This window comes from Pieris napi, chromosome 1 (assembly GCF_905475465.1).
Source record: "Pieris napi chromosome 1, ilPieNapi1.2, whole genome shotgun sequence".
In the NCBI taxonomy this organism is placed as follows: domain Eukaryota; kingdom Metazoa; phylum Arthropoda; class Insecta; order Lepidoptera; family Pieridae; genus Pieris; species Pieris napi.
In genome coordinates, this window is record NC_062234.1 from 10,795,430 (window position 1) to 10,939,608 (window position 144,179).

At 33.3% G+C, this 144,179-nt stretch overlaps 2 protein-coding genes and 2 non-coding genes across 4 annotated transcripts; 3 read left to right on the forward strand and 1 right to left on the reverse strand.

The window, feature by feature from the left end:
- Positions 1 to 30,871: 30,871 nt before the first annotated feature.
- LOC125051514 (homeobox protein dve-1) lies at positions 30,872 to 107,876 on the reverse strand. The gene is made up of 6 exons (XM_047651870.1): positions 107,686 to 107,876; positions 69,081 to 69,249; positions 38,918 to 39,106; positions 38,061 to 38,290; positions 32,594 to 33,418; positions 30,872 to 32,466 (listed from the first exon to the last, which is right to left on the reverse strand). The coding sequence occupies exons 1-6, from the start codon at positions 107,773 to 107,775 to the stop codon at positions 31,804 to 31,806; spliced, it is 2,166 nt and encodes a 721-aa protein (XP_047507826.1). The 5' UTR covers positions 107,776 to 107,876; the 3' UTR covers positions 30,872 to 31,803.
- An 11,474-nt stretch (positions 107,877 to 119,350) lies between these two features.
- On the forward strand, positions 119,351 to 119,422 carry Trnap-ugg. Its single transcript has one exon. It is a non-coding gene; the product is annotated as a tRNA-Pro (tRNA).
- Positions 119,423 to 125,252: 5,830 nt separating this feature from the next.
- Positions 125,253 to 125,324, forward strand: Trnap-ugg. The gene has a single exon. It is a non-coding gene; the product is annotated as a tRNA-Pro (tRNA).
- Positions 125,325 to 137,992: 12,668 nt separating this feature from the next.
- LOC125052027 (mid1-interacting protein 1A) lies at positions 137,993 to 140,496 on the forward strand. The gene is made up of 2 exons (XM_047652669.1): positions 137,993 to 138,200; positions 139,875 to 140,496. Exons 1-2 carry the CDS (start codon positions 138,157 to 138,159, stop codon positions 140,335 to 140,337), a joined length of 507 nt encoding a protein of 168 aa, XP_047508625.1. The 5' UTR covers positions 137,993 to 138,156; the 3' UTR covers positions 140,338 to 140,496.
- The last annotated feature ends 3,683 nt before the right edge of the window (positions 140,497 to 144,179 follow it).

Consider the following 144,179-nt stretch of genomic DNA (forward strand, 5'->3'; position numbering starts at 1 on the left):
CAGCGGTTAATTTAGGAGCATCGCAAGCAAAGTGCTCTAGTGTCTTGCTCGGACGGTCGCAAGAACTTAAAACGGAGTTACGGTCACCACTTTGACCAATAATTTCAATATGTGATCCTTTGATACACCAATTTGAGGCCTTATGTATCGTTATGGTCTTCGGAACTGTTTTGTTCGACCTCAACTGTCACTTTTAATACCTTACAGCAACATTTCAAATCAATAAAACTACGTAGCATTTAAACTAATTCTTACAAATGTTTTGATTGCGGTCAATCGATTACATAAAGACATTCCTGATTACTCGAGCTTGTGTTCACATTACAACTTGCTTGGTTTATTACAATTAATGAAATTTATTATTTCAATCGAGACGAATTAGATATAACGGCGTATAATAAGTATTATATATACACTAGCTGGGGCCCGCGTCGTCGCCCTTCGTCTGCGCAGGATTAAAATAAAATTTGTCCAAATAATGAAGCGTGAAAGACAGACAGCGATAAAAGTATCTACATATTTTCATTTAGAAATCAATTTATTAGTACCAAATGTGCATTTGAAATAGATGATCAATTTTTATTGTAGTTTACTATTTTGGCTATAATGGCTTAGACATAAGATATATAGATATTTAAGATAAACATTTCCATTACACATTACATATGAGTAACTCTAGCGGTTTTGGCAGCGCATGCTAGAATAGCTCGCAGATGGTAGATTTTTTCTTACTTACTTGATATTTTGAACAATTAAAATAATATATTTATAAATTGTAGCCTATGTGTTATTCTGATGTATAAGCTAATATTATAGTAAAGTTTCATCAAAATCCATTCTGTAGTTCTTACGTGACAGAGTTACAAACATCCATGCATACTTAAAAACTATCGCGTTTATAATATTAATAGGATACAACACTATATGAGACCATTCAAAATCCAAGAAAAGTATTACAAACTTCTCTATCGGTTCTTAAATCGTTTAATTAAATTCTGTATCCCCTAATTGACATATAAGGGATCCGTCTTCAGCAAACCGTTAAAAGGATCTAAGTGCAGGATCGAGGGTTCGATTCCCCGTTTTGTAATTCGATTGGAACCAATTAAGAGTTTAGTTGCCGGTGAATGTCTTAGAGGTAAGATGAACTTAGATATATCGTCCATTTGTGTCCCTTTGTGTGATTAAAACGATATTACGTGACAGGGTTAGGTGTAACTATAGATATAGATATTTGTTGATATTGTCCAAAAAACATTTTTTGTATAAATAATAAATTGTTTAGCACTCTCCTGACAATGAAAATTAATCAGGATTACAAACAGAGCAGACAATCTATCTTAATTCTTTATCATCTTATGGTTTTGTCAATCAAAATGACTGAACTTTATATAATATATGCTTATAGAAGAAAACTTATGAACGTAAAACAAACGAGTCGTAAAAATGATATTGTAACAAATAGATGCAATGTTCTAATAGGTTATGGTAGACACATAATAAATGTTAAATTTGGTAACTAAGTGCTAATTGTTTAATAGACATAAACCCTGTTCTGTGTGTAACTATTTTTCTTTGTTTCTTATTCATTCTGCCCTTAGACAGATTTACGTATAGTACGTTCACTCGCTCAAATAGTATGTGTAAACTGGCCCGTATAAGGATTATAAACGGCTGGGCGTTAGGCGTGGCCCGGATAACCTCAATATCCGCGCATATCCGTGGGCGGATCAGCCGGATCAACAGGTGGGGATGAGCCTCACTCGATCCGCCCACCGAAGCCACGTGACAGCATTCTTTACCTAGAACCTTCAGGTAAGGTTAAGCGCTTAACGAGATTGACCGAGATTGCATAAATAGCAATTAGTCGAGAATTAGGCGACTTGATGGGTTTTCTTTACCCTACTCTGACATTAGCCTTTTATATCTGAATAGTGTTTTTCCATTTTCAAAAATTCTGCGCAATTCGAATTTCAAAAATCGTCAAAGCATTTAATTGAGTTATGTATAGAAATACGAATTGACTAAATGGCGAAGTTTTCCAATATATTCATAAAGGCTCTCCGTTATCACATAAAACAAAGTTACATTATTGCTAACAGATTACCAAATTTGAGTTAAAATGCTCATTTTGAAATTTATTAGAATTATTAATACCTTAAATTGATGAAATTATTCATTTTGTATGGGGTACTTTAAAAGTCATTAATTTTGAATTTGGAACGAAACAGCTCATTGCGTATTTAGGCAGGTAGATACTAGGTATTGCACGAGGGAATTATACAATAACATTTCCGTTATAATACTGAACTACTATCGTAACTATTAATAAAACATTTTACAAAACCAATTTATCATCCAATATTAGTTTAATATAAACTAATATCAAGCGATATTCCCTTTACTAAAAATTTATTCTATTTGGAATAGATAGTTTGCTAATTAATGAATAAAGCAGGCGCTAGAAACACGTACACCGTCAAGCGAAGATTGAATTTTTAAATTGTTTGAGGTTTTATGATTATTTTATATTATCAGATTAAAAATCTATTTTTTTCTTGGACATTTCACTTATCGGATTATTTCAAGCTACGACCGAATTAACGCAAGTAGAACTACGGTGACCACTTTTTTATTTTAACACCAAAACATTTTCTTGTCCTTTCTTCTTCTATGGTGCCTCTCCATTACTGGAGGTTGGCTGTCAGTCTCGTGAAGCGTGTCTTGTCCTGTGCCAAAACCACTACAATACAATAGAACTTGTGAAATGAAGTCATACTTTCAATAATAGCCCAAACCAATTATTATTATTAAAGCTTTATTAATCCATACAACAATTGGTTCGTTTACATTTCTTCATTAGTTTTAGTTGTGTTAGTATAAGTTAAAAAAATTTAAGTTAGATTTATTATAATTTTTTATTTTTTAGTGGTCTAGTTTTTGTATGGCCCCTTTTAGGGTAAAAGCCTCCTCCATATTTTTCCAGTTCTCCTCGTCTTGAGCAACATTCATCCAGTTCTATCTGTTTCAACGGATATTGAACCTTAGCTTTGAGAACCGCAGTACAAAATGAAAAAATCTTCTCCGACACAAGGAAATGTTCAGTTGGAACGCGATGCAGGTGATAGCTCAACACAGGAGAGCGATTACGTCAATACTAAATCGCGGCAAAAGCGAAGAGCTGCGCGCGACGAGAAGGACGAGTTCCTCGTTCTAAAAAACGAAATTAGGGAGTGGCTGCGGTCGTTTCAACGTGACCAAAATGCCAGGCTCGACAAATTGCAAGAACAACAGAACAGCCGGCTGGATGCCATGGAAGGTCGTATTGCCGAACTTTCCGCAAAATTGACAACAGCCAATAACACTAGCCAGGACATCGGAAAGTCAGTAGATTTTGTTTCCGAAAAGATCTTTGAGCTACAAGAAAAAATTGTCAGTTTTAAAAAGGATTGGACGGCATTGTCATCTCAAATAAGTGACCTGGAGGACAAACACGAAACCTTAGCTCGAGCTATGAACAAGACATGCATCGAAATCCGAAATGTTCCCAAACAATCACCAACCTCAACGAAGTCGGAGCTTTTCGATCTCATATTGAAACTTTGTTCTGGGCTTAGTATTGAGTTACACTCCGGTGATATAAGAGATGTTAGCCGTTTTACCAACAGGAAAGATAACATGAGTTGGAACCTCACCGTTGAACTGTCGAACACCCTCCTAAAGAACAACATTTTAAATGCGACACGCAAGTACAACATTGAGAATAGATCTAACAAGCTGAACGCCAGCCATTTGGGACTAGGAGGTAACACACCTATATATGTATCAGAATATTTAATACCTAAAGCAAAGCGCCTCTATTTTCTTGCAAGGGAAATTGCGAAGTCAGAACAGTACGAGTACTGCTGGTCTGTTAATGGTAACGTATATCTTAGGAAGAAGAACGGCTTTCCCTACATTCTAATAAAAAATGAAGATCACCTTAACTCGCTAAACAAAGCATGACTGGTGTTAATTGTAGTTTTATGTTTTTTAATGTTCTTGTTTATATTTAAATTCCTCACTTTTTTTAAATTCTACACAAAGTTTAACACGTTCTACAAACAAATATCCTATACTGAACCACTCCACAGATACGATAAACCTATATTTTTAAAAACTACTACACATATATTGTTACTCATACACTACTCACTCAACTATATTCAGTCTAGTATACCTATTATGCAAGCTAGAACTATCGCAAAATACTATATCCTAAGTACCAATAAACTTAACTTACATTCTCGTCCTATTTGTGTGCACAGTCCGACCCAATTAAATCACAGTGTATAGACAAATCAACGATAGTAACCTTTTATATAACGACCTAGATTCATACAAAAATATTCAATTTTCAATCTGTGATCCTGAGGAATGTCAAAATGTGATCAAAAGTACTAGCAAATCCTTATCAATCCTGTCGCAAAATATAAGAAGTTTACCCTGTAATATTAATAGTTTTATCACTCTAGTAATGCGAATTAATATGTCCTGGGATTTACTCGTTTTGACCGAATGCTGGCTTCCGTCTACTAAATCTATACCAAATATACAAGGATACAACTACGCTGCCACTATAAATAACTTAACACAAAATGAAGGAGTCATAGTCTATTATAGGAAAGGTTCTAGTCCACTCATCGAGGAACCCCAAGAATTTTATGACGCTAACTGTTTAGTAATTAAATTTGATCCCTCTACTGTCATCATTTCTATCTATCGTCCACCGGGATATAGAGAGCCATTAATTTTTATTAATTCATTAACCCTACTTTTAAACAAATTAAAATCTTATAAAAACATAATTATTATAGGTGACATAAATATTGACATTGCACAAGGGACAAGTGACCAGCGCTCATGGGACTATCTGAATCTACTTGCAGAGTTTAACATCCACCCCGGGTATAACGTTCCTACCCACAACCGAACATGTTTGGACCATATTATGGTTAAATCAGATAATGAAGCACACTGCCTTATAATTCAATCTTCCATAACCGATCATAACAGTGTTGCACTCCTCTTAAAGATCGAAAAGGACTATCCTCTAACTCCCCTTCAATATAAAAACAGTATCAACCTTGCTGGCTTAGATTTAGCGATTCAGGGACTGGATTTTTCGCATTTGTATTGTCTGAAAAATGTGAATGAGGTAGCTAGGTTATTTAGTGACTTACTGACAAAAGCTATTACCGATAACACCAAAGAGATAGTTGTACCCAGACGTAAAAGAATTATTAAACCCTGGGTTACACCTGGGCTCCTCAGATGTATGCGTAACAGGGATAACCTTCACAAAAAAACTAAAAAGAACCCAGCTGACGAAATTTTAGCAGTGACATATAAAAGATACAGAAAATTTTGTAATTCGTTATTAAAAAAGGCTAGGCGTTCATATGAAAGGGATGAAATTAACAAACATAATAAAAATAGTAGGAAACTCTGGGAGACCATCAATAATATTACTCAATACAAAAAACCTAGATCATCATCTACAGAACTTATGAAAAATTGTAATCCACAAGAAAAAGTAAACAGTGTAAATTCATTCCTTGCAAATGTGGGGAAAAACATTGCTGCTGGGCTTGGTAATTATAATTGTAATCGCTCCTATGCGACCACTACACCTCCCCCATTAAGTAATTCTCTTGTCCTCTTGCCCACTGACAAATCAGAAGTAGAGAGCTTGGTGATGAATCTGCGCGATAAATGTGCTGTTGGTAACGACATGATATCTGGCCGGCTTCTTAAACAACATGCCAAAGTTTTGGTACCACCCATCACTTACATATGCAACCTCTCCATGGAAACAGGTGTGTTTCCGGAAATCTACAAGAAAGCTCTAATAACGCCTATCTACAAGGGAGGTGACAGAAGCCTTGTAGACAACTATAGGCCTATCTCTTTACTTCCCATCCTGTCCAAAATCTTGGAACGATTATTGAACAGGCGATTGGTTGATTTCCTCGACAAACACAATATTATTTCAGACTCCCAATATGGTTTTCGTTTCGGTAGGTCTACTGATGACGCAGTTCATAGCGTGACAGATTTTATTGTTAGGAATATGGACAGGAGGGAAAAAGTGATTGGTGTGTTCATTGACTTGTGCAAGGCGTTTGACACTGTTTCGGTAGAAATCCTCTTGCACAGAATGGAGAGGTTGGGCATCAGGGGTATGCCTCACCAACTCTTTACGAGTTACATGTCTGAACGCACGCAAGTTGTCAGGGTGGGAGAGTGGACTAGCACCGAGTTACCAGTCACCTTTGGTGTGCCGCAGGGCAGCGTTCTTGGGCCCACATTGTTCCTCATTTACATTAATGAATTATGTGGGATGAACCTAAGAAATGGAAAAATTGTTGCCTTTGCTGATGACGCAGCCTTAGTGTTCCATGGTCAAGATTGGTTTCAGGCCTTTCGACATGCTCAGCGGGGTCTGAATTTGGTATCGGATTGGCTACATCGCAGTTCTCTGGCCCTTAATACCGAAAAGACCAAATTCTTGACCTTCGCAATGTCCAGGCGCGACATTCCTTCTGGTCTGGTACTTGTGTCACATGCTGGTTCATGTCTGACCGGGGAGCACTGCGGGTGTCCAAAGCTCAACTCCGCAGGCACAGTGAAGTACTTGGGAGTCATACTAGATACCTATCTAAATTTCCAGGCTCATATTGACCTACTGGCAGGTAGAATTAGAAAACTGATATATGTATTCAAAATTTTGAGGCACATTGCTAATAACACAATTATAAAAACTGTCTACCTGTCGCTAGGTCAATCCATTCTGAGCTATTGCATCTCCACTTGGGGTGGCTCAGCAAAAACCCACCTTCTGAAAGTGGAGAGAGCTCAGAGGGCAATACTCAAGGTTAGTGCCTCCCTTCCCTTCATTTGTCCCACCACAGAGGTATACAGACATTGGAAGGTACTCTCTGTGCGTCAAATGTTCATTCTTGCCACAATTTTACGCAAGCACTCACTTATCAATTATGACCAACACCTTAAAGATAACAAGCGTAGAAAAGGCATAGTGATCACTTCGAAGCCCTTTCGCACAAGTTTTGCCCAGAAATTCTTCTGTTTTTTGGGGGATTACTTGTATAATAAGGTCAACTCATGCGTTTCCACATATCCCCTAACTAAACACGAGTGCAAGAAGACGGTTGCACTGTGGCTACTGGACCTCAACTATGAGGAAACAGAAAAAATGCTGACAATAATTAAATAGTTGAGTTTAAAGTTGATTCTAATCTTTGTTAATAATAGGGAATAAATTTTTAGTATAATAGTTTTAGCTTTAATAGACTAACACTTAAGCAATAAAACATAAAACATACACAGACTCACACCCACACACATACACATAATTTACACCTACACACATACCCTATGTGGTTTCCTCTATATATTGTAATGTATTGTAATGTAATGTATTGTATTGTATTGTATTGTATTGTATTGTTTTGTATCTTCTGTCGATCCGAAGTGGTGGAGGCCTGATGACCTGTAACACAGGTACTATTACCTTTAGCAGGCATCAGTCTCACACAGACTTGCTTTTTTCATAAACAGAAGTATAATATAACTGTCACTTCCCTATGTCCTAAGTTTAAGTTTTTGTGAGAAAAATAAATAAATTATTATTATTATTATTATTATTAGTTTTTCCCCGCCAGTTCTATAATGTCATCTGTTCATCTTCTTTTGCCGTCCTATACTTCTCTTTCCAGTAGGTCCAGTCCATTTCGTTATTTCAAGTGTCCAATTCCATCTAAGCCTTAGAGCGTGTACAAGTGCATCTGTAAGTTTTGTTTTATTGCGGATGTCAACATTTCTTATTTTGTTTATTCTCCTCAACTTTAACATGCTTCTTTCCCCCAAACCAATAAATAAAACCAATTTCTTTAAAACAATTATGTATATTTGTTATAATTCATAGCAATTTAGTACACATATTCACACAGCCTTATTTGTCGGCGTGCCTTCTAAGACCCAAATTAATAGTCTAAACTTGGTTGGATCTTGCGCGCTTCCCCGTCTTACTCCAACTTAGTCGCCAATTAATTTATTGCTCCAACTTTGCTTTCTTTAACGAACAATATATATAGATAATGTGTTGCTAGATTTAATTATTAAAGTTTAATATAACCTTCACATGAACAATTCCCTTAGACATTGTTTACCTACATATAATGATAACTTTTTCCTTAGCATTTATTTACACAGTTCATTAATATTTTAAAAGCATAGTATTGTTAATTTTCATAAAATTTGTACTTTTAATTGTAAATTAACAAATCAACGTTTGAATGGAGATGTACGCAATATTTTTTTTTGAATGGTTGTTATAATTCGTAACTTAAAATTTGGAAACACTTTTATACACGAATGAGATATATAAAACTCCTACTAATATTGAGAAAATTATACATTTTAGTAATACTTTTAGACAATAAAATACTTAAATAATAGACTCTTGAAGTCTAATACAGTAATACGTTTATATAAAAAAATTAATAAGATTTTTGATGGCACAGAATTCATGCGATAACCACACAGGGTGAAGATTTATTTCGAGAACTTGTTAAAACTTCATAATTTGTCCGCATTATCGGGGCGCTGCGTTACGACATGTTATCAGATTTATGTGTCGTCTTCGAATTAATTAGTTCGTATCGAGTGTTAGGATTATTAATTAAGAAGGTACTAAAATTCATAAGCTTATTTGTTAGAATTAAAAATACTTTTTTACACGTATAATAATAGTAAGATTCCAATATAATAGATATCCAATAGCAAGTTGGCTACGGCCACCTCTATCATACGTTGTAATTAATAAATAGATCCTCACATATTCATAGATTTAGTACCTCATATTTATGCATATTGATACGACCATAACTTTCTAAATAAAATAACTTGATATATCTACGACATGGTGGTTTTCTTGGGTTTCATTTGTTCGTGGTATTCGAATTTACAGCTTCAAGGTAAGAACTAAATCTGTGAACTCTACTAAAAATATAGCTAAAGTGGTATGATATTATGTTTGTACTGTACTTTAAAAATGTTGTGCTGGTTAAAAGCGTAGGAAGGCTACGAAGCGTAGCAAGCGTTACATTTCTGTAGGAGATATTCATAATTGGCTATTTGCTACGATAAATCGCTAAAAGATTTTCATAACATCAATATGTATGAATATAATTGTGTCAGTCGATTACTACGTGCGGTTGTTAACCGTTTTTTGTCGACAAATTTGTATTATATATTATCTATATTTTTTTTACTATAAACAAAATTTCCACCGTACGCACTACCGTTGTCCGTATGGATATAAATATATTATATCATAATAATCTAATAATAATGAGAATCGGCATATTGTAATTACTTGCACATAAATTTTTATCAAAATAATATATGTAGAAATCTGAATCCAAGACTCATAATGCGTTTATATATTTATTTCTCCGTTCACCACATCATATAAAATGCTATATCTACAGTATATTTACATTACTTTTCCAAAATATATGGCAATTATGGTAAATATAAATGTTACAAAAATAAAAAATAAATTATACAATAGAAACACTCCAGTTTTATATTTCAGTCGTAATTCTTTACTTGTTAAGCAAAAAAATAGTAGCAAAACAGCTAGATAATCAAAAAATAAACAATAAATAGATTAGGTATTCGATAGTCACTTAAAAATGCTTTTTTAATTAATAGTAAATCAGCCCACTACCAAATATGTCAAGCTCTGGATAAACAGTGTTTATTCTGTTACAGCATTATATTGCAAAACTCGTAAAACACCTCACCTTCTTCGATATTAATCCAAGAAACCCATATCCATACGTCTTAATACAAAAGCAATAGCTCGTACAATAAAGCAATTCTAATTAGTCCCTTATTTATGATTCATAAGCCGATGTACAATAAATTCTCGCGGAATCTTTCCGTCCCACATGTGCGAGTAAGCCCGGGCATTAGCGAATGGTGAATGTTGCTACTCGCCTAATAAGAACGGGATGTAAGGAATCGCACTGATTACTATATTATTTATTATGCTACGTGCCGCTCTTGTAAACGTTTCCTAATACACACTATGTCCTACAAGCTTTTTACATTCGAAATGGATCCAAATGAAATATGTATCCTATAAGTATCGGTATACATTTATTGAGAAAATGTCTTTGGAGCGATGTTCCAGAATTATTTTATTAGGAGCGTGCTGTATTATTATCAGATTTGGGGCTGAATACAAACTGGTGCCTTTTTTAATATAAAACAATATTATTATGTATTACTATTCAATGAATTCATAATGTTTTACTTGGATATTTGTAATACTTCATCATTGGATGTCTATCGTTTAAGTAAACTATAATTAACAGATGGAGCAATCGACGAGCGTCTCTCTCTCCAAGGGACAGTTAAATTTTAGTGTACATCCTTTTATTTATGTTGCCATACTCCTGTCCCTTTGGAATAAATATTTAGTTCGTTCAAACTATCCCTGATTTATCCTTAATAAAATTAATTTAACATAGTTTTTCATAGTGTGATTGAATGTGTACCACGATACCAAGTAATTCTATTCTAAAATCCCTTTAAAATTCCTAATAAAACGATCACTATCACCGTTTTTGTCGTTTTCCTATCAAAAATTCTATTGACAAAACGTATCCAACTGGTGAATACAATAATCTTAAATAAATTCAATCTGATATACCCCATGTAGGTAATGGCTTTAATATTTTCACTTCACGTTTATCTCAATATTGCCGAAGGGATATTGTCTGGCAATTTTCTTGGTCGTGTCTTTCAGCTTATTCAGCCTTAGAGCCGCGAGTATGGAGCGTTAATTTTAATGAATATTTATATTGTTTGTGTATTACTTTAACTTGGATGATAACGTGCTATAGACTTAGCGAGTGGGTAAATATCGGAAAAGTTTAAATTGAGTTTAAGCAGTATTTCTATCAGTTTTTAATTAAACTATATGTAAGACAGTGTTGGAGTAGTGTTTACAGCGTGCTTACTCCAGCCCTGCGATTCTGTAACTCACTTTTCTAATGATTTGGCATTCTGAAAAGGTGGGAGCTTGTAGTTTATTGTTTAATAGAATGCCAAATCATAAAATGACTGCTTCACGACTGATTTCAGAGCGACCGCCGATGCGAAAACCTCTGTGTGAGTTCGAAAAGTGAGTTACAGAATCGCAGGGCTGACGTAAAATCCGCGACTGTGCACCAATGGACTTTCTCTCTATGTGCGCGTTTAACATTCGCTCGAACGGTGAAGGAAAACATCATGAGGAAACCAAAAAAGTTGACGGCGTGTGACAGGCATAGGAGGCCGATCACATACTAGCCTACATTGACAACATTCACAACAACACATTAGATTACATTGACAAATTATCATGAAGCAGATACAGAAATCTGAGGCCCAGACCAAAAAAGGTTGCCAATGATTTATTTATTTATGTGTAAGACGGAAACTTTAGATCTAAATGTTAACGTACGTTAGTACAAAACGTATTCCTTGTAAAATAAGACCACCCCAACCGATATTAAAACTATTAAAATAAAAACGAATAAATGAATATATATATGTTTGTTTATACGTATCCAGTAGGTACAATCTTATTTAAATCTTAAACAGCGCCCATACATCAAGACTCTAACGGTAATCTACGGCGCGCTGAATTATTATTTATGCGGTAATTACAAAAACACTCTCACGCACGCTATCTAATATTATTTATGTGGGGATAAACGTGGATGGGTAATTTTTGCATATCGCCCCCAAAATATCGCGAATTGAATGATAAGGGAACGTCTTTGTAGGAAATGGTGATATTTGTCTTGGCAGACATTAGATGCTGAATCCTGCTTATGGTAAACAACGTATAAATTGATTTTATTTCGTTAATGATATGTCTACCGTATTCAATGTAAATCTTTGCCTTTGCTAATATACCTTTTACGACTTGTTTTCTTTTTTAATTTTTTCATCTGTAATGTTCTAATGCGTTAATTGTCATTTTAGATGAAATAAATATGTGTACGATAAAATATTTTTTTGTAAAACGCAGAGCAAACGGTTATGTTACCTAATGTTATGTAACAGCGCCCATGCCAGAAGGTGCGCGAGTGTATTCCCGGGCTGTTAGGAGTCAGTCCGTTCTTTAATCATAAATTTGAAATCCAAATTATACTCAGTTGAAATTTATCTGAACGTAATCTAACATATCTGACATGGCTGTCTTGGTGTCATGATGCCCATAGGCTGTAGTAGGTGCCTTTTATGGCTGTCTCGTTGTCTCGTTTGTCCCGCCATATTATACTAAAGAAATTTACTTAAAATTACGTATATTGACTGAAATAAAAAGTCAAATTGACTTAAATAAGAAGCCAATACAGAAAACACATTATTACCAAATCACGGTATCAGTAAAGATCTATTTGACTATTAATAAAAATCTGACGATTACACGTATAGGTAACGTCTCAGAAATCTATTAATTTAATAACTTCTCACTACGCCGTACGTCTTAAGAAATCTTCGTATTCCTCTCGCCGTAAGCAATGTAATTACGAAACAATGCTATCGATAAAGCATTTTCGAATAAATTCAAATTTGGCTCTTGTAAAAGTTGGGCCGTATAACTTTATTATCGGTTTTCGGTAAGCAACGTATCCCGAAGTTATTTTGCATGTTAGCCAAGATAGCGTGTGTTGCACTTCTGAAAAGTTAGATGAATTATGGCTTTGCCTACTCACATTTCTATTCCTTGAACAGCTTTTAAATTATAGTATTTTTAGAGTGCAGAGGCTGAATTTCAGTTATACGAAATCCTTATACATTTTTACACGCTTTATATTAGCTTCACCTGTATGTATGTATGTATGTATGTAACCGACCCCTTCGGACTCGATTTGACCCACTTTAAACGGACAGATTTAATTCAAACTTTGTACACTTATCAGCGACAATATAATAATTTCATAGATTTATCTCGAAAAAACAATGAATTTTTTTTAAGTCCACAAAGCAATACGGTTAAATTGAGACAACACGTATTGCTGCTAGGACTAAAAAGTGGAAAATAAATATAGTTTAAAAAAACTATAAAACACTATTTTTTATAAATTAATGCGAATGCAAAATTTGAGTTAATAATTATAGAACCAAAAATGGGTAATTTTAAGACGTAAAATACATATATATTTTTTATATATTCGAGCATCGGTTGCATATTATATGTGATGAAAATATGTATTTAACCAGATATATAAAATAACTAAAAAGCTTTAGGTCGGGCCTCAGATTTCCGTATCTGTTTCGAGAACATTTGTTTGTCTGGTACATGATAACGTTTTGGGTACAAGGCATGCCAGTTTCCTCACATTGTTTTTCTTCACCATACAGCGTACAAGCGAGTGATAAATGCGCAGATGGACGGAAAGTCTATTACCGGGGTTCGAACCTATGACATCAGAGATTAGAAATGCACGTTGAAGGCAACTGCTTATACAATTCACATTTTATTATTTACGGTGTAATTAGCACTGTTTTCTGAATACACTAATGCCAGACTTTAAGTTCTATAGCAAAAGCCAAAGTACTTTCGTTAAATAACCAAAATTGTTAAGTATGCTAGTAATGCGTGACACTAAATGCCTTAAAGAAAATCATATTCATAGAGGTGATAAATTCACACCGAAGCCACCGCACCTCTTTAACTTGCTACGTATTATTTTAATATACATAAACCGTAAACGCTTTGTCCCACTCTAACATTAAATATAATGTATTGCTCCATCTCCTTCAGTTTTCGGAGGATATCTTAATAAGATTCATGAAAGGACGCCATATTTTATATCCGACTCTGTCCTCTATCTTCTTATATTATCCGGGCAAGAAGAGCGTCTTTGAAATATGAGCCTGCTTGGGAATTTCCGATCTTTCAATTATACCTTTGTTGCCAAGTTTCACTGAGATATTTTGAAACTTATTCAGAAAATAGCGATATCGTTTTATGATGGTAAAGCTTTTATACGTATATTGGTGTAAGCGATTTTCAGATGTAGACTATATAATTATGAATTATTAATAATCTAACATAATATATGATATTTTGAAAGTGTATAATCAAAAGACATCTTGGCACATACTATAGTTATATTTCGATCAAGTTTGTGTCAAGCTATGGTTTATGTTATGTTGTTTTGTTAATAATGTGCAAATGAACGCGAGTAAAATTACGGGGAAAAGTTTGTAATAAACACATTTTATAAAGAAAAAGGAAATCTTAGCCTTCTATTGATATTACTTTGTTAGACTCAATATAAGCGCAGCTTAAAAGTTTTGTTCGCGAGACAAGGTGTAGCTGATATTAAATAAAGTTACTGCTATAAATATTCCTTAACTTATAATATAGAGTTAGACGTAGAGATTATAAGATAACACCCAGATTCGCTCGATTCAAACAATAACTACATTATGTGTTACGCTAATTATATATATATATCTAAATAATTTTGTAAGTACGGAATTTAATACCCGATTAGTTTATTTAAGAAAAAGCTTATTTTGCTTTATCATGGGTACATGGTGATCTTATTTAAATGTTCTACTCTGCATACATACATACATACATACATACAAGGTACGTGCTATATGTAATATGTTAAGTTCAAATCTGGACGTGTATATCTACTTTATTTTACATTTTTAAATTATGTGTTGAATGTCGTAAAAATTGCTATCTTGGAAATCCAATTTTGACATCCACTAATATAAATCTTAGTTTAAGAAATCGCCATGTTTCTTTCACAGCGTTAACTCAGTTTATAGAGACTGATTTAGGCGAATTGTGTATTAAAATCGAAATCGCAAATAAATCATTTCGGTGCAAAAATTGATAATATTCGCTATATTTATGAAGAATTCCATTAAGCCGTCATCCCATATCAGAAGTATGCAAACTTTTTTCATTGACTGCAAGCTTACACCGCGGCGAAATAATACTTAGAGTCGTAAATCTTAACTTTAAGAGAAACCCGGAGGGGGGATTAAAGATCAGTAATCTTACGTTCAGATGAGTTATGGCATCCACCGCGATCCTCTTTATTGTGACTTTAAGAAACTAAGAGGAGATTTTGTTAGGTTCGAAATTAATTTAGATAATGATTAATGGTATCTCCGTAACCAAGCCCTCTTGGGTATTTGCATATTTTGAGGGCAAATGCGTGAGTTGCCGAATCGTATCTACGTAATACTGTGTACTTCATTGTGACTCTGCGTTTACTTATGTTTTCGTGTGTAATTTGTACGTATGTATGTATGGGTATTACCGTTTAATGATAACAAAAATTGGTGTCTTATTATAAAGTCACTTTATTGTTTTACCCTTGTGACATAAAAGCGTTTTCTGTTACCGACTTGAAAAAATACCTTTTGTTTGGTGTAATTGGTGCCTATTGCTCCGTGGTTCCTGTTTTAGCAACTATAATTGATAAGGAAAGAGGATAAACAAAGTGGACGGGGAAGGAAAACTAGGTTCAATAACGAGAAAGCACTAATTTTATAAAAAACAGGACCAGCAGATAAATAATTCAAGATTGAATGCCGTCATAAATAAGTTTGTTAGCATCAACCGTTTAATTTCCACATTAGAGTAGTTTTTAAAGCCTGGTTCGATAGAGCTGAGAGCCGCACCCACCAATATGTGTGTTTATAGCTACCCGAATTTGTGATTAACAAGTTTCGTGACATTTGTGTACTCGTTGCGCGACTGAACCCGAATCCACTACAGAGTCAAACAGAGGCAGTCATTGGAACGAATGTCAAAGATATTATACTTAAATATTGATTGTGTTTTAGTGTAAAAGGTTTAAAGTTATGATAAATTATTTTAGTAGTAATAATAACTATGGAGTCACTATTATTTTCGACCATTGAATAGTCGTTAATGTATAGATCTAGAAAAATTGACAAATCACTAGAATTAAACTTATTTTACTTTAATGTTATTAAATTATAATGGAAGCTTACACTAACTTCATTGTCGTGACATTATTTTTAATGACTATGAAATTACTATTACTAGATACAGATTATCAAATAATCTGTTAATTGCTAGACCTAGTTATATTGGCAAATCGAATAAACCAAAAGTAATTAACGGTTATAAACTAATAAGGCTTTGCCGTTAATTTACAAGCTCTGTGATATCATGGCAATGGCAGCTGATACCAGCACCATTGCTCTGGCATATATTTATTTGGTTTAGGTTCTAACTATTGGAACAATAAAAAAAAAATAGAAAATAAGATTTACATATGTTGCATCTTAAAAGTTTGATTGAGCTGTAAAAGGTATGCCACATCGTTCTAATTAAACAAATTTCAAAAAACCAGAAGTAATTCCATAAAAATGAAACGGAAACAACGCATTTCATAATTTACAAAAAGATTAATTAAGGACATCATGAACGAAGAAATGAGTAAGGAGGCTGGTTTATCGCCGACAATCATCCGCCTAAACAAACAGCTTATTCATAAATCTTTGGCGCATTATTCGCGGGAAGGTGAAACAACAAACGTTACCCGAATAAATCTGCGAGGTATCGCGCTGCAGAATTATGTTTGGAATACACGGCCTTTGAGAATGTGACCTCTACAGCGTAGGACAGACATCTCTTAATGTTTCATAATTTTTCTTTAAGCATCTCTCGGAGATATCGGAGTCGGAGATATTCTAATCTATATATATAAAAATGAAACCCGTTTTCCGTTGTCACGACATAACATGAAAACGGCTTGACCGATTTGTCTGATTTTTTTTATAATATACCTTGAAGTACGAGGATGGTTCTTGCGGAGAAAAGTTAAAAAAAATTGAGTGAAAAAGTCTAAAAACAACACTTTTCTTTATTCCCATACAAAATATTCGTAATAATACTTAAAAGTCAATTTGAACTTTAATACCATAGTGTAAAGTTCAAGTGTTAGTGGAGGGGTTCCGGGAAGGTAATTCTTTATTTTTTGACATAATGTATTTGTTGTCTTATCAATTTTCCTTTTTTTTATTTTACTAGCTAGACCGGTGTCCCGAATAGCAGAATAAGTATTTTAAACAAATAAAGAATCGACTGTTAGGCGGTACGATGTTCGCCAGGCCAGCTAGTAAATCATAAAAATCTTACTGGTCAAATCTGTCACTAGTGCGTTGGCTCGTTGTGTTTCATTTGCTTTGTGATCGGCGCTAGCGTCACACGTCCGCGTTATTTTAAAATGAGGTTAATGGACGATCACTAACGTATCATCGTTATAACCACGTTGTTAATAACAATCTCTCCTAATCTGCGACATACTTGTATAAACAAAAATTGGCTGAAAATTTGAAACATTGTTCAATGTTATCATTATATCAACACGCAATGAGAATAATTAAAACATTAAAGGTAAAATATTTTTTTCTAGAAACATTAATACATTATTTATTACACTATTATCTGCTGTTTTCCTTACATACTAGGCGCTTTGACGATGAAAATATTTGTTTTACCTCAGTTATTAAATTTGTTCAAAGATGTTCTTAAAAGAAGCTTAAATGTCGGCATATATTTTATTATTTTCCATTAAACACTGGGCTCTTATAAAATATCCAGGAAATATGCTTTCTATTTTAAATGCCTGTATGTCTCTTTGTTATCGGGCACCGTCGCGCCATAAGACAATAGTAAGGCAATAATAAAAATGTTGAATAGCCCCCGTAATGATATTGTTCCCATAATGCATTGTCCCTGATAACGGATAAACTGTACCCAGAAGTGTGCTAGACGTTATGAATGCTTTTATCAGCTTACAGGAGGTGATATATTTCTATAAGTGATTCGTTAATCTATGGGTGCTACTCTGTTGTTTATGTCTCTAGTGTATGTTGATATAAAGTACATATGCCTCATTAACTTTATTATCATTGGTTTTCACATCAATAGCATTATAGACCCCCAGATCTTACCTTGGTGCAACTCAATTTCATGTCCTAAAGTCTGATTTAAGAAAGCATAAAGTAATGAAAAACTTTGAGCTTCCGGTGAAGTTATTTAATATATACTAGCTGCCTAAAAAGCTGACTAATTCTCTAAAAAGTATGGAATAGTACCAAGGTCCCATCATACTTAGGGTTCTCAAAGTATACATTGAAAGACGGTAACTTCCCAACGTTTCGTTTATTATCCTCGACGTTATCTCGTCAATTGTTAAAAACCGTGATGACTTAGGAACTGAAAGTAACATTAAGTCTATTCAGCTGTAAGGGACAAATACGGAGTTGTTTAAAAATATAACAAACGGGTGTTGGCAGATAAGGCTCTGTTTCCTGTGCCTCCCCCGTCACAGAATTATTTCAAAGTCCGATGTCGCACTGTCGTATTCAACACTCTTTTAAAAGTAAAGTAGTGATGTAATGTTATCGATATGGAATTATCGATTTTATACAATATAATGTATGATATATATACATTGTCAAATACTTTCAAATATGTCTTAAAATCTTATAATATAAAAAATAGAACTCTTTCTACCTAGTGAACATTGTTAAAAGAATGACGTAGTAGTAGATTTCTTGTAAATTAACGTTTTTTTACCATTATTCATTATAATTTTTTGTTCTAAACTATAGGTCTCTTGAATTAATTAAATATTTTTGTGTTGGAAACAGACAAATATACACTATTCAGAATATTCATAACCTATAAATAGAAAACTAAAACAAATTTAAAAGTTTGGTCCCTGTGTACGTTTAATGCTGGCAGCATTTCCTCGCTGTATTGCAATACTTATTCGTTGATCAAAGAAAACACCAGCTTTGGGGTGATATATTTATTTAGTGTGAATGTATATAATTATAAAAAAAATGTATTTATGATAATTCAACTAAGTAAAGTCATCACGTCGATAAGGTAAAAAGTATCGATATTCATTACGAACCCATCCCTTGTAATAGATCTGTAAAGAGCGCCATGTCAGATGCTCGCCGCTGTTTCTTAATTTCCTCTTCAAGATAAGATTGGCTTTTAGGTTTTTATTGAATTTTCTCTTAGACGTAGCACTTGCAACTTACTGAGTCTGCAGACTATTTTCATAAAGTAATTTTCTTTTAAGTAATAAATACGGTATTTTGTTGTGGGCTTTCTTTCTCATTAATTTCTCAAGGTCTACAACCTTTACTAAAATACTGGTTTTAAGTTGTAGCGAAAATTTAATTAATAATTATACAAAAAGGAAATCTACGTATTATTTTCATCCGGCTAAAGATTTTTACACGAAGTTATTAAATTCTTAAAAATAATATGAAATTTTACAGAAGATAGTAGCAATTTTTTCTGCGGGTATTTGCAACTAGCCCCAAGGCTATGAGCGAGTATGTTCTGTGGTGCTGTCATGTGGAATGGCTTCTTATTGGAAGCATCTACTCATCTGCTGCCTAGAGCTACTGCCGGGCTTCTTGCTCTAGAATATGGTGACGTTTTAGTCGTATCACATACTGATTGGCGTGCCAGTTCGTTTGGGTGGCAGATTCAAAACCTCTGAAAAACCGAACAATTCACAAAATATTTATATATTTGTCGAGTTAGTTATATAGCAGATACCATATAATTCAACTAACATTACAAGTAAGATAAGCTAATAAAATAGTTTCTAAGATGGTTGTACTAAAATGAAATATAAAAATGACATTAGAAATGATAGCTTCATCAGCCATTCGACGAGTCGGTTTATGGGCGGGCGGTTGGGCGGGCGGGCGGTATAAAGATTGTGCATCTGAATACATTTGCTCTTATCTCGGGAATAAACCGACTTAGCTATCGCTGCACATTTCCTTTTTAACCTCCGAAAATACTTTATTTGATTACCTTACTTTAAAAAAAATATAGTTAGTTTTTCAACAATTAATTTTACATGAGGACGTGAAGAGCGTCTTTAGGAATTTGAAAATTATCTGTAATTAATTCTAAACAAAGGGCTTCGCGATGCAACTTCGTTTAGTTAACAATAAGAATACACAAATATTAAGCCTATAGTATTGTCTTTTGTTGACAAAACTTTTACACATTTAAAGAAAACACTTTTTTACCGGATTGAAGTTATGTATTATTATAAATTTACAATTATTTTACATAATTTTATATTTTTCCGACGTTTCGCGTGCTTTACAGCGTGCGTGGTCACGGTGACTGAAGACACAAGGTGTTGAATGTCAAAAAGTATCAAAGCTGTAGAAAAAGTTGTATTATCTATCTATCCCCGGAGTTGGTATCGACTAAAAGATGGATCAATATTAAGCCTAATTAATGAACTTATCGCTTCAAAACATTATTTCTTTTATTTAACTGCGATATAACTGAAATGCAAAATCATAAAAAAATCCAATTCATCGTGAATTTGAAAAATTGAAATGGAAAAATATCACAAGTATAAAAAATAAACAATTGTTTTACTGTATTTATCTAAAATCAACGAGACGCCAGCCAATGATAATGGGGCTTTGACACCTCGCTGACTGAAGGGACAAGTGGAGTTCAATAGGAAACAAACAAATCCTACTATATTGATAACACTTCATACATTTAATAGTTTAATCATAATAACCTTGTATGTATATATGAGAGAAGAAATAAAGATTATTTATTATTATTTTTTTTATACTTATTTGTAAAAGTCAACTTATCTTTTTAAGAGGTATAGTTATTGTGAGGTTATTGATTATGTGTAGTAGGTACCTTGATTTCCGGAAAGAAAGCTACTTTTAACATGACATATGCATGCCTATTTTTATATGGCTGATTGTGCGGATTTTTATATTTAATTCATGTAAATGTACCACTTTGCAAATAAACGATTTATTTACGATTTTCTTATTAACATAAGCCATACATGGTAATTAATATTCGTCATGTTTGTGGGAGTATTCAATATTTTTGTTACGGCTAAAGAAGTTAACATCGTAGGCTAAAAAAAGTTGAAAAGCTACATACTTATATATATAGTTTAATCACTTGTTAATAGGTAAATTTAAACGATCACTTAAGTATTGTTTTTTAGTTCACATCAGATAACAATGGAATCGAAAATAAAATAATTTATTAAAATTAAATTATAAAATCGACGGAACCCATATTCCAAGTGTAAGATTTACGCTTTATTTTTTTAAAAGAACTAATTTCCTGAGGTTGTCGCTTTCTATAAAGAGGGAATCAGGTCTTTATCAAGGAGTGTCGTTCTTAAACGGTTGATTAGCGGCCTCCCTCAACCTACGTTTACGATTAGACCCACTGGGACGTAATTAAACAAATTTGATGAGTGATCGTTAAAAATTAACTTGTTTAGTCTAAAGGGACGATTAAAAAATTCAGTGTTATTTGTGATTACAGTACGTTAATTTTTAAATTTTAAGTATATGAATGATAATTATTTGATGACTTCAATGAAATAAATTAGTTATAGTAGTTTATTAATTACTTATTGCATTCAATATATAAAAAATAAGAATATATTATAAAATAATTACATTTTAAACGGTACTAGGACAACTTTATGCGTATGCAATGACGCCCGAAAATAATAAATTTAATTATTTTACCAAAATAAGCTACCATTAAAGATAACTTCAATGCGTGACATGGAGCAAACCTTTTGTCAGGTAACTAACGGACAATTAAAAACGTCTATTAACCTGTAGTTCATTAATTATTTCCATACATTGTCATGTGTTCGAGAGGTTAATTTACGGCGAGGGTACGAATAGTAACGGTGGTAATTGGATTGCCAATAGTTAGAAGATTTAGAATAGCGCAAACAAAATTTATTCCTTTTAATTTTTAATATGCAATTGTTCAAATCTCGCATTAATTAAAACTGACATGATCCATAATACAAAATGACAGATATTATGTCGTGAGTGGGAGGAAGCAGTTAAGCTGGAGATGCAGACGTCGAGCGTGGGATCTTTTCACCTGAGTCCGTGGTATAGTCGTGGAAAATCACGGATATAACACTAGAGTTGTTATTACGTTGAAAAACCTCTAATTTGTTGTATACACTTTAAATTTATCTTTCTTTTTGATGATTAAAGCAGATACTGAAATGTTGTATGATTCTATTACTGGCATGAAAATCATATTAAATCAGAGTATCAAAATCTTTAAAATTATTAACATAGTTATGCTCTTAGATACGCAATAAAATTAATAGTGAATATTTGTTAGAGCAGTGTTGCTCTAGTAGCTCTCATCCCTGAAGTCGTAGTTTCGTTACCCGGCTAACCCAGCCCGGGCACCAATGGACTATTTGTCTATGTGCCCATTTATCACTCCCTCCTACGGTATAGGAAAGCATCGAGCGAAAACCTTCATGACTTAAACACATAAAGTTGAACACAGAATAAGAAAAATAAATGATCACGACGATGTTGTAGCACCAGAAGCATTTGTTATATCAGCTCTATGTAATTGACCAAAGCTCGATGCATACGTACGATTTAGCGAGATGTCAGGGCGGGCGGCGTTACTCATGCGTTAATTTCGCACGTCGCGACAAATTAATTCGAGCGCAGATTTAGACGCGAATAAAATGCACCCCGCGGCTTGCACTAACAATACAGTTAGCATTGTTTATTCAATTCTTTGTAGTGGTTCTATAAAATATGCTTGCAAGGGGAATCAAACCTATACCATAAAGATAGTAATAAGTCGTTATTCCAGTACCTGAAATGACACTATCATATTTTTGTATTAATTTCTAATGTATAGCTGATTTATAGCAAATTGCAATGCAGCTGAGTTACATCATCAGACGTCAAGGCAGAATACAAAATACCATCCGTAACTCGTCGACGTCCGTCGTTCCACAACTGAGCGTTTAAGTTGGCATTTGGCAGTTTTTGCCGTGCACCAATTCGACGTAGGGTTCTTCAAGAAAAGAGCGTACCAATTCTCAAGGCCGGCAACGCACTTGCGAGCCTTCTGGCAATGTGAGTGTCCTTATATCACATAATATAAGGTAAGCCATAATAAAAAATGTCAGATTTGCAGTGTTTTAGGTATTGCTAAAGTATTGTGGATTCAATATTAACGTAAATATCTAACTTTCAATTTGTATGCGAAATTGGAGCCAACACTTCGAAGGTTCTAACGGTTTAAGCCGTGCCATATTGAATAAACATTTCTCTTTGAGTTCAATCATTTGTGAAAATTGTCAAAACGCAACATGATTTCGCTTCGATTATCTTGAAATATAAATGAGGGTGGATAATTGAATATCCCACCCCGATTGGCTGCCGATGCAATGAATAAAAAATAAGCCGCGGTTCAACCGAAAAAAAAGCGAGGGAGTAAAAAAATAATATTATCCTCTGGAAATGAATTAAGCATCTCTATATTCTCCGTGGTGGAGACTATGGCATCGACGTTTTATTTAATCGTGTCATTGGCTATAGATTCAGACTTTCTCAAGCGAAAGAAAATGCGTAAAAGTGGATTAGAATCCTTCTAATCATTATACGAGATGCGAGGCTTCTTGCTTTTGATCCAATCTATTATTTATTAAAATATCATGATTTAAAAAATAAAAGGAAATAATTACGGCTCTTTGTGTGATCCTATTGTGTATTACACAACAACACACTCAAAAATATTGTGTTCGAGCTTGTTGTAGACTTAAAAATATTTTATTTAACATTAAAAATATTAATACAGTCGAAAACAATTAACAAAGTGGACCATCCACAGGGCAGCCTGAATCAATCGCTTAACCGTCTAAGCAATCCTATAATATAAAACAAATATAAAAGAATTGTAAAGTATGTATCAATTATGGGTATAATAAAACACTCTTTCCTTAGTTTTGTATCCGAAAATATCCCGATCCCTAGCAGGGTAAGTAGGGAATAAAATTAACCGAGGATGATCGCTAATGAAAATAAATTGGCGACGGGAGATTTGAGATTACACCGTCCGCCAAACGACACTCGCCGTACGGAAACCTCAACACGCTATTATAAGAAAATCAACTTCAGCAAACAATTATTTTTAGGAATTAATGTAGGTTTTTAATTATTTTTGGACTTTGAATATAGTCTTGTGAGCTGTATTGGTTTGGCGCGCGCAAATCTCAACCCTGATGTCGTGTGTTTAAGCCCTTTGTTACGTGTTGAAGATAAAGGCATCGACGGATAACCAGTGTGTTCAAGACCCAAGACGAAGATGTGTTCCAAACACAAAAAAAATACTTTGCATTTAGAAAATTAACTTCACAAACAATCATTCTCTGGAATGTGTCTGGGTTTTTAATTATTATTGAATTGAATAGTATTTAGTACTGTACTAGTAGTATACTTAATATTTAATTTCTCATGTAAATAAAAAATAATTTTTGTAATGAGAAATAAAGTTCTTTAAACATTAGTACTCTAATCTGTAACTTGATGTCGTGTGTTCATACCCTTTCTTACATGCTTCCGATGTAGACGCGATAAAAGCGTGTCCAAAAGCGAAGTCCAAGATGTGTGCCAAACATAGAACATTTTTTAACGTGAAGAACAAGTCCAGCCATCGCCTACGGAAATCTTAGACCAAGACAAAGACTTGTGGCGCTGGTTTGTCTCTTTATGTGACATATGGCATTTAGTTTTGACAATAATTATATTCTATTGTCATAGTAATATATATCGGTGTTGTCAATTAATTACTGTCTTTAATTTTTTTTAATAATTTCTTCAAGATTGTATTCTCCTGCAACGAACTTGTCGAATCTGACGTTCGTACTGAAGAGTAGCGTATATAAACTTCATAAATTCATTAAATGTACATATTACAATTAATTTTTAGTTCTTATTTATTGCTTTATTAATTTGTCCATTAAGAATTTTATTTTTACACACGGCACAGAGAAAGCCACCATGATCACTTAAAAAGTAATCCACCTTATAATTATCTTCAAGAAATAAATTGCTTATAGGGCGCGGTTATGATAAGGGGAGACGAAATGAGCAACATATCCTTGGAGGTTCATCTTAAGTCAATGTGGATCAACCTTGAGTTATGGCCTCCTTGGCTTATTAAATACAATATTACCGCCTGTAGACTTAAATATATTTCGATTAAACGGGACACAGATTTTCTACATTTGAGCTTCTTTGTACTATTATAGATTTTCCGAATTTTCTTTAACATTGTAAATTAATAAAAATTATTTTTTTCCTTACTTCCTAAAATGTTAAGGCGTTATATTAAAAAAAATAAGTTTTTGAATTTATGATATGAGAGTAAATTTCTAGGATGCCCGCGCACACCGTCACAAAAATCCGACACCCGGACACCGTCACAAAAAACCGACACCCTGAATATCTGTTCAAACGTCGGTAAAAGATCTGGGACGCTAGTTGGCGCTTGCTCTGTTTTATCGACAAGTTGCACTGTCTGTCATGGTAGAGGTTTTCAGATTTGTGTTTATTTAAACCAAAATAATGATTTCTATACGAGAAAACCCGTTCCAATGTGATAAAAAACAGTGTTTATTGTAAAATATATTAGTACATATTATATCGTTTTGATTGGAAGTTTCATTAAAATGGACAAGAAAAATGCAATTAGAAGTGGGAAACGTCCCTCTAAAGTGCTCGAAGAAAATTCTTACGCCAAAGAAGTATAATTTCTAACGCGCGTACACACACGTTTTTTTTTTTAATTAGAAGTCATTATGGCATCTTTTTAAGAGTATCTTTCGGTAAGATTTCAAAAACTTTTAACAAAAGTTTAATAACAGAATACTAAAGAACTTAAGAAATTCTTTAATCCCTGCCAAAGCAGTTGTTTACGTTGTTGCCAAAAAATGTCATGTCAATTAATAAAGTCTGCTGTAAGTCGAGGCTTAGCCGATTCCTTGTTATATCATAACTAAGGCTTGGACGGGCCGACAGATAGGCTTTTAAGCTCACTTTCCACACAAGCGGAGATATTAAGAAATATATCTTTCACTTATAGTGTCTATGCTCTTATGACACTATCAAGTTAAAAATAGAAACTGTGTGGACCGGAGTATTGAAATTATTGAAATTTCATTAAATTTATTCTTAGTTTCCCTATCTTTGACAATACAATGAAAAAACGTTAAAGGAATAAGGTTAAATACAAACACGTATAACAATTTAATTCCTTAAATAAATATCTAATAGTTATTATATTGATATCCTTTATTTTAGAGCAGTGTTACCCTAGTGGCTTCAGCGTGCGACTCTCATTCCTGAGGTCGTAGGTTCGAGCCCCACCTGTGCACAAATGGACTTTCTTTCAATGTGCGCATTGAACATTCGCTCGAACGGTGAAGGAAAACATCGTGAGGAAACCGGATTGCCTTAGACCCAAAAAGTCAACGGCGTGCGTCACGCACTGAAGGCTGATCGCCTATTAGATTACCAAATGACCATGACACAGATACAGAAATCTGAGGCCCAGACCTAAAAAGGTTGTAGTGCCATTGTTATACTTTAATTTCGACAATAGTCTTTATTAATCTTTTTTAGGATAAGCTCAAAAATCACCCTCGCTTTATTAATATACGTTTTATGTGTATTTTGTCTATTAAAGTACTAAAATTATTAAGTATTGTGACTAAAATAGGTACTTAATACAATACAACAAATATTTTGCCTTAAACGAAATAAGTTTATATAAGCGTTAGCTTTTAGTATGAAGCGGGGCTTACGAGCGATATTACGGTGTATTAAGTTGCTGGAGTAAATCTTCCCGCTAGGCAACGGGCTTAGGAGTTTTATTGTCATACAACAACCGGCTGGTTAGCTGGCATTTTCTTAAGATGTCACTTCGTGAATCTCTTATTTATTTTTTAATTATGGCGTAAACTTTTAATTATTTCCATTATTTTGGCATGAACATTTATCAGTGTTTTAATCATGATTATATCTGAAATCCACTGCTGCCCACTGAAGTATTTCCGAGCCAATTCGACGTAAGGTCCAAGAAAAGAGCGTATCTATTCTTGAAAGCAACGCACCTGCGAACATCCTTGCAATATCAGGTGAGGCTCCAGCGAGTTAGCCCCCAGATATACATATAAACAAAAAGATTATAGGTTGGAATTTTATGTTTAACTAAACTGCACTTTAAGTACTCTCATGCTATTCTTCTCTACTCAAATCCTTTTCACCAAGTCGTAGACATCTTAAAAGAAAAATCTTTAAATAAAATCTTACGGAATCACTTTATTCATCAGAGACGTCCATTTCAATTTGGAGTTGCAATCAATATTTGCGTCTATTACATTCATTGGAAAAGAGTAACGATAGTCGTATAAATAAATAAAAATACATAAATGGTAATTAAAGCAACTATTCTATGTCAAATATAATATATTAATAATAATAAACTGGTTCAGCAACTGCTGGATTGCAGCTTTAATAATTAGAAGTATTTTCCGTATCCTTTTGGATAATCATTATCTTTATTTCCCCGGGAAAAGTGGTCGTAAGACACATCTATTACCAGTATACTTAGCGTGTAATAAATTACTTCATTACAGGAACGTCATAATCCGTGGTTAACTAACATAAATGCGCGGGGAAGGCAGTTTGTTTAGATTAAAACTTCATACTTTGATATTAATTATGGCTTATATTTATAACGTTTATGACAGATGACTTTTTACGCGCCTACATATTGCGACTGAGCAAAATTGTATGACGCGTGAACTCAATTCTTCAGTTAATAAATATTTAAAGTATTTTTTTTTAATTTGGGTTATAGAATCTTTCGGCTACAATATTATTTTTTTTACGCATAAAATACATTATATATTTGTTTGCACCGACTGTTTACAACACAACACAGTTGGTTTTATCGATGCAGACAGACTATTAAATAGACTCTTGCCGTAATTCGTGCGTATTATAGACACTGTAACTTGCTCGCCTCGTTAAATTAATATGGACATGGTTATGCAGATATTTTTTTTATAGAACGGGGGGCAAACGAGCGGGAGGCTCACCTGGTGTTAACTGAAACCACCGCTCATGGGCTGGCAGAAGGCTCGCAAGTGTGTTGTCGGATAATGCCGGATAATGTAATAGTACAAGTACAATCAAAAATAATAATGTATGTAAGTGTACATAGAATGATATGAATTTTTGATCCAATATTACTAATACAAACATTGATTTTATTTATTTCTTTTTTCATTCCTTAATAGTTATTAAACCCAAAGTTTTGTAATTATATAACTATAAAAATATTCAAAATTAGCTAGTTGATGCGTTGCGTTGTATAGATATTATATATAAATCGTCTATACGGAAATATTTTATCAACATTTATCCAGTGACCTCTAAACACGTTGTCATAAAGGAATTTTCGTATTTTATTTCATAGAGATTTAGTTCCTTGTTTTACTATGATGCATGAGGTATTGTCGGGTACATTTAAGTACGCAGTTTTTGTGTTAGACCCCTTGTTATTAATCATCTTATTAATACTATGATTCATCTTATCCTAATCCAATTATATGGTGGACTAGTTATTATTATATATAAGTATAGTTATTAAGCTAGCTAGTTATTATTATATTATATATAAGTACCAATTTGATTTGGTCTTATTTATTAAAAGAAAATGTCTTATTTATTAGGTGGTAAGAGTAAAAATATTAAATTGTACGCCTTGCATCTTCAAACTTCTTGAAATTGGTTTCAAATCTACATATTTCAAAGAAATTTTTTTTATCAAAGATATTAAGACGGGTTTTGTTTTGACTAACAATTCATTTGATATAAAATTAACATAATTAGCGCAACATCACTCAAGGAGAGATAAGAAAAAGATGAGTAGACGATCAAAGAAACATTATACGCGAGTCGGAGTTGAAAATCTCCTGCTAATTGGCTTAATCCACATAACATGATACTCAAAGGTTTTTGTATAAGACGCTGCAGTGATGTTTTCATTAAACCACTTGTTTTTATGCTTTATATTATTTAACTGTCTTAATAAAAGCTATCTAATATATACGCATTTTAATATAAAGTAGTAATTATTGCAAGGTTTACCAATTTTGTCTCGAATATGCCAATTTGTTCTACGAGTCATTTGGTTTTATTTCGGTCATGTCATACACACCCAGCTTTTAGAAATAAACAAAAGTGGGCATCCTTTTCTACGCAAACACTATATGTATTAAAATACTTGCTACTTAGAATACTAAAGAAGCCGCCGAGGTTGATTACTTAGTACTAAAACTTAAAATAATATTTTTTTAATTTAAATTATGTTTTTAGTCATTTAGTCCGCATTTTAATACTTATTTATATAACAGGTTTAATGACTTTAAATGTTCTTAGTCAAGTCAGAGGTCAAGAAAACTGTGGTGCTATTGTACAGATAGCACCCTATAAAGATCTTATAAAATTAATGTAATATAGGTAAAATAATTAATTGTGAAGTCGAATACGTAAAAGTAAGTAGTTGTAGTAGTAATATTTGTAGTTCTATAAGTATCCAAGACTTCCAATTCTAAAATAAAAACCATCACTGTCGTTCGAACCCACGATCAGATACATCTTTATGCGCTACAACCTCTTTAGGTCTTGGCCTCAGATTTCTGAATCCGTTTCATTATCATTTTTTAAATCTAATAGGCAACTTTTTGGGTATAAGACATGTCGGTTACCTCACGATGTTTTCCTTCACCGTTCGAGCAAATGTTAAATGCGTACATAGAAAGAACGTCCATTGGTGCACAGCCGGGGATCGAACCTCGACCTCAGGTATGAAAGTCGCACGCTGAAGCCACTAGGCCAACACTGTTCTAGTGCAACACTTAGATAAGTATTATTTATATATGTATTTCAAAAAAAATATTTTTTATGTAAAAATAATGTTATTTTTATAACCTTTACAGAGTATGTTACACTGCTGTGCGCTTTTCTGTTGTTTTGCTCCCCTAAAACGAAGTGGCGCAGGCAATAACGAGTATGTCACATGAGCCATTGTTGAACAACATTGCTAAACAGCATGCAATAAGTTAATTATTAATATGTATAAGCCGAATTGATGAGAAGTACGATAAAGGATTCACAAGATCGAAGACGACAAAGACCAGATATCGCAAGTCGCAACTTTGACAGGTGATTTGGGTCTGCCGGACTCCACCGTCGTCTACAAACGGTATCTATTGACACACGGTAGTCAATTGTACGAAATGACGATTAAAATTGATTGTGTATTAATATTGCAGACTGGTTTTTGCTAGGCGCTTACTTTTTGGTGAGTTCGAAAATTGTAGTTATATATTGGTATTGGTATTGCATATTTTATTGTTCTGAATAACGAAATGTATTTTTTTTTGCTTCACTATTTTGTGAATAGTCTAGGAAAAAGTCTAGGCATGAGTACTAAAACAAAAAGTTTATTTACAAATTTTGTTATTCTAGTAATAGCTCTAGCACTCTTGTTAAGAGCGAAACAGAAATATGTTTACTAGAATATTTAAAAAAAAGATTTATATGTTTTAAATGGCTACAATATGTTCATATGCATGTTTATTTATTAATTCACCTTGGGTGAAGTTTAAGGCAACGTTGCACTAACTTATAAACAATAGTAATATTTTTTAATTAAGTTTTTATTATTCTACTATATTTTTTTAATTATTTTTTTTTAACTTCTTTTGTGTAACTATTGAAAATGACTTTTTACGGATGTTTAGGAATAGGATATGAATAAAATACCATGTGATAGTATCATATATTTTAATCAATAAATTTTTCGTTTATACTATAATTGAATGGGATAAACATTTAGCCAATAATCATACAAGCTGTAAATGCTGTTTGTGAGCCTAATGACTTAAATTTAGACAAGATCTATCGATTTATCTAGATTAAATAAAAATCTTTCTGCTGATGTAACCTTAACAATTAAATACATTTGGATCATCACAGCTCCACAAAGCATAACATCAAAACAAAACAATTTACCTCTATGTCTTTAAAACTATAAAACAATATTTGATGAAACTGCGAATAGTTTCAGCCGATAAATGCGTAAATACTGTAACAGTAACTTGACAAAGAAACCGGGATTTGAACCAACGGACTAGGTTCTACATTCATGTAAGCGTATATACATTTATACCTAGTTTGACAATGTCTAGTTTGGTATAACATAGCCTTAATCTAGTCAATCTTTGGATTGAGAATGCTTAATTTAAGGAATGTGCGTATTCTATAACTTTGTAGACTTTACAAGTAACGATATAATAGAATATTCTACATGTGCGATATATTCTAAAGCATATTGACTCATTACACTAAATTTAGTATGTTCTAAGTATATATAAACACGAATGCGTGAGATTATTCGCAATTTGCTTCTATAAAATAAAATTTATTTAAATTTAATAAATAAATTATAATACACACATATAACTTTATTATTGTACAATATATGTTTGAGATTCAAATTATGGTGTATGAGCTTATTTTTACTCACTACAAGCGAATGATTTTAATTTACAATGTATCGCATGGTGGTACAATGAAACAGTTTTGCTAATAATAGACGATAATACGTTATAGTATGCACAATGCAATAACTAATACTAAAATGGCACTACACACCATCAACGCTTTTATTCAGTCTTTCTAAAATGACACAATTCTAAGTCAGACCATTTTCCGCTCTGCCATTGCGTGTGGATGACCTGGGTGCACATAATGTCCTGGAGAAGTTGGCTCGTACAGGGACATCTTCAGCCTCTTACACTTTGCTCGTCGGTTCTTGAACCAGAATTGCACATTTTTCGATTCAAGTCTCGGAAATTTCTGTCTGTATGGCATCCTGTTTAGTTCTTCTGTATACTTTATGATGAGATTGTGTGACGGGTGTGTGTTCATGGAAAACCACTGCTCAAGTACGGGGACTTCTGAAACCGGATCTATGAATGTTCGGTTGCGTTTGCGTCTTTCTTCTGATGCTCCTGCTAATGCAAGGTTCAGACCGCTAGCGCCTTCACCGGGGATCGGGCTCACGCCTGGAAAGCCACTCATATATTGGCTCATGTACATTATTCCATGGCTGAACATTGGGTGATTTGGAACCATGGGAAATGGCAGCCGATCAAGGTGTGGAGAAGCGGGATGGTAATGCCGCTCTTGATTGACTTCATCGTCTGAAGCCAGATCTTGCTCATCATTATGGCCGTTTTCATCCTCATTGTTATTGTTGTTATTGTGTGAACTGTCGCTGTTCTTGGCCGGTGAACGCTGGGGCGAATGTAGTCGTTCTGATTTCGTTAGGTCCCGTGGCTCTTCTTTGATGTCATGTTCCTGAAAAAATGACAGTAATTTATTTATACAAATCTCATAATCTAGAGTTTATTAGTGTTCTTACTACTTATTAATTTACTTGCTGTCATTATTTATACAAAAATGAATTTGATGTTAAAAATATTACCTTGATAATATCAGGTGGTTTCGGAGATTCCTTGAAGGAGTCATCTTTATCATTCTCATTGTTGTTTTTCTTTATCGTAATAAGGGATAAAGGTGCATCTGGAGTCTCTGGCCTATTGTCAGTGTTCATGTCAACACCATCGTCTTCTAAATCAGACCCAGCGTTTGACAGATTATCTTCTGACATTACTGACATGGGGTACCTTCCAGGGCTGCCAGACAACTGACCCATTGGGCTTTTTAATATATTATGATCGTGGGGTGAGTAATTTTCATTGCCGACGAGTAAAGAACCATTCGATGGGCTGTGACTCCTGCTGTTAAATCCATTCATACCGAGATGACTTAATCCACTAATATTACGTAATTCAGCACGTTTTTGGGCCGCTCGAGCGTTTTTGAACCAGTACACAACATTGTTGACATCTAATGGTTTTCGACCCCTCCTCGAATCTAAATTATTTAACTCGCGAACATACTGCTGTATCTGCTGTCTACTTGGGTGCTGGTTTTCCGAAAACCAGCGCTGTAGTTTAGGTAACTCCAGTTCAGGATCAAAACTCGTTCTCATTCTAGTTTTCTGTGTTGGATATTGACTTTGAACAGTCTGAAGTGCTGGATGCAGATGATCAGGGATCGTGTTCAAAGTTGGAGATCTCTTAAGTCCTGGAGAAGGATAGCGCCTAGGGCTAAATGGAGGTGGCCGCGGAGAGACTTGGGCACTCCACCACGACTCAAACTTTCTGCGAGTTTCTTCCGTCGGTTCATGGAATATATGCGGACCAGCAGATCTATCTTGCCCCCGACATATTTGCGCCAATGTCACCTATAACAATAAGAAAAGTATTTCAGGTCTCACGCTACCGGTACCAAAGTTTGTACAACTTATAAAAAACAAAAAGATACCGCAAACAATTTTAGATGGTTTTAAAGAGGTCAGTCTAACCAGTAACAGATACAGAGATAATTGTTTGAATAAACAGTGAGCATTGTTTCACAGAACATCGCCATTAGATTATGAAAATATTAGGCCGGTTGTTAATGTATGTGTCATGCGCGCGCGGCTCGCTGCGGCAACCGCGGTGTTTACTCGGTGGTTAGTGCGCATCACTCTACAGCGCCGAAACTTCAATCATGGTTTGCTCTAAAACAATGAGCGGGTAGGGCGTCTATACAATTAGCGTCCTCCCACAACTCCTTAGCAAAATGCCGGCATACCGACCTAACTAAGTGCTTGTACTAAAATGTTCCACCGGCATCGAAAAGTGTACAAATAAGGTGATTCGAAACTTGTTTAAGTTACACAACTATGCATCATATACATGATCTTGACGTTTGTTTGGTTACGTATTTTACTCGAGAAAATCATATATCTTGTGAGATAATTTAATTGTTTAGATTTCTAGATATGCCAGCAAAATCTCTTGATGTCATAAGATTACATTTTGTAATTAAATCGAGAAATTATCAGGTAGTATATGTATAAATAAAATCTCAGTATGGAATAGCTGTAAGTATTACAACACGGTATGTGTTAATTCATGTCAAGCTGAAGTTAGCGAGCGCATGAAGCGTTAATCCACTTCTTTGTTTTGTGTTTTTAAATAGTGCGGTCATATTTGCTTTAAGATATCGTTCGCTTTAGATACACGAGATTTACTAGGGCTGGCGCCTGTGATAGTCCCGTCAGGTGTCAACGGCACGTAATTCGGTGTGTGATTGCGAACATCGCTACTACTAGTTGCTTAGGACGAGAAGACAATAGGCTTAGTCTTATCTGATATTAATTTGATTCTGTTAATATTTGCTACTTTACACCTGTCAGAATTAGAGGAGATAACACATCTCAGAGATATCATTAAGAAGTATTTTACGAACCGCTTGATGCCAAATCAAACAGTTTCAAGAACATTGTAAAAGTTTGTTGCGAATGGAAACTCTAGCAATTTGCGATAAATTACCATAATATTATAGAGTTCATCTGGCGTTTAACGCCAAGTTTCTGTTTGATTATCTTGCGCCATTGCGATTTCCTTTGAATCATTTGTTTCAACTTTAAAACTTGTTCATTCATTTGTCTTAAGTATTAAACTGTCTCTCGGAAATCGAAAAGTTGTGATCATTTTATTGCATAATTTTTTTTTTGTGCAATTAGCAAAAATACACAATGAAGTACAATATAAATAAATTCTCTAACCTATACTTTCATAGCATCAATTTCAGTATTTTTTAGGAATCTAATATAAATTCCGCGTTCTCGGTTATAATCATCACTAAAAGCGCTAAATTGAAATCTCAACCTAATGCGTGAGGGAACGCTTCTATCGCTAACCTCGCGCTTTAATAAGATTATAAGGAATTATTTTATGGTATTAATAAGATCAAAAGCGTACGTCTAAAACTCCTTTTAACCCTCTTTTGCTTGAATCGAGGGCCCGTCTTACAATACAGCGGGTGTGGGTTGTTGTATTTTATATAATTTATTGAAGAAAATTAATATCTAAAGCGTTCTGACATCTTATCCGCGATGTTAAAGGTAGCATTGAAGCATATCCCTACTAAATCATGCATAATTAGGAGATATTTTAAAATCTATATATTATTAGCTGACCCGGCAAACATTTTTTTTGCAATGTATATTATTTCTAGGATACATTTTTTTACTCCAATAAAAATAACTATCTACAATAATAAAAAATAGGGGTTGATCGTAGAGGGGTGAAAATTAGGGGTTGTATGTATTTTTGTATGCAGTATCATAAAAAATAAAAATAAAAAACATCTAAAAATAAATAAAAAAATTTATGTCCCTTTATCACTTAGAGGTTTGAAAGATAGATAGTAGCCGATTCTCAGACTTACTGTATATGAATATAAAATTGGTCGAGCCGTTTTGGAGGAGTTTGGAAACGAACATTGTGACACGGGAATTTTATATATTAGATTACTAAAATAACTAAAATAAAGATTTATAGTTAGTTTATCAATGCTGCCTTTTTGTTGTAACCTTTTAAAATCAGTTTACTTTATTCCTCCGATTATCCGATAATATAGTTAAAAGCTCTCGTAATAAGCCTTAAGCCCTATTCGTATTAAAGATATTTATAGAATATAATAAGGCATGCGCGGATGAGTCTCAAACTCAATTAAATATGTATGAAGATATTGTAGAGAAATTATACCTTTCCACAGAGTTCTAGATTTAGCAATGATACATTAGTTTTCTGTATTGTTGAATATTTATTGTAATTTACTACTACACGATTTTCTTGTTAAAATAACTCCTTGCATGTAGCTATTAATGCATACATATTACACAGATATTAATTTGTGACATTATTAATTACATTACCTTATTGTAACTATTTGTACAGTAAACAAAGCTTTTTCTATTCGCAATGTTGAAGGTTCGTTTGTTCTTTAACTGTCTTTTGTTTTTTAAATTAATGAATGAATATTGTAGACGTTTGAAATGTTGTTGTTTGAATGTTACGCTAATTATTTTTGAAAAGATAGTATTAATAAACAAGTACAACAACATATAAAATAATCTTACACGGAAAACAAGCGCGCTTTCTTCCCACTGATCCTTATTAGAGACGACTTAGGCGTTACCTTGTAAATTATAACGAGCCCCAATACGCGAGTCTACTTAACAAGACTTTGATAATCTGTCTCCATCACTCAGATGAGCTCCTCATTTGTATGTCAAGTAATTGTTAAGACGACTTAAAATATTATGTTGAGACTTACGAGTTTTTGATGTTTTCTACTTGTTAATGTTACGAAAATGGTAAAACTCTATAGGTACTTGTTAATGTCGATATTAAAAAGTACCTATAGAGATAGTTTTCTAAGATTATCATTCATTTCTCTTTCTATTTCTCTTTCGTCCTTTGTTATAAAAAGGTAAATCTATAAAAATATATATTTTGTGTTCGTAACTGAAAATGTAGACTTGTTTATTTTAGATTTCAATTTATGCATTTTAATTCTTATTATTATTACTGTGTAAGTTAAGAATATTTTCAACACTCTAAATATGTATAATATTATACACTATTACGCCTACAACTACGCCTACATAACTAAATAACCACAGTATATTTCTACAGTCCACCACGACTATTTCTCACCGATATTTAATTACAACAAAACTACTTATATTACCCTATGATTTAATGGATATTCTATTTGTAACTAACACGGGCCGATTAAGCATATGCGTATAGTTTTGCATCACTGTAAGCAAGCTACGACCAAAAAATCAATTTATGCCTGCGCTCATACTCACGTTTTCAGAGGTGAAAGTCGCGCGTGTATCCCTACAGACTACACTGTCCTGATTTCAATTAAATAATCGATAATATTAATAAAAGTGTGATCGCATTTTACCTAATTAATTTCAATTAAAATAATAATTTACCTAGCAAATATTTTCAATGCGGCTGGAGTGCTATTCAGTTGTGGGCTTAAATAAAACAATGGGTTTCCAGTAATAAGGGGTGAAAGGGGGTTCATTGTATACCGATCCGGGGTTACAATCAGGTATTAAAACGTAACATTACCAGGACAGTGGAAATCTGGATGAAGCCAGTGTAGCGTGACCGTATTGTCGCCGGTTTGGTTAATGCCTCGTTTGATGTTATTCGCTATGACAAGTGTTTAGATTATGAGATGTTGTTTATTATAAAAAAAAACTTTAGAGGTGTCAAGGGACACCCGGATGGAACGAAATTACTTTCGATTAATTTATATGTTAATTGGTATCATAACAGTATGATAGATTTCTCGACACCAATCTTACGACGAAAAAAAAAAGCCAACATCACGAGGTGTTCCCAGGCGGTCACCCATCCAAGTACTGACCTCGCCCGACGTTGCTTAACTTCGGTGATCGGACGAGAACCGGTGTATTACAATAGCAAATAGCAAAAAAATGTCGTGACAACTTTTCGTAAGAAATTTTTCCGTCTAGCCCCCTTTCACAACGCGCGATAAGGAACTTCGTTCCAAAAACATGTTCCAGGCTCAAAAGAGTTTTTACTTATTTAGTATTATTAGTAATATTGACTTACACTATAACTCATATACTCATAGTACTATTGACGGCGTTGAAGGTTTTAGCATATCATAATTTTTACATTAATTTCAAGGTTACAATTGTGGCCAAGGCGTCAAATATGTAATATTCTTTAGATAAAGGATTTGTTGTAATCTTAATAGCGGAAATACCAATTATGTAATAATAGTACGTATTGATGAATTTGGTTTAGGGATTATATTATAATATATTAAGTTTGGTAATGCTAGTTATAAAATATAAAAAATTAAGAAACATTAACATAATGACTTCATATTAAAGATCGCGTAGTAATAATCTAGTAAATAAAGTAAAACACTAGTGAACATAAATTTAGGACAGACAATACAAGAGGACGATAAAATATGTGAAAAACCACCCTTACCTCATCTAAAGGGCATCCAGTGGACATCAGCAATGGTCGACTCTGCACCAGGAGAAGTCTTAACAGTTTGTCCTTGATGTCCTGAAGCGGTGTGAGCCGTGGTCTCAACAATTGGATTCTAAGGGTGGCCACGGTGGTAAGTTCACCCAAAACTTCACCAACAGTCGCCAGAGGACCCTCTGAGATTCGCTCGAAGGGCAGCGGCTTCCAATTGTTTATTACTACTGATCCTGTTAATAAATTTTAATAATATTTAATAAAAAAAAAGGAATTATAACTCCAAAGTAATCAGGTACATTGGATGTTGGGACCTCATTTTTTGAATATATTTATGAATGAATTGATGCAGAAATAAATTTTGTTTCACCTGTTATCGAACCCAAAAAGAATATAACCATATTAGCAAAGATGATTTATTTCTTTAAAATATATTTCTTTAATTTATTAATCTTTAAAAAATTAATCTTTAATATATTTCTTTAACAGAAAAGAAATCAGTGGCGCTACAACCTCTTTAGGTCTTGGCCTGACTGACGGATGTCTGTATCTGTTTCATGATCATTTTTAAATCTAAAAAGCAAGTAGGTGATCAGCCTCTAGTGCCTGACAGACGCCGTCGACTTTTTGGGTCTAAGACATGTCGGTTTCCTCACGATGTTTTCCTTCACCGTTCAAGCAAATGTTAAATTCGCACATAGAAATAAAGTCCATTGGTGCACCAGCCGGGGATCGAGCCTACGACCTCAGGTATTACAGTCGCATGCTGAAGCCACTAGGCCAACACTGCTCATGTCTTTAACAAGTGTTTTTATAAATGCAATTTTAGCATGCACTATATAAATATTAACAAAATATACCTTTAGCTGACGCAGCCAATTCGTGTGGATATCCGAGTCTCATCATGGCGGCTGGAACCAGCTCATGGAAAGCAGTAGCTGCTGGGATGATGACGTAGCTGTCAGTCTCAACTACCGTCCGTCTTCTCCATGCACCTTCCTCCAGAGATGATACTGCTTCCACCACACAGTGAACTGGTAGTGTCTTACCTATAACAATAAAGTATGCATGAGATTATAATGAAGATGAAAAAACAAACAAAAGATCTAAGCGGAGTAGTAAAGTCCGTTTGTTTGTTTGCAATGATGTTTGCGTTACAAATTACATGAAAATTTTTATAAAGTTACCTTCGAAATAATTGTTATCCCATCCTAATTGCCACAAACAAGATTTCTTTAAAAAAGAATTGTTAAATTCTAAAACTACAAAAGGTTTAGGGCTGGTAATATTTGCGACTAGTTGTATAAAGAGCTTAGGCGTTGAGCTACATAAAAATAAATCAGTGGCACTACAACCTTTTTAGGTCTGGGCTTCACATATGTGTTTCATGATCATTTATCAATCTAATAGGTAAGTAGGTGATCAGCCTCCTGTGCCTAACACACGTCGACTTTTGGATCTAAGGCAAGCCTTTTTCCACACGATGTTTTCCGTCCGTTCGAGTGAATGTTACATAGAAAGTCCATTGCTAAACAGTCGGGGATCAAACCTACGGACCTAAGGGATAAGAATCGAAAGCTGAAGGCACTACGCTAACACTGTTCTATTTAAACTATATAATATCAACTTATTACTCATAGGTATTTTGTTATTTACTAATTAGTATTCGCCGTATAAACCATTAACGAGAAAATACTATGTTCAAATAACTAATAGCTAAAGCTGATTATTATTTCAATGTCCATTCAAGTGAAAATAAGGTTCGACGCCTGAAATTTTTCAGACGACGTCGAAACACTGTCGTTAAGAAGGCATCTTAATTATTTAGTAACTTTTCAAGCGAAAATGCTTTTGACTTGCCCATGGCGGCGTTAAAAAAAGAAGAAAATGTTAAAATAATAATTAATCCTTGTTCTGTCGAAGCGTGGATCTCTTTGTCGGGCGCTGCTTTTACCGGCACTTTGCGAGTCTTTCCACGATATTAAATAGTTCTTGCTGCTTCGTTGCGTTTTTATGATGTTGCATTAATGTTAAAAAGAATTTGCTTAAAAGCTACGTTTAATTGCGTTAAATCACCAAAGACTACTGAAGTTTTAAAACATTATTTTATTGTATGCTTTCGATAAATATTGAAGTTTATAAGAAAGCGTGTTTATGTTAACAAGGCCCTATTTATATCAGTATTAATATGAAACTTAATAGGTTTCTTAGAAAACAATAACACGTATTCATAATACTAATTTGGATAACGGAACAAACTGAAAACATGTCCCTCGTTGAGTAATTAAAATTCCGTTATTCAGATTTTGGGTTAAAGTACTATATGGGTGGGATGGGATTAAATAGCATTACTAGAAACTTTCCATAGTTTTCAAATAAGTATGGCGGAGATTTAACGGGTAGTTAGGATAACACCTATGCTTTATTATGACTTTGTGATTTAGTTCAAAACCCTTTGGTCAGTTAAACCTGTAGGCTCAACTGACTTTATTAATATAAGGTTTCACCATGAATAACCAAAAGGAAATTATCTCACGAATAATATAACTTATATTTACGAAAACGGAGGATCTTGATATATAGAGTATATAGGATGCTCACCGAGTGTCCATGGAGGGCAGTCGACGCCAGAGGGGTCGCAAGTGCGTTGCCGGCCTTTTAAGAATTGGTACGCTCTTTTCTTGAAGGACCCTAAGTCGAATTGTTTAGGAAATACTTGCAGGCAGCTGGTTCCACATAGTGGTGGTGCGCGGCAAAAATTGATTTAAAACGACGGATTTCACTTAAGATGCTCGGCTCAACGTTAAATTGAATATAAAGGAAATCACGGTTACTGATACCCAAACAATAGCGGATTAGAGGGTATCTAAACAGAACATATCGCTAATCTCCAAAGAACTTGTACTGTAAATTGCATCTTAGCTCGCTACATTGTTCATTAGCGCATAACATAAAATAGCAATTAGGTTCCCTCGCTGCAAAGCTTACTCGATCTAAGCTCTCTTGAAAAGATTTCAGTCTTTAACAAAAGGGTACACCGATGTCAAGGAGCGATGTATAAGTTAGAATTAAAACTTTACGGGAGTTTCGAGACGTTGATGTGCGAAACTGAAAACTTAATCTTACGTTACGTAATGGGTGGATGAAGCAAGGGAGAGTGACACATATAATCACACATATGACAATGATCGTGCATCTATGAACCTAGTCTATGCTAACGAAAGTTTGTATAATTATTTAGTAATAATGTGAGGGACAGATCGTAGTGCTACGTGAACGTAGCGCTTTGCTACGAAAAATCTGGATTTGGTTTGTATGCTGCAAAAAATACTTATAGATTCGTTTAATGTGTTGTAAAATTTGAAATGTTACCTATAGACCAGTGCAGATAGCCTTTAAAATAAATAAAAAGTGAAAAAAATTACAGTAGGATGAAACCCATTAGAAAAGCAGGGGAATATGATCAAAATGAAAGGAAAATTAAATTACGGTCGATCTGAGGTCGGGAAGGGGAAGGGGGGGAGTTTTAAGGGTAAAAAACGGTTTATCTCGATTTCCAGCAAAACTACAAGTCCTATCGAAGAAAGTTAAATGGCAAAGTTGGAGGTAATAAAAAGATCTAAAACTTTTGTATTCACACATTTTTCACATAACCTCAAAATTTATGTGAAAAATTCAAAAAACCAAATTTTTGGTTTTTTATTTTTATCTTTAACAAAAATATATTTTTTTTAACGAAATTTGGTGAAAACTTACCGTTCTATGTCCCAAATACACTGTAATTTATTTGATTAAAAATATTTATTTGTTCACCTTATTTTGAATTAATATCCAAAAAATAGCCTAATTTTCAATCGAAAATTCTGACGTCAAAATTTCAGCTTTTTTCAAAAAGTTGGTTTGCTTTCAGTTCGTTGAAATCTCTACTTTCCTATGGTAAAAAAATATATATATATTACCATAGTAAATCTTCTCAGAAAATGCAAACAATCGTATGCAGTAACGCCCAGACCTGTCATCCCCTTCCTTACTTCTCTATGAAATACGGAAATTTTAGCCCATCTAAAGGCTAAATTTTTTTTTAGGTCACTCAGGTATATATAAGTTATCTTAAAATAGTAATAAATAGGCATCTGATTATAATTTAAAGAAGATTCATAGAGAAGTAGGGAAGGGGATGACGGGTCTGGGCGTTACTACATACGATTTTTTGCATTTTCTGAGAAGATTTACTATGGTAATATATATATATTTTTTTACCATAGGAAAGTAGAGATTTCAACGAACTGAAAGCACACCAACTTTTTGAAAAAAGCTGAAATTTTGACGTCAGAATTTTCGATTGAAAATTAGGGTGTTTTTTCGATATTAATTCAAAATAAGGTGAAAAAATAAATATTTTTAATCAAATAAATTACAGTATATTTGGGACATAATAAGGTAAGTTTTCACCAAATTTCGTTTAAAAAAATAAATTTTTGTAAAAGATAGAAATAAAAAACCAAAAAGTTGGTTTTTTGAATTTTTCACATAAATTTTGAGGTTATGTGAAAAATGTGTGAATACAAAAGTTTTAGATCTTTTTATTACCTACAACTTTGCCATTTAGTTTTCTTCGATAGGACTTTTAGTTTTGCCGGAAATCGAGATAAACCGTTTTTTACCCTTAAAACTCCCCCCCCTTCCCCTTCCCGACCTCAGATCGACCGTAATTTATTTTTCCTTTCATTTTGATCATATTCCCCTGCTTTTCTAATGGGTTTCATCCTACTGTAATTTTTTTTGGTTTCAAAAATTATCGGCACTGGTCTACTATACATTTTAAACGTTTTAATCCTATGAACATACTTGATGTTTTGTCTTTAAATAGAAGCAATGGAGCACAGCAGCTGCTGGCTTGAAGTCACTCAGAGTTACTATCATGCAATACAAGTTCAATTAAATATAAGTTTCAGAAAATGTTTTTAAGTTTATAACAACCATACCAATTTTCTTTAAATATTTTTTTTATAAAAAGTTTTTACAAAGCGCTTGTGTATAGACCAAATATTATAAAATTATTGATAAAAACATAAGTAATATATTCCCGTGTTGTGAAACACCCAAACACTTTTGCGCACAATAATTATTACTCTTTATTGTCACTTAACATGCGATTAACGATACGATACATACCGCATCATGTATGCTATAATTACGGATAGGGATTCAATAGGATTTGCGTGTTCAGGTATCATTCGTGAGCGATGATCTATTTAGATCGGATAAATCGCGTGACGGATGCTGAAGCCTACAAACTGGCTAACCACATTCGTGACTGCATACCCCGGTTTAAGCCAGCTAATGTCCTGTCTTAATGTCGATTATACAGGCTGTGTGGCAACAGAACAATCCATATGTATCTTTATTTGTATTCTACTTTCTATGCGTTTCTTAATCCTTAATAATATGCATGTGTAGGTAACAGGTACAGGAGAAAAAATATTAAGGAAACACTCCACTCTCACCACGTTACACATATTATATTAACACAAAGACGGCTAGACCAATTTAAATTATTTTTTCTGGCACATCAGAAAAATACTTAATTTTACTTTGATGTTTATTTCTTATTCAATAGAAACTGAACAGTATAGTTTTAAACTATTTTACAAATCATAAATAAGCTTATTCATTGACTGCGGGGGTTCACCGGGCCGTTATATGGTAACATTAATTCAAACTGTGTGTTTTTAGTGAGTGTGCGAAGAATCAAGAGTTCCTGGAATTCTCGGCGAAATAGTACGTCCGTAAAAGTTGACGTGTATAGAAGGAACCAATTTTTAGAGTTTTTTATTCTCAAGTTAAGCAGGTGTTTAATTAAGTTCAAAAGAATCCTTTAAGAATATATTTTTTTCAAGGGACCTTTAAAACTTGTGTAGGATGTACTTTTACTTGAATACCAAGTTATACTGGTCAGTGTGTACATATTAGACGTCAAATACAGATGGTATTAACAGAAGATAATAAATATATGATTTTTAAATTAAAGCTTCAGTATAAAAAAGCGTATATCAGCATGGCTTATGATAACCTGTTAATTAAAACAAACAGTGAGTGAAACTGATCATATTAGACATTCGGACTAAGCTCGGTCAGGTTAGTCCAGCCATTGTTGTGTGAGCATTAGTTCGTCTGGCGAAACTTTTGGGTCTGTAAAGGGATTACCTGACGGCTTTGGTCATAGGCGTCCACTACTCATTTGATTAAGATTAACCTGTCTTCAATAATGAAAAATATACTCACTATTTCTATAAGAATTTTTATACTAGTTTATGAAGTGAAACTGCTTTAGGAGCATGAGGGTAACATTATTTAAAAACGTCACGAAGATGTGCAGCGTTTTTGTCGAAGAAAAGGGTTAGAGCGATTGAGAGAGTGAGAAGGGCGATTTCCCATTTAGAAATTCTATTTATAAAATTTCGTAAAGAGAATTTATTAAATATTAGTATTTTATATTGTATGCAAAATAATTGATTGAAATCTCAAATGACGAATTGTAAATTAAAATGCCACGTGTTTTTATTATCGATTAATTTTCGACACATCGTATTTTAATGACAATTAAATTCATTAAATCCTAACATATCTTCCTTTTCCCCTCCCTCTAAGTCTCGGATATCTAAAGTACTTTGGTTTGGTGTACTTTGTACGCACGCACTTTTTTTTATGGGAAAAATGAGAAAATATTCTCAAGACTATATCTTTAAACTCTGATCTATAACGATGTCATGTCTAGATTAGGAAATTAGTAAACTTAATATTATTAATTTAATAACGCCGATAATCTTATGTCCAAGCTAAGCTGTCTTATAATCGCATATCATCACTAATTAACTTAACTATTAAGCTTGATTTAGTTAAATAAAACCTTAATTATGTAATTATTACTATCAAATTTATCTTTTTTTTTAAATAATACAAACGGAACATGTTACCGAGTTCGCGACAGCAGATGGCGTTAATACATAAAAATGGCTTATAATCGTAATATCAGATAATTATTATCTGTCTGTACGATATCAAATTTGCGTATAAATTCATTAAAGAAGTTTTATGTAATACTATATTTATTTGTTATGACCGTCAACCCCTTTCGTGGTTAAGTGGTTATGTGTATCTTCATCTTGGAGGTGGGGTTGTTTCTTAACGAATGATCACATACAAAAGATATCGCTTTATTCATAATTTGTTATAAAGGTTTTAGGTTTTCTTGTTTTGTTTCTACAGGTATGTGATATTGTTCTTGGTTATATTTGTCATCTATTGCATTAATAAGTACTGTAAAATACAAGTAAATATCGGTGTGACCCTTATTCCCCTAAAATTGTGTAAAATTCTCTCAACAAATCTATCGTAATATATTTTAATTACCAGTCACGAGCTATGTGTAAGAAAGAGAAACTTGTGATATCCGAATTAATATAAAAACGCTACAGTGTAAATAAATAAATAAAATAAGTTTTTCCTCTAATTCACCAAATTACACTTCATTGCTAATTTTTAAAACTATTTTCTTTAGAATAATGTAACTCTAAAAACCTCCACACCCATTTAATAGATAAAATGTAATAGAAGTTCAATGTATAAAAATTTATAATCAGCATGAAATAACGCAATTTCTTATCAAAACGAAGTTTAAAGGTTAGCTTTAGGCGTAGAAAATAAAAATAATCTTGATGCTTTATTAACCCGTTAAAACCGTTCGGCGTTGACCCCTGATTAAGTTATGTAATTATTTTTAATCTCAAGAGGGCACATGAACTTGATAAGGCGATTTAAGTGCACGATTACATCATTCGATTTATATACGTAAACTATTTCAAAAACGAAACGTCGCAATACCTATACTCAAAAAAACATGCGACCTTTTAAGGTCTCAGATTTGTGCATCATTTGTTTTTTTTCTTTTAACACGCTAGTAGGTGATCAAACTTCAGTGCCAGACACATACCGTCGACTTTTTGGGTCTATGGCATGTCGATTTCCCCACAATGTTTTTCGTCATCGTACGAGCATATGTTAAATGCGCACATAGAAATTCCTTTACTGCACAGCCGGGAATGGAACCTACGTCCTCATGGATGTCATTTACACACTGAAGCCACGAGCTTTACACTGCTCGTCACAGTATAGACGGATATGTCACGATTCATGTAAATCGATCAATCTACGAGTATGTGAATAGATAAACTGTGGCGGGATAAAATTTTAAAAATATTTTGCCGTCTGTGACGTCTTACAATACATAAATAGAACACATTAATACTTAATATTATAAAGACGTAAGTTTGTGAGGTTGTAGGCAGTAATCTCTGAATATACTGAATCTTTTTAAAATAGAAAAAACAATAGAAAGCTACATTACATGTGAGTGTCAGGCGATCAGTGTAGACTATCTATCAACCCGAAAAATTTAACGCTTTTTCGTAGGAGACGGGTTTTCTAAGAAAGTCACAGAATTATTATCATTCTTAATCAAGTCAAATAAGTGTAATAGTAATTCCCCTTATTATGCCAAATTTTAAGCGTATTATCGGTAATCTATCGACGAATTAAGATTATTATGTTAATCAGTCATAAATCCGTAAGTTTATCTGTGACGTTTATAAGTAATGATATTTTTGTTCAAATAACGAAAAAAAATGTTAATTGTAAATCTCTGTCGTATTGTAAATATTTAAAGGGTATCAATAAATATTTTTTATTCATATTTCATATGTATAGGACATACTATAATACGTTAGTCGTAAACGTATAAGCAATAAGTTTACATAGCCAGTGCTCAGAATCTATGTAACTCCGAACCGATAGCGATTCTAACTTCAATATTGGGTTTTTGTACGGCGCGATCCCAAGATTTAGACACCAATAGCTGGAAGGAAGTACATATATCGAAATGTCATACAAAAACGAAGGGCTAACTATTATATTTAAGCATATATTAATGTAGAAAAAATAAATTAAATATATGCGAAAATATATTCTATATTCTTCAGTCGCGCTCTTCATTTTTGAAGGTCATGTTAGTGGCATCGCAGAACTTCCCCCACTTTCCCCTGTCTTTGGTAAGCATATACACAAAAATAAACAAACATATTTCTGATAAACGTACCCTATGCTCGATCTTATTACCGATACATTAAGGCAAACATTTGCATACTTAAAATCGAATTTGCCACCATTTAAGAACGAAATTTTCCACGCGTTTTATAATCTATGCCAGGATTAAAGATTCAAAGCAGTGTCTCGTAGTGACCGTACAAAGCAACTTGACACCTGAGTCTTAGAGGCACATAGTGGAGCTTACCTGAAGCTCTGCTTAAGCTGCCTCGCGTTTATATTGCACTTTAAGCTCTAGATTTTACTTCACAATACCAAAATAAACTCATATTCAACGCAGCTTACTTTTCTTACGTGGTATTTCATACTTGTTAATTTAGGGTAAAAAGTCATTATATAAACGTAATGCTACGATAGGGAAAACGCAGATATGTCAGGTTTTAGATAGCTGAGTCGAGAATTTAGGGTATTTTTAAAAGAATTACTGATGATTTTGATTAAAAGACGGGGTTTAAAAGGTAGTATAATCTTCAATCTGTTTTGATTGAAATGTATCCCTAGTAAGGAAGCTGTCATCCCATACGCTTGAGATAAAATAAACAATTATTACAAACTGTCAAGGGGTGGCGGCACGTTTTAATTAAGAAACTATGAGCTACCTTGACCTATTTTTATTTATCATCTATATAATCTATCATAGATTAGATATATATATTATAAGTAAAAAAAATAAGTCAAAAAGGTTCAATATAATACTTAATTTTTTTTAATACCAATAAATGTGACATTTTAACTTTTGATTAGGTTATATTTGCATACATAAAACATAATATTTGAATCAATGTACCCTATAATTAATTTAAACGCAAGCGCGGGGCGTAAGAAGGAAACGTGATCGTTATCTGAGCTGGTGATGCGGTAACTTTATGAATACATGGCGTCTGCCTTTTGTTCTGTCCCTTGTCAATCGTTAACACATTTACCTACTTACGAGTGGGTGAAAACTCGCGAAACGAACACCATTGTAAAGATCGCGAACGCCACAATACTCACGGCACGCTTATCGGCTGGCTGGCGTCAAACAACTTCGGTTTAGATGTTTGCTATCGTACGTCGTTTGTCACCTTTCGCCGGGAGCCGCGATTGTCTCTAATAAATGGCCTTTTTGAAGCGGCAACTTGTTTTCATTTTAATTGACATCGCTTCGGAAATTCTTACAATTAAGTCGCTCCGAGCAAATGTATTCGACTTTGAGTTGTCCTTGTTTAACGAGCGCCGAGTGTTATTTAGTTGCCTACTTATGTAACGATGTGAGCGTTCGTGTATTAATCCCATTTGTGTAATAAAATCTGTGCCTTAGCCGATGTGAGGAGTGATCCGGCCCTGAAATGCGTGCCTCTGCACGATAATCCTGTTAGGTTAAGAAGGTTTCTACATATTACGTGCTTTGCTACGCCTTAAGGATTAAAACACGAATCGATATTTACATAGGCGTATAATTCTATAGTAAATTTCAATAAACAGAGCGAATACATTATTCGCTTTTAGCCAGCCGGACTTAAAGGATTAAGTGCGCCAAAGACGCAGGGAAGATTTAAAGCGAAGCTCGCCATGACAAGGTGGTCATCGCAGACCCGGGATCTTCACGGACAATGAAGACAAAGGGCGTTTTAATTATTCAGTCAAAGGAAAAGCGACTTTAATATCTCGCACGTGAACTCTATTTGTTAATATTTAATGTTACTGGCCAATTTCGGTTTAAGACGTGTAGTTTGCATGAGAGAGGACTCGGTGAACGTCTGGGAGCTAAACCTCCGCCGGCCAGTGGGGCCTCCATAAATAATTAATCTGTGCCGATGTGCTCCGGTTTCCTTAATCCCGCCGCAGAGGCCAGGCTCGCCTCGAAAACAATTTCCAAATATCACTTACCTATGACCCTACGTATGTTTGCTTTAATCTAAGCGTAACTACATTTCATAGAGAAATAGATTCATTATACTGGACAGAGTATACGATACTGAATACTTTTTTTTTAATTTTAGCTTTTTATTTATGTTACCTAGGCTAGGCAAATGTTACTCTCATTTGGCAGTTAAGTTTTTTAATTATAATTGTGTACTTACGTAGGTAATAGTTTGCAATTTTGTGTACTTGCTTTTATATTTAATCAAATTATTTATATCAGTTTTAATAGTGAAGATACAAGAAGTAAGATAAGCTAGTTAATACTCATTAGAATTGGTCCAAACAATTTGTTCGTAATAGAGTAAGGTGAAGCCGTAGTAGTAGAAACAGGCGTCTTACGGAAGGCGGGCGGCGGGGCGGGCGGATAGGGCGCGGATTAGGCGGGCTTACCCGCAAGCCACTGCTCATATTTGTTTGCTAAGATGTACTCATACTTGACCGTTTCGTTACACAACTTAGTTTTATTTCAACGTTACTTCAACTAACGACTTCTTTGCGATAATGTTTTGCACAGAATATATTTAGTCAGATTCAAATATTGGACAAAGATGGTAATCTATATTTGATTCAGTAGTATTAAAAGTACAAGGTATAAAAAGCTCACTTAATCTTAATCCCATGAGCTACATACGGATTATAAGATAATGTGACGTAAAATATATATGTATATTTTACAGATTCGTTAGTTAAACATAGGGCCCATATCGTTGTTATAAATAAAACTCGTCGGTTAACCGGTTAACCGGGCCGTCAAGGTAACTCGATTTGGGAAACTAACTGGATATTGGATTAGAAACAATTTGGAAGCTTTTACTTCTACTCTCAAAGTTTATATCCACATGTTACAGAGCAGAAACAGTGTCCGTTGAAATATTACTATTAAAGTTTTCGTATTAAATAAATAAACCCCCGTAATTCTACACTGGGACACGTTGTAAATACTGTACTATCAAGTAGTAAGTCATCTTACAACTGCAAGTAAATAACAAATATTAAGTTAATAAAAGTACATTGCTGCATAGCAGGGATTCGAATACACGACCACGCCACGTGCCACGCAGCAAGCAAAGTGCTCAAGGAATATCAGGAAGTTTGTCGTGTAAAAAAAAATTGTATCGAGAAATAAAGTTCTTTAAATATTACTCCCGTTTTAATAAGCATCGTTGGCCCAATGGCTTGTGCTTGCGCCTATCACCACCGAGGTCGTGATTTCCAATCACGGATCGTATGGTGGACGGCGCGTGTCGTGTTTCTGTGATGAAAAAAATTATTACGAAACATACAGAAATCTAACGCAAGTAAGGGTTCACCAGTTCTTTAATCCCGTTTAATCTGGTAAGATGTTACCTCATATTATTGCAATTCATTTAAAATTTCAATTTCCTTAAAGTGTTTAATAAATCAGATAAAGAAATGAAATAAATTATATGCTGTATAAATTCTTTCTACTTTATCATTCATTAAATCAGGAATTGATGACACATCTATTGTCCTTTAATTCGGAGAATTCATTGCGTTACTTTGTCAGACGTGTATTATATTTTCAATTATATTCTTCATGGAACATCCAAGGACAGTACCTATCAGAATTTCACAAAAAAATCTAGTCTTATATATATATATATATATACATTATCAACTTATATCGCGTATCAAACGTTCAGTAATCACTTACATAGACATATTTACATAGTAATTGCAGGTAAATAATTAATTAATGTACTTATAATATGTGTATATTGTGAACTTTAATACCTGATTTGTTAATGAATATTAAGAAAACAAAATACAACAGGCAGTTTTGAACGTGTGATTCGATAGATGAGCAACATGCTTAAAAGCCTTATTTTAGTTTAGTTTAAATTACATAGATTTTTAACTTTAATAAACGAATCTGCGTACCGCAAGCTTTCCGCACTAAAATAATGGGATTATAGATTTGTTAATAGTTGGATAAAGCGGGCAGTTATGGAACTAATACCGCAATTCTAAATCAGCGGTTAAAATGGCGTTCAATAATCAGAATGCACTTAGCGAGGGCATTTGAAAAGTTAAAAGCTCATTGTTAGGCCGCAGCCACGCCGACCGACTAATTAGCATCGCGCGGTAATGCCGCCCTGTGTGTACGCGGACTTAGCGGCATTATCGTCTAAATTGTCCTAATGTTTAGTTGCGAGCGGCGGTCATTAGTGATTTTAGATACAAATTTGAATCGACACGTTGATTGGCAATAGGGCTGATATTATAGTGCGGTGGTTTGAATAAAAAGCTTTTAATAATCTCTTTTCAATACGAAGGTATTTATTTAGTTGGTATTAATATAGAAATAGGTGTAATAAAGTATATTTGAACGTAAGTTCATGCTCAAAAGTTTTATAGTTTCTAATATTTGTTATACTGTACTTTATAAATATTTTAGACTTATTAAAACGATAGGCATATAAGCAAAATAATTATAGCTGCTGTAACACAACCACTATGTGGAATCAGCTGCCCACTGAAGTATTTTCAAACCAATTCTACTTAGGGTCCATCCAGAAAAGAACGTACCAATTCATCGCCCGTATTGCACTCGCGAGTCTCTGGAATTGAGAGACTCCATTGGTGGCGGTATCACTTAACATCAGATGAAACGTAAAAACGTAGAAAAGTATTTCAAGCCAAATCGCAAAAAAGCTTTTAAAGCTCACATGTGGTCTCATTAAAGTTAAATAAAACGAAGTTTATTAAAGCTCTCTAAACAGGAGAGTCGGCAAGAGATTAGATTAACGAACATTGAAATTGTGTTCTAACTAACACTGTTTAGCCAACACCGACGCCGCGACGCAGCCAGACTCGATTTAGTAATTAATTTTACCGCGCGAAGTGCTCTAAATGCACTAGAAACTATAATCCTCATTAAAATGGGAATAGGCGACTATTCATTTCGCCATCAAATATAATTTTGGCTTCTAAACGCGAATATAATTATGTGTTTCGGCGAATCGGATGAACGCAGCGCTTCCATTTTACTCATTTAATATCCTAATGCATCTTTTCAATTGCATTTCTGTTTATAATTATCAGAGTATTAATTAGTTTTATTGTGTACTAATAATTGTATGAGTTTTGTCAAAGCTTATAGTTGCCGTATCAAATAATTAAAACGCATACATCGAATACTTTTAATTCAGTATACATGAAGAAATTAAGCAATATAAAAGACAATCCGACAGAAAACAATAATACGATGCGATCATTTCATTTTGTTCTCGGCAGCTCAATTTTTCGCATAACGCACCATCCAATGAAAACACAAATTAATCTACTCATTTTTTGCATACAATTTTATATTATTGAGTTCAAATATCTGTATGCGATGCATTGCGAGTAATCCCGTGTCACAATGATAGATGCGGATTACTCTTGACGAGATTGCATTATTTCATCATGATAAAGCTCTGTATTATTTCATTACGGCCGAGAGAATGAAATTCGATGACTTATAGAATGCAAGCCGAAATAAAATCCGAAATTAATATACAAGCGCGTCGAGAGCGCCTGTGTTGACGCGATATCCGACACGGGTTGGGATTAAGCGACGTCAAATCCGGGGCTAAGCCGGCCCGGATAAAGCGAACCGTTCCCAAGCCCGGGTCAGCGGGATTTGCCCGGGTAATAAAAGTGTCTGCAGCCGATTTAGGCGGAGCCCGCAGGCAATTCGGCTCGGTTACCAATTGCTAGGTAATTTCGGCATGTGAGTGCGATCTGTCCGCACAAAGCCTTTCTAATGCCCGACAATGGGATTAGCCCGGTGTCGCCCGGTCCTTACAATTTATTAGACGGAATCAGTTGCCGAATTAAGATCAAGATATCACGGAACTAAACGTCTCTTCCGATTATTCTAACAGGTATTGGAAACAAAACACTATACAACTTGTAAAACAATATAGACCGTTGTTTAAATCAATACGCAATTATAAAGAGATAATGAAAGTTTTTTTAAACTAATCCTCGCTCGTTCGCCGTCCGTTCAGCCGTTACGGGGGTTCGCTAATCCGGATTGGAGATTCATTAGGGTGAGATTACCCCATTGAAATCTGGCTGAACGGGGTGAAACTTACTATGTCTACACACTGGAAATAAGATATATTTTATATGATTATAATCTCAAATACAAGTAATATAGTATCTCAATATAACCAAATAGATTGATTTGATTCGCAAAATCTGCGTTCAGGTTTGCGAAGTTAATACTTTTGCACCCCGATTGAGCTTTGTAAAATATAGTAAGAAATCATAATTTAGTAAAAGCTAGTAAATACTTTTATTAGAAATAAAGCCAAAACATTATCCTTATTGGATAAGACAGATACATCAAAGATTCAGAAAAACAAAACGCAAACATTTCTCTGATGAAAAGGTTCTGATTAATTCCATATATCAATACAGGAAGCACTTTGTACATTTTAGGGGAAGTTCTATAGGATAATGATCAATTACTTATCAAATTAATGTAAACGTATTAACTCTACAGAGGAATTTATCACGGCGAAAAATACTTCATTCGATTTCGTACAGTTATATATAGCGTTATATATATGTATCGATACATTGTATTAAAATTACATTGGACCCGCGATACCTTAATTAAAATAAAATGGACTAGAACGGTTACGTACATATGTATCTTATATATTGGAATAGTCAATCAATGATTTGATGAAAGCTAGTATTCATTGAGCGCATGTTTATAATAGGCAATAACTCTAGATTAATAAAGAAATATATTTAAAGACAGTAATGTTAAAAGTAAACGATTTATATGTCACATTATTATCAGATCATATATTCTGTACTGTTCTATACTATTTGATAAACTTACTACTGACTCCAATTGATTCAATATAAATATATTAAAAATCAGAGCGACTTTATTATTGCAAAAAACCCACGATCTTTATATTGTTTCAAAATTGATACTACGGGAATGCATACGACTAAAAGGATACCTAGATGCTTCAAAAACCAAACTTTGACTCTTAGTACACAGCTGTATACAAATCGTATAATAAAATAATTTTTCTCCAAAAGCCCGTTAAAATTCTGTCGTTACTCAAAATTTTATTTTAAATCACATCGCAATTAATATCGACAATCGTTTTTATCGACGATTAATTTGAAAGCTTTTGTTAAAGGAAAATTACATTGAAAATATTCAAAAACCGGACGTAATCCGCCCAGCGAGCTTATCTCTTTATACGCGTCCGTCCGGATTACACCGTCCACCCGCTTATCCGGCATACAATACGAATATGGAATAAGATTTATATTCATACATAATTTTTGATATGGCAACACACATCCAAAAATAGCAATTATATTCATTATTAAACGAGTAATTTTAATAGTATTAGTGTGTTAGTATATTCCATGTCTTTCAAATATACTGTCATACTATATGTCTAAGTACAAACAAAAAATCATAGAGTTTAATAACAAGCTAACATACATATATAGTATGTTAGCTTGTTGTTAGTGTCTACGATTTGTTCCTTTATTATTATTTAGGAAAACTATTCTTTATACATTTTTCACTGTTATATACGCACGATTGTTATCTCCCTTTGGTGTAACAGATTAACGGATCGACTAAAAAGATTATTTAATTGTCTTTTGTGAAGAGACCCGTGAACGTGCGCTTCCGCCGATTAAACATTGAAATAATTGAACTCTTTTGAAATCGAAAACTATTTTTGTACTTCCTTCGTGGATCAGCCCTGCTATTATAAAGTGCCCAATTATTGACTCAATAAAATGAGATTTGCATTCATGACTTCACAAAACCCAATAGAAAATTGTTTTTTCAATATCACGAAAACGCAACCATAATTAAATGTTACGTACGACTAACTTTGCTACGCAATGGCTAATAAATATGTTTAGACCAAAGTCACGGAGGTCAAGCTGAAGACAAGCCAATTAATAACAAAAAATTAAATCAGTACCTACCAAATAATACTACATTATTTGTGTAGATATTGAATAGGCGTTATTTTAATAGAGGAGTTTGTTGAACTATTTTATGAGTCCTAAAACCACACCATTGTATTATTGTACAGGTGGAATTCACTCTAACAGTATACTCGTATGACAATTGTATTCATTGCTGAAACATTTAAAAGTCGTAAACGTATGGACTAATTTGCACAACCCTATCGTAGGTCGTGGTTCCTCTGTGCGGTACATACATTTGAAAACTATTCTTATATTGATAGAATTAAGGCATATTTTCTACTGCATCATTTTCTAACGCGAATTGTGGATAAGCCAGCGGATTTGTGAGGTAGTCTAAAAAGGTTAAGACAGATTTCGTTAAGATACTTTTACTACCCAATTTCAAATTGGTTAATTTTAATATTATGAAAAAACAATATTTTGTAATACAGCGTAAATATACAGATTATAAATTTTCAGGGTAGAAGACCTTTATTGATCGTCAAGAGCACACTGGCTTGTACGTATAAAATTTGAGATGATTTCTACGTAAATTAAATGTATTGTATTAATTTACTTACGCCTCCCGGTCATACTGTGTGGGTGAAAATGTTAAAAATAGATATAAGGATGGCAAGAACTCTCGATTGTGATTGGTCATCATGAATCCAACACGCGACATGTCACGGTTTTTGCAGAAAAATGTATTATAAAGAATATATAAAAAAAGTTTTGCTATTGATCTTCTTAAGTCTGATATTACTTGCGATTTTCCAATCACAATAAACGCAAGCTTTCGTCTTTCGTTTTACATTCTCGCTCCCTAGTTTTTAGTTCCAAACCTCAAAAATCCAAAAATAGATTATTTGAAAACATGAACGGTATTACACGGAGAAAATTACGTAAACCTATTTCCAAGTACATTATAATGAGGCGTTTCAACGAAGTGAACTAATAATGAAAGCTGTCATATATTGAGGTCAATACTTTGTGGGTCTACTCATAACTGGACACTCGAAAAACATGTTTTGGACCTCTTTTCATCAAGACGTCTCCATTAGCCGAATCGAGTGCATTTTACGCGAAATATGAATTCATTATACTAATTTCTCAATTGTATTAAAATAATTCAGTTTCCATCAAAAAGTTATATTTTCATTTTTACCTTTAGAATTTGCTATTGGGTTGTGTTCTTATTATATATTTGTTGCAAATTTAAGTCAAAATGAGTTCTTAAGACATCGATGGTAGAAATTTTCTCTTAATCCAATTTTTTTTTTATAGAACGTGGGGCAAACGGGCAGGAGTCACACCTGATGTTAAGTGATACCGCCGCCCATGGAGACTCTCATTGCCAGAGGGCTCGCGAGTGCGTTGCCGGCCTTTTAAGAATCGGTACGCTCTTTTCTTAAAGGACCCTAAGTCGAATTGGTTCGGAAATAAAGGGTATTTCAACAAGAAGTTTGTTTTTCAATTGTGGCAACACCGAGAACGTGATAGTTTTGACATTAAGTTTTTGGCGGTATTCGTAGCAGGTGCTTTGGCAATTATTACAATGAATTCAATTTCGCTCGAAAATCGCATTAAAATAATTCAAATCCACTATAAAAATGGTGGTTCTGTTAAAGTTACATTTCGTAAAATTCGTGATATTTTCGGCCAGCATAATCGTCCTTCTGAGACCGCTGTTAAGAATTTGGTCGCGAAATTTGAGTCGACAGGCTCGGTACAAAATGTGCCAACACCAACACGTGTTCGACCGGGTCGTTCAACAGAAAACATCGCCGCCGTGAGCCACAGTGTTGAAGAAGATCAAAATTTGTCAATTTCACGACGTTCTCAACAATTGGGGTTATCCAAAAGCACAACATGGCGAATTTTGCGAAAGGATTTGGCTTTGAAGCCTTACAAGATTCAACTGGTGCAGGAATTAAAGCTGATCGACCATTCAAATCGCCGCAGATTCGCTCAGTTCATTCAGGAACAACCTGCTGGTTTTTCTGAAAAAATCATTTTTTCAGACGAAGCCCATTTTCATTTGTCAGGGTACGTCAACAAGCAAAATTGTCGCATTTGGGCTTCTGAAAATCCTAAAGCAATTATTGAGAAGGCTTTGCATACTCAACGTGTTACTGTGTGGTGCACTATGTGGTCTGGAGGCGTGATTGGGCCGTTTTTTTTCGAAGATGAGGCTGGAAATGCGGTAACAGTCAATGGATCACGGTATCGCGAGATGTTAACCACTAAATTTTGGCCTATTATTGATGACATAGATATCACTGAAATGTGGTTTCAACAGGACGGTGCCACATGTCACACAGCCAATGAAACGATCAATTTATTGCAAACCAAATTTCCCGAGCGCATAATTTCGCGAAATTCAGCTGTTAAGTGGCCAGCCAGATCGTGTGATTTAACACCACTGGATTATTTTTTGTGGGGCTATGTTAAAGACAGAGTCTATACGGAGCCAATCGAATCGATTGCAGCCTTAAAACTCAAAATCCGTGATGTCATTAACGAAATAGACCCTCCATTTTGCCGAAAAGTGTTTAAAAATTTTGATGAAAGAATCAACATCTGTCAGCGTGGTCGTGGTGGACATTTGCCAGATATCATTTTTCATTCATAATTGCCAAACTTTTCTCTTTGTAATACAATAAAAATTTTATTCATTTTCCTCTAAATTCTTTGTTTTATTTTGTTTTAGAAAACAAAGTTCTTGTTGAAAAACCCTTTACTTTAGAAAATTCCAAATATATGAGATTAACCTATTGATAACCCATTTTAAGCCCTCAGATCTTGTTCAATGTTAAATGCGCAGTAGAGCTAAGTATAACTGTCCCAGGAGTCGGGAGACATAGCGCAGTCTCAACTAAGAATATTAAACCCACTAAAAAACCCAGGAAAAATTTACCACTATCACTATACCTACGATCAATGAAATGCCCCAAAGCTTATTAGTTGGTAACACTTAAGTAACGTAATTATTTACCATAAATTAAAGAAGCCTTATAATTTCTTGCATACCAGGCCGACTTGCGTTCCAGGCCAAGATAATCCCGCTTCGCTTGTAAGACGATGTCCGCAAATCCCATTCCCCTCTCTAATCCCTTATTTGAATCTTATCAGAACGTATATCGGCAGTGGACATTTGTACATATGTTGTAGGGATGTCCAAAAACAATGCATACAGAACGCACAAACTTTAAAAGGTATCAAATTGTGTTTTTGTCAATAGTCGCTTAAAGACTGAATGTGGCATGATTTAGAAAATAAATATAACACTTGTAAGAACTGATTTAAATGTCACGTCATTAACATGTTAAACTTTTCAAACTGTCAATATGGCGTCGGCGAACCACAACTTTGATGATGTTGTACAAATTTTCATGACAAGTACAGTGGAAGAGTTTAGTGCCAATAATAATGTGAATTTGACTTAAACAATTTCATTTTAAGATAAATATTATTTATTTCATATGACTCTATCGTACGAATGGCCTAAGCATTAGCTAGCCAGTTTATTAAATGTTGCAACAAACGCTACGGCTGGACATCTTTCAGGCAGCTAGTTAAACGTCAAGGCTGTAAATTGAACGGCTAATTAAGCTAGTTGGCTGCGACATATATATATATATATAATTAGTCATATTAATGTTATTAACTATACATACACAGTATATATCACTTATACGGCATATACTATCAAAATAGAATCCGGGGTAATCCTTTGAATTTACTTAAATATTTCTGTAAAGATTTTTCGTATCTTTATACTTGGAATTAATTAAAAATATATTTATTACTGTAGCGTCCCTGTTAGCTTAGCGTTTAAAGGCTCGTTCACACTGAATCCGCGATTAATGGCCGATGGACGATTGAAGCTAAATTTATGTTTGTGCACGTTGACGCTGAAGGGACGTACGCAGCTGCCGTAATCCGCCTTAAGCGAACCGAAGATATCCAATTTGAAATGTTGCTTACACCTGCTTTATATAAATTTATTAATATTAATAGCTATTAGGAAATTCTTTGGCATCATATTGCCGATAATTTACAAATATCTGTATACTTCCTTATACATAGTCGGTATGTTTTATTAATATTTATATTATATATTGTGCAACTAAAATTTTGTTTCATTATTTTTTTACTGTAAATTGTTAACAGAAAAAGGGTATTTAAGCGGAAAATCGTTTTAAAATTAATGAAACGATGCGTTTTATAGGTCTATTTCTTGTTAGAGTAATAAGATAATATTGCTAACCCTTTGTAGAGATTAAGATTTTGTTAAGGGCGCGTTTAATCCCACCAGCCCCTCAAACGGGGTCTGCGAGACCCTTTGTCGTTCACTTCTATGGTTTTTACGATCCATAGACAAAGGAATTAGCGTTATATTATTTATTAGTCTATCAAAGTCTGTACTAAGCCAAAAGAGTTAAAATGTGTATGAAATACAGATACCAACATTAAAATAGTAATACCAATTTATTTACCAAGCAATTCAAACTGTTTTTCTTTGATATTATTTATTTAAATTCGTAACATATATTAAAATTCGTTTGCAGTCACGGAAATTTAACGGACTGAGTTGTTTGGATTTTGTCAAGATTTACTATAGAACCATCTAGAAGTTAAAGGTTTCACAGCCTTTAAATCAATCGTTAACTAATAGGGCATTAAACTATGCCGAGAGACTACTGTGTATACGGCAACAAGATTTCTATAATAAGCTGCTTTTAAGCGGATTTTCGAAAAATATGAAATCCCAGCGGACTTTATGTCGATCTTGAAAAATGACCAGATGATCCCGCGGTTACATTTGTGACTCAACTTATTTTTTATCGATCAGCTGATTGGATCCTCTTTTGTTTCTGACGGATTGAACCATACTTTTAAGTTACAATATTAAATGACCTAAATTTACAGTGCAAAAAATATTTTCAAAGGTAATATTTAAGTGAGAGTAAAGTTTATATTTAAATGAGAGTCGGTTATATCATCTCAAAAAGACAATGATGAAAATGTTTTAATCTCAAAGACGTCGATTACAAATAGACTGATTAGTTAAATATAATCTCCAAAATCCTAATCTTAGTTAATATCTAATAATGCACGAAATGTCGCTAAGGAACTCTAGTGATACAAATACACGTTATTCAAGTAAAGAAACATCTATAGAACCTGGATTTGCACAAGAGCTCAGTGTAAATAAAAATTCCGACGCACACATCGAAACACCACACATACACCTGTTTGATATAATCTCGGATTCGTGTGTGCGTTAAGCTGAATGCAAGCCACAAATTGGGCTGAAGTGCAAGGGATAATCCCCCTATGATTGATGAAGCAGCCGCCCTTATCTTTGTTCTTTACTATAACGAATATGCCTTTTGACATTTCTGAATTAAATCCCATTTATTTATAGCTTGTATTAAATAAATTACAAGACGAATATGAATACTTGTATAGCATAGTCAGGCAATGGGTAACCTCTAGAATAATAATACAATAAGATACCTAATCTTCTCTTGTTTTGTTCCAGTAACTAACTCCGTCTAATGTTCAAACAATGTTTCCCGATCATACATAAACAACTAAATAAAGAGATAATGTGCAAACAATGCTGAAAACGTCTAAAAGTTGTCTTGTTAATCGTTTTGTAGTTATAAATAGTTGATAACATTCATTATAATTTTCAATACTCGCGCCTAGGTAGTTTAAAAAATATCAACAAATCTTCGATAAAGTTTGCTCGTAATGATAATATAGTCCTTATTCCATTCACATATGGCTTACATTAACTTGTATGTTATAGGTTTTTACTCATATTGAAATCTAAAGGATAATCCGTAGGTTGAGCCCAGCGGTAATGCCCGCGGGATAAGCAGGCTTACAGCTAGCAACGGTTCGTTTTCAGAATACAAAATAGTTAAATAAAAATAAAATTGAATTTGGTTATAAAAATAGAAACTCCATACAAGGGCATCAACCTTTATGACAGGTAACTTTCGATCTATCCCCGTGATAAGCCCTTGATAGGTACACCTATCACGTTTGTTTAGTTTTAAAATTACACGAGTATGAAAAGGATAAACGATTCAAAAGCGTTTACAGTACGTTTATGAGTAAGAGGGTTGGTCAGCTACAGCTTTCACGGTGTATACAGCTCACAAAGTTACAGTTAATACGCACTAGATGACGAAGTTTAGTCTTATAACGGAAAATAAGGATAAAAACGTGCCTAAGAGTGATGCCTAACAAAGATGTATAAACCACAAAACACTTGTTACGTTTTGGACAAAATAGTTGGACATTAGCCAGACAATTTGGTGATCAAAGAGAAAGCTATCTATTCTGATAGAGTGCGTATGGTATGGTACTAATATGGGAAAAATATTAACATAAATTAGTAGTTAAAAATTCTTCATAGACCTCATTCAAGCGCTAGTCCATTTCTAAGTTCTAGCCATAACAAAGGATGGGACATATACAGTGGATGTAGAGCGTGGCTGATCCGGATGAGCCCGGATTAGGCAGCCGCTGCCCACCGCCCGGGAACAGGGATACATCTCCTGTGGGATTACGAAAATCCGCATCTACTAGAATAACTTGCGAGGGATTTACATTGTAATCGCCGCTAGGTAATAGAATTTTGCTTTTCAGTTACAGACCCGAAAGACTTTCCAATTAGACAGTGATTGATTACATATATAAAACACCGTAAGGAAATTATTCCAGTTTTAAGATCTACCCCATTACGAACTAGTGTCTGTAATGCCACTGGTCTAGACAACGTAGCTCTAAAGCGTCGATATTTGCCCTGCTATTCTGTAGAACTAACCTTTGTCCATGACTAAATATTTAGTTAATTATTAGCTGACATTTACTCCATAACAAAACATATTGACGACGAAGATTAATTCTTTTGATATCCGTAACGCTATTCGCAATATTGGAATGACAGGCTAACAAAATGTTGAAATTGGAATTTGAGTGGTAAGCAGTCTACTGTCTTTGGTCTGAAACGTAGCTCTTAAGGTGCGCTTATACGGGCAATTAAAATTGCTCAATTCCAGTCAATACTCGTCAATTATGACGTCACGACTACATCAAGCAATTTACGGCAACGGCAACAAGCATCAATACTGCGCAATACAATATTGAGCGATATGGCACAACTTCATCAACTAGGCAATACTGTCATACACGAGCATTTCAGTATTCGCTCGCTATGGACGACATTCTTCTTGCTGCGGCGGCTTGTAGCGCTTTTTTTATTATTAATCAAAAACAAAAAAGAAAGATAAGGAAAAGGCGTCTGGTGCGTCAAATCTGGGTGCGATCGTTTTTGGCAAAGAGGCCGCAATTTTCATTGTGAAAATAAAATTAAACAATTAAAGAAAAAAATAATTAATTAATTAAATTTTTAATTTATTATTTTTTTAATTTTTCTTTAATTCTTTAATTTAATTGTTTATTTTTCAAGAATTAGATAATATATTATTCAAAAACTTTACTAGAATGTCACGAACATACTTTGAATTACTTTTGAATAAAGTAATTAGAAATTATTATTATTTAGACCTCTCGCTGTCCCCGCGGAAGCAAGACGGCAAGCCGCAAAACAAACAAGTGCGAATGAGACATATACAAAAATTGCTAGGAATTTCCAAGTCCATTGGATATTCGTCAATTCGTATCTGCGACATTGAGCGATATGAAATATCTGGAGCAATTAGAAGCAATATCGCCGAAATAATTTATTGCAATTAATTGAATTTATTGAAATTGCTCCATTAATTGCTCCAGATCGGTCCATTCGTATCGCCGAGCAATTATTGCCCTCGTGTAAGCGCACCATTACTATAGTAAAACTTATTTTAAAGTAGGGTTGACTTAATGTTACGGAATTTCATATAAAAGCTCCATATGAAATAATTACTTTATAAAAAAATTACAGTTTTTGTAACAATAAATATGCCGTTAAGTTTATTGTTTTCCTCGGGTATTGATAATAAAAACCCTTAAAAATATTGAAGGACAATAATTGTAGTTTATGACTTATGTCCGGTGGTCAGATGAAAGAGGAATTTGATTAATTTTCGCTCTTGTAGTACACACGGTTCCACTAACACTAAAGACCGACAAAATATAATTATCAAATGCTCAAATAAAAACGATAGATTACGCTAATTTATATAATTTAACTAATGAGTTATTATTGTCTTTGATTAACATAACTTAGGTTCATTTGAATAAAACACTATTTTGACCGGATTGAAGTTTAGTTAGGTTAAGTATTTTAGTTTTCTATAGTTGTAAATTTATAATAATACATAACTTCAATCCGGTCAAAATAGTGTTTTATTCAAATAATGAGTTATTTACACACTTATCTTCAGCCGTCGACGAATATTTGTTAAGTCTTTACTTAATTTTATTAACTTAAATCGGCTCCGTGACTAATATCTCAAGTACCTAAGGCACGTTTCTCTTCATCATCCACGGGTTAGATTGTGTATTATATATTTCTACGTGGAGTAGTAAACTAAGTTATAAATCTCACGTAAATCAGGTGTATATATGGCGAAATAATGAAGAGTTAATAAGATACCGAACGCAATATAACGGGCGAGGATTATAGGCTTGACGGTCAAACGTCTATTTTTATAGTCTGTCATAATCAAGATTATCTTTTAAAATATGAAACCCATTTATTTCTAATGTTGGTAATATGCTAATATTAAATATAAATATATTATAATTCACATTTTTCGGCTTGTGGCTGTAGTGAGTCTTTATCAGAACTAGTACAGATTTATTAAGTGAAAACTTAGCATTATTCATTTAATTTATAACCAAAGATATTGTTGAGATCTCAGAGTATTAAGTCAAGGACTCGGTCATAATTTCAAAACCCGCGGACCAGTGGCAACCCTAAACAGATCTCATGTCAACACGTATACGCACACACACGTATACGTAGACGTACGGATCAGGACTAAGCCGGATTACTCGACCGTCGGATCTGGATTTTATCCCAGTGAGGTCGAGAATATTATGGATTTTCGCATACGAAAAATGTTCTAGAAATTTTAAATTGTATTTCACGATTTAAATTCTTTAGTCTTAGCACCAGTTTTGGATTAAATGCTTCATTATTCTTTTTTTGGATTTCTTATAAGGCACTCATTGGAAGATAGGCAAGATATACGAAGCTACAGATAAATATGTTTATTGTGAGATTTTTATAGACAGGTTTAAGCGAATACGCTATTCAAAAGAGATAAACTTCTTACATGAACTGTCTTCAAAATAGAAAGCGTTTTAACAACATAATTAATGCTTTGTTTGCATTACGAATGAAACTATAAAGAGGTTTACCAGTTCATTAAAAAAAGGAACATCATTACTTATACCGTTTATGGATTTTTATCTCCAACATATTACAATAAATCATTTACTAACTGCATTAAAAACATAAACATATGATCGTCAATTCCTTATTTAGTTAAATACTTTAAAAATTATAAAACCAAATTCAAATTTAAACTTGTTCTTTCATTCTTTATTCTAATTAGACTTTGCATTACTGTATAATATTTAGCTTAAAACTGAGTATTAGTCGTAATATAGATCGATAGAGCCGCACAGTGGAACGGGACGATTATCCGGATCATCCGGAACGGATCAGCCTCGTGTCGCCCGGAGATAAAACAGACCCCACACTCCCCTATGACTGACAATTTTCTATGAGTCTAGTATAGTAAAGCTAATAAGTACTTTACTTTGTCGGGAATTTAATGCATTTTCATAAACTTAATATTAGGGTCATAAATCGGGTATAATTTTTGTATCGACTAAACTCAAATATGGAACGATTTCAAATGTTCTTTGGGCATTAAAATTCGACATTATTCCCAAGTAACAGGATTATATGGACATTTTTTTTTAAATATTATATTGAAAAAAAATTCACAGGCCGGTACAGTTTTACTGTCTACTATCTTTAATTTTCCTTCTGTTTTCACTCAATTCGTTTTACTACAAATAACACTAAAAGCTTAATAATTCCTTGGTTAAAGATTTAGGTTGGATACTTCTAGAATTACTAATCTTGTAATAATTATTCATCCGCATTAGCATTTTTAATTTAAATAAAATACTAATTCCAATCCAATTAAAAATATCAAAGTTCTTATCAACTATCATTAATCGTAATGTCTGCTATCTGTTTTCTATTTAAATGCGAATCTTTATATATTATGTCACCACAATTATGCACAATAAAAAATTTAACTGGTGATTTTGGGCTTATCCCGATTGTTCCCGAAACCGATTTCAATTTTGAATTAACACGTAATGCTATGCTAAATCGCTGCTATGGATAATATTTTCTTGGGTTTCGTCGTTAGATGACATAATTATGGGAATCGACACCTCATTTCCAGTTAAGCAGTATCGGTTTTAGAGAGCTACCCTGCTGAAACGTGGATCACGTTGTTCAATTGCTAACATACGGGGTGTTATTACCCGGAAAAATATTTTTCCCTACCACCCGGTAAGTCCGCGAATGCCAAGAGGGATAATCAATGAATCTGTTATTAAAAGTCGATACGAGTGAAATCAAACGTAATTGCCGCTCCTATGTATATTTATTTATTTACACTTCGTTACCTAATGTACAAAATCATATATATAAAAAGAACGGCAACCCTAATATGGAACAATAAAAAAATAAACACCTATTGCGGCTAAAGTAAAAGAAGTGCATAATTAATTAACAAAAAAAACTCAAAATACATGTAACTATAACTAAAAGTAAAAATATAAATAATAATGAACAAACAAAAATGTAAAAGCTAATCCAAACGTTAATTGAGTCACAATTAATATTTATGTACTAAAGTAATATTTTTTATTTTGATTAATCTAGTGTTCGTATCAGAACAAAAACGAATAACTATTAACAAAATATGATAATTATGATATACGTATTGGGAAATATGAATGACTTTGTATAATTTTCAAATTTTAATTTCTTATCTATTTGAATCGTAACGTGCTCATTTTAAATGTCAAATTTTAATATTTTAAACTGCAGATTTCTTACCTTATTCAAATAAAAAATATCTTAGTATAAAAAAGAAATCGGCTTATCTATATACGACAGGCTTATGAAGCGTCAGCAAATTACTTAAACTGTAAGTTTTTGACAAATAAACAACTAAGGTAAAAATATTTTTATCTATTCACGAGTAACGTGAGAAAATCTATTTTTTTTATTAATATTATATTCTGATAGTAGAAATTCTATACTCTTAGTAAGCAATATTATCAATTGCAATTGTAAATGGCACTAGTTAGTTATTCAAGACCCTTTAACTTTTCGAGATTATTTTATATAACCTTTAGCAATGCAAAACATGTTACTTCATAGTATCTCATAAAACAAGCGAAGAGATAATGAATATTCTGACGGTACCCAGGTATGAATTGACAAAAAGATATATCTCCAACGTCACTATAATCCGTGGGGTATTGTGCAATCGCTAATCGGCGCGGATCGACGCAGGCGACTTGAAATTAATAATGATTTATATCAACCGATTAGGGGCATTAGGTATTAACTCGCCACCGTGTCTTTGGCGGGCCACGTGATGTATGTTATTTCTACGAGTATATTATTCTTATCTCTCATCCGATGTATCGCGCCTTAATCCCTTTATTTAAGACTGAAATTTGCATGTATAATATGACAGGTGATACTTAAAGCTAATCGGACGAGCGGAGCTTAGCGCTCTTTGTAACGATAAGTAGAAATGAAATTATGTTTATCTCGTGAATATCTTGTGCGTAGAAAAACTTTGCATGTTCACTAGCGATCCCGAATGGAATTTTATGGGAAAATATCCATATCTTTTGTATGCAACAAGTTTTCTCAGCTTGAAACAGCGTATCTAGATTCTTTGACACGGAATTTATTATAGAATCGTAACGCTGATAAGTTTTTAACTATAATTCTTGATACTCTTTATTATAAGCTTGAGTGTTTTGTGTTGCACAATGTGAGTGTGTGTGTGCCGTGTGTACACCGGCTTAAGCTTTGTGCGCCTTACGGCCAGACGGGATGTCCCGGATTAGATTTAAGGGGTAAAAGAACTTGAAAGGGATAGAGCTAGACAGATTTACTTTATAAAGACAAGGATAAAAGATGGGAGATTTAGAGATTATGATTCATAAAGAGTGGAGAATTAATGGAAATTATTACGGAGGGAATCAACGTGGAGAATTAAAACGTTTGAATGGAATTCATGTCGTTTTGTAGTTCACGGACTAGGTACGCTCCCGTGACTAATCGTTATCCCAAATAAATATCTATGACATTAATGCTAGTTCTGGTTCTGGTAGTTTTAGCTTAATACGTTGTGACTACATGGAGGAATTATATTAAAAGCTGCTGTGGTCTCTGGTAGAATGACCAGCGCTGTGAAACCGTCTACTCTTCAGCATAATGCTGAGCCAGGGCCAATTACAAACACAGCACACACGCATTGCACACTTGGAACGAACCGAAAGGAAAAAGGGGAAAAAATTACTCTCATTATATTTTTTAATTATTTTCTTTGAATGTGTGTTTATTTTAGTAATAAATGTTATGTCTATGTCTAAAAACCTACAAGCTTATATAACTTCAGCGTATTTTCATTGTTTAATAAATTCCCTAATTCGGAATGTTGTTTGATACGTTTATCGTACTTAAGAATATCGATTTTAATTTAAAATTTGACGTGTAAGATATGAAAGATATCAGTAAATCAATTATAGCCAAGATTAACGCAGAGATGAAGCCGAACAAAGGAAGGGGTCGGCGCGTGACGGCGAATAAACGGTGCATTCGTCGGTACACGGAGATTATCGTTTTTTGTTCAATTCACCTAGATAAATAAGAGTCTTACTGTTTTGATTTATATATTTTAATTACTTATATAATTTCCAAATGGGGCTAAATAAAATATAAAAAAGTACCTGAATTCAGGAATACTTTTATAGTCCGGGCCAGAATCATTGCTTTTCCAAATTTGATTTGTGTTTTGAAGTAGAGACTCTTGGGCCGTGCGGTTCACAGGCGCTAATTAAAGATTAAAATTGGCGCCTCGTAGATAGTACCGGTGACCCCAGAGCTGGTGCTTTCCTCGCTCAACGAATAAGTATCGCAATACAGCGAGGAAATACTGGCCAGTGTTAAAGACAAACTGCCACAGGGACGAAACTTTTTACTATTACTAGATAGGTTAAGAATATTGTAAATATTTGTGTGTCAGAAATAAATATGTATGTTAATATATAGTGCATGTTTATTGGGATATTAGGGTCACTTAAACATTGTACAAAAAATGGTCGGCAGTGACGAGGTATGGAATGCAGTGGTATCCTTCTGTGAGCATGTCATGCTACAGAAGGAGACAGCAGAACGAGAGAGGGAGCGCTTTAGGACGAATCCTAGGGGTAGAAGACGGGGAGTAAATAGGAGAAGATATGCCCATCTCCTACCTCCTATGTAGTGTATACTGCACCAGAGGTTTCTGAGTGAATCATGCCGTTGAGGTCCCGGTAGAATGCGACAGCGACCCCGGAGCCTCTGTAACGCGGCTTTGTCGGAACTACTCGAGGTGGTTTTAGTGGGTATTGCTCACCCAGTCTCTGAATAGCAGAGATTTTGGCGTGGGTCGAGTCCCACATACCCCTGTTCAGGGGATGCGCAAATGCATTTCCACCTCGGATAAAAAAAAAAAAAAAAAAAAAAAAGGGTCACTTAAACAAGAGCCGCTATATTTAGAATTATAAAAATATTTTTTTTAGATAAAGAGTTTATATATAACTAAACGAAAGCAAACATCGTTCAAAAAGTATTCGTGTTCTATACAATATGTATGGAAATTATATTTATCTGTCAAAAACTTAAAAGCTCACCAGTGACTCCCTTATTTAGCAGGTTATTGAAGACCTCCTTCTTAGGCGAGAGATGCGGCGCATGCGTGGCTCGCTCATGCGCAGGCGTAGACGGCGGACGTGGAACCGCGCGCTCTTCAGGGGAGCGACGTGGTGGACTCTTACTACGACGTAATTCTGATGATAGGCTCTGTAAGATGAAACTACTATTATATTCAGTGTAAAATTATAGATAGAAAATGTAAAATATTTGTATAAATAAGGCTTTGAGTTAAAAACAAAAGAAACTGGCTTTTGTTTTTTCTTACTTAAAACTTTGTTACGAAAGTATAGCTAGCTATTAAAAGGCAACGATGAACACACACGAAATAAAAAATAATTTGACATTTAATACTATATCAAATACATAATCAGATTTCAAAATAAACCATCAACAACTTTATAGCATTTTTATGATCAATGAAGCAGTAGACGCAATGTCAAGGGAATCACATGCCAACATACAAACTATGAAAAGTCGTACCACTTTAGACGTATAAATTGGACGATATTGCGTCAGCACATCGTTGATGAGCCGGCACTGATTACGCTCAATCAATGATTAAGGCTCCACGCGAATCTGCGCTTTAATGAGGTTAAACAGACTATCAGATAAAAAGATTTTAATAAAGACGTATCAAGTGCGTCTTGGCAGTTTGAATCGAACAAGTATTTAGAACGTAGATAAACAGATCATTGCTTGAATCAATTTCCTGTGGATTAGGTAATGGTAAAGTCATATCACAGCACACTAATTGTTCATAGCCTATCTCAATTGAGATAAGCGGCCGTTGCCAAATCGGCCTATGTAGCTTCATGGTTTTATTTAAAACATAATTTATTGTATAATAATTTAGTTTTAAATTAGTTTTGTTATTTTTGGTAATACATTATTAAGTTCTAAATCTTTATTCGCCTTTAGCACATGCCTTAAAGCCCGACCTTCATGGCTTTGTTTCTCTATATAACAATATTTGTCCCATGCTCTATAGTTGAGCGATCGAAAAAACATAACATTAGGTCTTTGACTACAATTACCAGTCTATTAAAAAAAATAGTTTTTTTTTTTTAAATACGTAATTCAGTATTTGTAACAATAGCAAGTCAATGTTCCTAGTGTTTTTATAAACCGTAATGTGACCCTCTTTAAAAGGTAACCATTAGCTTAAAGTATCTAACGACCATTTCCTTATTTGTAAAATAATTATAACACCCCCATGGGTTTTTATTCTACACCTGGAGCTTAAGCTTAAAAATAGTTGCCCTTTAAAGGAAAAAAATACGTTGAGCTATAAGCTATTCTAATAAATAAGACTCTATACATTGTTATTATTAAAAATTCTTATTATTTAATTATACCTTAAAAATCAGTGAAATAGTTGCGTAACAACTCTAAACAGGTGATACATATTACTATCGAGTTTACGAACCTACTCAGAATGATTATTCCATTTTTAAAATTAACAACAAAACATTTTTTTTCTTTAAATCACAATCATAGAGATCCTCTTGTGCACGAGTACTGTGAGAAAAATTTTCTGTGTTTTCTCAGAAATATTGTTCCATTTTTAAAAGCAACAAGTGGTACAATAAGGAAGCCAATAAGTGCCATAGACACACATAGAGTCGATTCGCGCCACAGATCTGTCTAATATCGTATTGGAATTTGTGATGCCGTTTGACCCCTGTTAACCTAGATTACGCTCCTCGGCGCCTGATTCGTCCTCTCAGCCTGATTGTGTTGTGACACAAACTGTAATGTATTATGTGTTAACTCTTGCAATCACGGCTACCACCACAATTACAATGGATACGTTCGCCGAACTTAAAATTTATTCGCAATTCGCTAGATGTTTCGATGTAACTAATTGGTTCGATTATGGAATATTTTGGGGCGCTATCTCTATATAAATAAAATTCTCATGTCACAATGTTCGTTCCCATACTCCTCCGAAACGGCTCGACCGATTCTTATGAAATTTTTATGCATATTCAGTAAGTCTGAGAATCGGCTACTATTTATTTTTCGAACGATAAGGGGTCCACCCCAAAAATTTATTTTTAATTTTTTAGAAAACATTTTTTGTTTTTATTTTTTTTTATGATACGACATACAAAAATACATACAACCCTTAATTTTCATCTACCCTTCACGATCTACCCCTATTTTTATATTTGTTAGTTGAGAACTTATAACTTGAAATCTGCGGTTTATATAAAGAATAATCACAGAAAAACCTACAAAGTTTTCATTCCGAAAAACCGAACAGTCTCTGGGGTAGCATTGCAAAATGTTCCATGTTGGTATGTACTAAAAAGGTAGGCTAGGCATTAAGGAGAAACAAATTTCGCGAGGACAGCTAGTTTTTCTATAATAATTGAGAACGTTTTAATACGTATTAACAGAAACATGTGGAGTCCCGTCACGAAGTGTCTATCTCGTTGATCATAACGCCTTATATACATAAAGTTAAAAGAAGGTTTAACTTTAAAGACGGTACTTTAATTATGACAAATCATCATGACGAACGCTCTGACGTATTTATCACAACGGTCAGATATTAGTTGCTAATAGATCGTCACAAAAACATGACGATCATGTTATTAGCAATGAAACAATTAGCACAAGAGGCCTAGTGCGAATCACAACCGTTATGTAAATACCTAGCGGGATCAAAATAATGAATGGAATATTTCATAAAAATTAATGTTATTACGATTGTAGTAAAGAAGTAATCATACTTTAAATTGTATAATGTTTAGTAAAGGGTGGAAGAAAGTCTGAGTCTACGGACGAAATTGAATTCGTTCTGATTATATAAGTTTCGCAATTTTTCTGTCTAAAGTAAATTTAAATTAACTTTTATCTCAAAGAATTTATTATATAGCCTAGTGGCATCAGCGTGCGACTCTCATCCTTGAGGTCGTAGGTTCGATCCCCAGCTGTGCACCAATGGACTTTCTTTCTATGTGCGCATTTAACATTCGCTCGAACGGTGAAGGAAAACATCGTGACGAAACCGACATGTCTTAGACTCAAAAAGTCGACGACGTGTGTCCGGCACTGGCTGATCTCCTACTTGCCTATTAGATTTAAAAATTATCATGATACAGATTCTGAAATCTGAGGCCCAGATCTAAAGGGGTTGTAGCGCCACTGATTTTATTACAATTGTTATATTTCGGGATCATTTTAGGTAAAAGATAGGTTTCCCATCTCTTCCCTAACATACTTCATACTGAATTGTACTCACAACATTAAGATAACTTCACTGAAATACAATTATAACAATATTACAACTTTTTGCAAGTTAAATATCAAAAATTTATTACGATACAAATTTAACATCGAATTATACAAAGACCAGAGTATTTTTATACGATTTTAATTAATTAACAAATAATCCGACGTACTACGTTTGCAGTTAATATTCATTTGACTCTTACTGGTATTGTTTAATGAAAAAAGAGATTGTGTAAGTAATATAATTCTGATTTAATTTTACATACTATATACCAATAGGAAATATTGAATATTTTATCAACATATATTGGTAAAATATAACTTGAATAAACCTTTAACCGGCGTCAAAAGTATATAATAGTGTTAATTCGCTGACGGAATGGCGTTAAAAGTTATAATAGTCTTTATTTGATACGTCATATTTGTAAGAAAAATAACAATGATATCGCTCAATTAATATGAGCGATAATATGTTTTGATTAAATATTTGTTTTAAATATATGGCGTGGGAGCGACTAATTATAGTGTATACCTAAGTATATCGCTTGTATGTAGATGTGAAATGGGTTAAATATCATAAGATTTCTATGCGTGAGTGCGTTAATTTCTCAACCAAATACCTATATTAATATTACCCTATAATATAATTCTTTTGTTTTTCAAAGTAATTTTAAACTATTTAAAAATACTTTGAAAAACAAAAGAATAAATTATATTCCTGCGAGTCGTCCCCATGGATACGAAAAAAATCAGCAACCATTGTAGGACGAAGATAATCTATGGGCAGTGTTAGTAATTTGCATTTTAACTATTTGTACTAGCGTTCATCATCGGACAGTCAGCTCAGTCTCTTTTTATGGTCCATTTCTGAACATAGGCTCCACATTTTCCTCCAGTACGCCCTGTACTGGCCTCTCTCCATCCACTGGAAGCCAACCTCCTTGACAATGTCGTTAATCCACTTAGTCGGTGGGCGGTCGCGCGGTCCATCGGTTCTTGTCCATGCGCGATATCTGGCCTGCCCACCGCCACTTCGATGTTGCGATAGCCCTTACTACGTCGCTCACTCCGGTCTTTACTGGTGTTATAAAACTGAATTATAGTGCGCAGTGTTGGTATTTCGAGTAGCTTATATAAGCGTGGCGTAGAAAAAAAGTACTAAAGATAATGACTATTTAAGAAAAACATTTCCATCATCAAATAGATACATATGCGTAACTCTAGCGGTTTTGGCAGCGCACGCCAGAATAGCTCGCAGATGGTAGATTTTTTCCTACTTACTTCATATTTTGAACAATTCACATAATATATTTATAAATTGTAGCCTATGTGTTATTCTGATGTATAAGCTATATTATTGATGAGTTTCATTAAAATCCCTTCAGTAGTTTTTACGTGAAAGAGTACCAAACATCTATCCATACTTACGAACTTCCGCGTTTATTATATTAGTAGGATTTGCAGAACGGCATATTTAACTATAACTCTTGTGACTTTTCTCTTTAATGAAGCGTGTATTGCGCAATTACGTAATAATTCATACAAAAACTATTAATACGTAATTAAACACGAGTTTCTTGTGCAAACAGAGCTCAAGTGCTGTCAGTCGGCATAATCTCCGAATGTCACGTAAAGATCATTAGGAATAATACACGGTTCTCTATTTACTAACTTATCTCAATTATGTTTGATTACTGTATTTGTTATGCTACTGTGGCACTAAATGCTTGTTAATTTTTCCTATATTTTCATGACGAAACTGATTTGGCAATGAATACAGGCTGTATCGCTGGTACTAATGTGGTTAAATAAATATGAATGGTATTAGACTAATTGTTATGCTTTCATACTAAAGCTCAATCCATATAGAAAAAAAGACTACGTTTTAAATTCGAATATTACGAATTCATACGAATTCAAATAATTAATTATTTACTTAGACCTTATAAACTAAAGTCCTCGTAAGGATTCACCAATAGATAGTGTAGTTTAGGTGCACAATTATGGGTTTATGTAAAATGACTTAAGTAGAACGGTAACTATTACTGTTTTTTTGTTCTAAGTACATGGTCTTCACATATAATTATCAAATCAATGTATACAAAATATTTTAAAAACTATTTTTAAAAAGTATGGAGTTTATTGCCCATTCTTCTCAATATTAAACTTATTTATGGAAGGGCAAATAGTCTTTTTTTAAATTTTAACTTGTAATTTTGACTTTCAAAAGTGCCTTTTAATAGGCCTAATTTAATTAAAATCTACACCCTGTTTGCTATTAATTTTTCAAAAATGATTAAAAAAAACTTTAAATCGCTTTGCTATTATTTACCCGGGTGCTAGAAATTCCATACTTTATATAACAAATGTTTAGAATGACTTAACGTTCTAAATCTGAGTTATGCCAACAGATCACAACGAGCTTATCTAGTCAGGGTAGCTGCGTAATGGTGACATACAAACAAGCACCAAAACACGATAGTAACATTTACCATGGCATTACGCGTTTTGTCTATCGCACTGAGCCACGATTATTTATGCCCCACTTATTTGTTCGAGATAACGTTTAGAAATATCTTCTATTTGTGTAAGATGCGAGTTTATCTTTTAATTCTACAGCTGTCAACTAGTCATGCGCTGTTTTCCCCTGACACACACGAAGTTTGGGTCAAAGGAATAGTTCCTACGTAATTAAACGTAATTAAAAAAAAAATAAGTTTAAGTTATATACTTGGCTATGACTGGAAACGAGACCTTTAAGAAAAGTTTTATTTTATTAATTTAACAATTGAGTGTATTTTCACTTATTATTCAAATCTTTCATTTGTTTATTTAAATCAACCCGGTATTTTTAACGTATTAATATAATGAACTATAACACTTTTTGTTTTTGAGTAAATCACGCTGGTGGTGGCAGGAGGTATCACGGACTTCCATTATTTCACTTGCCAATACTTGTCTATGAAAAATGTACATTTGCTTTTGACATTTGATTTGAAATGAGAGGACGTCAATTGTCAACGTGAAACATGACAGGCTCCACATAGCATCCATTTTTTTTATATATTTTAATCTGAATTATTTAAGAATGTAATAATTAAATACGTCCACTAAAAATATTTATTTAAATATACTCGTAAATAAATAAAAAATATTTTTACCAAGATCTCCACGAATTTAGTAAATCAATCCCCTTCCTTATTCATAAAAATGAATCAGTCCCTTTCTGTCAAATTGAATGTATGCTGTGATAAAAGGAGACAGATTAATTATGGTGCAATTAGACAGATTACTTTTTTTAAGGGGATATATTTTCATCTTTAACTGGCGAACCGCTCCAGTATCACACGGGCAACCAAACCCGTAAACGGTAAAACTAAACCTTCCTCATGGATCATTCTATATATTGTAGGCATTATCAAACTCTACAACTTTTCTCTGGTTAATATTACACTCCCAAATAACGTGGCTTTCTATTGATAAAGGAATTTTCAAATTCGGTTCAGTTCCCCCTACAACCCTCCCCTCTTTATCATATAAGTATATATATTACGAGACAAAATACTGCGAAACCTTAATAAACGGCTAGTGAAGTCATAAAAATTATGTTATATAATAGTATTAACATTTAATGATGATATGCGAAATACGCAGAGAGCAAGATACAGAGATAAGGGATAACAAATTAGCCGCATTAATTGGATACACACGGTTGTGAAGAAAAAATGGATCTGCTGTTTACTTAAAGCGAAATAGTATTGGTATTAAAAGTATAATCCATACTAATAAATTTGTATTGAAATCGTTTGTAACGAATATACTCAAGCAAGATGGCTATTTTTACAAATATTACGAAAATGTCTTTGTGATTTAATGGGATTTTTATGTCTTATTCCTTGATAGAACACAAGAACAGACTGTCTTCCCTTTGGTAGAGCTGAAGTAGTGTTATGGGACACTTTCTTATGTTAAATATCCTTTTTAGTAAATTAGGTAACACTTAAATTACTTATTAGGCGTAAATTAGGCTAGATAGTAATGTGCCATGATGTCTTAGTAAAAAAAATATTACTTGATGACCACCATGCTCAGACATGAGCTACCGACTGAAGAGAGAGAGAATATGTCATGAACTATTAATAATTAATATATATGCAGATATCGGCTATTTATTAAAGTCATATTGTAATGAATTATCAAGTAATAGAATAAAAAATCCATCTTATTCGCACACATTGAAGATATGTTACTGAGAGCCGTGGCTTCCATATTGGAGGACTGTGTATCTTTGGATTTATATTTATGAATGGTTTATTTAGTAAGAAATATCGAGGTCGTTGTTGACCCCGTGATTATTTTTAATGGTTTAAGATAATGATTTTATGTGATTTTTTCCTTTATGACATCCACAGACTCGTTATGTTAATCAAAGTGGTTTGTTTCGTAATAAGCGCGTTTATTTCAACAAACTATACCATTTTTTACGTATAAATTAATTTAACTAGGGCATATTGAGCGTTGACAAGTTTTTTAACGTTTAAATATTATAAAAATATTCAAAATTTAAATTTTCACGATTTTGTCTTACTTAACTGTTAGTCATTTTCAACTTGAACATACATATAACCAAAAATCATACTAATTATATAATCTGAGTACCTACTTGAATTTCCTATGTTGACATTTCCGACAGTGGCACAGATTAGGCATAGATAAAGAAATATATTTAAAAAGAATAAAATATTTATTTCATGACTCTTAGCTTTTAGTTTTCTTTTGTTTTTTTTTTAATATTATGGCAATAGTTTTAACTTTATCCCAGATTTCTTTTGGTTTTGTAATTTTATATAAGTCTACAATGTTATGTGTTTTTTTTTACATTTAGTTATGCATTTTCAGCACTTTACCCGTAGTATTTCTTATTTTTTCTAGTCTTTGCCTTAATTTATGGTCTCTGAATGTATATCTACCAAACATGTAATGCAAGAAAGAGTTAATAAATAAATATTTCAAAATTCCCAAACACATCATTGAACATACACCTTGTTATTATAAATTTAGGAGAGGATGGTTTAGATATGATATGATTGTTTTATTAATCGAAATAAAATTTTACCGTAATAAGTTAAAGTCTAATATAAAATACTTAATATTTTATTTATCTAATATATAAAATTCTCGTGTAGCGGTGTTTGTGGTTAAACTCCTCCGAAACGGCTTGACCGATTCTCACGAAATTTTGTGTGCATATTGGGTAGACTTGGAATCGGACAACATCTATTTTTCTTTTAGTGTTAGCTTTCTTTTTTTATGATACAGCATTAAAAAATACATACAACCCTAATTTTCACCCCTCTACGATCAACCTCTATTTTTATTATAAATGATATACATATGTACATGGCAAAACGACGTTTGCCGGATCAGCTAGTATTATTATATTTCCGTTCACTGGTGTCTGTCTTTATACTTAACAGCGTATTATATACACCGATTGCATGTATAGTATCGCCTTCGTGCCTTAAGTAACACAGATTAAAAACTTATGTTCGTTACCCTGCCAAACAAAAATTATTTTCAAAGAAACACGATCACCAAATGGTCCAATGAAAACCCGCCGTGGCTACGAGGATTCATTCATATGAAAGTTTAATTTTCACCCCTCTCTACAGTCCCCTTTCTCAGAACCAACACAAACTTTTCCCACAAGAACAGTTATTTCCCGAAGGTGCATTTTCTATGCACGCCGCAGTACAATCTGGGCCTATATATTCCAAGGGCATACTATGTAACGATTGTCAAACATCCGTTGTACTACGCTTACAGTGGCCTTATTCACATCGCAATCGCAGCGATTCAAATGTGTAAACTCGAATGAGACAAACAGTTTTACCGTTTCATTGAATTATACAGAATGTCTGACAAATAAGTCGCTTAGGGCTAAGATGTTGGTTTCCTTACGATGTTTTTGTAGTAGTGTGTGTTAATTTGCGTGTAGAAAGTCATAAGATTACATAACAGAAGTAAATCAAATACATAATATAACAATAATTTAATATTCTTATTCATATACTACAAACTCGTAAAAGTTATGGATCACCTTTATCACTTGTGTATTGTTAAAAAGAAATGTGATAAAGAATTTGTTAAGGCTGATTTAATTAATAGGATTAAAACTATAGGCTATAAGCTATCTTAACAATTACAGTTGAAATGCGAATAAGTACACAGGCTCTATTTACGCTAAGTAATTTATTCATTAATTACTTTTCATTTGGCGTCTTAAGATAGGCATCGAAACGTACTCACAAGATATCTCCTACATATTATGTGCTTAGAGATGTTTATATACCAGAAATATATATCAGAAAGTCAATGGTACTGGCATAAAATAGATTATTTTATTGGATAAAAAAAATATTTTAAACACAGAACATCACAAAAACTTCAAGCTACAGTTAAAAATTACAAAAAAAAATTGTGATAATAGTGTACACTGAAACGATTATAAAGGCTGTAACTACAAATACTTAATAGTTAGAAGTAGCTTATTAAGCTTGCACGGTTTTTTTACATCTAATAGGAGGCAAACGGGCAGGACGTTCACCTGATGTTAAGTGATACCCCGCCGCCCATGGACACACACTCATTGCCAGAAAGTTCGCAAGTGCGTTGCCGGCCTCTTAAGAATTGCTATGCTCTTTTATAATAGCTTAATATGACTGCAAGACAAGAATTTCTAGAAGGTTGATGTGATTTTTCAGTCCTTTTCTGACACCTAGCCTTCTGCATGACACTTCTTTCATTTCGGCTGTCAGGATGTCTTAATATTATAGTCACCACCCGCCATAGCTTCTGGTCCAATGTAGTGAGTGCAAAAATTTATATTATTGTCATCAAACTACTATTCATTTATTAAATTCGTTGTATAAACAAAAGAAAATCAGGGAAATTGTTAAGAAGGGTACCATTATTAAGAAAACAAATACTAAGGGAACTGTACAATTATTAAGCTAAATTCTAAAATAAAACTTTTCTTAAGGTCCACGAATAAAAAATGAAGGAAGTTTTAAAATATGAATTACAAAGTATACAAATAACAAAAGCGATTATGCAGACAATATGATATGATTACAATTTTAAAAGGCTTTTGGATAAACCTAAATAACATAAATGTTTCTCACTAGAATCCTTAATATCATATCAATAGCAAACAATACCTCTATACATTTATAATTGACACCAATGTTAATTAATTCCCTAATTCCCACATTCTATATGTAGTAAATATTTACTGCGGAAGTGGTTGTTATCTATAATTGTTTGTGGTCTATAGTTTTATCGCAAAGGAATGATATTCTCAATTAGATTTATTTGTTAATTACCATATACATTTTAACATTTAACTGTAATAATTTTGTATATTTTCTATTGTTTGATATTTTGTTTATTTTAGATTCATTCACCGCGTAAAGCATATGGCGTATACCTCAAAGGTCAAAAAGGTTCCTGGTATTTTAAACACTTTTGTAAGTAGATATGAGGACTATATATGTGCTTCATATGTCGTGTTAGTGCTAAACTTTTTTGTTATATTGACAACACTGTCACATTATTAAGTAGAATAATAATAATCTTAATAAATTAAAACATAAATATATATTTTGTAAATAATTAAATTAAATCTATACCTATATCTTTATTAGTTTGCATACCGTCACGTCGGTTCTCTTTCCCCACAGACTTTAATAACCATTTTAATAATTAGTCTTGCAAGACCAAGTTAATAAATTTGTCTTACGAAATACAGATGACGCTAAAATCAGTTTGTACCAGTTTGGAGAGGTTTGTACTTTGTATGAGCAATCTATTAACACGGGCCCGCTACAAAAACATAATTAGTGTCATTTGCACTATCTTCGGATGGGATAAACACGGGAATATTGAACGCACCAAATTGGAAACAAATGGTTGGACGAAAGTGCTAACTCAATTTGTTCGGCTTTCGCTAACATGAGGAATATTCCTTGTTGCATCACTCTACCACTGTATTATCTACTTACGTGTAAAATATACTATATTTTTTTAATTATTATACAAATGTTGAGAAGAATAATAATATATGTTTAGAACTTTATTTCTCATTACAAAATGATATTTTTTTACATGAGAAACATTATAATATTATTATAAATACGAACGAGATGCACGTCACCATCAGACTGTCCTAATAATTTTAGTCTTCTAGGCTGATTCAAATGTGTATCTTTAATGCCCTTTAATTGGTTTAACGCTTGTTTTAAAAATTTTAGACGGTATTATATTATAATATATCTAATATTTATAAGTTTTTTTCAGTTACAATTATTTCATCAATTACCGTCTAAAATTCGTAATATGTAGCGTTTAACCAATTCAAAAGCATTAAAGATACATATCAAAATGAGCCTAGTAGACTCAAATGAGGACGGCTGTCAGATGGCGACGTGGAGCTCGTTGGTATATATTAAGTTTCTTTTGTAAAATCATTTTTTGTAATAAGAAATAACGTTCTTTAAACATTAATTACATTATCTTTATTTGCAGATAGACCAGCCTTTTTGTGCTCCACGCGTCGTCCGTTTTGTGGTCTAAGACATGCCGGTTTCTCGCGATGTTTTCCTTTATGAAACATTTTTTGGCGCACGGTCTCAGGATTTGCTTGTCTAACTAATCATAAGGCCAAAATGCCTTTACGAAATATAATTATTGTTTTGCACATATTAAGAGCATACAAATGTTTTGCATAATTTACTATGCGGTTAATATTTCTTCAAACTTGTTCTAAAGCTATATTATGTTTTCAATATTAAAAAATATCGACCATTTTTTCTATTCAAATTACCAGTAATTACTACTTATAAATGTTATTAGCAGTTATTTGGCAGGAAACAGCGTCTTAAAGGGGAATACAGTGTGGAGCCACCAGCTCATCCCCATTTAATCTTATCGAGCAAGCGTCTTTGGGAAGCAAACTAACCGAAACCGGAGAAACCGAATAGGCCCTTATTAGAGCCAGAGCAACGTCTTCACGTCTCGTCGTCGTCTTCGTTTTCACGTCTCCAGATTAGAAGAACAGACCTGACAACGAAGTATTATACAGATGCCAAAGGGGGCTGGATTCAGGTGGAGTCAAGTTAAAAGAACCTAAGACGGAACATTCTGGAGTTAAAGAACAAAGGACCTTAAGTTAAGCGAGTCATAATTGTTATTAAGATTTATATATTAATGGATAAATTAGTCGGAAGCCTTTATGAAGATATACTTCTTTTAGCAAAGTACTAAAAACTTATGAACTTCGATACAAAACACTAACATGTAAAATAAAAACTACAGTACTAGTTATTAAATTAAGTGCGTAGAATGAATCAGAAGTAGCAAAAACTCTCCTCCACTCTATGGTATAATAGTAGAATATACAATATATTATATCTTGTGAAATTCGAATTTGGAACACGAAGTGTAACTAAAGCGCGATAAACAACAAAACAGAAGACAAAATCTAATCGCAATTTAAGCTTATAATCTCTCTGTACTGTAATACCGACAATTGATACGATAAAAGAAATCTGTGTATTAATCCGTAGCTAATCTGATAACGGTCAATTACGACTTTATCGGCTGTTTATTATCAGAGTATAATCTACGTGTCTTATCGACTGTGATTTTTTACTTATTATTTAAAAAAATATTCTAGGTGTGAACGTGTTATTGATTAGGTATTTCGCGAATTCGATTTTTATATTATTCCTACATTTACGCAGAATCGTGCCTAAAAAAACGCGATGATAAGAAATATACTATATATTGATATTGATACCGTATTCTAAGTAATCTAACGTAAATATGTTAAAAATTATAAATATTTCAGTAGGTAATAATGACAAAGGAACCCTAACAAAAAGGTAATCTCAGCTTTACCTTCATATTATCGTGTTATCGTAATTCTAAACTGGAATGATACGCTATTTACCTTATCTGTTATTATTTTAATCTATATTTTTTTCAGTACCAATACTTTGATATATTTACGGCAAACATTACATTACATTAAATTAAAATCGGTAGTTTTCTTTTTAAAATTAGTCAAGTTTTTTTATATCAAAGTAAAATGGGAATTCGTTGATTCGTCATGGCTGTTACAAATACCACTTCATTATAGGAAATTGATAAGTAACTATACGGATTTACAAGTTCATCGCTCAAAACACTCAAGATAGTATGTACTCAATACATAAACCGTCCAATAATCAACCATAGATTATTCAATCGGACGATGATTATCTGCAATTAACTCTGAAGTACAGAGATTATATAAAATAACCTAGTTTATTTATTACAAGCGAACGAAACAGATATCACAAAGTACCTACTTTGAATAATCATACTTATTGTTTTCGCAACGTGTCTCATAAATTATGCAATAATGCAACATTTAAAAGGAGCGTCTAGAGAACTATATGGATATAATGTAGGAACTCGAACGCACCGGGAACAAAAAATCAATCAATGGGGCCGCGGTGACCCGAGCACATTAGATATTGTTGACAAAACTTCCTCCTCAATTAATATGCATCATCAGGTAATGTCGCGGACGTGGCCTGCGCCGACGCAGACTACATTTTCGCATGCGCAACACATCCATGCTAAATTTTAGGCGGGATGCGTTCGCTCATGTAAGCCAACAAAAGTTACATTTCATCGACGCCTCTTTGTCTTGACAGTTCATTGGCTCCGAGTTAGACAGGGATGGACGGGCTAGCGCCGTTTGGACAACGCACGACGCATTCGGTGAGAGCTGGTTTGGACGACCGCCGTCGCGCATTCCCATGCAAGGTATGCCCGCGGGAGCTATGTCGGCAATTTAAATATTACGACCACTCAAAAACGTGAGATGTCGGTAGTAAGAAAACCCGTGTGGGCTCCGACTCGCCGAGTCTCAGATACACTGAATCCAGCCGAAAAAAATATTTTATAATTGTGAAACGACATTGTTCCGTAATTAAATCGTACTTCTTGCGACTGTCATAAGCGGTAGGCCCAATTAATAATGCTCTGGAGAATCCCAGTACGACCAGATTATGCGCTATAAATATTTGGGATTTTGGCAAAAATTTACAACAATAAGCTACCCATTATTCGACATTGTTTGCGCAATCGCCCACGTTGATTCATTCCCATGCCGGCAGGGAAAAATAATATTCAAATGGATTCACGCGCGCGCGCCTCCGTCCGAATTTTGCAACCTCTTTTGATGCGCCCGCGCCGATTCCGGCAAATCCGTCGCGTCGGAAGTGCGTGGCGCGCGCCGCCGCCGCCCGATGCTCACATGAGTCGATGACCTCTATCAGGATCCCGATAATAGATATCACAGCTCTATTGGGCAGATTAAGAAGTCACCCGAAGCGTGTAATGACAGGGCGACAATAAGCGTATTATGCTCTAGCCCGCATATAAATCGTAGACATTAGCATGTTATGTCCGCAGCTATTTACATTTAATAGATATGAATGAATAAATTTATTATATTATATTGTTATTATTTTTTACAATTGAATTGACAAATCACGTAGCATGGTAATGAGTGTAACTGTAACGAAAAAGTGGTAATGAGTGCAAACTATCGACATTTGGTATTCCCCTCACTAATCCCTGATACGTATACGGTCGCACAATGCACTTATTATTCGACAGTTCAATTTCTAAGTAAAGTGCATACAGATTGAATACAACGATGAAATGACGTGTGCGTCTGCCCTTCGAATGTTTGAATATTAGTTTCAGAGAAGTCGATACAAAGTATAAAATGAATCTATTAGTATTTCATCGGATTATCTATAATAAATGAGAACGAGTTGCGAATATATTAAATAGCAACTAGAAGTACATTTAGGTCGCTTGAAACATATGATATATATACCAAAAAAATATATGGTATTTACCCTGACACAGGTGTTTATTTACTTCCCAAATCTTGCACATTATAATGAATTGCTTCAAATGAATAAACACATTATTATTTGATTTATTTATTCCCAAATGCGAGAAAATGAACTACATTTTATAAACGGCTAATAAGTCACAAAATGACAATAATTATGGTAAAACAATTCGACAAATCTGGTTTTAAGATGGAAAGCGGTCACAGTTTTTGCTGACGGTACAAACGTGTCGGGCACTCGAAACAGAGGGATTCTGTTAAGGCAATTAACTGAATCTTTCCTTGTAAGTGAGGTAGCGTTTACCTGGCTTTTATGATCACAATGAATATGAATATGTCCTGTCATTGTTTATAACATTACGTCAGTAAAGCTTTGAAACACATCCTTAAACGGGATGATCAGTTTAGCTTTGACGTCGCTTCAATAGATTCTACCTGATTCCAAATTTATGATCGAACCCTGAATAGAATTTTTAAAGGAAGGATAAACTTCGCCTTTTGTATCCTTTCGGCTCGGTTTAACAAATTAACTTAACGCGTTAAAGTTAAACAAAATATGTTTGTCGGGAAAGCTTAAAAATATATTTGTGGAATAAAAGTCCTGGAACTTCTTAATGGGTGTTTGGCAGGTAGTTTCTTAGTCTTTAATCACCTGAAAATGTAGGTGATGAGTCTACTGTGCCTTGTTTCTTAAACTTGCTTAAAAATTAAAATGCTTCTAGCGTGAAATTACGATGTGTGGAAGGTGCGGAGGTGTGAATGTTGCCTACGTACGTCTTTTGCGAGTTGAAGCACTTTTTATGATTTCAACTGGATTGTTTTCTGGACGCTTTGTTTAATATAATTGAATTAACTAAAAACACGATTGGCCAAAAATATGGTTCACTACATAAGTTGTCTATGATTTGGATGGTGAATATTCATTAAAAGTCCGCCATTTATGCTCCTCATTGCCCCAAATTCATATATTATCTTCCCCGCGATATTCTAAATTAAAAAATCGAAAATTATTACATATATCTATCGTGTATACGTTTATACGGAAAAAAACAAAAGACGACTATGTTGTGTCAATAGACTGGCCTTATTTATCGAGTTACTAATTAAATCCGCAAAATGTCAAAAGCGATGTTTACCGAGACGCATCATTAGATCGTCGTGATTCATTGACTATCTATCAATCGGGTCTGGAAGCTGCCACGAAACAGATTAGAGTTCGTTCACACAGGATTTTATTCCTCCACGTATCACACATATCGGTGCATGGCTCTTACTCATTTGTTGTTGTAATTGTAAAAGGGATGGCGGATGAGATAAGTGGGTCGATGACATTTGGCTCCGGCCGATTACTACGATTATGCACTTTGTGCGTTGAACTTTAACTACGAGCTTTTGATATACGACCAGCTTTGATAGTGCACTTGATGCGTATGACCTGCGTTTACGATGTTTGTTATGTTTTATTGTTGCTTGTAAATCTTAAGCAATGCCTTCGTTATTTAATGTCATTCCTACTAAGAACTCACTTTAATAATATCATCATCATACAAGTTTTTATTCAGTAACTATTTACATACGGCTGAGTTGGGCATTATCTCAGAAACATCTTCTAAAGTTGAGAACATGCCAAAGAGGAATGGAAAGAAGCTTGGTGGGTGTAACATTGAGATATCGAAAAAGAGCAGAAGAGATCAGATCAGCGACCAAAGTAGAAGACATTATAAATAAAATATTAATAATTCAATTGCCATATTTTATTTATTGGGCACATGACGAGAGATAGCAGGTTGAAATGGACAAAAATAATTACAGAATGGCAACCACGCGATGGAAAAAGGAAAAGAGGAAGACGGAGCAAGAGATGGGCAGACGATAGACAGATAATAGGAGGACTTGGACAAGAAGAGCTAATATCAGAAAAGAATGGAAACACTAGTACATAAAAATGTGAAACTGGAAGAGGCCCATGTGTCACAGGACACGCTGACTACCTAAAACGGGTCAAGTGACGTATTAGATTAAGTTTTATTTATGTATTAGAATTAAGTGTTTTTTTTTTATGTAACTTAAATAATTGTTATTATATTGTACTGGGTACAATTACATCAAATAAAAAAATTACGTCAAAAAGCTTTAAAGTAAAGATTAATTTAACACAAGTTCTCGCTTAGTGCTACTTAGTATAAAGTATAAATAAAAAAAATCTTGAAGCAAACAATAGGTCGTAATCGTAACCAACGTACATATAATTCCCATGCACCGATAAGGGAATATATCTCCTCGATAGAAACCGCTATTACCGCTATCGCATCCGTTGATAGCCTGATCGCCCCTAATCTATTACCGGCTATCCTTGACGAAACAATTATAGCATAGTGTTCGAATTTTAAATTATATACAGCCGGAAGTTATTGGTTTTAGTAGTGCGATCATATATTCTGTGGTTTAGATTTGACGGGTTCACATCCGATAAATGTATGTAGAGTTTTTTTGACGTTTTTTCCTTATGAAATCTATTATGTGATCTTTATGCGTATACACGAGTAAGCTAAAGAAAATGTTTCGTTATTATTGCGTCAGAATTGATTGCTTTACATTAATGCCAGTTTTATCGAAAGCGTCCACAGAGCATTTATTATATAAATGTATGTATTATGTACTTATTAAAAATAAAATTACAATAAAAGATAGGTATGAAGTAATGTTACGATTGAATTAGATTTAATTATCTTTAATAGTGCATCTATGCTTGATAAAGTATTCATTTGTTTTATGATCAATCCACCAATCGATAATTTCGTAATAAAATCCCGAACCAGTAGTAAACAAAGCTAGATTCAAAGCAACATTTAAGTGCAAACCAACAATTCCACCTGTCAAACGGTTATAGATCTTTGGCAGACTTTGCGCTTCGATTTGTCTATGAATCTTAGCCTATGTGACTACATTATTAATTCGTCTATGCATACCCATAGTTTAACCCATATAATCTGCGCTTCAATGACCCCGAGTATTCCCCAAAGGTTACCGTGTCAATTGTCGTCAACTAAACCATACGTTGTTCTATGCGTTAATTAAAGCACTGATTCTAAATATAGGCACTTATGCTATCCTCTAAGCGAGATGCTGATGTCAGCAAGACGCTCAATGAATGTGTCACAATAATAGAGAGTGCGTTGCGAGTAAAAATTATCAACATTTATCAAGGAGTGTTAAGTCTTATCAATACTTCAATTACACGACTACAATAAAATGCCGTTCTTTGCCCTAAAGCTTATTTTATGATTATGCGGACATTATGCACAAAAACGAAACGAAAATAATGTTTGCTCATTTTTAATATATTGGGGGTTTATTTAGAGAAAGTACTTATAAATAAAAGAAGAAGGAAAAGCATCCATTTTATTAAATTATTTTCCACTTCTTTATAAGTTATTTGACAGTAATAAGCACTGAAATATATAATAATAATAATGAAACTATTCGATTAAAAATTGAAACCTTCTGGAAAATATCGTTTAATCGGTCTCCTAAATTATAACCAAACATTTCATGTCATTATTTTTGATAGCAATGAGTAAATATAGACTTAATCTGCAAACATTAGAATAATACTTGTAATTTTAGTACAGAACACTACTTAGTGTTAATTATTAAAATCATTATACTAACTACAAATCCTACAGTATTTTATAACAGTAATAAATAACAATTAAAATTGACACCGAGATTCATATGACAAAGAATCGTAAATTAAATAATGACATTGGAAAACAAGTTTTATAGAATATAAACGATTTGTGAGTGTTACAAGTAAATATTATCTGCGGAAGGGCAAAGGGTATCAGGATTAAGAGACAATGTATACGGTTGACTAATATAGTTTTGAATTTATAAAGAATTATTTCAACCAAGGACAAAACTAAAAAACAAATAGTTTAGTCTATGGTGCCACACCGCTGCTCTATTAAGTAGGTAAGGTCCAATAGCGTTAGATTTTTAATAATATTACACGTCATCCGTCATTTGATTTTGACAATTTGCATTCATACTCTTAGAAACCAAAAACAATAGAGATTTAGAAATTGCACTGCCAATTTTCAGCACTTTTGATGTTGTGATGTTTTTAAACGGTTTATAAATTTATTTTCTTATTATTTAACACAATTGATTAATTCAAATTAATATATGTACGTTGTTTTAATTAATACATATTTTAAACTACTATGAAAGGAAAGAAAAAGAAACCAGTGCCGCTACAACCTTTTAAGGTAGCCTCAGATTTCTGAATCTATTTCGTGGTAAAAAAAAATTTCTTACGATTTTTTTCCGTCACCGCACTAGCGAATGTCAAATGCGTACATAGACACAAAGTCTATAAGTGCACAGCCGGGGTTCGAACCTACGACCTCAGGGATGAGCTGTAGCCACTAGACCACTAAGCTTTTTAATATATTATGACCTATTTTTTCACTGGCTGGAAAATTGAATAAAATACCGATAATAGTTGCACTATTTGTTTTTTTTTCTTTAGTATTATAAATTCTCTTGCGATGTATTGCATTAATTTCCCTATCAATTGAAAAGGCTTTTAAATCAGTCTATCAACACACCCTTTGTAGTTTTGTATGTTAGCATAATTAGTACAAGAACGGCGACAATACATGGCATAATAATAAGAGGTGTTATAATACTTTCCTATTATAATTTCTTCTCAGTTACTTGTGTTTTGTAAGTCACTTTTAGGATTATAGTATACTATTGACATCCCCTATGTGAAATGTATCGATATACAAACTAGATAATATATTTATATTGATTACTACTGCTTTCAGTCTAGTACTGATTTCAGTCTTAAAACATTGAACTAATAAGGTGATTTAGCATACAAATATAGATATATAATATTGTTAACCTACTTAGCAATGAAAATACTTAAAAATTGATAATTAGATACATAATTCGATAGATTTAGACGGATGTTCACCCAGGTGTATCATACAGTAGCACAATCGCGGGTGACTTCACCTATAATTACGGAAATACAATCTTTAAGAAGCGGTAACATTGCCGTACAATGTACTAAGATTACATCGCGCACACCATATATTTTTCAACCATGCACTCGTAATTACAAACGCATCGCTACGCAAGTTACTAGCTTATCGCGATATCACTTTCTGATTTAAGCGCAATTATTAAATTTTTTCGTCACGTTTATTATGCGCAAATATTATGCGTTACACGAGGGTACAATTATAATAATGATTATTTAAGATATAATCTAGTTTATTGACTAACGGTAAGTGAGATACGGGAAACTTGTTGCTAAATTCACACGCAATTTTATTTATTAAATTCCATTATACTTGGTAATTTACGTTTTTTTTTTAAAGCTCAACGGCTGTACAGTCTCCTTCTCTAAACAGTTCAACCCCTTATAAGTTCGTTGTCATAAAATTAGAATCTTTTTTTTAAACACATAGCGACTGAAACTCCTTATACCATATCAAATATTTAAAAAATATGTTTTAAATAAATAGATTAATTTTTTTTTTGTAGGACTACACTAGCACCTGTACGTGCTGTACCTGTACTTTGACCAAAGTGATAACCGCCGCCCACAGCTGCAAAGCCAACCGGCCTTTCAGGAAAAGGTACGCTATTAAATCATGCTTTTCAATATTTAATATTAATTATTGAGCAGTGTTGGCCTAATGGCTTCAGCGTGCGACTCTCATCCCTGAGGTCGAAGGTTCGATCCCCGGCTGTGCACCAAATTACTTTCTTTTTATGTGCGCATTTAACATTCGCTTGAACGGTGAAGGAAAACATGTCTTAGACCCAAAAAGTCGATGGCGTATGTCAGGCACTGGATGCTGATCACCTACTTGCCTATTAGATTTAAATATGATCATGAAACAGATTCAGAAATCTGAGGCCCAGACCTAAAGAGAATGTAACGCCACTGTTTATTATAATTAAATAATTATTTAATAAGAAAACTGAACAATTCATCGGCAAGTAGCTGTGAAATAGGAGAATGAGGATAGGTGAATGAATTAAGTGCAAGTTACGCGTAATTATTGGATTACCCCAAAATATAGATCTTATCTTGATTTGGTTGATAAACAAATGAGTTTTTATCGAGATTATCATTAAATTTTTTGATAATTAATAGTTATTGGTACGCATGAACTGAAATTAAACTTAAAAAGAGATGAAATATTATAAAGATTAATGTACAAGTGAAACGGCTCAAATATTAGAGTCTTTCCTCAACTTTGATTTTGTTGCCTTTGGAGTAGAGACTCTTGGGCCGTGGGGTTCAAGTGCACAGGCGCTTATTAAAGATTTAAGTTGGCGCCTGGTAGATAGTACCGGTGACCCCAGAGCTGGTGCTTTCCTCGCTCATCGAATAAGTATCGTTAAAGGGACACCGCCACAGGGACCAAACTTTTTAAATTGTTGAAATTTTCTTTTTTTTGTTTATGAGCAGTGTTGGCCTAGTGGCTTCAGCGTGCGACTCTCATACCTGAGGTTGTAGGTTCAATCCCCGGCTGTGCACCAATGGACTTTCTTTATATGTGCGCATTTAACATTTGATCGAATGTTAATGTAATTATGACATGTCTTAGATCCAAAAAGTCGACGGCGTGTGTCAGGCACTTGCCTATTAGATTTAAAACTGATCATGAAACAGATTCAGAAATCTGAGGCCAAGACCTTAAGAGGTTGTAGCGCCACTGAATTCCTTTTTTTTTATTAATTTTTATTATTACTATGTAGGTAAATATTGCTATACATTTTTTTTTACTTGCAACACTGAATTTTGTTACTATCTACTTTTTAATAAGTAAATACCAATTGATATCGAAGTATTCATAGATACAAGAACTTTTATATGAAATACCTCGATTAATAGAACCGCGGTGGTAACCCTAACAAAGACTCATGGGGATTCCTTAACCATAACACGTAGTTAGTTATAAAAGCATCGAATTGAAGACTGGTGGTTATTGGGCTGTGTCACCGGGCCTTGCGGCAGTACAGGGTGGAATCGTTTGTTTCATTTATTAACTAAAAATTTTAGCTAACTAAATCTATAAAGACAGGATAGTTACTTGAAATCTACACATAAATAACTGTTCTGTTGTGAAAAATCTTTAAATTTTAAATTGAAAAGTTCAAAGAGTCAGCGCTGCCTATTGTCTAAAAATGATACTTACCTACAAATGTCGCACGCACCCGAAATACAAAGAGATATTTGAGGTTCAATTCCACTACATTTAATTTTAATAACTGTATGAAATTAAAATATTATGTACTTACATAGTAATAGTAATTAAATAGAATACTAAACACTTCAATAAATCTAAAGGATTCCTGTGGCAGTGTACCTATAACGCTGGCAGCATTTCCTCGCTGTATTGCGATACTTATTCGTTGAGCGAGGCAAGCACCAGCTCTGGACTCACCGTCCAACAACGTTAATTAGCGCTAAAGCCAAAACTGAAGGAAATACTTCAGTTAATTTATTATCTAATATAAAAAATGAGGCCTATAAAACTAATCCGTCCCCACACACACTAGCATACATTTCGCGTAAACAAAGCACTTAGTCGTGGGGGTGCATGCATGTTTACACTCGCATGTGGGTAGGTTAATGATAGTGGGTTTCCGTCCGTCACACCTGAGAGCCTCCAACCGCCACTGGGATATACCCCTCAAACCCTACCCCGCACCCCTTAATTCAATGACGCATTATGCGTGGTATGAATATAGAGCTGTTCTTACAATTATAAAAAACAATTTGCTAGGCTTAAATGAAGGTAATAGTGCGTGTATGTTAAAAACACATTTAATTTATAAGGCCTTTTGGGTTTTTGAGTCTGTTAATAGGAGTTTGGTCTCGTTCATCTGGTATGAAAACCTTGATAAATCGTGGTCAGTTACTTAACAGTATGTAAAACGTAGAGGTTTTTGATGTGACCCGACTGTGTATTAAAACCTTTTTACACTTCGAAACAAAACTAATTTTTAAACCTTTAAGAAAAGTAATTTCAAAATATTATAAATTTTTTGTTGATTGTGTTTGTTGTTTTTTTTTCAGTGTATATTACTGTCACTCCAAGTTTAGGTCCGCTGAAAATTAGTGTTGCTGATGACAGCAACTTAAAGCTGACTTTGACCAAATGAATTAAAATATTTGTGTCTTTCTATCTGTGATCTCAAAACAGAAAAAGCGTTCAATATTTCTAAGCAAGTTATCGCAATTAATTTTACTGAGTCATGTGTAATAGACATTCAAGTGTATACGTAATTGTAACAGTGACATTTCAATGATAGACATTGTAATGTTACACCGATTTAAAATTACTTATCGATAAGACTAATCGTTATATTAATTAAATTACGATAACAAAGCATTATGAGTGGATTCATGTGATTGCAGATAACATAAAACCGATAAGTGATTTAAATAATATTACCCATACCATATTCTATTACTGTCGCGATACAGTTTTATCGATCTGTAAAGTGTTTATTTTTCAGTAATTAAATAACACTAGTCACACGAAGCCATACTGTTTTTTAAAGTCCAGTTATTATTTCAAATAAATAAATCTTATATGGGTATTTTTAACTGAAGACTATATTATTAGTCTTTATTACCCTGAAATAAAAGAAAGTTAAAATTATTATATTAGCTTGAATACAAAATTGATTGTTAATAATGATATTTAAACTGCATATAAATTTTTTAAGTCTGTGCCTCAGTTTTCTGTAACTGTTTCATGATCGTTTGTCAATCTAATAGGTAAGTAGATAATCAGCCTCCCATGCACACACCGTCGACTTTTTGGGGTCTAAGGTGCCGGTTTACTTCACCGTTCGAGCGAATGTGAAATGCTTACATAGAAAGAAAATACATTGGTGCACAGTCGGGGAACGAACCTATGACCTCAGGGATGAGAGTTGTTTTTTATTGTATTGTTTTAAAAATAGAAACTTTTTATGGATATTGTATCAGCCCCATATAATTACCAAGCGAGACTTCTGCGAACCATAAAAGTTTTAAAGAATAGTAAGAAGTTCAATTAATCCTAATTTGCCCGCTAAGATTAAGCCCGCGATATGGCATTATAAGAACCCTTTACTTTCAATTCCCTTCCATTTTAAGCCGCTTTAAAGGAGTTTGACAAACACGGGCTTATAATGCGTAACGGAATTATTTGGGAGCACATTGCTTGGTTTTCTACTTCGCTTTTGGCCCTTAAATAATGTCGTTTGCTTAGGAATAACGTTTATAAAACATACATTACACATTACTTTATTTTATTCAATATTTTTTGTATTATTTTATAAGATTTGGTTCGAACTTTTTGCACTTTACCGATCATATTTTATTTTTGTTTTTTTCCTTACAATGTTTGCCTGGAAGAGATCGCTTGTTAGCGATAAGTCCGCCCGTGGCATCCGTTATAATTTTTATGTATTTTGTTATATGTTTTTCTATAAATAAGTATACAGAATCCAAAAAATAAGAAAATAAAAATCCAATCATTATAAGAATTATTAGAAGTTTCTTTATGTACATTTTAAGATCCAATTAAAGCATATTAATAAGAAAGATATAATATCCTGTTCATTGTTTTCTAAAACACTTTTTAAGAAACCACGAAATACTTCAACGTATTAGTATAGGACCCATCTACTTTTAAGCTTAGTTAGTAAGAGCAATACGATTATTATGTACGTATGTGATATAACTACAGTTGTGACATAAGTAGGAAACTACACGCTTTTCTAAGCATAAAAGGGTGTTAAGACGGTTTTACTTAGATTAATAAATAGTTTTTTCTTTTGTTAAGCCGATGCTTAGTTTAATGCAATAATAAAATCATATCTTACATATTTTAAAAATCCATTGTTGCTCTTCATACAGTTTTTATTTTTAATTATTTGTATAATTTATTAATTTGAGACCTTATAAAAAAATCATTATATTTAACTTTTGCGATTGGAGCACATTAAAAGCTAAAAGTTGAGGTGGTGGTAGCAACATTTATTAGTAATAAAAGTCTCATTACTTGTATATTATTGTATTGTATTTTTCTGTTAAAATTTCACTTGTTTGATACCTATGTCACGATAAGCCTTTCAAGTATCATGAATGTCGGTTTTTATTTGTCGCTTTGGGATCAACAACAACAGACTTCAACAACTACTGGGTCGAAATTTAATTTTTTTTCTTGTGCCATAGTTTCTAAGGCTAATGACAAGTTAACGGGCAAAGTATGGCACAGCTAGTTATATGGAAAACTAAGTAAGATAAACCGTTGGTTACAATGCATAAGAAGAATAGGTTTATCGACGCATTACCAATCTAACTGTTATCGTTAAGTTAATATAAAAACATAATTATTGTAATGATCATCCCAGTATGGGATTGTTTATGCAAATATCCATTCTAATTAAAAAGGAAATTTTGCATCATACTTTGCATACGAAGCAAAAACCACATGCATGGGGTATCAGTTCATTGTCGTCGAGTTGACTGATCTATAGATGTGTATAAGCCTATTTCTGCATTTCATATTACGCATGTAATTAGAACAATCGAATAACACGAGTATCTATAATATAAAAATGAATCGCAAAATGTGTTGGTAAGCACATAACTCAACAATTCCTGGACCAATTTGGCCAATTCTTTTTTTATAATATTCCTTGAAGTACGAGGATGGTTCTTACGGAGAGAAAAATTTAAAAAAATTGAATGAAAAAGTCTAAATAAAAAAAAAATCGTAATAATACTTAAAAGTCAATTTGAACTTTAATACCATATCATAAAGTTCAAGTGTTAGTTTAATTTGTTGTCTTATCAACTTTCTTTTTTTTATCATACTAGCTAGACCGGTGTCCCGAATAGCAGAATAAGTATTTAAAAAAAATAAAGATTCGTCTGATACGATGTTCGACAGGCCAGCTAGTTTTTAATAAAATTTTCCTATTTTTGATTTGTATTACACTAGAAAATCTTATTCCCAATCGCAATTCAACTTTTTGGGACAGAGGAAAAAAAAGGAAAACTCATATTAAAAGCCTTACTCCATTTGAAGTGACACTGTCGAACCATGGGTTATATAAAACTTGATGATCAGATATTTAATACTGGTATGTTTTGTAACATTACGAAAATTCCTATGAAGTTTTCATGTGTCATTATTCTCACTTAGGCATCCAGAAGGGTTTAGCCAAGGACCTTTATTAGGTTCTATATTATGATAATTTCAGTTCGTGATTCCTAAGGCTGGGTTCTGTTCGATTTTACGCCAATCTTGCCGCAGATTCGCCACTCGAGCTTAAAGCTTCCGCGATGCTACTCTTGTTTCACATAAACATGCACTTCTCAATCTTAGTTTAAAAAATGTTTATCGGGCATCAATGGAAGCGTTTGAGATCGTCGGTGGATAGTCGTGGGCGGAGAATTAATTACTTAATTTCAATGCGTGCGCAAACGCGTGTGATTTCTAACGCAATACTGCAATTAGGTACTTTAATGCACTTTTTATTAGTTTGATTATCGCTATAACCTACCACATGTAAGTCTTTATTTGAGAAATGTTTAAAGAAAATTGTTTTGTTTGTTATATTTACACAGAACACCTTGTTCAAGTCACAACAAGTTACCACCTTGAAGGGTATGTGGACCTCAACTCACTCCACTCTCTTTTCTGAACTGGGCAAGCCATACCATCCTATATGCCCTCGGATGGTATCCAGACTGCTGTCACTCCCAGGGAGTACGACTTCACTGTTTTAGTGAATGCTTATTAGTATACGAATGTATCTGGCGTTATATAGAATTAATCCAATATATATAGTAAGCTTTTATGACGTCACGATTCATTCCTTTATAAATAATGGACGTATAAGTCCATATAGCTTGCTCTTTTTATATCTCATTTGGGCAAATTAGGTGTAATTAAGTAAAATTATGGCGGTTACAGAGTGGATTCCTTACGTGCGTGCGTTAAACGCGTTTGACCGAACCTGCGATTTCCTCGATTTTAAATAAGCATAGTGCGTGACAAGTGCGCAGACGCACACATTTTTACTGATCACTTTCGTGTGATCTTATCGCGGTTCGATATTCATAATACTCGATTATGTAGGTTGATACTTAAAATTTAATTTATTTCATTCACAGCTTTTCTAGATATTTATTAATAAACTTTTATCATCGATGTTTGTAATTAATTGTAAGTTACCATTTTGTAAAAAGCTAATTCTATCTGAAAGTATTACATTCAAGTATTCATTCAACAAAGAGATTCTGTCAAATTAGATTTTGTTAAACTCTTTTTAATTATTATTACTATGAGTGTAATATTGTAAATAATGTTTGTTTGTGTGTTGGAAATAAATATAGGTAACCTTATGTACAAATAAATAATTAATAGCTACTGGCAGTTCTTAAATATAAGGCGTAGAAATAACGAGAAGAACTGGCAATACATTTTAAGGTTAGGTTAGTATAAATTTATATTTCATCATTGTAGAAACAATACAGGGTATAGTTTCTGTATTAAAAACGGCACTACAGTTGCATACATAATCGTTAATGCTCTATAAATATTTATTTGCATAGTCATGTGGTTAGCAGTGGATTACTAATATCAGTACAATAAAAAACGTTATCAAGCAGTGGCCATTGGACTCAGGGCTGCCAACAATATCGCATACTATGCACAGACCTATTAAAATCCTGTAGTTTTTTTGTTTTTACAAACATACAACAATAAAAATCATTTCCTTAAATGTGAACAAGCCGATAACATATATTATATATAGTCTATCTAATTCATTATACATCTATCGCCATCAGTAATGTAAACTTTATTAGTTTATAGATAACCCATGAAACAGGAATTGAAATATATTCGTGGGCCAATTATTATAGTAATTATTTATTTATAATCCCGAGAATGAATCACATACATGAGTTTTTATGTAGGCTTGTTGTTGACCAAATACCTAGATGATATATAATACACATACTTAACTTATACATTTACAGATTCCGAGGTACAAAGAATTGTACGTAATATATTTATTGCACTGTGCTTTGAAAATTTGTTACTGAACTGGATAAAGTCAAGTTCAAGTAACAAATTTTAAAAACACGTTGAATAGGTCTCATAAAAAGCTAAACGTCATGTCCCCTGTCCCCCTAATAAATTTTTTACCGCTGTGTGCGTTTCCGTAATTTCCCTGCGCAGTCGCCGATCGAAATGATTGCTCACGCGTTTCGCATCACTCACCCCTGCCCCTGGGATAACGCTTAACGATTTACATATAATATAGTATGCACCACGAATATATCAATCGCTTTTTGCTGTAATGTAACGAACCTGAACATATACGGATTCTCATGAGGTAAGGGGCTAAGGTTTTTGCGAAATGATTTATGTAACTATGACCCATTAACATTTTTATTCCATGGGAATAACGGAAATCTGCTAATGAACTTTGACGAATTGTTCTCTTAAAGAATATAAACAGTAGTACCAAGTAGGTATATATTTTGTCTAGTTTATATAGTTTCAATAAAACATGATTCTCGAATCTTCGCCGGAGAGCGACGTATTTGGGAAGCGACCTAGAAAAGATATATGGAAAGCAAAAAGTTTTCTGTTGATTTTATAAAAATCACTTATTTTTATAATATTTTTAGTTGAAATTTGGCCAGACATTAGCTGTAAATAAATGAATGATAAGGACAAAATATGAATTGCTCCACGGCTTAACAAAATTGAAAAATAATATATTTTTATTACGAATAATACTTATTATCACTATATTCAAAAACATTTATTTACTGTCATAATTTGACATTATTAATTTTAATAGTACTTTTGGAAGACTCACACTATTAAAAGAATTGTTTCATAGTGAGCTTTGTTGTTGTACAATTTTGTGATATTAAATTTAATTTTTTTTTTTTTCAACAAATCCATTAAGATATTTGGAGACATCTATTTTTAACATTATCGGGAACAAATTGTAAGAGCTATACAATTCTGAATAAACGCTAAACCTCGATAACAATTTCAGAAAATATGAATAAAAAACAATGCGTTATTATTTACAACATGCACCACATGGCCTGGGCGTGGCGACAGCCCTATTGTTTATACCACGATTAAAACCAATTCAAATACTAACTCGCACTCAAAAATTAAGCTCGAGTGGTGCTACCGAACCTTTTGTTTTAGACACAATACGCACTTGGTTCACAAACTGTGTTCAACGTCGCTTTACATGTTTAGGGCTGATCCTTAATTCGGGCACTTTAATTCTTATTAATGTGCAGATGTATATTATTAATTAAGATTATATTACCTTTTAATAATTTTAGACTTCTTATAGAAACTTTAAGTACTGAAGCGATTTTTTTACTTATTTTAATAGTGTCAAGTTTTTATATTCTTTTAATATTATATTTCTAACAATTGTAGCACTAATTTGATTATAATTAATATTTGCTTTCTAGTTTTTTTGTAGTTCCAAGCACCTAGTTGCATATAGCATAACTCGAAAAATATAATTTAGTTGGAACACCAATTAAATTACCGAATTCTGGAAGGTATTTTGAAATTGTCAAGCGCTTAGTGTGGATTAAACATAGGGTGCTCGAAAGTACTCCAGGCTGCGCCGGCGCAGACGACAGCTGAGCTTTGAGATTTTTAGTAATTAACCGTTCTATTGTGCCTTTATTAACGACGTGTATGGCGATTGCTATCACCGACTTTCCCCTTATATTACTTATATGGGAAATTAATTTGTCATGAGGACAGTTGCAGCTTACCCTAAAACAAGAGCTTAGGGTTTTTACTACAGTATTATATGAGACGAAATTCAATATTCATTATTATATAATACGTGCTTACTAGCTTAGTAACGTTCTGTCTAACAATTAAATAACCTAATTGAACACATAAAAATTCCAGAGTTCTTGGCCTTGATCTGGCAAAATTACACATAATACGTTTTTTATTATTGTACCTTTCACTGTTTACAAATATTTTAATTTTTTTTTTTGGTCCATTAGTTTAGTTATTCATTCTCACAATGGTTGCCTGGAAGGGATCGCTCGAAATCGCTCCTTTTATTTATATTTCTAAGTTAATTTATAAAATAAAATTATATTTCTAAGTACTTACTTGCAATTAAGTGTTAATAAATAAATAAGCACATAGCTTTGTTCATGTTTATCTGTTTATCAATATTATTATGATTTTTATCATACTTTTCGGCAACTCATACAACGCAAAGACAAATTACTTGTAACGCTTTCACAAGGTAGAACTAATATACTTTAGCTGGAGGCGAATTGTGAAAAACAAGAATAAAAGCAGCCAAAATGCCACAACTTGTTTCGCCTACAGCTGCAAATAATCCCACACGAATAATGAGTATCCCAAAGCGAGTCGTGTTTGGTGGTAATGTAAAAAGTGGACCATAATCACGCGCAGTGTAATATTTACGCATACTTTATCGTCAATCAATAATTAATATCTGGATGCTGAGACGCTCCCGAATTTCGCCGAGAACGACGGGATTGCGTTCGGGTAATCGAACCGGCAAAAAATGAAAATGAAACAAATGCGAAATACTCCATTACGTGGACACAGGTTGCATGGAGGTGTTCTTTTTTACAAGTGATTTATGGATTCATTATATATGTTAACGTAAAATTGTAAAAACCGTTAGATTGTAATCTATCGGTTATCGGTTATCGGTATTCGGTAGATTGTACTACACTAACTTAGTTATCATTCAAACTTCTTTGGTCAATTACAGATTAATTTTACTTCCCAACAATTTCATATAACTACCGAATAATAATACGTTAAATTGCAAGCAGTATGTTGAGTTGACAATCTTTCGACAGTTTACAATCTCGCGAGATAGATTACAATCTAACGGTTTTTACAATTTTACGGTGACATATAGATTTAAATATTTTTATATTGTTGTATAAAAAACTTACAAAGCATTCCATCTTTGGCTATATCTTTGGTATAATATTGTTATACATATATAATTTATGTTCGATCAAGGATTTGGAATAAATAAATAATTGATAATTACAATATGAGCTAAAAATCACTTTAAAAAAGTTTTTTAAATAAAAAATAAATGTCTAAATACTCAAATCATAGTATTAAACATGTATTTATGTATATTTTAAGATTTTATTATTAAAAACACACCCACATATATCTTAAAATATGCGCATGCGCATACGGTTTCATGAGAATCATATATATATATTCTCAGGAAAAACCTCTTCGAACGCATCTCCACACCACTCCTGTTCGTTCAGGCTCACATTACGTATGCAGGGCGCGGCGGGCCGTGGGCTACGTCAGCTATTTGCTTCTGACCAGAGGGCTAAGCCATTCAAGGCTAAGACGCGGGGCAAGTTTTTGGTTAACTTGATCCACTCAACTTTCATTCCCAGAAAACAGATTGATCGACAATGCATTTCCTTAAAAATGAACCCAAACTGGAGCAATGGTCAGTTTTTACTTGGTCGTTTGAGGCGGCAAAAAACTTAATGAGTATTTTAAATTTTTCATTGATAGTATCTGATATCGATAGTATGTAAGCCTGTGTAATTAGAAGTACCTTAATTCGGTTCAGAAATCAAGTTGAAAATGCTTTAAACTACTACTACGACATTTTTAAAATTTCATTTAAAAGACGTGAATATGTGAGCACCATGTATCTACATAATAATTCAATGATTGCATTGTTTTTTATAACACCATGCGCCTATTTTATTTAAGTATGGACTTTATTCTAGGCACATGGTCTTCACATAAAATTATCAAATCAAAATTGTATGGAGTTTCTTGCCCATTTTTCCCCATATGAAACTCCCTTTTAGTTGGGGCAGCAAGTCATTTTTTTATATGATATTTTGACTTTAAAAAGTGCCTTTTTAATAGGCCTTATTGAAATAAATGATTTGACTTTGACTTAACTAAACCCTTTGATTAACTAAAACTAGCATAGTATTGTGAATATAAGCATGCGTTATCTCGGACACACAAACATATTTCCATTATAGAACACTGAGATTGTTAATCAACATTATCTCTAAGTTATTTATTGGTACTATTATAGCAAATTAAGTCAACATTATATTACTTATTAGCATTATTGTTATATTTCATATAGTTATAGTTAGAAATACATTATAAGTAGATTCTGTTTTAAATTTAAATAAAACATTAATCAGTAGATATTCAGTCTTATTAACCTCTCATATAGTAAAATATAATTAATTGAATTCAACATATATTTGTTTGCATACTCTGTGCTCATATCCTATTAACACAATCTGTAACAAACGCGCGTCCATTATTAATTGCACTCAGGCACTGAGATTATCCTTATTAGAACACCGCAAAGCTTTCCTTACGAACCGACACGTCTTAATTTAAGCAATATCGGATTACTTAATGTATTGTCGGCAGTCTTGGGAAAGTTTAGATTTAGACAAAGGTGTCCATGATCGCTTTTCCAACGAATGCTTGGTAGTAATTTTTACGGTCAAGTATGGGTAATAGTTTTGCTAGTATATTTAAAATATTAATAAATTTCTGGTCCTAACAGGTCGTCCTTAATCAATAAGAATGGATATACAATAATAAATTCACACACGAAAGAAAAATGAGTCTAAAAAAGTTATAATTTTTTTTTTATTAATTATTACAGTCACAAATAGTAGAATTTTTGTCCATAAACCTTTGTAATTCGTTGACTAATGTAATACAGTGAATATGTTCGCTTTTTAGTTAGTGCTAGCTATCTGCGTGTCTTTTAAAAAGATTATTTTATTTAAAAATAATATTACAAAAAAACCAATAAAATTGTGTTTTATACAAGTTTCCTGAAACCTATAGTAGTTTTTACATCATGAATGTTCTCATCTTGATAATCAAAAAAAAATTTCAATAATTATTAAAAAACGTTGTTAAACATTGCAAAATAAAAAACTTATTAACGACAGAACTTGTGGATTAGGTAAGTAATAGAAAAGCGTAACTATTTCGAAATGTGTTACGAAAGTTAATTTAAAAGTGTAATTGACATTTGACAACTTGCGGACAATCGCCTTGTCATATAGAACTCTTTGTTAATAAAACCTTGATCACGTTGAAAAATTGTGAATTTAATAATTCAAAATGAATCGCTTGCTTAGATCTATATGCATAAAAATTATATGCTCTTCGTTTATCTCGCTTAAACTTGATAATGGCACAACAGATTTGGCTAATTATGATCTTGAAATATTTGTGGAAGTTCAGGGAAGGTCTAAAGGTGAGAAACATAAATAATAAGAAAAGAAAAATACTAAAAACGGCAATTTAATTTTCCAATAAAAACTGTTCCTAGCTCGGAAATATTTGATGTCTTTTGTCTTTTTAGAAGTAAAATAAAAAAATATTCTGATATACTTAAACTTAAAAAGTTTAAATATTTAAAAGCAAGTATGTTACTTCTGTAACGTGAGTACACTGCGTTCACTGCGTCGTTCGCGGTAATTGCTGCCCGCGCGCAGATTATCAGAAGCAAGTGCGTTCGATAAGGCAAGCTCACGAATGCGTGTTATTAAATTTATTCCTTTTTCGCCGGAATCTGCATAATAAGGGGGGCAAAAACACAGGTAACCGCTAGATTGCGAGCCCCTAAAGAAATGCTTTTGTTTTGCATATACTCAATGAATATTTAGTGAGATTTAATATGCCTAACACAGATTAATTTGTCACAGTGATAAATCAATGAATATCTTTATAGTCTTGTCTACGGCCGAAGTAATTTATGGATTTTCTATTTGTGTCAATTAGTAAACTTTTTTTACAATAATTTATAATAATTATAAATATATTTGAGATACGGACTATTTTATATAAGGTTACTTATTAAACAATAATTTACAATAGAAAAAATATTAATATTATTGCATTTATCGCCCACGTTGCGCGAATCCTCTCACGTAGCAAATTAAAGAGGCCTTCTCTTGTAATTCATAACTCATTAAGGTCATGAAAGTATCGAATAATTGGCTTCGATTGGCAGTTGTTTTTGTCTCGAATAAGCTTTAAGAACTCTGGCTTAAGCCTTAAGGAATAGCATAAGTCAGTAATTCATATTTATAAATGTTTTGTTTTTAAGTTCCCACGAATGCCTTGATAAACATTGGTCTAAGTAAAAATAGAAAATGTTTTAAAACTTTTATTTTTATTAGTTATGTTATATATTGAGCAGTGTTGGCCAAGTGGCTCCAGCGTAGGACTCTCATCCCTGAGGTCGTAGGTTCGATACCCGGCTGTGCACCAATGGACTTTCTTTCTATGTGCGCATTTAACATTCGCTCGAACGGTGAAGGAAACATCGTGAGGAACCGGCTTGCCTTAGACCCAAAAAAGTCGCTGATCACCTACTTGCCTATTATATTGACAAATGATTGAAATCTGAGGCACAGGCCCAAAAAGGTTGTAGTGACATTGATTTATTTATTTTTTAATTATTATATATGTGTGTATTGGTACATATATTGTTAAATGGGTTAGTTAAATTTCAAACTTAGGTGTTATGTTAATATTGATAATTAGATAACACGTAAAGTTAAGATTATTTTAAAAATTGTTGTAAATTTCCATAATTGTTTAAAACGTTTAAGGTTACTTGAGAATTTTAACATGCCCTTACAAGAAACAGATCGTTATCTTACATATACAAATACAGAGGACATTATTCTTGATATTCAGACCTCATTAAGTATTATACTTTCAAAATTTGTCTCAGGTGCTCGTGAGAAATGTGCTCTGTAACAGGATCAGAGGTAAAAACGCATCGCGCGTGTCAGCAGCCGTCCAGCCAGTATCCGTAAATTATGGTTAGTTTTTGGCGTCGCCCGCGCAATGCAGCCTCACAGCTTTTCATCTCCCCCCGTAACTACCTCACCCGGTCACAGACCCCGCGTCAATCTCGAATTATCCCGCACTCATTTTAATAATTTCCCCAAAAAACGCAATGAAGATCTCATCTTCGCCGGGAGGCTTCGAGGCTGCTGCGTCTTGACAAATCGATAAAGCGATGTCGATTTGTTGAGGCGTGCCGCTCATTGTAACGCCAAAATTAATCTCGGGGTTTAGCTACGTCACAAAGGCTGCGTGCCGGCGCGTACGGTGGCTATTACGGACACGTTATAATTACCTTTTTAAATAGTTTTTTTTTCATTCTCCATATTAAAACGTCAATGTAAATAACTTGTTAGCCGCAATCTCATTTCTGGCCGATTGGATATTACAATAGTGTACGTGATTTGAGAAAGGTAACGGTGTCGCCGCTTTATCCGCGAGATGGAGCTCATTATTGGGGCGCGTGTACAAGGCTATGAAATAGTCGATATCGATTTGTTAATCGAAAATTAAGTTTAGTTTAAAATAAGTATATAACAATTTAGATCGAACATAACACAATTCGTGTGAATGGCTTATCGCACAATTCTTAATAAAATTTTGTTTTTAATAAAAAATGCATGTAAGAATCATCGAATCTCGATTGTAGTACGTGTGTAATTGCACGGATTTATCTATTACGAGCCGTCATCAGTTTTTGTGGTCGGCACGCGCTGACTTTCTATATACCATCTGGATGTAATTTGAGTGGTTTTTTGCGCCCAAATTATCTTAGTCATCGTCACGGGATAGCGATGATTGGTTTATATTGATATCATAGATTTGTTCAATCTGTGAAGGTTGTCTACAAATCATCAAGTAATTAATGATTAAATTACAACCACTATTGTGGATGGGTGGAATTTAAAAAATCTCCAATTATCTAAAGGCCGGTAACGCACTCGCGAGCCATCTGGCTGAGCGACTTTCTGGATGGTATCACTTATGTAAATTTCCTATAAAGTATATTTTTATCGAACTTTCGTGAAGGTATATAATCTCAAAACTGTATAAAACAATTTATAAACTGTATGTGGTAAAATAATTTTTGAAGATTAAATTACTACCACTATCACACATAAGTATTTGTGTACCTTACAAATTAAGGGCTTCAACAAATACCAACTCCTTAAAGGCCGATAACGCACTCCGATCCTTCAGGCCGAGAGACTAGACAGTTTATATCGGTATCATATCACTTATGTAAATTTTCTTTCCTTCCTTTATAGTAGGTTTTATTTATCAGACTTTCGAGGAGGTGTGCAATCTCAAAACTGGAAAACAACATACAATTTTCAAAAAGTCTCATTGAACGTTTTAATTCGCCATTTAGGTAAATGACAAAATGCGTCGACAACAATTGTAACTGGAGCAAACCTATACATAATCCACGATAATGGATTAACTCGCACATATATTTATAAACAGCACTATCGGTTTAATCAGAAAGGCGATTCGTATAATGTCCGCGCGATTACATTATACCGATAACGCTCATAAAAAGTAGCGTAGATAAAATTGTTTAGAATTTTTACCGTAGACTATAGAAAATTAAAAAGAAATTTCTCATTTCTATAGTCTTTAGTTTTTAAAATTAGATCATTAAACACCACAGAATATTAAAAGAATATTTTATCTATGGTATAGATGATATTATCGATTAGCAATTTACGATTTACCAGCCCGGGATACCCGGTTCTTTAGAAGGCTAACGTGGGGACACTTATTATTAATAACATATCATTGTTAGTATGAACTCATTCATAATTGGCGTGTTTATTGCCTTATATTCAATTTTATTTTACAATGCACAAATAAGTATGGTTCAACAGGATTGCTTTCACGTTAATATTAAAAGAACTAAGAATCATGACAAAACTGAAGCGCTGAAACCATCTTGTTTTTTATATGCACCTATGTATTTACAACTATACAACAATTAAACTATATATAATTTAATATAAACTTATATCATTTCAAGTATTCTTTCTATGGACTATTTAGCGTAAATAGCGTATCAATAGAGAATAGAAATCACTTTGTTGAAACACTAATAGGTGTTTCGCAAAATCAAACCGCAAGTGAACCTGTTCACAGCAGATTAAAAACCTATTAACTGCATAATCTACGATAAGCAATTTCCCAATACAATTAAATGAATCTCGAGAACTCATTTTAAAATTGAATTTTCTAAATTCCAATTTCAAATTTACTATCGTTGACAATGAATGTCACTCACAGTTTGAATTTGGAAAAAAAACAAAAGATACTTGTTATTATTGTAAGTTTTTATACTTAAGACTATAAAATGATTTAGTTATACGATGTAGTCATTTGAAAATTGTTATGACCTTATTGTGCTTTTACAATCTAAATTTAAAGGAATTCTGATAGTAATGTAACAAATGATTATTGAGCAAAAAATGTAAGTAATGGGTGTCCAAACCAACCATATTTGCCTTAAATATGAAAAAATACATTTCTGCTTATTTATACAATGTTTGACAACATTGAAGTTCAATAATATTTTAAATTAAGAAGCCTTTGGCATTTCTATAAATTATTTAATATGTAAGTTTTTAGTTCAAAAATTAATTTTACTTTAATGAATTATAAACATAAGAGATAAATTTTCGGACTCAAATACTTTTAAATGTTGTCATGTGATTTGAATATTTAATCAGGTTATAAGTAAAATTACCTCTAAGCCGAGTTTAATGAGGCTAACCACATCGTTAAGGATAATTAAGACAAAGTAAGAAACCTTAATCGACGGATTTAATAAATTACAGATTGCAAACTATTTAGTGGGCAACATAATTAGGTGTCTTATTATATTTAAACAGTCATCCCAAATTCAAATTTAGATAATAATTTAAATATAGAATACAAATTTTCATAGAGTTTTTTGACCTACCTTATTTTTAATAACACAAACATACACGAACATTATACGGCAAATAAAAAAATAACAAATAAATCTATCATGCCAAATGCAGGAATCTGATCTTTTTGCATTTCTTAGTGAACTTAATTTCGTGGACTTTCGTAACATTCATTACTTTTGACTTGCAATAGGTACTTTTTATATTTATTTGATAACATTTATACTAATTTAGCTTATCAAGACGAGCAGTTATTGTTTGAGTGTAGGTAGGAACCAATTGACCATATCTAAGTTGCCGTAACAGTAACTTATCGTTTACATTATTTTGTCCTTTCTTAATAATGCATGTGTTATTTAACAAAATCACTCTATATTAAATCACACACAGTTTTACATTTAATCTAAAAATTGATAAAAATCGCACTTGCCTGTGAAAGGTCACTCGGCGCCTCCGACTTGACCGTGTTGGCCGCAGCCCAAGCTTCAGCGAATGTCTCCATTGCACTCTGAAAGTCCATTTTTTTTCGAGTCACGACATCAACATACCGAAACTGTCAATCATGTGTTCGATCCGGCGTAGCCCTACACACGTGCGTTCGTGCCGGCCGGCGGCGCGCGACTGGCTCGGCCCCGCCCAGCGAACCGCCCGCGTCGAGAAAAACCGATACCACCACAGCCTCCCGTTTCAGCGCTTTTCTTTTTAAGCCGATATTTTAACGAGTTTCTTTTTTTTTCATAAAGCCCGGCCCACGGTGGTTGGGCGGCCTTTGGATTATTTACACTTGTAATTCACAGATCGCTACTGTACTTAATTTGTTTCGCTAGGAGGGTGTTAGGCGTTATCTTGTAACGATTATGCGACGCGCTGATAGGTTTCTTTTTTGCGAGGCGCATCACGGTCACGATATGAATTAAAATTAACTAGCTACCACTGAATTTCTAGCCGGGCGCGTCAATCTTTATTCACTTCAACCAATATAATGGTATAGGTAATAGACTGTACGTCGTTCAATTTGCATACTAATTTTGAATTATTATTACTAGCTATAAAAATCGCTAATTGTGGTATCCGAGCAGACGGTACGAAGCATTTTTATTCATTAAATAAATCACCCCCATTTCCCGACTGCTCTGTTCTCAAGAAAAAAATTGTCACAGCTTCCTATAATTTTGTACGTGGCCGTTTAAACGGTATTACCTTCCGGCAAGCGGCATTTTATCTTAATTTCTATAGCTTCTGCCATTACAGGTCAGCTCTGGGGAAATATAATGAGAAAATCGCGCGAATACAACAGACACAAAGCAGTGCAGCCTTTATAATATATGTGCTTTAATTTAAACAAATTATTATTAAATAATGATCTATAATATATGAAAAACCCTTCTATTTTAGGTATTGATAAAGTATTGTAAAATTATAAATATGTACACAATCATAAAGCGACAAAGATTTAGTCTATGAATAGCATATTATTTCTAAAATTTTAATTAAAAAAATAGTAATGTATTAATTAAAATTAATAATTAATTACTTAATTCATTTGACAAAAAGGTACACAATGATGCCAAAAAAACTTAAATATATGTACCAACACAGAATGATAAACTTTTTTATTTATCTCACCATGTTATATTTTATTAAAATTGATTATCAAAGAAATATTTAACTATGTAACGTTAACGTGTTTTATTACACAATTATAACGATTCAATATATATATAAATAACACATAATAATTTCAATTAAAATGCCCTCAAAGCACATTTTCACATTTAACAAGATAATTCTAAATCCACAGCTTATCTCAATTGTACACAAAAGTATAATGAAATGTTTACAGTATTTAGATAATCAACACAATAATACAACCGTTATGAGTTCGTAGAACAAGTAGGTCGCTTTATATCGACCGACTGGAACAAAGATGTTACCCGGCCCGGATAAAACGTAGTCCCTAGAAAACAATTGCTAACCGGGTATACTGTTTAATCGTTTTATTACTTTTATAATGTACTTTCTTAAACATTTAATTTTGACCACGTCGAATATCGTGGTAAAATAAAATTTTCGATTGTACGAAAATCCCATGTGCAATTATTGAGAAATAATTCGGATTGAGTTTATTCAGTTTTCATATAAATTGTTAAATCTCGAACACTCGCCTACAAAATCGTTTTTCAATAGTGCAAAACATATTTCTGTATATTTTTCTTTCTTAATTTAACAATTGATAAACGCATGCTTGTTATAACATTTTCATACAAAATAATAATAATATTTAAACAAATCAGTCGATCCGTAATCATGCAGCATAGCTCTCGGGATAACTTTACTCATTTAATTTATACACATTTGAACAACTTCGAATTATTAATAGTAATATTTTATTTTTATGGGGATTTTTTTAAATAAAATTTTACACAGTAAGACAACAAGGACCGGATAACGGACAGAGGTGTGTACCTACTAAGTTTTCAAAGGTACCCATTTTTTATAATGTGTATGTATAGTTATATTGTGAAATCTCTTCGATTTCAAACTATAAACTATAAGATATACGTAAATTAAACAGAATTGTTTTAGCTATGGCTCATCATTTTAGCGGCTACTTTCTCTTAAACAATTTCTAGTATAGGTACTTATATATGCTATACACGTATCGTTTATGGATGTGCAATACATAATACAATATTTTTTTTTAAAGACAATTCACACCAATTGACCTAGTCCCATGCTAAGCTGGTTAAGCTTGTGTTGTGGGTACTAGGCAACGGATATACATACATATTATAGATAGATAGACATATAAATACATATTTAAACACCCAAGACCTAAGCACAACAAAAAATGCTCATCACATCGATGTTTGTTTCAGCCGGGGATCGAATCCGGGACCCATGGATTCGCAGCCAGGGGTACTAACCACTAGACCAATGAGTCGTCAAAGTAGCTTTACCTACCTACTTAACTTTTTTAGATATGTCTATTACAATGTCGAACCGGACAATTTTCAACGCGTTTCTTTATTCATTAACCGCACTAAAATTATCACGTCTTCAAAACAGTTATTTACAAAAATATGAAAGAACTTTATACCACTTGATTAAAGTACTGGTAATTTTTACTAAATCTTATAAATCGGGCATTATTTTATAATAAATATGAGTTATTTAGTCGTTAGCAAGACAGATGATCTGTTACAGTTTCTCCTATTTTCTTCACGTTCACAAGTTTCTAATCAATTGAATTGTTATTATTAAGTCCTTAAAGAACTAAACACTAACTTATAACTGTTCAAATTAGCACCTTCTACGTATTAGTTAGCACAAATAGTTGACTCGCAATGACGAATTTAAGGCATATTTTATCGGTTATTTTCCAATATATATAGTTAAGATTACTATAGTACTATTGTATAAGTATTTCGTCACTATTATGTAAAACAATTGGTTTATCATGATTTCACTAATTCTTATGTTTACATACGACAAAGTAAATGTAAAGTTCGTTGAATTTATTAGCAACAATGAATAGATATGTGTTAAATAAAATATTCACAACAATTTACACAAACATTTTGCTTAATAACTGAGCGAGGTTGTGCTATTTTGAGATTCTTGCTCAAGCCTCATTGGCGATAGAAAAGCCTTGTTGAGTATGGCAGCCACTTTTCTTGATCTGTTTTTTTTTATGTTAACTACCCGAAGGAATTACTGTTCCGCCGGAATAAAACTAAAACTTTCGGGCCATACACGTCACTGGTGAGCTTTAACCAAACATACCGTAGGTATATGATTAATTACAGGTTATTTTTTTGCTTTTATTAAATGATAAGCACCACAACAAATCAACTTTAGAAGCACACAAACTATGTGAAGACCTCAAAAAAATAGAAGCATTACTACAGGACTTGGCACACGCTTTACACAAGCCCTCCTCCTGAAAATCCACTGAAACGGGATTACATAAAACTCCTATATCCTAATCCGCCTATATCCGAATGCCAATAGCGTTCGCTAGGCGTCGACATTCGCTAAAGCCTCCTCCAATGCCGGCCGGGGTTAGGTTTATCCGTTATCCGCGCAGATTAGGCGCGAGCCGGCGGGGCGGGTTGGAGCCACGCCCACCGGTCGATGGCTCGCTAGTCGCTCGGCTCACTTGGCTGATGGCATTGTGCCGTTATCTGCGGGAGACGCAGCACGCTCATCCGGCACTCGCAGATAAGCAACGGTGAAGTATGACGTCACCTATAACTAAGAGCAGACTGTACGTCGCATTGTTGAGAGACGATCGCTCATTCTGAAACGTAGGTTTTACTTGTAATGTTTATGTAATTGAAGCTCTTAAATGATAATTAAAAGCCTCCATATCCCTTGATAGTTTAACTTAAATTAGTCGTAACGTCAATGTTTCAGAATATTGGCTTATAAATTTAATAATAACAGTATACTGTATAAGTTAAAACAAACGAAACTTAATAAATAAGAGCAAGTATTTTGAATGTTTTGACCCAAATAGTGCATAAACGTTTATCAAAGGTGTAAAAACTAATCGATACTCTAATTTTAACTCGCTTGCTAACCTTGTAAGGAGCAAATTGAACTAATATTGTGTGAACAGTTGTAATATTCGAGTATCGAAATAGGTGGCTTTATATGCTTTTAGTAATGAAAAGAAGTTTATAGTAGTATGGTGGAAACAATATATAGTTTTTCTGTCCAATAAAATGTTTACGCTTCAAAATTTAAATGGTGGCACTACGAAGATACATTATCAGGTAACCAAGCCATTGAGATATAATTTATAAAATTAAAAATTGGCAATCAAGACCACCCACTCGGTAGGTACAAGAAGTGAAAGATAAGTTAAAATAACTTAATCTCAAATTCGTTTGATAACTCATATTAATTCAGAGTTCAACGTAAGTATTATGTAACTATTTACAGTAAGGAGCTTTAAATATGTAATATTAAAACAAATATATATAAAAAACTGTTAATATAAAAATATCGATGTTCTTTAGTTTACCTTCAGTGGAGGCCGGGAGTTGGGGTCGGGAGGCTGGGAGGGCCTCCTTGGAATTTGTTATCTCGACAAGTAATACGATGGAGATTAATTTGTGCGACCTTACACTGATCGCGTATTCACTTTGAATGTATAGAGAAAATTTTAGCTTTAATTTACATATTTTGTATAATTAATCTTAAATATTAATAGGTTGCGGTAATAAATTGTCTTCTGTTCCAATTATCAAGAGAGAATTATCAAGTGTAGCTGGAAGATATGTTGTTTTTTTTATATAATAGGGGGGCAAACGAGCTTGCGGGACGACCAAAAAGGGCAGTCTTCGCAGCCCATAGACACCCATTTTTAGTGGGTGCGTTGCCGGCCTTTAAATATATGTAAAACGTCACTTTTTTTTACCCATACAATCTGTGACTATTTGAGTAAAATCAACATACACTATATACATGGAGTACGTCATAACATCATTATTGTTTCATTGAAACCGTAATTCATTATATGACAGACAAACTAAACACAAATAAATGTGTTGCAAGATAATTTATTGACGTGACAACGTCTTATAATTCGATGGAGCCGGCTGCACGCTCGAAAAAACATGACTCATGCGGCGTTACCTCTGAGGCGTTCCATTTAAGGCTTGAAGTGCAAGCGAGAGCACTCGTTCCGCGCTCTCGCTTGCACACAAAAATTGTCATAATTGTATTTATGCGTACAAATAAATGTAACTTAATCAATTCAATTGTGATTTCCATTTACTTCCTTCTCTATATCCATACAAAATATCTATCTAACAAATAAAATTAAAATTTTCTTTTGAAGAATGCAACCATTCCATCAGTATTTTCTTATGACGTTGTCACGTTCAGCTATCGTCAGTAAACCGACTTTACAGACAACCGATATTTTTTTAATATAACTATTATTTCGCGTTTTTATCCGTTAAAGTATTTTAATTAAATATTAACATTATGCACATATTCTAGTTATTTTTAACATATAACTCCTGAAGGCTTTAAACGATTGCTTCTGACCGTTAGTTTCTTCTACAACTTCAAACGATTATCCCAGTGTAATGATAAAAATTTCTAGTTAATTTGAAACGGGCGAAAAAAACGTAGCCGATTGTGCGTCAAAAACCAATTTGAAGATCGATAGTGGATCGAAATCGGGCTTTAGAATGCGATGAATTTGACAAGTCACTATTTTTTTTATTTAACAGATAATCTGGTCTCCTTACCCCACTCGATCAATCTTATCAAAGGGATAAATTGAATTTAAAATGTCCCATCACGCAGTACCTTAAAACTAAGTAACTTTGGACTTTAAATTATTTGAAATAAGGAATATATTTAAGTGTAAGGTCCTAATGGAGTTGCCCTATGATGGGTAAATGCGCAGGATCATCGCTGGATTCCACGAAATTCGCCTCGCGTGAATACCTGACTTTACAGGTACGTTTATGGAGTTTGAACTTTTAGACAGGATTTCTGTGATACCATATCGACACGTTCATTTCAAACGTTTCATTTGGCATGTGGAATTTAATTAACTGATTGGCAAAGCGTTCGAAATTTGAAATAATTCGCGTGCCGTTCTGCGTGGTGTTCTTTTTAAAAATATAAAAACTTTTTATGAAGATTTACAGGTAATTATTAAAAAGTTTAGGCTGGATTGTATAAAAGCTAAGAAAATAGTTTTTAGTTCCATTACAATTTTCTATGGATAGGTTTTCTCAACTTTCTAAATGTGTATAATAAGGTGAGGTCTCAGCTCTGGCTTCTTCTTCTTTTCCTTAATAAAATCCTTCTTCTACATTAACCCCTCTTAACCATATCCTTTCCAACAGTTCAATCGTGACTTCTGCAATTATATTTATTTTTTGTAATTGTAAGTATATTGTTTGTTGTATGTGAGATCCTAGCATTAATTGTGATTAATGTTTCATAAGACTAGCTTTCTTTTATTTTATTTTAGATGTTAGTTTTGTAATAGTATTGTTACCTGTAATTTTATTTTTTTAATTTAGTGACGTACTTTTTGCATTTACCCTAATTACTTTTTCCTTACTAGGGTTGCCTGGAAGATATCTTACTTGTTAGCGATAAATGCGCCTTTAATCATTTATCTGATTGTATATGTACTATTAGTGCAACAAATTGTTAGTAAATAAATAATTATTGTTTCAATTATTCTTGAAATATGAATAGGTACCCTATGTTACTCGAGATAATGTAGTCTGATGGCGAAAGAACTTGTGTCCAGTACTTTTTGTGTTCATTGTTTTTATACTAAATATTATTATAGATATGGGAGAAGTATCAATGCTTATTATTGCTATTATCAAAGGTTATATAAAACCTCAACCTATAGTCTATAACAATATAGCTCTATGGCGTTATGACTTGCTGTTTACAAGATCCCGATGACTGTTGATCCTATCCCGATTCCCTTAGCAAACCCACTGACCGCGCCAATATCTCACCTATAATTGTCTATTTATTTAAGTGGGATTATGTCTTCGTGGAACTGTAGGTAGAAGTTTGCTTAATATTAAAAAAGGTCACTTAAATTTAATTCATTTTGAAAATGAAGATTTTATTGCTCGTGTATTGTTATAATGTGACTTGTGTTTCTAATGCAAGATATAAAGTTTATTTATAACATTTTGTTTCTGATAACTTACTTGGCTATGCTTCCTTATAGCTAGGGAGCTGGCGAACATTTAAGTATAAGATTTGCTTATATTGCGTAGGAATTAAAGTACAAAATTTTCTTAATGAATTAAGGTCGTATGTTGCTGCGTGTTTAAGGTACATGGGTTTAAATCTGTAAAAAATTGACACTAAATAATTTGCTCGTGTCTGCCTCTGGGGTTAATGGTCAATACCATTCAGATAACGAAAAAAGTTATAAGGTAGATCCAGGGCATTATCACAGGAGTTACATTTAAAAATGTAAAATATGTACTTTGTACGCAAGCACACATGTCAGCAGTGTTTTTTTTAGTTTACACTACTATAGCTCATTCATGATCCCTGGTACACGGTTGCACACGGGCCTAAGCCAAATGATCAGTTATTTATAGGTTTCATGGTAATAATAATCCAGTGGCTACACATGACAATGGGTCTTGGCCTCAGATTGTATTCATTTCCAATATATTGAGTATTGACAAGTAGGTGATCAACCTTCTGTGTCTGATAAGCCATTGATTGTTTGGGTTTGAGTCATGCCGGTTTTCTCATGATGTTTTTCTTCACCTAATTTTGCACATATATAGAAAAACACAGCACAAACACAGCTGCGCTTGCTCGCGGTAGTCGCGGTCATCTGGAAGGAGAGGCTAAATTAGCCTCCAAAAAGCTTGGTGTGCTCAGCAAGGCGAGACGGTAATTTACTCCGGGCCACCGCTTGCAACTGTATTGTTTAAGAGCGTACCAATTCCTGAAAGGCCGGCAACGCACTTGCGAGCCTTCTGGCAGTGTGAGTGTCCATGGGCGGCGGTATTACTTAACATCAGGTGAGCCTTTTGCCCGTTTGCCTCCTATTACATAAAAAAATCAAAATAATAATGGTAGCCGTATAACAAAAAAATAACTACTAGATTGATACTAATAAATTAAGGCTCGTTTATCTACGTCTTTTACCACGACCGTGATTATGAAATTCTTAATCTTTAATTATACTAAGTTATTAGATAAATATTGATTCTATAAATCTTTCAATACACCCTTAATAAAATATGTGTATCCAAATTGAAATATTACACAATTCTGAACACCTTACCTAAATTACATTCCGAATATCACTTCCCCAACACACGAGTATAAAAGAAAGTCCATTCGGGTATCTTCATATCTCGAAATTATGTCGCATCTGTGTCTCGGCTTGGAAAATAAAGTTTCGTTTAAAAGCTATTCGTATGTAGGAATGAGTACTCGTAAAATGTATTAAACGTATTGCAAATAGAAAATGTTTTTCGTATTCGATGTTATTTACGTAACGTCTCAGATAATACCAGACGAAATGAGTTTCGTTCACTTCATTGCTTTTTTATAAACAATTTATAAAGAAGTAGCGCTCAGATTTTTTATACATGCACGCTCGCGGGGTAATTTGTGGACTGATTTGATTACGTATATATTAACCAACTCAGGTGTACCAAAACCGAGCGTGATTTGCGCAAAATGTTTCGTTTGTATACTACTAAATACTTTTGCAATCGAATAAAGTAGTTTTATACTTTATTTGATTACTAATAGGTACTATTAAGGTGGAATTCTTGTAAACAGTTAAACTTATTATTCAATTGTTTTCCAATCTCACTAAGAGAGTATTAAATTTTTTATTTATTATAAAAAACACAAAAATTTATGTGACGGAACACAAATTGGTCACAATTTCTCCGGCCACGGAATTGTCGACATTCATTCTAAATAACGACTAATTTCTTTAAATAAATTTTTAATGAAAATCAAACAGGACATGATAATGCTCAAAATAATAGCGGAAAACAGTATTTTCGAAAAGAAAATATTAATTCGTCAAAATCTTTTTATGCTCGATCCTCGATTTTCACGAACGTCTTTATAAAAGATTTTAAAGTACTTTTCCTTTGTTTCATCATCACTAAGTCAAGATCATGGAATACGAGAAACACTTGAAGCAATGTATTTGTTTGTGTATTTCATTTTCGGATATCCCAAAGCGGTGACGTTCAACTAGTGATAGAGGCTATACCTATCTACCTTATGATGTGGTACATAATGAAGTCTTTTATTAGAGAATTTAGTACATAAGTAAGAATGTAATATAAATACAAAATAACAGATTTGTAAAAAGACAAGTTATTTGTGTATACCTACATTTAAACTAAACTTTGCATTGTTTGTTAAAGTAATTCACCCGTACCCGTAAATACGTACGAAAAACAAACTGAAATAGAAAATAAATACCTTTTCGTATGGAAAACTTAAACTCTTTCGTATTTAAAATTAAATCGAATCACAAACATTTTTTTTATACAACTCGGCAAACGGGCAGGAGGCTTACCTGATGTTTTTATACCGTCGTACTCACATTGCTTGAGGGCTCGCAAGTACGTTGCTTGCCTTTTAAGAACTGGTACACTCTATTCGTAAAACGGAAATAAAAAATATACTAAGCCGTAAATTATACAAATTGTATGGATAGCCGATAGTTTCATTCAAGTCATACAACTTCTTAACTAAAACCATCGCATTGACGTAAACAAATACTAGAATCACAAAGGTCTAAAGCTTACATAGGTATAGGTAGGTTAAATACTGTCGATTATTTTTCCGACCCAAATATCGGCCAATAGAATTGCACCATTCGACGTCACGTGGTACAACCTACATGGTATTATACTGAAAATTTTTTTGTGAAAATTTTCTCTGGTCGTTGCTTCAAGAAAAGTATAAGTAGTTGTTTTATTCATTATGAAATTCTTATTTTTTAACTGTACAGTTCGTCTCATGGTGCAATTGTATTGGCCGACATTTGGGTCGGAAAAATAATCCCCCGAATACCACACGAGCTTCAAAATTATCGGCCATTTCCCTCAAGGTTCCCTGCAAACAAATATAGTGTATAAAACAATTAATATAGTCGTCATGACGACTATATTAATTGTTAATATTAATTGTTATATTAATTGTTAATATTTGCAACGAACCTATCGGGAAATACCCGATAATTTTGAAGCTCTTGTGGTATTATAAGTGAATATATATACTGGACTTGATAAATGATTTTATTTGAATTCATCAATTTAAAACTATCCATTTCATGTGTAATGTAATGTAAATCACAGTACATAAAGATCCCACGTTCTGCGATGAAACCTTCTAAGATACGATTAACCTAGCTTCGAATAGCTGATCTCTTGCGGAATTCCATTTTATATAAAGAAAAGTACCTACGTCATTAACTATGTCGAAATGGAAAATCCACATACTACATTCACAGTTCACTTATAAAATCAATCTAATTGTACTAGACTCTTTTCGGCCTTCGGGTCTCAGTCAAATTGTATACCAAAGATAAGTCCAGTAAATAACGCATATTCATATTAGGCGATTTCAGTCACTCGTGTACACACGCGTATTCTCCCATATAACGCGGGATTTCATGCATTATATTTCTATACTGTAACATTTATAAAGATTTCGTTCATAACATAGTTTTTTCATAATATTCGATTTAAATCCCCTTTAACGAAGTTAAACGTGAATAATTTGTTCATACCGCGTTATATTTATTTTATAGAACATGGGGCAAACTCGCAGGAAGCTCACTTAATGTTAAGTGACCGCCGCCCACACTCTCAATGCCAGAGGGCTCGCGAGTGCGTTGCCGGTCTTTTAAAAATTGGTACGCTCTTTTCTTGAAGGACCAGGATTGAACGAACATATGTTGATATATTAACGATAAATTTTTGTATGGAAAATATAAGCAGCGGGAGTATTTAGAATTAATCGAAACTTTTTGTGTAGTAAACTTCTACGTATATGAATACGTAAAAATCCATAGTGAAGATCGTAAAGTCTGATAATGATCTGATAATAGTCAGAAATTGAAAAGCCAAGTAAGTGCGTCTGGCACACTAAATATGTATTTTTTATATTTTTGCATCCACACCACTTAGCCGATATACTCAAAGTTCAAATACAAAAAATTATTTGACAGTTCTTGAAAGCAGATTTGATCAGATCGCCTACGACTTGAGTTCAAGATTGAGTTTTAGTCCGCGTACATCAGTACTTCTGATATTGAAAGAGCTATATCAAAATTGCATAGCAAAGCGTATACATATAAATTTAACTTCATTTGTTTCACATTTTCAACGTCCTCAATATCTACCGTGAAATGAATGTTTTGATGACGCTCCTCACGTATGTACTTTCACACGTACGCACAACTTGTGTATTACTTTAAACTCTATTTCCTGGTATTAGAGTAGTATTTTCTTTAACTTAAAAAAAACTAATTTCTATTAATCAGACTAACCTGAGGTTGTTTTAAGGCTTTGATCTCAATCGGCTCGTTGGTCTAGGGGTATGATTCTCGCTTTGGGTGCGAGAGGTCCCGGGTTCAAATCCCGGACGAGCCCGCTTTTTTATCAAAAGTGTTTTTATTACGTATGCCAGCTATAACGTATAGTGCGGATTTTGAACAAAATCATTATTTTATAAATCTTATGACGCCATATAATGTGAAATACTAACAATTATTTCATATTTTCCACAGAGGATATAAATATGTGTAGCGTATTTAAGTTATTTCGCGGATAAAAGCGTTAATACCTTACTTTATTTGCAAACAAAACTCCTTAGAATAAGAATAAAAGTCTATGGCGTTAATGGCAACATAATATATATAACATATGCTTTAATAATAATACAAATTCAATTATTATCTGTCAATAATCTTGATCACGAATGCTGAAAAGCACTCGAAACGTCGTGTTATTTAATAAATTCCTTTTTCTATTAAAAAATATTCAATATTACTTATTTAGTTCTGTAATTAGATAACAACAGAAAATATACAAAACTAAGGATTCCAACAGTGTATAACCCATATATAAGTAGCAGTATTCATTAAAAACATTTTATAAATTGACATTAAAAATGTACGAATTATAAATTTATCCATTTTTAATTAATTGAAATTGTAATTAATGTTCCTTCAGTACTAATTTTATTGTATAACTTGTAGCCACAGGGTCATGAAATATACATCAATTTACAATTTGATTTCTTGCCAAGTATATTTCAAATTCGAATCATTAAATATAGATAAATAAGCCCTAATAAGCGTCGTGAAAGACATCGAGTGATCAGCTCTTCAAAGGAAATAATCTTACTGCATTGAAATATAAATAGCTTAAACAAATCATTAGCCTGTGAAACCTTCGTCTCCTATCAATCGTTATTTACCAAAGGAATTTTTTTGCTAAAGAAAACTTAACTGGGACGTTAAGGACTATTTATAAAAGCTTTAGTGTTGTACTAATATACTTTATAAGTATGCGTTATAATTTAATTATTTTTATAATCTAATGCAGTAATTTTGTCTAAAATATTATAATAAATTTGATTATTTCCTTGCATTGAATAGGCTAAAGAATAACAGGACTTATTTGAAAAATTCTTTCCGACCTTATTCCTCATGAACATTGAAATTACGATAGTGTAAACCTAGGTGTGAAAAATACGAATAAAGATTCCTAAATTCCCTACGGAAACTATTGACAATAGGGAAAAGTGATGTACTACAGTTATAGAAGACATCTATATGTACAACAAAGGTCCGCGTTACTATCTTACAAAAAAAACATATTTATGTTGCATTTAAAAGTCTAGTAGCCGAGATAATCTTTAGGCTATAGAATATGGTACTACGACCGATACGTTGTTACTTCTCTTCCTACTAAATACAATGAACGTAATTGTATTAACAACCTGAAATCAAAAAACCTCCTCCCGTTTAGACGCCATGTGTAAGAACTAAAGCACGGAGGGCTAGATTATATTATTTAATACAGTTAATAAACATTTAAAACGATGAGGTTATAGTACGGCAATACTTAACGTACACGCATCTATGGTATTGTAACGGTATATGTAAAGAGATACATCTCGTTGTCAATACCGTCTTCACCATAAGGGCACACGGGGCCCGTGCCCAGGGCCCCCATTCTCAGGGGGCCCCGAAGGACCGACAATTTCTCTCCCACATTTAATCTCAAAACATTTTTGTCGGGCACATTACACTTTTTTCACAAATCAGTAATCAAAAAAGTTAACAGAAGATCTCGAAAAAAACCGTTATCATAATCGTAACCAAAAAACCAGCAGCATTCTAATATCATTAATGACATAATATATCATACTGTATTTGATGACCTATAATAAATGGTCATACTTAGTAATTTTTTTTTATTATAATTAGCTTTTTTTACTTTCCAAAAGGGCCCCAAATTATTGTGTGCCCAATGGCCCCAGCCTAGTTTAAGACGGCCCTGCTCGTTGTTAAAGCTTTGAACTTGATAAGATTTAAAACGACCTTTTATTAAAAGACCAGTCTTACGTAATTAAAAATATCGGTTTCATAGAACACAAATTTGATTCCTGACTGTACAGTACACATAAATGTACAGGTCAATAACCCATAAATGCAATTTGCTAACGAAATATTCACAGGAGCATTGATTTTACCGAATTCTTTAATAGCGTTAGAAGAAAATAGCGTGCCTGCTACCTTATGTCATTTGGAAGACGGGACGGGATATTGCCTACCTCAAATGATTTTTTTTGCTATCGGTTGCTTGGACGCGATGGTTGTGTGATGTGCCTTTAATCGATTTGTTTTGTATTTTAGATACCCTTCTGATAGTCAAGAACAGATTATTGTATCTATATCAATTTTGGTTTTAAACTCAAATTGATTACTTTACATTTAAAGCGAGTTCTTTGTTTATAATAAATACGTCAACATTAATTATGGTTATTTCAATTGTCGAAAATCATTTTATCATACAGGTAGGCAATGTACACTTATGAACGTCAAAAAAGAAATGTATATGAAATGCTTCTAATTTTACATTTAGTGCCAGTTCTCAAATCAAGGGCGTAGAACGGAAGAGAAGAACTGGCAAAAAACTCTCCGCCACTCTTTTTAATCGCCATGTTTTTTGTATTATACAACATTTGTAAAGAGCTGCAACCATTACACCATGTTCCACATGACATCTTAAGTAATTAATGATAATAAAATAAATTAAAAACAAAGATTTGTCCTCTATCAGCAGGAGGATGGTGAAATAGGAGCACGCACTTACATTCTTACAACACGCAAATACATAGTCTTACTGACTCTATTTTTTTATACAGCCTTTGTAGACCGTCCCGTCGAATAAAATAAATGAGAGTTTATCCAATTTTATAATAAGTATAATGTTTGTATATGTTAACGTAAAATTGTAAAAACCGTTAGATTGTAATCTATCGGTTATCGGCTATCGGTATTCGGTAGATTGTACTACACTAACTTAGTTATCATTCAAACTTCTTTGGTCAATTACAGATTAATTTTACTTCCCAACAATTTCATATAACTACCGAATAATAATACGTTAATTTGTAAGCAGTTCGTTGAGGTTCACAATCTTTCGACAGTTTACAATCTCGCGAGATAGATTACAATCTAACGGTTTTTACAATTTTACGGTGACATATACATTACACTTCGACTCTACAAACTCTTGTAACTTGTAATGACCCACAAAACAGGGATCTGTAAAATTAACAGCCAGAGACGAGCGTTGGACATCTCAATGTTTTAGCATTATACTTTACATTCCGAGGGAAATCATTTTAAAGCCAGTAATTATACCGATTCAACGAATTATTCGGCCATAAGTAAACAAATGGAATGCCCTATTTACAATCGTAAATTTCTCGAGCGGACTTTGTGTTGCTTTCGAACTGTTTTTATACCCTCTCAACTCGTGGGGAGCCACTCCGTTATGCCTCAGTTAAAATATCGCTTGAATATTTAGATTTAACTGAAGTTAACATTTGATACATTGATGTTAATAAGAGATACTCCAATTAGTTTCCCAGTTGTTATTAAGTTTTTTCATATTGAAAGATCGTACGAATACTTGAACTATTTTGATGTTATTAATCTTAGACGACGTCTTTATAATTATTGGTAAGTAACGAAAGTTATAACATTAAAATGAGTACATGCCAAGCAGATCCATTTATTGACAGTCTCCATGTCTTCAGGCGTAAGATGCTGCAGCCAATGTTGATCCGTGACCAATAGTGATAATTGCAAAGTTGAAAATTATAGTTTTTTTTTTATATGTATTTGTAAATTGCATGTTTGTATTATTTTTTAATATATCTTTTGTTTTTTACTTTTCATGTTGAAGTTATTTTCTCTTCATCATTGTAATGTTTCCCTATAAATGTTGTGCACACTTGTTATTGATGCACATGCATGTATCTTGTTTTCTATGTTATGTGTTCTCTGTAAGTGTTTGTATGTGTTTCGTTAGTGTGCCTTTTAAAAAAAAAACTAATGCAACTAAAATATTCTTATCTATCTTATATGTTCCTTCTGGCTATGGACTAGAATCTGGGAGTAGGAACACCTAGATTTATATTAAAAATAGAACCTTCCTTAATTAAATAGTTCTGCATTTGTTAAGTCTGCTACCTCTTTCCTCACTATGTTTTCCTAAGCACGTAGAAAGAGAATCCTGTTGGTTGCAACCTCCGGGCTCCTGGTTAAAAATCACACTCAACCACTAGGCTTACACTGGTACTTAATTATAAAGTAAATGTCCAAAGTATAAGTCGGGAATTTACATTTAATAGTAAGTTTAGTCTCTCAAAGAGTCCGTAGGTAAATGGCGGCAGCTAATGAACAAAGCTTCTGAGAGCTAAGAAATGGCGGAATTAAAATGACATAAATGAACTACCGCTTCTTGAAACTGGAAGCTTTATTTGCCTTTATTTAAGATATCATTAAATATTTTTAATGAGCAATTACAACGTCTACTATCCAGGATCCTAAAAAGAATATTAGCCGCAACGTTTCACCAAAGACAATTTATTTGATTTTGTTATTAACAATTTTCTAAGAAAGAAAAACTTTATTATACATAATAAAAAAGAATATTATACAATATACATAGTTAAAAAGATCCCCACACTAGGATTCCCTGAGTCGTGGGCAGATAGTCTCTTCCATTTGAAGGTACTTGTCATAATAATTTCTACATAACACTTACTTATAATTAAACTATTGTTGCACAAGAATATTTTCCGTTTCAGTATAGGACAGGTTGAGTAGATGTTGTTTAAGTTTGTTAGTGTATGTATACAGTTTGTAATCGTATTGAAATTTTTTAAGAAAGTGGTTAAAGATGACAGGGCCTCTGAAGGAGAAAAAGCGTTGAGCGACGAAAGTGCGTTTTTTGGGTAGCTTTGCATTGTGTATAATGTAGTGTGGTCGGTGTTTGTTTCTCAAAGTCTACATATAGCTTTTATCTATCACAATGGTCTATTGTCCCGTAGTGATAGCTAGAGTAGGCCATTACGGAATTATTACAATTTGTTAAGTATTACTGTTAGATCTGCAAAGCTTCTATTCACAGAAATACTAGATGTGCTGTTTTACACATACTCTTCGTTGGCATATTTTATAGTTCATTTATGTTTTAATAAAACTTTGTAGCATGAGTACAAAATAAGTAACTTGAATGATAAGAAACACTAACTCATTAACAAGCGATATCTTCCAAGTTAAAAAATATTATGGGAAATGTGCAAGAAGTGCGAAAATCAAAAAAAAAAACAAGAATTCATAGGATATGGCTAAGTAGTGCTGTGCATACGTATGCAATTAGTAATACTATATAAAATCTATACAATACTAGCTGCCCCCGCGAACTTCGATTATCCTTAATATGATTTTACTTAGCCTAACTTTTAGTACAAGTTTTTCGGTTTTCCGAAAAGAAAACTTTTTAGGTTTTTCTGTGATTTTTAAGTTAAGTTCTTAACTAATAATAAAAAAATAGGGGTTGATCGTAGAGGGTAGATGAAAATTAATGGTTGTTTGTATTTTTGTATGCTGTATCATAAAAACAAAAAAAATTGTCAAAACATTTTTTTTGGGTTTTGACACCCCTTATCACTTAAGGGTTTGAAGAAGCCGATTCTCAGACTTACTGAATATGCTTAAAAAAATTCATCAGAATCGGTCGAGCAGTTTCGGAGGAGTATGGGAACGAACATTGTGACACCAGAATTTTATATATATTAGATAGATAATTATTGTGTGATGTAAAAGTAAGTACTACGTTACTTTTATATACATATGTGTTTCTAATATAATATTATTTCTTCGAAACGTCATATGGCTCGTTGGTCTAGGGGTATGATTCTCGCTTTGGGTGCGAGAGGTCCCGGGTTCAAATCCCGGACGAGCCCGCTTAATTTTTTTTTAAATTACACGCCTAAACTGACGGTAATGTAAGATAATTAATCATTTAAATCCAAGTTAATATTTTTCGCACAATATTTTTACGACTGTTTAACAAAAGCGTAATTATCATTGACTTCGGGAAAGTCCAGATGAAAGTGAGGGCTTAGAAGCCTTGAATGAAGTCATCTTGATTGATGGACCCTTGTAGATTTATTATGTTAATTCTCTTTGCCCGATCTCTAATGAATTCAATGAACAACCGAAAAAATGCTTAGCAAATCATTTATAGTGTCAGCTGGAGGTTTTCGCGGCTTTAATTATTCAAATATTTTATCAATATTTTTCACAATGCTCGAATTGTTGTTTTGTCCAAAATTTCTTTTGAGATAAGTACCTACTTGTTTATTCTATACTCCAATAATTTATCCATTTGCTTTCAACAAAGGGTATTTACAATAAAAGCTTACATCAAGAAACACACAAATATAACAGTAAAAACTAATTTTGCCTTTAACAGGCACACACAGCTTTATACATATTAACTATTTTTTATAAAACTTTCTCTAATAGATTTCTTACAAATTATAAATACATATGTGATTTAAAAAACAAGTATAAATGATAATGAGTATAAATGATAAAGAGCTGATAGAGGACGTTATAGGCGATACGATCTGGTTTGGGCATAATTAAATAAATATTTTCAATATCATCATTATAAAAATGTCATTGTCATGTCAATTATTATTATAAAAATGTCAATAAAATGCTTATAAATGTTATACATATGACTGTACAATGATAAGCATTTTATTGACATTTTTATAATAATAATTTGACGTTAAACGTATGGAAAATACGGGTAGATATTTTTATATCACCTGAGCTATAGGACGTAGCGCAAGGCAGGATGCCTTCAAAAACTCAATAAGTGACATTATTAGCGGAACAGTGGCACTTGATTGAATCATCTCTGCCAACCCTCGTGGCGCCCACCTGACAATTACCTCCTCCTTTAAAATTAACCCTTGCCCGATAGAGATAAGTTTATTTTGAGCCGACCGAGTGCCATTCTAAGTGCTTCTTTTGTCGACATTCCGCTTTCACCAATTAACCGTGGCTGGGCTCAAAAATTAAGTTAAATACGCCGCCGTGTTTGCTTATTGCCAATCGACGATGTAACTTGATAAATTAAAACTCTGTCGGGTATAGCTTTATTGGACGTTTTATTTTCTTGTCTAAAGAAATCAATATCGCCCACATTGCTAATGCAGCGTTCTAAGGCTGTATTGATAACGACCAATGCTGGTAAAATGTTGTGCGTTCTTTTCAATTCAACTTACAAAGATCAAGTTGTAAGTGGTGCTAAAGATTATTTATAAACATTTATATCTTTCTTGTTCAATTAACAAAGTAGCTCGTAAGAAGTCTAATTTTGTAAGAAAACACATAATTCAATCAATTTTTACAATAGAACTTAATAATATATATTCTGAGAATTTAAGAATTATCTCAGGTTCTTAATCCAGTAAAAACCTTGTCATCCATTGATTGGATGACAATGTTTTTAATATTACTAATTTAACATTAACTGCCTGTTCTTAAATCAAACACGTACGAGAAATAACAAGAAACTATCGTCCATTCTTGTTAATCGCCAAAATTATCTTACAAAATACTTATAAGAATCTGCGTCCATCATACTGATAATGAAACATAATAACAAAAACAAACGTTCAGTCTCAATAAGCAATAGTTAAATAAGGGCACTCATTGTAGTGAGAACAAAACACAATATTAATGATCGCGTCCAAAGCCATTTTATAGCAATATACCGGTATGTAGAACTTACAAGACACAACTTACCAAAACTTAACATGTACGTTCTAAGTTGTAAAACTTAAGCTGAGCTCAGCAAACTTGGCTTACCAACAGTAAGTAGAGACATATTTTACACCGGCTCAACTACCTGCGCCTAAAACAATCAAACATCTACTTACGGCTTGCGCAAACATGTTATAACGGCGCTTAGGTTTAACTAAATACCAAGTTAGGCTTAACTAAGATAAGTGTACACATGTGTAAACGTAGCGTGCGGCTTCCACTGCTACTTTATGTGTATCAAACTATATTATATTTGAGTTAACAACGGAAAACATTTTCAATTACTTATTAAATATAATCTGGAGTTTATCGCCAAGCAAATAACGAGCTACTTCAAAATTCAAATGGAACGACGACAAAGACTGTTAATTAGATTCTTGTATTATCTTTAAATATCCTTTGCTTCATATAGTTTTGAATAGAATATTTGAATGACATTTTAAAATAATTTTAATTAATATTATAATACCTAGGTTTAGTGTTATTTGCCTGATCACATAAAGACCTTTTGTCCTTGGAAAGCTTAGGTATTTTTTTAAATTAGTCTCAGGTTATAATGCGCCTGTAAAATGTCTGTGGTATGTATAAATTACAGTATCAAGTTAAATATTATATTTAAACAAAATACTAGTTTTCGCAGCTCATGCGTTAGTTCCACATACGCTTCGCCTTAATTATCAATAGTAATTGAGACATAAGTATTAGTAAAAAATCGTTCACCAATAGATAAATACATTTGTTTTCTCACACTTTTAAAACATGCCAAAAATATTCGAATCGGATTCGATTTTTACATTGCGTCATCTATAGTTTTGGTTCTATAAAATGGTGCAGAAATTAAAACTACATTAAACATCAATCTAGAGATTCGCATAAATAAGTTTACACAGCACCGGGTGGTGTCACCCCATCCCCGCAATTTATTTAAGAATGTTATGTAAATTTGAACACAAGTCTTTGATCGTCCGTATCGAAAGTCCGAGCAAAAAAGCTCTAGCGGGGCGAAGAAAAAGCGTGAGGAGCTTAAGAAAAATAATGATTTAATCTTACTTTTCGCTGTCGCGCATATAAAGGACGGGCGGAGGGCCGCGGGGCGAGAATCGTTTTTAATCTTTGCTTTGTAAAGGTGATTATGAGGGATTATAGGTTTGGAAGTATGGCAGAAATTTCGTGGCTGAAGAGGCGGGCGGCTCGGTTCATTTATACAATATTTTTACCCCCCAGGTGGGGTTGCGGTCGCCCCCCACACCGATACTTCTAAACTTTTCCTTATTCCCTAAGTGTTCAAAGGAGAGATTTAATTCGTTCAGTTTTGTTCCACTTCTCTTGGATGAGCTGTGGTATCCTTTGGGAAGACTTAAAAATATATTTAATTTATGGAATTAATTTTAGATATGAATGTATAAAACATAACTAAATATTTACAGAATAAGCGCGAAAGGTACTGAAGGCTCCTCTGGAGTGTAGAAACGTTCATAACTGGGTACAGCTCTGGTATACTAAGTAAATATTTACAGAACAAAAGGCATTTAATTTTGTATCCTCCATGAAATCTTGCTATAAAAAAAACTACGTTCTAAAAATAATAGGCACGTATACAATCTGCTTGCTTATATACCAACATAAGGATTTTAAATTGTCTTATATTATTCTTTGCAAGAAATTCTATCTACGCTTTAGTCTGTAGGTACACACTAAATAATAGTTAGAAGAATACTTTGTTACGTTCCATTATCGCAATTCCAACTTATGACCGTGTAGCTGTGATTTAAAATATTGGGACAGTTAAAAAATTTCGTGTTTAAATTTAAAATTATACTCAATATAGTAAATTGTCTAGTAAATGCAATATTTTCACATGTAGTTAGCACGAAACGGACTTAATTATACTTGATCTCCGAGGGGCGGAGGGGGTGGAGGGGGTGTCATCTCAATCGCAAATCGGCCATCTTGCGCCGCGGGATCGCCCCCCTTGCCCGTCCATTATACTTTTTAAGCTCCAATCTCGTTCATTTAAACGGTTGGCTTTAGATGGCAATCGCATTTTTCCACTGCAGGTCACGTCTCACTGTCTCCCGGTGCCGGGGCTTAAATCAACAAAAGAAAATAATAAGATTCGTTCAAATTAAAAGTGTAATGTCTTCGCGGGTTGTGGTAATCCCGAGCATTCTTCATTAGGCGGAGGAGGCCCTTAAGAGTTTTTCTTTATTCATAACTTGGATTAAGAGGAATGCAAATGAACCGTCGCGTTCACTTAGCTGTGTCAACAATGTCGCCTGTTTCGTTGTATCTATAGAATTGTATTTATAAAGTATTTATATTCGTAATCTGCATTTTAATAATATTAATTCCATTCTACGATTTTTGATTGTTAAAAGAAATAACGTCATTGAAAGTTTCTTCTAGAATTGCTGATTTACTATGGCCGTTGAAGCAAGACTTCTACTATCATAGAAGGGGGTCTTTTTTTTATTAATTTTATTCTCAGTAGCGTTTGTGTTTTGGGTGAGCTTATAAGCTAAACAAAAATGATACACAGAAGGATTAGGATACAAGTAAGAAGTGGCTATTTGATACCATCTTCGTTCCTTGCATCTTTGTAGTTTTTTACATGAGGTGTTAGGTAGCATAGCACACAAGTTTTCAACGTTAACGTGTGTGTAATTTTTCTTTCTCTTTTGTGTCAATATTTAGCTCTCCGTCCGTGGTTCGATCTGGACGACTGTGTCAAATTATTCGCAGCGAACAATATATGTAGTTTAATAGTTTTTCGGATATTGACTTAAATATCTTAGTAAAAATCTAAATTTCGCCGCGTCGTGATTAGCCGCTTAAAACGATGGTTTATTAACCTATATGGATGGACGGCATACAATTTTGTTATAGTGGTAACGGCACTCACCTTGCGCCAAAAATTATTTTCAATATTTCTTTTTTAATAACTAAGATATATTTTATAAGTAAAACAATTACTTAATTAGGTTTAAAGATACTTATTATAATATGAAGGATACTAGAACATATGTCTTATTAACATACCAGAGTTAGAACATTAACATAGCTAGTGGCATTAACGACCTGCTCGGGCTTCGCTAAGCTAGTTAGGTTAAGTACTAAGCTAAGACTTAGCTCCTGGATTGCAGATCATGAAAATGCATAACATTTTAAAATTAGAATAAGAATTTTCCGAAGATGAATTTTTACGAACCATATGCAAAGAACTTAATGATAGTAATTTTATACATTGCCTAAAACAGGTTACATAATAAACACGTATCGAAGGCTTCTTTTGTAGTGAAAACTGTATTTCAGGAGCCTATAATTTCCCAGTTACAATATCGAGGCTAAATTATAATACTTCTGAATAACCCAATTTTTATAGTACATTTGTTTTTAAGCCTCAAAATAGGCTTCAGTTTCGGCGATTACCTCTTCAACAGCGCAAAATTTCTGTCCAGCGAGCATTTTCATGAGGTCTGAGAACAGGAAAAAGTCACAGGGGGTTGGTCCCCATCTTTGCAAAAAATTCGGACTTATTACGAGTCAACAGCTTCAAACACTGCTCAGAATCATCGATTCCTTATTGGTTTTGATCTATTATGAGCTCGCGCGGCAACTTCTTTGAACAGAGCTCGCAAATCCAAATATTCATACCATACATACCATACAGTGACGCGATCTTCAGATCTGAGAAGAGAATAGAAGAAAGGCTTTAAAATATTTGTTTTTTGTGTAATACTCGCTTAGAAGATAACATAGAGCGTACCAATATTTAAAAGGTCGGAAACGCTCTCCCGAGCCCTATCTATGCCCATCAAGGGCAGCGGTATCACTTAACATCAGGCGAGCCTCCTACTAATTCGTCCTCTGTTTAATAAAAAAAACAACTTTAATATATGAATAGGCAGTTACGATTCGATCAAAACCTTACCTGGAATTATGATAGAACATACATTAATAACTAAATTATAAGTGCTGTTAATAAACTATATAGATATTTTTATAACAAGAAACATTTAGTATTGAACGCCGGTTCGTTTATTTGTTCATCCTATCTCAATGTTTATATTCCTCGCTACTCTGGTAGCCGCTGTTAGTACTGTCTTAGTGATGGGGTTAAACTTTAAAATATGTATTTAGCAATTCAAGAACCATTTGAATTAGTGAATTAGTGTGAGTGCACGTTAGTATTAAACGCTAAACAGTGGTAAGTGGAAAAACTAGTATATACACAAGAACAGAGTGTAGAGAAAATGTAGTTGGTAAATATCCTGGAAAATGGACTTAAATTACTTATTAGTCTTAAGTTTTGGCTTAAAAAAATCCATTCAAGAAAACTTTTCGATTCACATACACAGTCGAAATTCAAAAGTATATATGTATCATTAATATTAAATATGAACTGATTATTAATTAAAACTGTTTGAGACAAATCTTACATATACACAAATATCAGACATCATCACATAATTAAAATGCTAACGTATTATAATATATAATATAACCCTTTAATGATGAAACCAAGGGCAAATTCGCGTCATCACACAGTTTGAAAGTTTTTGCAGAATCTGTATATATGAACTATCAAAAGCTATTTTGTAATAATATCAAATAGATACAGCAAGACACAGGCTCCAGACCATTCAGGACTCCTGGACCCCTCCATAAACGTAAGTTATACAGTAGATAAATCACAAAATAATTTCAATTCTAAATAACATCGATAAAGTGCGACGTCACTATTCCAACTCAACCGAGTGTATTTTTATTCGGAATTTATATCTAGCAACGAATCCCACATTATTGTCTTGGAGCATTCGAGATGGGCATTAAAACCAAACCCCTTTTTCTTGAAGGCGATTTCATTTTAGCTGGGTTTAGAAAATTTAAGGCCAGTCTTATAAAAGCTTTGATTTTGCGGCAATTCGGAGAGCGAACGGAATAATTAATTTATTCTGCCATTATTCTGGTTCGCCTTCAGATAATAATGCAAAGATAAACTTAATTTCTATTGTATTTCTTTTATTTATGTTTCAATGTCTGGCTTTTGGTAAATGTGCGGGAAATTAATAATATTCAATATAATATATACAATATATATATTTATAATATATATATTTATTACAGATGAATTATTAATATATACAATATAATCTTACGCTACAAGTTTGTGCAATGAAATTAAATCAATATTCCTTACCCGATCTTCTCAATAGACTTCCTGTAACGTTCCTGCCAATATTTTAATTCTATACTACATCCATTCTTTTTCTTTAACCTTACATGATTACAATTTCGTTTCACCTTGTAGGATAGGACGGGCTTTAATATGAGATGCTACTTGTGTGAACACGTTAGCATCTTACCTCCCTCGGATAAGCACAAAAGCAGGCGTGGCCGCAGAGCAGGCGGAAAAAACGGTAAAAATTTAAGTCTTTCCTCCAACTTTGATTTTGTTTCCTTTGGAGTAGACTCTTGGGTCGTGGGGTTCAAGCGCTAATTAAAGATTAAAGTTGGCGCCTGGTAGATAGTACCGGTGACCCCAGAGCTGGAGCTTCTCTCGCTTAACGAATATCCCAATACAACGAGGAATTTCTGGAAGCATTAAAGGTACACCCAAACGTTTTAAATTTATTTTAGGTTTCTATTTATCCATTGTTAATTGTTTAATAAATTTATTATTAATAATTTTCGTTCTTTGATTATTCGTGTAATGTTTCGAGTTTAGTGTAATATTTTCTCTGTGCCTGTTATTTGTGTGCCTTATAAATAAATGAATAAATATCACAAGTTGATACAAGAGGACGCTAAGCGTTACAGCTTTCGAACCCCGGCTGCGAATCACCAAAAGAAATGCACCGTGTAGACTGGTGATCGACTTGAAGGCACAGATGTTTAAGGCCTTTTAATTTTGAAAACTTGTTTTGTACCGCGAACTGTGTTAAAAATGGCACCTTCATTCACCAACCAGACATCAAAAGCCGGTTTAACAACGTATGCAGATGACATTTTAAGTATTTGTAAACAGACTGCTCATATAATGTTATTTACATTGACTAATGAAATTGATATAAAACGCAAAACGTTTGCCGGCACTCGAGGAATCAAAGCGAGCGGTGGTCGCGCGCTGTTTGCATACTTGTTCATATCCAACCATGAAATCGCCTAAATATCCATTGGATACGATTTGGTGGAGAGGGCTTTTGTAGGTTAAGGTGAAAAGTATATTTTCATCCTGTGCATTATATGAAATTGGATAAATATCCATTGGATACGATTTGGTGGAGAGGGCTTTTGAAATGCTAGCTTTATGTAGGTTAAGGAGAAAAGTATATTTTCTTCCCGTGCATTTTATGATATTGGATAAATAAACACATAAAGATAAAATAAAATATTATTATTATTAAAGCTTTATAAATTAATCCATACAACAATTGGTTAGTTTACATTTCTTAATATTAGTATTAGTTAGTATAGTTTTATTTATTAGTTAGTTAGATTTCTTTTTTCTTTTTTTAGTGGTCTAGTTTTTGTATGGCCCCTTTTGGGGTAAAAGCCCCTATTGTTCCATTTCTCTTTGTCATGAGCAACATTCATCCAGTTTTTCCCTGCTAGTTCTATTGGGTCATCTGTCCATCTTCCATCCATCTAAGTATTACTAAGCCTTTATTTCCAGCCAAATACATCGATCCCAACTCCACATACGGACTCGCCTGTCTGTGTGCCGACGGCGTATTAAATCATATTCCGGTCATACAATGCGCAGAGGCGATGAGAACTTGAAGAAAATGATCGGCCGTTCACCAACCAGATGGACCGATCAAGTGAAAGACACGTCGAAACTATATACTGTTATAAGATAGGTGTTGGACAGAAACCGGTGAAAACAGATTGTCCGCGCCATATATTTCCTTGCTGACCACGACGCGTAGACGTAAGCTACCGTCTGAAGGGTCTTTTGTTCTAGGGAGCGTTCAAGTATTACGTAACGATTTTTTTTCCTTTTCTAAAACGGCGCGGGGATTGATTTATGCGTTATTGTTAATATTATTTTCGACTTCCCAGTACTTTACACCACATAATGGTAACTTTTAGCTATAAAGAGTCACTGGATGGTCATGAAACGTTTTACTATTGGGTACAGAAAAACGGTACGGCACGTTACATGAGGGGGGGGGGGTCAATAATCTCCAAAAATAAATGCGTGACGTAATACTTAAACGCTTCCCTACCTATTCGTCGTTTACAACTTAGACCGGGATATTTCGTCACTTTATACGTCCACCTGTTGTCTCGTGCTAAATTTCCTGCTCAAGACTCCTTAGATTGCTCCAAGTATTTAGATTTTGTTCTTGAGCTATAGGTCCACGGTTGACATGCAAACATAAGGGTGGGTACAACAAAGTATAAATAATGTATTAACAATAGACGTCTATTAAAAGTATACAAAATGATATAATTATTATAACAACACACAGGCAACTTTTATTTAAAATGTTGTGTAATTTTTTAAAACAGATTACATATAACTTTATTAACATAACAAAAAGGTGCAAAAAGTTATCGACTTTTAAAATGTAGTATCATATTATAATCATTGTTAATAAAGTAATTTTAAGGTTCTACTTCCATACTTCGTATCCCACAGCTTAATTTGATTAGCGAATAGCGACCGCAAGCCAGAGTGCTCACTCGTTGAGCGAACTGCAAACTTTACCGCAATACTACTGATATCGCTTAATTAATCTTCTATATTAATAATTATTGTAAACGAATTAAACGCAAATAGAGTTATGTTGGAAATATTTTTCAGTTATCGCAGTTCATCATCGCAATCAATTATAGTAAGTAATACGAAACTAAGGTATCTAATATTTTTTTTTTTTATTTATTTATATTATCACGCCTTTTTCCGAAGGGGTAGGACGGACCACGAATCTCCACTTGCTACAGGTCTAACATACCTTTCTGGCTTAATCCACTTTCATGACATTCACCTGGCAGGCATTATGGCTCTAGTACTTCCTGGATTTGGTCCAGGGGGCTTAGACACAGTGCCTTAACAGTAGTGTACGTAGAAAGTCAAAACCTTAATTTTCTACATACACTACTGTAAAGGCATCTTGACTAAACCCCCAGGTACGACAAGGCCATAATAAGTTTTAGATGTACCAAAGACAATTTATGGAAGAATACAAGAAGTACAATTTACGCAGGGGTAAAGAAAACAAACTGTGCGGCAAAAATATGCGTGCATTAAAAATATAAGCAAAATAGATCAAGGGATGATTTTCGAGATGTCACAATAAACTAAAATTACCAGTGACATCTTCAGACTGTTTGAGGTACACAAAACATACACGTCTTCGTTGGTTAATACAGCGCCACCTAGTACGAACACATGTAACGACCAAGTAATGAAGTATAGTACAATATGAAATCCTGACAACAGTTTTTGTTATAGTTTTATTTTGTGATGGCGCTTTACATAATAAAAAATAAATTCTACGTTCATTAGCTGCTGTCATTGACAGATGGCGTTACTTGTGTAATTCTGACAGATTTAATTGATTTGTGTAATATTTACATAATAATCAATTATTACATTTATCAAACCTCCTAAGCTTCTTGTCTTCGTAATCGGCTACGTCTTAATCTACATAATTATAAACAATTAACAATTTAGTCAGTTATATCCATAATAATTATTGCCCTTTCCTGAGTCAACCTAAAGGTTACGGGAATATATGGGACTCGAACACCAGGCATCGTCTCCCACTAAAACACTCCTCGTCTGCATACTGTCCTACCGCTAAAGTTGACTTCCGGGGCCGCTTTTGCATTACTACAGGAACTTCCGCAGCCTTTTTTTGAAGTGAAACTTCTTTAGGCGCATGAGGGTAACATTTATAAAAAACTTCACGAAGTAGTGCTGCATTTTTGTCGAAGAAAAGGGAGAGTGCGATTGAGACCGATTGAGAGAGAGTGAGAAGGGTGAATTACTTCATAGAAATTCTATTTTTAAAATTAAAATTTCGTAAAGAGAATTTATGAAATATTAGTATTTTATATTTTATGCAAAATAAATTATTGAAATCTCAAATGACGAATTGTAAATTAAAATGCCACATGTTATTATTATCGAAGAAATAAATTAAAAAAAATTATAATTTGTATTAATTTTCGATACTTGTAATATTTTAATGACAATTAAATTCATTAAATTCCTAATATGTCTTCTTTTTTCCCTCCCTCTAAATCTCGGAAATCTAATGTTTTAGATTTGTATATACATATACATATATATGAACAAGACTTAAAAATTAGTTTGCCAAAAAAGTTTCTTTTCTGACATGTGTACTTTGTAGGCACGCACTTTTTTTTTCTTCGTTTTGGCTACCTCCATGATGCGGAGCTGAGAGGATGGCATCCCTTTTGCTACCTTGTCCTCCTATTCCAAGTCCTAGGTATTTATCTATAAATTTAAATAAATAAACTAGACGTAATAAGTACTATGTCTAGTGCTTTTCACCTTAGATCTCAGTATTATATGATGATGTTTTTTGTTCTTGTTTAATCATGAAATATAAAGTTCAAATCAAAATGATATTTTATGCTATTGTAAATTGCCTCTAACCACTATCAAATAACTTTATCTTAATTATTTATTATAAGCAATACTGAAACACATTTACGAAGAATTTATTATTTTACATAATATAATTAAGGATAACATAATTATTACTTAAAGTAAATAATATTTTTTTAAAGCATTGGCTTAATACTTAAATAAGATATTATTTGCAACAAACCAATACATAATCACCCATTAGAAAAAGTATATGTGTGTGTGCGAGTTATTTTATAAGTAACGTATTTCCTTAATAATCAATGTTCATTATTAATCATTATAGTAGATACTTACTTAAATTGAACATTTACATACGGACACAAATTCAGCCAAAACATTAACTTCATTGCCGGCAGGCAATATCAATAAAGCGATGTTTCTTCATATAAAACGCTATTAAGTACCTTAAGTAAAAAAAATAATGTAGGTAACATGGATAAACAGGAATAATCGGTCAGAATTTTGAATACAATACGAATTAAATTTATTCTAAGGCCTTTCACCTTATTTACTTCGGGAAAGCTACCCATTTACTTGTGTAATTTATACCAAAATTTAATTATGTATTTATGTACGTAGGTAGTTAAAGTAAAGGTACAATAATATAATTGAGAATCATAACTTGTCTGTTTGTTGTTCCCAAGCATAAAAAAGTATTACGAACAACCTATAATAAATTTTCAAAATATCTTAACTACATACATATTTAAAATTTGTAATTTATAAGAAAAGATCATACAAAAAAATTCACCACATAATTTGCTACATAAAATAATGCTACACAGTACACAATTTAAAATCTAACCATTTGCTAATTCTTATAATCAATTTAAATGAACCGCGTTTTCAGGACAAGTATTTAGCCAATCAAATAATCCCTGGATGATTTTCAACCAATCAGGGATTCTTGATGTGGTGTGATTCAAGAAAGTAAACAGCGCCAAAAATTTTATTGTTAATCTTTCGACTATTGTATTCAGATTACCAAGAAATTGGTCATAAACATTACAAATAACCATCTGAGTATAATAAAGATATTTTCTATTTATTTATCAATGAAATGCGGCCAATTCGAGATGCTCAACATAGCGCGATAAAAAACTCTTTCGCACCGTTCCCGCATCGTATGATCGTGGCGTCATATAAAAACTCGAGAACGCTCCCCACTTTTAGCCAAACGTCAAATCGTTTATGACTGTGCGGTCGTTTGTGTCTCAAGAAATCAGTCTTTCCGCGAGATTTCGTAAGCTAGTGCTTAACTGTGAATAAAAATTAGAGCGTGTGTGTTCAGTGATATTTAAAACAAAGTTAAATAACACAAGATGTCTTTCAATACCGATATTTCATCAAAACTGGAAAACAGCAGGTAATGATACGTTTTTACTCTGACCCCGTCCCTTTTGGTTAGGGCCTCCGCGTGATTGTCGTGCATTAATGAGTTCGAAGTGAAGTATTACTACTGCAGTAATACTATTAGTAAGAATTTATAATAACTATCCACTGCAACATTCAAAAGATATACATACTTAAAATGTATTGAACCAGAGATTTATGTCGAAACCCAATTCCTTTCACATTGACATAATAGCATCTTTTCAACGAATTGACGCAACGGTGCTTACTGCTGATTGGTGTCAAAATAGTTTTTATTTAATGTTACAACTTGAAAAATCGAGTATTATATTCCGATTTAGGTTAAATTAAGGAATCTTCTGGGCGTGCGCGAACCTATGACTCAATGAGAGCGGAATAAAGCCTTAGCAATTTGTACTTAACATTACATAATTATCGTGGCTTTCATAACGCATAATATGTATTAAAATCAACTGAAATAACTAAGATATTTATGTAAATTTAATAAAAACTACATAAACTGCAGTTTTTGCTTGTTTTGTACATTTTGTCACTCATTTATAAAGAAATATTACATCAAACATAAGTGGAATGCCTTGAATACTGATATCATTAATATTCTTCTCATTATGTATTTCGTTTGAACAGATAAAAATAAAGCCCTAAGGTCAAGATTAACTTGAATTGATGAAGGCAAGGTAAAACTTTCATATTTCACAGGTTAACTTTCAATTCAAAAGTTGGTTGATTAAATCATAGGCTCTCTGGCATCAATTTTTATACCTTAGGTTTTTTTTTATTATATACTAAATTTTAGTGTTTATTCTATCTGTATACAAGCTCATAATATTGAGGCAGTTAGAAATTACAATATGATTACCCGCTAAAGACTTATTTCTAAGATATATATTACCAATACATTGTTAACACTGTTTCTGACAATAGTTATAATATTATGATCTAGATTTTTAATTATTATTATAATTTCCCAAATGATTTATTAAGTATCAAAATGTTCTACGTGCTGTTATTTAAGTACATAATGTGGCTATGCATTTAAAAAGGTAGTTCATTTATAGTACTTCAGTATCTACTTCTCATTACATAGTATCAGTATTAAGACATTTTATACTATATTAAGCTTTAGTCAAATACTATGGCTACTTAATTAATATAGAAATGAAATAATCTTAATATATTTTTATGTGTTGTTATTGCAATAATCATAATTAACACAGTTATTAATTATTTATTTCATATTCCATTCATAAGACAAAGAGATATTATTGTTAATGACATGTAATTAAATAGCAATTCATTATGTTTAACCCTATTGTGGAGGTTAACAATTAATGCCTTATGCATAAAAAGTAAAAATGTATAGTTATGTTGTAACATATCAAGGTATTTCTGACTAACTTCTGTTATATGCCACAACAGACCTTAGACAAAGTATATGAAGTCATTGATGTTTTTATGCTGCCAATATTAATTTGTAAGAAAATGCATGACTGCATGTACCTAAACTAAGATGGTACATTAGAATCTTTATTTCAATATCCCTAAAAATATTAATATATTGTAGATTAAACTATGTAATAGTTTTGAAAAATATCATGTACATTACTGTACCTACAGTTACTTTTTCTCTTTGAAGACTTTTAAAACTCATTTTCTCTTGTTACAGGAACAGCTTGCGAAAAATTGCTAGAAATGATAACACTGAGTTCTCTAAGGAAAGCATCCTCCATGAAATGGAGAAATTCGTGAAAATGGTCAATACCATGGACGATACAGTACTTGTGCCCAGTCGGTTGATGAACCTACCACAGGAGGGTGATGATGACCCATTCAGTCTCTTTTCCATGCTGAATGACCTAAAGACTGAGCTGCTCTGGGCGGGAGCTGAACCTGAAGAGCAGAGTGATCGTGGAAGAAGAGTGTCAGACATGAGTGACACCGACAGCGAAACATCAAGTGCTGCTGGCGACTCTGGCATTGAAGGTGAGGATGAAAGAGAGTCAGCTGCTCGCGCCGCTGAAGACTGTCGGCGCCATCTTAGAGGCCTGCGCCGCTGCCTTCGCCTACTGACCGCTTCAGCTACACATCTCACGAGGTCTTATCAAGAAGAAGTGGGAGCCCCGGTTTAAATATTACAAATTTGCAACTTAATACCTGTGATGTAAACTTGTCCCGCACATGATGTACATATAGTATAAGCGGCCTCCTGTAAATATTGGCTAGTTGGGCTAGGCGTGTGTGGAATCTCAGTAAGTTATGTGGTTATTTAATAAAATTATTGTGAACAGCTTCTTAGTTTTATTTTTATAATTTGGTAGATACAAATAACTCTACCATTCATTCATTAATTCATACCTATGTCAAGGAAATTTCATAAAAGTTTAGGAACTTTTCACATATTTGAAGTTATATATTTTTTTATTTACCATGACTAATATTACAAGTTTGTTATCTGTAAAGACTATAAATACATGACTACAACTCTAGTATTTTAGTTATTGATGCAACCTGAGATAAAAATACCTTACAATCAGTTATTATCATAATATTATCTTCATTAGCAACATGCTCTTACATAAGAGATGCATTGAAGTTAGGTTTATCTTATTTCATAGTAGGATTTTCAATACTGGTGGGATACATTGACTAGATGTTAAACTTTGAAAAGTAAATTAAATATGATTAAAAAATGGCAATGTGTCAATAGATGGTATAATTCAAGGTATACTTAAATACTACTTATAGTACCAATTTCGTCATTCTTAGGAATTCTGCCTTGAATAATATGTAACCGTGTAGTAAAACATACTATAAACCTTGTGACGTCACCACCTAGGTAAATTATAAAAAGAAGTCTGCCTTCAGGACTTATATGAACCTTGCATAAAATAGGTTACTGACCCAAACAATTGCTTAACGTGAATACAATTGTATTGGTGTTTATGATGAATTAATTATATTACATTGAATACAAGTACTTTGCTACATTAAAGAAAAAATACACGGAGGTAAAATAAAATAACTTGCTATAATTTAAATGTATTAATATATATATGTATTATAATTTAAATGCATTAAAACACATAATATGAGAGTATAAACATTACTTGCATGGACGCCAAAAGAAAAGAAAAGTATCTATTAATTTTTATAACTACCCTGTGTACCCTGTACCTGTGTATATATATATATATATATATGTATACACTGTTGATACTCAACCTACAAGTTTAAAGATTTCCATTGTTTAGCTGAGAAACTGTTTGCTATGTATCAAGTAGGTATGGAATTATTTATACTTATGTCTATACTTATCATTAAATACAGAGCAAGACGATCCTAAGCCAATCCCTGAGCACTAATTAATAGGAACCTCGACATTAGGAGTCTTAAGAAAAACTGAGGGTGGCTAGTGCCTTTAGAAATCTTAAGAGCATAAAAAATAGCCCCGACAGAAGACCTTGAACTGAATACAGCTGTAGCTCATAGGATCGATCATCACTGCGCGCTGCGAATTCTTCAGGCCGACGTTACATAATTGACTGAATTGGTTATTGTGTAGGTAGATATTGATATAACCTTGCATTTCTTTTGTACTAAACGGGAAACCAAATACGACCAATATAAAACATATATCTACGCTGATTTTTCCAAAGGTTGGTTTTGCACTAGTAAATACTTGTGTGGATATAGTACAGGATATGTACCTATCTTATAAGTGTGTATCCTACTGAGTAGTATCCATTGTTAACGTATTTTAACGTTGATTGGTTAAATTAACATGCTACTATTAAAGCCTGTTATTTGCTTACTTGTGCTTTTACTGGTTGAGGGAGTTCGTTCAAGTATTACGTCACGCAAATTTTAGCTGTAAAGGCCCTCAAGGCAGCTATTATATATTCTATTGAAAAGAAGAAAAACAAATTTTCATACTGTAAAGATATTATATTGATAGGTTGTTCTTTAACACGCATTAGAAATGAGAGGTGCAAATAACAGGTGAACTGATAAACTATTCGGTATAAAGATTTAAGAATTAGAAGATTAACGACAGACAAGATTATCATAATTTTTGTTGTAATTTGTGATAAACAAACATTAATTAAGGTCAACATGATGTCTTTAAACATTGGTTATATAATTTTTTAAGGTTGATCTCTGTTGATCTCATTTCTAAAAAAATATTTTCTATGTTTTAAACATCAACAATTTTATATTATAGAAATGTAAAAGTTAATACAAAAAAATATGCTAATTTCCAATTGAGCAAGGAGTTGACAATAAGTTTCTCTAAATATATTTTTATTCCTAAATATTCCAAACAATTATTAGTAACTGTCACAATATGTGATATTCTTCATAAAAACGATTTTTGTGTATTATAAAAACAGAATCTTGTGTATACAGTCTTATTCATAGAAATTTAAACTTTGACTGTTTAATGAACCCCCTGACGTGAGATCTGCCCTTCCTGTCGTCTAACCCTTAATCGGACGTTATCAAGCAAAGGCGTACACCCTAGAATAATATTTTTGTTTTTAACGCACGCAATAATACGTCAGAATTACTATTCGATCACATTGATTAAAACGTATTATTTATCCCAGAGACAAGCGATCGTATTTGTGTTCCACCCTTAATGATGCAAGACTCGTTGTAGTAGTGATTTTATTACTGTGACTTAATAATTACGTTTTATCTCGAATATATTATCGCTTTTACACGACGAATACAAATGTAACAGAGCAGCATCTGCTATTTTCTTTTAGTTTTTTTTTTCATATTTCTTACACGCTTTATGATTCTTGGGAAAATGTATATAGGATTAGGGAAGTATGTCAAACCTATAATTCTGACCTGCATCAACTCTTACACCTGTCGTCTTGATACCAATTGGCCAGAAGCCAACTTACTAGTACACTTCAGAGATGTCATAGGCATAACCTACACGTAGACTGGTTTTCTACTTAAAAGCAGCTGGTGCCCACGGTATCGCTTGAAATTCTGAGCACCCCTGTTTTTTTTATATAACAGGGCAAACGGGCAGGAGGTTCACCTGATGTTAAGTGATACCCGCTGCCCATGAACACTCACATTGCCAGAGGGCAAGTGCGTTGCCGGCCTTTTAAGAATTCGTACGCTCTTTTCTTGTTTGACAAAAAGATCGAGTCAGCATACACAGTGTGCTAATCACACTTAGACCTTAACGTAGTTACTAATTTGTTCTCTTTAAATACCGATGGTAAGCAGAGATTCAATATTGCTCTGAGCTTACAATAATTTCTGGATTTTGTTTGTTGTTGCGGTTTCAACGGATTATGTAATTATAGTACCCATAGTTTCCTTTTTAATTAAATAAATAAGCATGTGAAGTGATAAACTAAGTAAGTGATATGATATGGCAAGTTTCGAAGGCATCATAAACATAGATGTTTAGGTAAACTCGTGCGCATTACTGGCGAGCTGTTTATTTTTTAATGATGTCATACGCGGTCAAGTGTATGACAAACTAAATATCGCAGCTTACGTCAACAATAGAAGCAAATAACATTCACAACGAGGAAGGAATTTCGGAATTTGCTATAATCATTATAATTTTCATTGACGCTATATTCAGGATATTGAATTTCCTTTCCTTCAATAAAGACGTTGTTAATGACTAAGGTTCTGACCATTAAGTCATTAGTATTTAAATATTGTCTATGGCAATCAATAAACTGCCCTGCAATGGCCCACCTGTTTGTTTCTCAACAACTCGCGCAGTAAGGGAGCGTTCAAGTATTACGTAACGAGTTTTTATTCCTTTTGTAAAACGTTACGATGCGGGGAGGGGATTGAATTACGCGTTATTGTTAATATTATTTTCGACTTACACCACAAAATAGTAACTAAAGAGACACAAGGTGGTCACGAAACGTTTTACTATACTTGAGTACAGTACTGTACTAGGGTACTGAAAAACGTTACGGTG

Excerpts from the sequence above, each read along its gene's own strand:
- LOC125051514 (XM_047651870.1), bottom strand. The coding sequence starts at position 107,775 with ATGGACTTTCAGAGTGCAATGGAGACATTCGCTGAAGCTTGGGCTGCG. Across the intron at positions 39,107-69,080 it reads GCTAAATAAGGGAGTCACTG|GTAAGACACTACCAGTTCAC; the intron begins GTGAGCTTTTAA and ends TTATTGTTATAG. Across the intron at positions 38,291-38,917 it reads ATTGGCTGCGTCAGCTAAAG|GATCAGTAGTAATAAACAAT; the intron begins GTATATTTTGTT and ends ATTTATTAACAG.
- LOC125052027 (XM_047652669.1), top strand. The coding sequence starts at position 138,157 with ATGTCTTTCAATACCGATATTTCATCAAAACTGGAAAACAGCAG. Across the intron at positions 138,201-139,874 it reads TCAAAACTGGAAAACAGCAG|GAACAGCTTGCGAAAAATTG; the intron begins GTAATGATACGT and ends CTCTTGTTACAG.